The sequence below is a fragment of the Polyodon spathula genome, chromosome 24, assembly GCF_017654505.1.
Source record: "Polyodon spathula isolate WHYD16114869_AA chromosome 24, ASM1765450v1, whole genome shotgun sequence".
NCBI classification, from domain to species: Eukaryota; Metazoa; Chordata; class Actinopteri; order Acipenseriformes; family Polyodontidae; genus Polyodon; species Polyodon spathula.
Window position 1 is genome coordinate 20160319 of NC_054557.1, and position 116117 is coordinate 20276435.

The 116117-nt window shown below is 37.4% G+C and overlaps 8 protein-coding genes across 8 annotated transcripts; 1 reads left to right on the forward strand and 7 right to left on the reverse strand.

The window, feature by feature from the left end:
* Positions 1 to 10770: 10770 nt before the first annotated feature.
* Positions 10771 to 12240, reverse strand: LOC121298702 (free fatty acid receptor 2-like). Its single transcript, XM_041225898.1, has one exon. It carries the CDS (start codon positions 12228 to 12230, stop codon positions 11256 to 11258), a length of 975 nt encoding a protein of 324 aa, XP_041081832.1. The 5' UTR covers positions 12231 to 12240; the 3' UTR covers positions 10771 to 11255.
* Positions 12241 to 24655: 12415 nt separating this feature from the next.
* On the reverse strand, positions 24656 to 27770 carry LOC121298706 (free fatty acid receptor 2-like). The gene has a single exon (XM_041225903.1). The coding sequence runs from the start codon at positions 27418 to 27420 to the stop codon at positions 26491 to 26493; it is 930 nt and encodes a 309-aa protein (XP_041081837.1). The 5' UTR covers positions 27421 to 27770; the 3' UTR covers positions 24656 to 26490.
* A 3240-nt stretch (positions 27771 to 31010) lies between these two features.
* On the reverse strand, positions 31011 to 44314 carry LOC121298704 (free fatty acid receptor 2-like). The gene is made up of 3 exons (XM_041225901.1): positions 44161 to 44314; positions 32994 to 34531; positions 31011 to 32120 (listed from the first exon to the last, which is right to left on the reverse strand). Exon 2 carries the CDS (start codon positions 34497 to 34499, stop codon positions 33540 to 33542), a length of 960 nt encoding a protein of 319 aa, XP_041081835.1. The 5' UTR covers positions 34500 to 34531; positions 44161 to 44314; the 3' UTR covers positions 31011 to 32120; positions 32994 to 33539.
* Positions 44315 to 46055: 1741 nt separating this feature from the next.
* On the reverse strand, positions 46056 to 50288 carry LOC121298705 (free fatty acid receptor 2-like). The gene is made up of 2 exons (XM_041225902.1): positions 50222 to 50288; positions 46056 to 48264 (listed from the first exon to the last, which is right to left on the reverse strand). Exon 2 carries the CDS (start codon positions 48230 to 48232, stop codon positions 47282 to 47284), a length of 951 nt encoding a protein of 316 aa, XP_041081836.1. The 5' UTR covers positions 48233 to 48264; positions 50222 to 50288; the 3' UTR covers positions 46056 to 47281.
* Positions 50289 to 58409: 8121 nt separating this feature from the next.
* Positions 58410 to 59357, reverse strand: LOC121298591 (free fatty acid receptor 2-like). Its single transcript, XM_041225719.1, has one exon. The coding sequence runs from the start codon at positions 59355 to 59357 to the stop codon at positions 58410 to 58412; it is 948 nt and encodes a 315-aa protein (XP_041081653.1).
* Positions 59358 to 64119: 4762 nt separating this feature from the next.
* Positions 64120 to 77478, forward strand: LOC121298657 (serine/threonine-protein phosphatase 2A 65 kDa regulatory subunit A alpha isoform). Its single transcript, XM_041225819.1, has 15 exons — positions 64120 to 64226; positions 67763 to 67853; positions 69030 to 69130; positions 69731 to 69963; positions 70329 to 70476; positions 71145 to 71300; positions 71539 to 71653; positions 72208 to 72278; positions 73215 to 73349; positions 74012 to 74185; positions 74936 to 74996; positions 75567 to 75721; positions 76127 to 76269; positions 76630 to 76721; positions 77111 to 77478. The coding sequence occupies exons 1-15, from the start codon at positions 64149 to 64151 to the stop codon at positions 77125 to 77127; spliced, it is 1770 nt and encodes a 589-aa protein (XP_041081753.1). The 5' UTR covers positions 64120 to 64148; the 3' UTR covers positions 77128 to 77478.
* Positions 77479 to 82123: 4645 nt separating this feature from the next.
* LOC121298692 (chemokine-like receptor 1) lies at positions 82124 to 86959 on the reverse strand. The gene is made up of 2 exons (XM_041225879.1): positions 86822 to 86959; positions 82124 to 84275 (listed from the first exon to the last, which is right to left on the reverse strand). Exons 1-2 carry the CDS (start codon positions 86846 to 86848, stop codon positions 83217 to 83219), a joined length of 1086 nt encoding a protein of 361 aa, XP_041081813.1. The 5' UTR covers positions 86849 to 86959; the 3' UTR covers positions 82124 to 83216.
* A 7721-nt stretch (positions 86960 to 94680) lies between these two features.
* LOC121298695 (chemokine-like receptor 1) lies at positions 94681 to 100401 on the reverse strand. The gene is made up of 2 exons (XM_041225885.1): positions 100223 to 100401; positions 94681 to 95793 (listed from the first exon to the last, which is right to left on the reverse strand). The coding sequence occupies exon 2, from the start codon at positions 95784 to 95786 to the stop codon at positions 94737 to 94739; it is 1050 nt and encodes a 349-aa protein (XP_041081819.1). The 5' UTR covers positions 95787 to 95793; positions 100223 to 100401; the 3' UTR covers positions 94681 to 94736.
* Between the last annotated feature and the right edge of the window lie 15716 nt (positions 100402 to 116117).

Genomic DNA, 116117 nt, shown 5'->3' on the forward strand with positions numbered 1-116117 from the left:
AATAACATTGTAATTTACACATGTAATTTACTAACTAACTTTTATGTAAATACCCAGTAATTAAAGACACAATGTAAAGTGTTATCATTTCATTATTTCTTTTATATTTCCCTTACCATTTTCACTCTTAATGACTGCAAACAACGTACAATAGCGGAGGAGATAAATAAAAAAACAGATGCTTCTGAAGAAGGCCTATTTTGGTCATTAGCTAAGAAACTCTTAAAATGTCAACAGTAGCTCAATTTTTAATGTTGACAGGTAAGGGAATCCAGCTGTGTGTAGCTCTGTATTTAACAAGCGAGAATTATTTTTGTGAGATGTGAGGATCTTAAAGCGTAAGTAGTGAGTAAGTCTGTTTCAAAGTTCTTTTCAAAATGACCGCTCTAGTCCACTGATAGTGTAAGGGTTATTGCCCACATTGTCAAACAGGTAGCACAGCAATACCAATCCAATAATCGCTCTTGCTGCAGTGGTTTAGAGGGCAGATCTCAAACCCCAGTACACTAGAGCAGACATTTTGAAAAGAGCTTTGAAACAGACTTTAAATTTATAAGTGTAAAAAATTGTCATGATGTTAACAATGAAAAGAAAAGTGACAGGTACGTTATTTAAACAGTTGCAGCAACACATGGGAGGGCCCCCCCCCCCCCAGGGGGGAGAAATAGGAGGGGGGAGGGGGGGAGGGGGGGGCTATAACGCTATATTTTTCAGTGAATGGGTAACCATCTAAAATATTTTATCCATGTGACTAACTATATTGATTATACAAACTGTGATTTATCCCTAAATAGGGATCTATTAATATAACACGCATTATTATATATATATATATATATATATATATATATATATATATATATATATATATATATATATATATATATAAATTGCTCACAAGTAGTTTTGTTCATTGAAAACATTATTCCAAGGTTCAGGGCAAAACTTAAGCTGAGGGAACACAAAGCCACTTTGTGGCTCAAGACTTGGTTTCAGGCCACTGCATGGCACATAATGGGACTTGGGGTTTGATACTGCAAAGTTGCCTCAAACTAGGTCCTGGAACCAGATTTTATGATCCTCAGAAAGTGTCTTTGTGTTCCCTCAGCTTTAAAGACATCTCCTATATCCTGGAATATTTTAATAACAATAAATAAATAAATAAATAAATAAAAATAATAAAAAAATAAATAAATAAATAAATAAGTGGGCTATGGTCTCAACCATGTTTTTAATGAAAAACAGTGTTTCTTTGATAATTCTGTTCCCTTCCAAAAAAAAAAAATCTGCAAACCTTTGCTTCGTTAGTTGACTTTGTTCAGTTGAGTTTTGCTTCATCAACAGCGTTCTCTGTATATGGGACAATTGCTGTATATTTTTTTTTCAAGTGCGATACATCACATTTAAAAGAGGAAGCTCTCTCTCTCTCTGGAAGGGGTGCGAGTTTCACTGCAATACAACATGGTACAAAGTCTGCTATCAGAGGGCTTTATTCCCTATGGATTGATGATATGTCTGTTGGGATTACAAATGGGTAAGTAAGCATCAAAAAAAGAACTCGATTTAACATTTAACATCTCTTTAAGAAGACTTTAAAGAGAACAAAAATTCTAATCGGGAATTCTTATGATAGTGTTTATGCAAATTAAAAAAAAAAAGCCTTTGACGACTGTATGTTGATAAAGTATTGATACTGAGTAACACTTTACATTAAGCGTCTTTAATTAATGTGCATTTAGATAGTAGTTAAATAGCAAATACATATGTACTTACACATACACATGCTACCATCAGGCATGATTATCTGTAAATACCATGTACCTTTTCAATCAATCTATTTATCAATCTTTATTTTATATAGCGATTTCATAGTGGACCACCATCACAAAGCGCTTTACAAGATGCAATAACAACAAGAAAATCCATAATACTTCAAACACAGAGAAATGCATAATACATGATATACTCTAAAAAAAAAAAAAATGTAAATGCATAATACATTAAGTACAATGGAAAGTACATAATACATGATAGTGAAACAATACATGAACTAGTAGCAGCAACACAGCAGCTAGCAGATATCAGGCTTAAAGAGCATGGAGAGCGAAAGAGAACAGGTGTGTCTTGAGAGTTGATTTAAAGAGAGCGACGGTGGGAGCATCACGCACCAAAGCTGGGAGAGAGTTCCAAAGTCGGAGCCATGAGGCTAAATGAGCGTTCTCCAAGTGTGGTGCACTTTTGCTCGGGGATAACAAGCAGGCTAGGGTCGGAGGACCTCAGCTTGCAGGCAGGGAGATAGCGGCACAGCAGGTTGAGGAGATACTGGGGACCTTTTCACTGTTATGCTGATGACACAACTTTACATGTTTGTAAAACCTGGGGATATATCAGCTGTCTCCACCCTAATTGCATGTCTGCTGGAGGTGGAAAGCTGGATGTCCTAAAATTTTTTGCAGTTAAATTCAAGTAAGACTGAAGTCTTACTGTTAGGTTCTCAGCAGAAACTGGAGTTTATAAATTCTATAAAAACACATTTAGGTAAATATAATTCAAACTCCAAGGTCAGAAACCTGGGATTTGTAATTGATTCTGATTTATGTTTCAGGGCTCATATTCACAATAAAGTGTTCATTTATCATTTACGTAACATTACCAAGATTAGGTCTTTTTTTTATCATTGCCTGATGCCGAATAGCTAATTCATATATTTGTTTCATCTAGACTGGATTACTGCAATGCTCTGTTATCTGGACTATCCATATCATGCCTTACTCTGTTTGCAGCTTGTTCAAAATGAGGCTGTCAGGGTGCTAAGTAGAATAAAAAAAGAGACCCCATAACTCCAGTACTGGCTGCACTTCCCTGACTTCCAGTACGTTTTAGAATTGATTTTAAGGTCCTGACTATCTAAAACAGCCCCTGTGCCCATATGTACCTGTCTGTGCTCTAAGGTCAGCCAACTCAGGGCTTTTGCTTGTTCCAAAGATTAAGACCAAGAGAAAGGGTGAAAGAGCTTTAGCTATAAGACACCACCATTCTGGAATAGATTGTCATCCGACGTCAGAGAAGCAGAGTCAATTAATGTTTTTAAGTCAAGGTTAAAAGCTATCTTTTGAATCCTGATTTTAAACCAATTTTGCTGTAAAAATTGTGTTTTATTCTGTATTTTGTTGCTTTTTTAATTGTATAATAAAGCACTTTGAGACATATAAAGAAATAAACTTTAAAAACTTTAAACTTTAAATAAACTTTAAACTGTACTTACATTGTTATTACGCATAGTTATAATGAACCCCTAACCCTAACGCTCTTCTGATACAATTGTGTACTTACATATATCACGCAAAAAGATTTTCACATGATGTAAATTGTAACTTTGCATAACAACATTGTAATTTTGTGTAAGTACACATGCATATACTATGTAACAATTATGTAAATACAAGGTAATTAGAGACACCTAATGTAAAGTCAGAATAAAAAATATTTAAAACTTACTTGAAGAATGTATTTAAAAAAAAAAAAAGTTTTTATTAATACAATGAAGTTTGAACTTTATTAGCCTTTCATTGACAGTGAAAGTGCATTTGATTGATTTTACAAACCGTAGAACTTGTTAACCTTGACTATGCCTTTTAACTGCTAACTAAAAACACGGCACAGGCGGTAAATGCCAGTTTTTATATGAGGTCAATTTCGTCATAAATGATAAGAATATTGATTCTTTTACTGGTGCTTCCTCTGTTATGTCCTTAAAATAGTATTTGTGATTTAAAGTGAAGAAACCCTCGTATGAGTATGAAAGATAGCCTTTAAAAAATGAAGAAGGTGAAATTCTGCAACAGCGTTCCAATCTCCTTTCACTTTAAAATGACTGTCGCATAGCAGAAGAGCCCTGCATGTAATCAGTGAGGCAGGGAAAAGCACTGCTGAAGAAGGATTATTTTGTGATTGTATTGTATAATTTCAATGTATTATGTGTGTTTATTTAAGAACGGGTGATGGTATTATTGTATAGTTTAAATGTGGGCTGACAGAGGCGATGTTAGCAGCTCTTCTCTGCCAGACAACTCTTGAGAATGCGCGATCGGCAGCGAATGAGTTATTAATAGATTGGCTATTGACCACGCAGATTTCAAACTTGTGCAGAATGTGATCCTCTCCAGATGGATTAATTTATTACTAATCTGGAGATGGTCACATGTATAAAACCCAGCAGCTAGGTCGGCCAGGATGTCCTCGGCTCACCACGCACCAGCGACCGGTGCTCCTGTGGGCTTGCCTGTTAGCTGCCCCGGAGCTGCATTGTCCTCCTATGCTGTAGCTCCTGGGCGGCTGCATGGTGAATCCGTAGTGTGTAAAGAAGTGGGCGGCTGACGGCACAGGCTTCGGAAGACGGCGTGTGTTGGTGCAGGGGTGGTGGTGGTGAGAAGAGCCTAAATAATAACTGGGCATTTCAAATTGGGAGAAAATAACAAAAATACTAAACTAAATTTTTAACAAAAAAGAAAAAAAAAAACTTCACCTCTGAGATCTTCAGTATATAGAGAATGGAAATGCACGACAGGTACGATATATGGAATTATTAGCCCTAGCCCTTTAACTAATGATTAAAAGATTTCTGACAGGTAAATAAATGCAGAATACCTGGGAATGGGGCATTTTTTTTATTTTACCCCTCGCAACCCCCCTTCCTCACTAAAGAGCTAGAAAAATATTCTTAAGAGACTTTTCTTTCCATAGGCCCATCGGTTGGAGGTGGAGTGTCAATTTATCAGCCTCGGGAAGTGGTCACATCACTACGTGGTGATACAGTGACTCTTTTCTGTAACTTCTCTGTGCCGGGCGCAGTGGCAGACCCCTCAATGAAGTGTGCAGTGCAGTGGTCAAGGGCTGGGGTCAGGACAGGCCCAGGCCTTCTGAAGTCAGACCAGGCCATCTTGAATCTCAGACCCCCTCGCCTCTCTCTCGCTTTCCCTGAGCCTTCACTTACCTGTGGGGATGCCTCATTGGTCATAACTGACCTTGGCCTGGAGGATGCTGGGATATACTACTGCAGTGTAACCGTGTTTCAGGGAGGATCCGCTATAGGGAATGGCACACAGCTGTTGGTCTACGGTAATGGTTGTCTGTATTTTCTCATCTGCTTATTGGTTGGCAGTAATGTGATGCTTTGATGTCACTTTTGTTCTGTTGTTGCCATGGGAGTGTCTGAAGCTGTGTGCATTTATTGGTTCTTTGTTATTAATTGGTGATGCAGCATACATTGACATTATATGTGTATGCATCACTTATTTACATACACGTCAAACTAATAACAGGGATGAGCAAAGGTAGTTCTTCCAATCCCAATCCAGTCATTTTCTAAATTGTTTTATTGAACCAGTTCAACCATCCAGGACCTCAGAATTAATGATTTAATTTCACCTTTCCATCTGCTTGATGCTTGAAGTATTGTCTCTATAGACTATTTTCAATATGCTCTTCTAACTTAGACTACCCAGTTACATAAATTGTGCCTTTAGTTGCCTAAATTGTGACTACCATCTAATATGGTTGACAGTTTCTGTCACAATTGCTCCAAAATTGGTGAGTGAATTGCTAGCCAACTTTATTGCGAAACAACCCATTAAATAATTCAATTTTGGAGATAATCTAGTCAAAGGACTGACTGGTGATCATATTTGACTATATGGCATAATTCTGACCCTACATTCAAATATATTGGTCTTAGATAAAACTGAGCTGCAGGTGACTTGCCTTACTGTATATTGGTTTTGCAGCCCGTCCCTCAACTCCGAAAGTCTTCCTCAAGATTTCTCCTGCACCTACTCAGGAGAGCTGGAGTCTGGTGTGCAGCACGAGAGGTTTCCATCCTGCTGAGATCAATGTGTCCTGGATCAGGGAGCCTAGCGCTCAGAGCCAGGTTTACCATCAACCCTCTCAGAGGATGGATCAAACTGCAATGAGCAGCTTGGACTCTGAGACTCTGGTCCTGTATGAGGAGAGCAGCCAGGACTGGCATCTCCTCAGTCACCTCCCGGTTGATCCCAGAACCAGCTCTGGAGATGTCTACACCTGCATCGTGCAGCACGCCTCTCTGAGACAGCCGCTGACTGCAAGCTTCCACTGGGGTAAGGAGGTCTGCTTGTCATCTGTATCAGAACCTGTCTGTAATGACTGGAAGGTTTGTCCCTTGCTGACATATCATGTGTCCCATCTAATGGAATCAAATTCCAGAATGCAGAATCAAACTTATTTTAATACTCCTAGTGTTTAAAATCCCATGCATTTCTAACTGCTTGAAACAAGAAAGTACACCCAAAGTGTAAATAAAAAATAATGGGTAAACACCCCTGTTTGGTGGAGTTGAGCAGATAGATTGACCAGATAAACATGAAGTGATACATTGTTCTTGGCCCTCAGCCAACCAGAGACCCCCCATACAGTCCTTTCCCTCTCTGGTGCTGTTCAGACCCGACGGTGTGCTTCGCTTGAACAGTTCTGCGAGGGTTCTTTCGTGGGCTAGGATGAAGGCTACTAGCAACAGTGTCTAACAACAGCACATTAATAGAACATAAACAACCAATCACAACCACCCCTGCTCCCACTACAGTTCTTACTGAGTGCTCTCAGGGATTCAAGAAAACACGTGTACATGGATTAGGGAGTGGTTAACATGTAGAAAACAGAAAGTACTGATTACAGGAGAAACCTCAGAATGGAGTGTGGTAACCAGTGGAGTACCACAGGGATCAGTATTAGGTCCTCTGCTATTTCTAATCTACATTCATGATTTAGATTCTGGTATAGTAAGCAAACTTGTTAAATTTGCAGACGACACAAAAATAGGAGGAGTGGCAAACACTGTTGCAGCAGCAAAGGTCATTCAAAATGATCTAGACAAGATTCAGAACTGGGCAGAAACATGGCAAATGACATTTAATAGAGAAAAGTGTAAGGTACTTCACGCAGGAAATAAAAATGTGCATTATAAATATCACATGGGAGATACTGAAATTGGAGAAGGAATCTATGAAAATGACCAAGGAGTTTTTGTTGACTCGGAAATGTCTTCATCTAGACAATGTGGGGAAGATATAAAAAAGGCCAACAAGATGCTCGGATACATTGTGAAAAGTGTTGAATTTAAATCAAGGGAAGTAATGTTAAAATTGTACAATGCATTAGTAAGACATCATCTTGAATATTGTGTTCAGTTCTGGTCACCTCGCTATAAAAAATATATTGCTGCTCTAGAAAGAGTGCAAAGAAGAGCCACTAGAATTGTTCCAGGTTTAAAAGGCATGTGTGGCAGGCTGGCGAGTGGATAGAGGCCCAGAGACAGACTGCAGTTCAAAAAAATAACTATTTTATTATAAATAAACAAAAATAAAGTGCACAAGGGCAAAATAACAGATACTCAAACACAAATAAAGCAAAAACAAAACTCACAAAAATAAAGTTTCCAGGCTGGGCAATGCCTTCACTGGATTTAGAAAATTCAAAAAAACCACAAAACAAACACCAACCTGCTTCCTCAGCTCCCTCTCCCCAAATGAGAAGCAGAGGCCTCCTTTTATATCAGGTGGCTGGGCGCTGATTGATCGTTAATCAACCTAATCAACTAATCAACCCCAGCCACCTGAACATAATAAACCCAGGCAGGTAGGGGAAGTTAACCCCATCCCTGCCAATTAAAGGGCAGAGCTTTGCTCTGCCACAGCATGTCATATGCAGACAGGCTAAAAGAATTGAATCTGTTCAGTCTTGAACAAAGAAGACTACGCGGCGACCTAATTCAAGCATTCAAAATTCTAAAAGGTATTGACAATGTCGACCAAAGGGACTTTTTCCACCTGAAAAAAGAAACAAATACTAGGGGTCACAAATGGACATTAGACAAAGGGGCATTCAGAACAAAAAATAGGAGGCACTTTTTTACACAGAGAATCGTGAGGGTCTGGAATCAACTCCACAGTAATGTTGTTGAAGCTGACATCCTGGGATCCTTCAAGAAGCTGCTTGATGAGATTCTGGGATCAATAAGCTACTAACAACCAAATGAGCAAGATGGGCCAAATGGCTTCCTCTCATTTGTAAACTTTCTTATGTTCTTATGTTCTCTCAGCTGTTAGTCTTGCACGCAGCAACACAACACAGATGCTCACTGTTAAAATATCTTGTCTTTAACCTAGCATTTGCATATCACAGAAGCATAGTAAACTGTATCCCTTATATGAGAAGTGGGTAAATGCTATATTGCCCAAATTAAAAGTGGGCAAATGCTGTTTACCTGCATATAGCCTTGACTACACCACTGCATCCAACCTTCTGCTCTAAAATTAGTTGTGCCCTCCCTCTCTCTCTCAACCTACTCTCTGAGCTAAGTCTGAAGCAGCGATGGAATTATTGATAACACTTAAGATACAGTGTTCTCATACTTCATATCATTAGGTTTTGGGATTAGAGTTATTGTCCTTCTCTGCACCCTCTCAATAGTGTATTTATTGTTGTGAGGTGACCTGAACTTTATACTGTATTTAGGTTTAATCGAACATTTTTTTAAGCTCTCCACATTGGCAAAATACTGCTAAAACTGAGTCTGCTATAACCCCAAGGTCTTTGTTGTATTTCAGTGGAGTTTATGTTGTACCTGGTTTTGCTATAATTTTAGTTTCTTGGTTTTGAAAAAATCTTGCAATCAGTAAAATAAAGTGACACGGCTGGTGTCATATACCTAAAGTTAAAAAAAAAATAAAATAAATGAATCATACCTATCTTTCTTTCAGACGAGTTTGAGAAAAGATTGCCTCTGCAGCTGATTGGATGCTTAAACGTGGTCAAAATCATTTTCTTGTGTGGACTGGCCTTGTTGTTCACTGCGATGGGTAAAGACCTCTTTAAACTCAAACACCAATCTATGGGTAGGTTTAATAAAAAATATAGTTGTTGCTTTGGTTTAAATTGAGCTTTTGCTTAACTAACAGTGCATAACACACTGGCAACACTTTACATGAAGTGTCTCCAGTTACTGTGTATTTACAGCATACTTACTTGGTAAATGCATGCATGGTCATGCATAGTTACAATGTACTTAATGTGTAAATATTTTTGCATGATGTAAACCTATCCCTAACCCTAACTACAATTGATACAATTGTGTACTTATATATATATATATATATATATATATATATATATATATATATATATATATATATCATTCAACAAGATTTTTACATTAAAGCACATTGTAATTATGCATAATAACACTGGAATTATGTATACGTGCACATGTATTTACTATGTAATGACTATGCAAATACACAGTAATTAGAAAGACTTAATGTAAAGTCTTTCCACATATTGTTTTGTGAAAGAATTAGAAACTAGACACTGAATATATGTTTTGGTCTTAGTGTACTTTGTGGATTCTGTTACCATATTTGCAGTATTATTATTATGATGATGCTTAAGTGAGATTGAAAACCAGGACACCCAGGCCTGAATAACACTTTATTTTTATTTTTTTTGTATCCTGAGGTGTCCACCAGCACAGACCACAGGAAGAGGGAAGGAAAGAGGTGATGGAGACATGAAACCAAGGGCTAGCTTCTCTGCAAGCAAAATGTGTGCTTTTTAAAGAGATCCACAGTGTAACTCGATACATTGCTGTTCTTGTCAGCTTCTTGAGTTCAGGGTTATAAACAGTTACTTACCCAGAGTTCCACACATTGACGCCAGGGGTGAGAAACACGTATGAGTTTGTCTGGACCCAAGCAGGGTACTGGCCCAAACATAAGCCAGCGGGTAACACTTCACACAAACTGTCTCTAATCACTGTGTATTTACATAGTAGATACTTAGTAAATGCACACACACTTACATATCATTACAATGTTGTTATGCATAGCTTCAATGTATTTAATGTGGAAATCTTTTTCAATGATATAACCCTATCCCTAACCCTACCTGTAAACCTTACCCTAACCCCACTAACACAAACTCTAACCCTAATCCTTTTCTGATACAATTGTGTACATATATCATGCAATATAAAAGATGTACATGCGAAGTACATTGTAACTGTGCACAATGACATTGCAATCATGTGAAAGTACACATGCATGTACTCAGTAAATACTACGGGTAATGTTATGAAGTCATGAAAAGTATGTCATGACCTCATGCTTGTGACTTTTGAATTCAATAGGAATTTCATTTGAAAGCAGTAGAAAATCATGTGTTAGTTACATTGGAATTACAGCCACTTATTTTAAAGCATTACCATACTATGTAAATATGCAGCAACTAGAGACACTTGATGTAAAGTGTTACAGGACAAACCCTGTCCTCTGTTATTGCAAAGCTATTATAAAGTCTGCTTAGTGAAGTGTATGAGCTACAGTATTTTTCTTAAGGTTCTCTGATTTTATGTTACTGTTTAATTGCAGTAGGGGGCAGTGTGCTGCTTTATAAACATCCCTGTGGTTATAAGTGTTCATAAACTGCTCTTGGATATCCACGTTGCTGTGTGTTCATTTATTGACTTTTTATTCTGAATAAACTCCACAAAATCTAATGTCTCCTTTCCAAGGGGTCCTTGAAAGTTACATGCACTCACAAATAATAATGCATCTTCAATATTAACATGGACAAACACTTTAAATACAAAATACATTTCTCTAAAAACAAATGCAATGACACAACCCAGCCTTTTTTTTTAATGTTCTTTTTCTAACATTGCTCTTCTGGAGTTATACAGTAGGGTCTTGCAGTACTACAGCAGCATACAATGAAAAACTTCTTATGCTGGTCGGCTAACATTTTGACAAGTCTCTTTAAATGTCGCTTGACCCTGAGCTCCACAATGGCTGCATTTGCCAATAGCTGCAATTCCTGTTGTAGTGAGGCTTGTACAGTGGCGTTGCAGGGCAAATCGCTGCCTGTAAAAAATGTGTTGGTGGTTGGCAAGGACAGGGTTAATTCCTGTCCCTGCGAGATAAATGTGGGTGTGTGGCTGTGTTTGCACAGGAGAGCATGGTTGTGTTTCTTAATGTTATTTGCCTGGTTTGCATTCAGTTTTGTTCCATCGGAAGTCTGTAATATCATATGAAGATAGAACCTGCTTCCATATTTTCCAATTAAAAAACCCTCTTATGTGAACTAAAAAGGTCTAGGTGTTCTTTTCATGTGAACGGGAACACTGGTTTACTTTTTGTTTCAATGCATTTATCAGTTCTTGCACTTATTCACAGCTTGGTACACTGAACTTCCCCAGAGCTCTCATTTTTCCTGGACCTAAAGGTGTTGGATAAGTATTGGAAGGGGCTCCCCGTGCATTTCTTAATTCCTAGGGTCCTCAGACACGTCCAACAGGACTGCTGGACTGCTGTGGATGAGAAATAGAAAATGATAGGATCTAGGCAGGCATTGAATGTGCTGAAAAGCAATGCCTCGTCTCTCCAGCCTGGACTGCTCCCTTGGATGTACCCGACGATGTGGGAGACGTTATAGGGCGTGAAACAGATCAGGAAGACGGCGAGGGTGGCTAGGACTAAGCCCACAGCCCTGCGCTTTTTCTCCTTGTGCAAGTGAGCAGAAGACATGACAATCCAGGTGAAGCTGCAGTAACAGAAGCAAGTGATAAGCAAGGGTACGCAGAACAGTATGATGCCGAGCTCCAAACGGACAGGTAAGAGGACTGCCAACTGCTGCGGGGTGAAGTTGTCGTAACAAACAGAGAGGTTGGTGGCCGCCTCGCTCCAGTCTCGTCTGAGCTCTGTGATGTAGACGATGCTGCAATGGGTGAACGCACAAACCCACAGGAAGAGACTGACCGCCAAAGCATATGATGGCTTGCGGTGCATTTTGTAGCAGAACGGAAAGGCGACCCCCAGGTATCGATCCACACTGACTGCAGTTAGGAAGAGGATGCTGCTGTAGATGGTGCTGTAGTGGAATAGACCACTCAGAGGACACAGGTAGGCAGGGAGGCTCCAAATGTTGCCGGCGGCCGCCTCGATGGTCTTGAAAGGGAGGAAGGTGAGGAAAAAAAGGTCAGAAAGGGTGAGATTGAAGAGGAAGATGGTGCCGGGGGTGGGTTTGCGGCGCAGTTTCTGGTAGAAGGCATGTAGAGCCAGCAGGTTTGAAGGCCAGCCGGTCAGTAAGGTGACAATGTAGACTGTTAGGTTAAGAGCATTCCCCTTGCTTGTAAACAACGGCATCTTGATGGGAGCAGCATTCCTATAACTGTGCAACAAGAAAAGAGGGATTACAAGTCGTCTTGCCATTTGTGGTAGTTTCTCTTTTCTTTTCTTTAGTTGTGTGCAATTATTTTTTGGGCTCAGCTCACTGCTACCACCTCTGTGCTAACTTGGAAGGGGCAAAGACAAACACATGCTGTCCTCCGAAGCGTGTGCCATCAGCTGCCTGCTTCTTTACACACTACAGACTTGCCATGCAGCTGCCCAGAGCTACAGCGGAAGAGGACAACGTAGCTCTGGGCAGCTTACAGGCAGGCCTGCAGGTGCCTGGCCAGACCACAGGGGTTACTGGTGTGTGGTGAGCTGAGGGCACCCTGGCTGATCTCCAGGCTATTGGGCACATCTGCATGGAGTGCCTTTACTGGTTGCGCCTCTCGGAAGCCCCCCTGATTTCCTTTTTCTAACTTGATTAGGTACGGGAAATAGGGGGGGTGAAGTACTGCAGAGTACTATTTGGAATCTGGAAGCAGAGTCGAGTGAAGCAGTATATTTTCTGTGTAGAAACAATTTGTGTGAATCCCTAGAGATGCCACAGTGAGATTTTTTTTTTTTTTTTTTTTTTTTTTTTTTTATAAATCTGGAAGTGTATTTTGATGTTTCCCCTTTTTCATATTGCACTGGTACAGAATATTGCCTTTGAAATAAACTGTTAGCTATGACTACTTCTCATATATGCACCAGCATCGTTAATCCAATTTCACTTGTCTTAAGAAAACAGCAGGTGCCAGATGAGAGACAGTGTCTAAAACAGGCTGATACAGTTAGCAATGTAATAATAATATATAATAACTCTATTTTTATATAGCACCATTACAGAGGAAGGCTGTGAACTGTGCATTATATGTAGCGTCACTTACAATAGGACATTGATTTAACATCTGATCCGCAGGACGGACCACAAGTTAAGTGACTTGCTCAGGGTCACACACAGCGACCTTCTTGTTACAAGCCCTGGACTTTAACCACTAGACCACACTGCCTCATAGGAATAAAAAATACATACAATTCTTAATACCGCATTTCATTGTAATCCTAGAGCTTTAAAACAGATGTTCTTCCCACTGAGTATCATAAATTAAGTCTCGCAAGACAAATTTAGCCACTGTTTACATTGTCTCTAATGACTGTATATTTACACAGTAGTTACATGTGTGCCATGCCTTTTTGTATATACTTGGAATTGCAGATGGTTGGAAATTGCAAGGCAATGTTTTAAAACCTCATTATTTGTACCATTGCTGTCATATTGCTACATACTGCTTATGCAAGAAATAATGGAGATCATGTTTACATGAATGTTGTCAGAGAGACAAGAATGTGATTCATTCCCTGGCTTTACAGTAAAGAGGCCACAGTAGTTTGTATAGTTGTGTCATTATTTTGCTTCAGAATCAGGAGATAAATCCATGTTACAAATGTTTGTTGAAGCAGAATAAGCAATATACCTCTAATCTTTATTTATTGATTCTTTCACAAATCCAACTGGAAAGTGTGTATCTTGGACATAGATATGTGGATTTGTCAGCAAACTGAATTTCTTATTAGAAACAGAATGTGTGCCCTGTAGTAAAGTAAGGCAAAGTGCAATAAAGCATTGTGAAAGAACGGTAAAGCCTGTGCAAGCATTGTAAAGCCATGAGAGGTATTGTTTAAAAACTTGGCAAACGATGATAAATAAACAGTAAAAAAAATGGGAAAAAGGCTCAAATATTGCACAGATATTTGCTAAAATCATACATGACGAGCTGGGCAAAGTCAAAAACAATAAAAGGTTTGTTTTTTGGTTTTATTAATTACAATTACAAATTTTTAACAACAGAACTATTAACACTAGCCCTTATTTCAACTGAGAGATTATTACAGGTTGATGGTGCTAAATTAGAACATTGTAAGGAACTGTCCAATGGACTTCCTGACAGATGGAATGGCTAGTTATTGAATGTAATGAATAATGATTAGAGGCTGGTCAGACAGGCTGGCATTTGATTTTGTACAGACTTAAAAAGTAATTTGGCGCCAATGAAAGTTTCTAAGTAAGTTTCAATTCATCATACATAACACAATGACGTGTCATGGTCATGGAACCACTGCAATAGAATACCACCAGTGTGTACTGGTTGTGGATGCCGTGGTGTAACTGTATGAGGGTATCATGCTATCAATGGCAGACTCATCTCAGCCTCATCTTGACTCTATTTACAAAGCTTTAGTTTCTGAGTTAATACAATACAGCTTGATATTCCTCAATCAATTGTTTTTTTTTGTTTTTTTTTTAGTTTCATAAATACTTTATTCCTTAAAGCAGACTCTTGAATAAAAGCTTTGTGAACGGGGCTACTGCCATTGAAGAACAATAATATTGGATCACCTTGAATTGTTGGATTTAATTTAAAAAAAAAAACCAACAGATAACAACTATATAAACATAATTTAGATATTTTATTTAACATTATGTAAACAAAGAACTACAATATTCTGCAGTTTTTTGTTAAGCATCTGGAAAACCACAGAGCCATATGTAATCCAATAAGTTAGCATTATTCAGCAGGTTTCTTTGACTTTATGAAGCAAAATTAGTTCATTTCATAGAGTGATGCAAAACTCTGGGCTATAGCTGTATATAAAGATATTTTAGAGTTATGAATTTGATAATTGCCCTTACCTATAAAAATCTTGAATCTCGGGTACAGTGTGAAGATCTGCAGATACCAAAAAGTGTGCTGTAGTCCTCCCTTGTTTATTTGGTTTTGTGGTTCACAAGCTTGATTGCTGGCTTGTCCTTCAGTCCAAGGATTGTGCATGCCACTGCTCCCAGCTCTTGGCTTTGAGCTCCTATAGCTCCGAGGTGCAACGCTGGAGTGTTTTATGTTGGGAAGGACCGCTGTCTCTTTTCACCCTGTGTTTTATTTGCCAAGGAAACATGTGACCTGATAACTGTTTTTTTGTTTTGTTTTGTTTTATTGTTTTACAATTTACTGTGAAATGGAGATTGTTGGGGATGTACCAATCAAAATATTTCAACTTTTGCTTTTCCCAGTAGACCAGTGGTATCATAGACAAGGTATGCAAAATTAAACCTCTGTAACTGCAAATGTCTGAAATTGTCTAAACACTGATTGTCTAACTTGGAAATCTTTTTTGCCCAATATATATATATAAGTACACAATTGTATCAGAAAAGGATTAGGGTTTGGGTTAGTTTAGAGTTTGGGTTAAGGTTAGAAATAGGGTTGTATTATGCAAAACACTGTACACATTAAGTACATTGTAAGTTAACAGTACATAATAGCATTTAATTATGTAATTAACATGTAATAATGTGTAAGTACACATGTATTTACTAAGTAACTACTATTTAAATACACAGTAATTACCAGACATGATGCAGTGTTTCCCACATGTATGGTAGTGCCATTGTCATTATAAAGTATACCATGAATTTCAATTCAATCCTGGGCCTGATTGAACTTATGCTGTGCAACTCAGAGATGCAAAATATTCAGCAAAAATATTTTAAAATGAAAAAAGAGATCAAGTTTGATATTCACTTCTAGCTGCATTCAGTATTGTGTTTAATGGCTGTATATTTGATCAATCTAACACTGCAAGTGCATGAGAGGTGGAAAGTATCATGTGTACCCAATAAATGTACAGAAAATATGTACATATATTTAACCTCATTGAAGTAAAGTTTGCACGTCTCATTCTGCAAACAGACAAGGTTAATTTCCTACATGGCAACAGTTATTAATTTTCCGTGGATTGTTTTATTGCAGACTTGATTAACGTTTAGAACTGAATTCATAACAGTGCTGTAATATTGCTCTGACAGTTAATCTCCGGGGCTGAATAAATGATTTACAGAAGTTTGCATTTCTTTATGGAATAATAACCTTGTATATTGCAGTCACGCAATTACATTGCAGGACAGTAATCTGTCGCATATCTGACTGCGGTGGGGCCAGAGTAAGGGTGGATATGTAAAAAGACGGACAGATGAATACTGTTTTAAACACCATTATACACAGCCATAGCAATTGCTATATTCACACAATTATTGTTTTGAGATTCAGGTTTTATTAGGAAGCTCCTCTAATTCCCTTGTCTAGAAAGATACAGGGTATTAGTGCTTGTGACAGAGTAGCTGTCTGTCGTGTGGGTGCGTGCATTCGCTGCTGAGTGACAGGCAGGAGATCGAGATGGAGGTTGAAGTTGATACGCTTGGCAGGCAAACAAGATTTATTTAGACATAAACACACTGAACAGCTCATGTGACACTATCAGCAATGGCAGTGCACAGAGCACATGCAGCACATTGAACATCATAGACCCCATTAGCATTTATAATGGGCCACCTTTCTCAGTGAACATTAAGCTGTGGGAACACAAAGGACACAGTATATATATATATATATATATATATATATATATATATATATATATATATATATATATATATAAAATAATATAAATACCACCACTATATATCGAGGGCCGCGATATAGCGAGAGATCCATAAAAAACAAATAAGATAGCAAATTAAATACTGTACAACCACTCCCTCATTTTATCGGGTGCAAAAAAACCTGCTTTTTCTAATTTTTCATATAAAAAGCAGCACACCGTTTTAATTCGTACAGCAGAGGGTAATTGCTTCTCATCAACTTCATTCTCCAATTAATTTCATGAGTCTTCCTCTCCTTTCTCAAATGCACAAACCCGCTGCATTGAAATAATCAATTCCCAACAACAACATAGGAGGCTTGTTGCTAGGGAGCTGACATCACTGCCCTGTGGCTTTTGCTAGTGCATTGCTGCCACACGTAAAAAAATAAAAACTGCTTCAGCAAGTAGATATTTTAATCGTAACAGTACAATATTAATGCTATTTTTTTAATTGTTCTGTATATTGTTGTTTGTGATGTGCAGTATATATATATATATATATATATATATATATATATGGGGGCATGGGGTGTTTGAAGGGTCACTTTTTTTTTTATATATATATATATATATATATATATATATATATATATATACACACACAGTGCCGATAGAAAGACTACACTGCCTTTCAAAATTTTTACCTTTTGTTGCCTTATAGCCTGGAATTAAAATGCATTAAAATAGTTTTTTTTTTTTTTTTTTTTTTTTTTTTTTTATCTACACATCCTACCCCACAACTTCCCAGTGAAAAAAAATATTCTAGAAATTTGTAGAAAATGAATTAAAAATAAAAACTGAAATAGCTTGGTTGGATAAGTGTCCAGCCCCTTTGTAATATCAATCCTAAATTAGCTCAGGTGTAACCAATCTCCTTCAAAATCACACACCAAGTTAAGTGGCTCCACCTGTGTTAAATTGTAGTGATTCACATGATTTCAGGATAAATTCAGAAGTTCCTGTAGGTTCTCTCTGCTGGGTAAAATCAAAGACTCAACCATGAGCACCAAGGCGCTTTCAAAAGAACTCCGGGACAAAGTTGTTGAAAGGCACAGATCAGGGAATCGGTATAAAAAAATATCAAAGGCCTTGAATATCTCTTGGAGCATGGTCAAGATGATTATTAAGAAGTGGAAGGTGTATGGCACCACCAAGACCCTGCCTAGATCAGGCCGTCCCTCCAAACTGGATGACCGAGCAAGAAAGAGGCTGATCAGAGAGACTACCAAGAGGCCAATGCCATCTTTGCAAGTGCTCAAGAAAGCCCACCCTGAATCCTGTTTGAAGTATGCAAAAAAAAAAACACTCAGGAGATTCTGTAGCCATGTGACAAAAAGTTTTGTGGTCTGATGAAACTAAAATTGAACTTTTTGGCCTAAAATGCAAAGTGTTATGTTTGGCGCAAACCCACCATGTGTTTGGCGCATGTTGGTGGCAGCATCATGTTATGGGGATGTTTCTCATCAGCAGGGACTGGGGCACTTGTCAGGATAGAAGGAAAAATGAATGGAGCAAAGTACAGAGAAGTCCTTGAGGAAAACCCGATGCCCTCTGCCAGAAAGCTGAAACTGGGATTCAAGTTCACCTTTCAGCATGACAACAACCCAAAGCACACAGCCAAAGCTACACTGGAGTGGCTAAGGAACCAACAAGGTAAATGTCCTTGAGTGGCCCAGTCAGAGCCATGACCTAAATCCAATTGAAAATTTATGGCATGACTTGAAGACTAACACTCCTCAAAGAACTTGACAGAGCTTGAACAGTTTTGTGAATAAGAAAGGTCAATTAATGCCTATCTAGGAGTGCAAAGTTGGTAGAGACCTATCCCAACAGACTCACAGCTGTAATTGCTGCCAAAGGTGCTTCCACCAAGTATTAACTCAGGGGGGGGGTGGAGACTTATCCAATTATGATCTTTCAGTTTTGTATTTTTAAGATATAATTTTTTTCTCAATAAAAACTTTTTTCCCCTTAACAGTGTGGCCTATGGTGTGTAGATAAGTGGAAAAAAATCCTCATTTAAATGCATGAAACTCTGAGGCACTGACACAACAAAATGTGAAAAAAAGTTCAAGGGGGTGTAGACTTTCTATAGGCACTGTATATATATATCTATATATATATATTATATCTATAAATATATATATATATATATATATATTATACGTGTTAATATCCCACAAGAGGAGGGAACCCCTTCAATTATATGGTCTTTCTTACTTACCAGTTCTTACATTTCCCATGCATTAAATTCCTGGAAACATATTAAGCAAACCCATTTTGGAAATAAGCAAGAGATGTTGCTCCATTCTAAAAATATATATTTGCATGGATTACAGTAAGTTACACAGGAATACCAACTGCTTCCCTCTTTATTTCAGCGTCATTTCGCAATTCCCACCCACAGGCAAGTCTGTGAGAGCATTACCAGTTAGAGAGGTTTGCTGAATTACTGGCAACTGCTGAGCTGTCAATGTTTCATCTATCTGTATACTTAAAGGGCTAGAAAATGTAATGAAGACATGAGAGATTATTGCATTGCTGCCAGCAGGCTACAGGATAAGCTTAATTTTCAAGATCTTCCCACTTCTGATGGGCATTTCCGTACCCAGCTGTGCCAAAACCATGAATTAATTCTTCCCCTGCTGTAGGTCACTCCTCATTATATAACCCAGTACTTTACGGCCAAAAATTTTGCATCCCCCTGTAGAATGAACTAATTTAGCTTCATAAAGTGCACTGAAACCTGCTAAATAATGTTATGTTAGCATATTGAATTGCATATTGCTTTGTAGTTTTCCTTATACTTAGCGGAAAAAGAAATACAAATTGGACATTTTAAAATGTAACATGAAATACTGTCCTACTATTATGGCTACCAGTAGACTTTTTTTGCAATATCGCACATGTGATTAATTTAAAATAGTAAGAGAAAAGGAACACATAGCCACAAGCAGTAAAATGCACAAGGCTTTTTAAAAGTTGTTTAAGAGGCCTAGTTTAAAGCACAATAATATTTTCACACGAGTGCCTATTCTTTCTATATCACTGATTACTAGGTGACCCATTCCATACCCTCATCACTTTGTGAAGTAGTGTCTCTCTGGCCTCTAAGTCTATCTTTGTAGCTCATTCCTTATGTATTATATATTCTATATCATATATTATATATTTAACTAGAAAACAGAAATAAGAACCACTAATCGTTGACTTTAATCCTACCCCTAACCTAGCTCAGAATGTTTATTTCCTGTTTCAACATCATTTTCTTAACACGTCCTACATCAGTGAGAACCTTGGGTTGAACTTGTGTTCATTTATTGTTATCTGTGTCTCTGTATTAATCATCAGGCCTTTTAAATACATGTTTTTACTTTTTTTATCAAAGAGTAGGCTATGTGGTGCAGCTAATGACTTGTCCTCTCACATCCGCTCCAGTTGCAATTCTGTTAATTTGGTCTCAAGTGAAATCAACGATCTTAATCTGGCCCTCAGTATCTGCTTAGAAAGGCCCAGTACTGAATGGAAGCAGCGGGTGTTCAGGTCAGAGACTGGAGAACAGAAGCCTCTGTTATGTTTTGTGTTTAGTTTATAGGGTATACACTGGAAATGCTCCAAGTTACCTTATGTCTCTGTTAGCCAACGTGCCTGTGGCAGGATAGTACCACATAGTACCAAATAGTACCAGAGGCAGAAAGAGGCAGATTATTCACACAAGACTGGAACCAAACACGGGTACAAAATAAAGGTTTAATGAAAATAAATATTTTAAAACACTGTAATATTCAGGGTTATTGATTCGCCTTCAATAAGTTACATCTCTCTGTTCAGGCTGGGCATCCACCTTCACTGAACCCTCTCTTCTAAACAAGATTTGTTTACCCTTATACTGTATACCATGTGGCGGTGGATTGATTGACCATCAATTAGGCAATCAAGACCCAGGCACACTCCACATGTGGATCTGTATATATATATATATATATATATATATATATATATATATATATATATATATATATATATACACCCACCTTTCGTTATAAGACTCATTAAATTAATTGGAGACTATACTATATATATTGTAGTGTCGGGGGGGAGGTCATCATATCATTTTGAGTATGAAAATAACAGAACTGGAATATATAGGGGGGAGTCTTAAACCATTCTCTTTGTTTTCTTGGTTTCTGGTCTCCAACTCTCCCACTGACAAAGAATGCTTTTAGAAAGCGTCATAAACTAACTGCTGGACAAGAGTTTTATATCCACCTGTCACTGAATGAGTCATTTGAGTACATTGACACCAAGATGAGAAACAGTCCTTGTCGTAAATCCAACCGACAGGGAGCAAAATACCGGACCAATGGAGATCAACCACGTTGGTACGAGAACAACCAATGAAAGACACTTCACGTGGACTCAGGCACTGCCCAAAATAACCAGACTAGCCAATCACAGGGTTGAAGAGAGAATCACAAAACCCGATGACTTCTTCTTTGTGCTGCTGTCTTCCCGTCGTGCTGCCCAGACATGCATGCTGACCGCAAAGGAAGTGTGCACAAGTAGTGTCCTCCAGCTAGAGTTGTCTTGAAGTTCGGAGGGACGAAATGGATGCTACACTGCTCTGAACAAAGTTGCATGGGAGCAATGTACTTGAATTCACAGAAGGCAAGGAAGAACCAATGTTCTGAATAATGGCTAGAATCATCTTCTGAGGAAGGGCCCTGCCATCTGTCCTACGAGAGATTGGATCAGTGGCAGGATACTGCATTAATAGGAAAGCGGGTCTTTGTTTCCATGTATCTGCATGAAACTAACTAAAGCAAAGCCATACAGAAGAATTACCACAAGAACACTTTTACAAACTATAACTTTTCAATTGCAACGCATTAGCTGAACTGAGTTACATCTGATCAACGGAACTATTCCCAGTGGTAAAACTGCCAACAACAAAGATAATGTTGCAAGCCTTGGAGATCAACAAGCTGATCTTCATTTGAAAAGGAACTATTGATTATTGTGAGAGGAACTATTGTAAATGCAGAGAATTTCATCATTGCCCTATTTGAGTTAATTTGAATATATAATCAACTGAGGTTGATAACATATTATTAGTTTGGTACATCACGTCTAAGTTAACACGGTAAAACTAATTTGCTAAATTAGGTACTGGAATGTTGGATTCCGTTCTGAATGGGTAGTTGTATTAATTCTCGTGCATATTTGCATGATTGATTACAATGAGAAACGGGTATTGAAAATACTAATGCAAAGTAGACACTTTGTGTGATAAGACATATTCAATATTGGTATATTAACCATGTATGCTAATGAAGTTATGGTCGTTGTAATCGTTTGCTATGGAATCAATGAACTGCATATTACTATTCACGCATATCTCTAACCAATAGCCTTTCCTATCTGTAATATTAGATTAGTTGTGCACCCCTTTTTTCTTTAAATAAACAATAGTTTTATATTTCTGACAAGTTGTGTGGATGTCAATTGTTGTCAAGGGAATTTGAGTTCTACATGATATCACTGAACTTTTATGATATGTCTAAATTACTAACATTTAGACGTTCTTAAACAGTGCCGGTAGACATCTGTGGACTTCAGTATGAGCTGAATCTGATAACACAAATTTGGTTATTAGTTTGTTTGATTGAGAATGAAGACCACTGCATTGTAAACAGTGTTTGCATGTTGTGTTGGACTTTGACAGAGATATAACACAGCAGAAAAGCTTGTATGATGTCAAATATATTGCAGTATAATAGAGAATATGTTAAAAAGCCAGGCTTGTTTGCATCCATAGTTTCAGAGCTTTTAACTTCATCTCGTCTCACTGACAAGGGAATGGACAGAACCTGTAACAGCACTGTATAATAATATCTTTATATAGTACCTTTCACAGGTGGACCACAAAGCACTTTACTGTGTGAACTGTGCATTATATGGAGAGTCACTTACAATAAGATATTAATTTAACATCTCATCCACAACAGTGACAGTGAGTCTGTCAGTCAGTGGCAGGGGTGGGATTTGAACCCCTAACCTTATGATTACAAGCACTGGACTTCAACCACTGTACCACACTTACAGGGTAGCTATTTAGTGAATACTTGTGTACTCATGCATAATTACAATGTTGGTTAAGTGGAAAAAAAAAAAAAAAAGGGGTTAGACAGCAAACTGTTTTGAAGGGGGAGGAGTCCTTGTATCACACCACAGTTACAGGAAAATTGCCCAAGGTAATTTCCTCTACTTCCTCTGTAACTTCATTCTTTTCTTCTATTCACACACTACTCTAATATTGACATACTTCAGGAATTTCCCATGCCCTCCCCTTTACCTTCTTTCCCAAATTTCACCCCCTAATCAGCTGATAATCCCCTATAAGGAATTTACCAATCATAATCATTGATATGTTAATTTACTTCTTAATCGTTACACTGGTTACAGTTGCCAAACTATGTACCTCATTGATTAATCTTACAGTATTGGCACTATTTCTACTGCTACTCCTGAAGAAACACAGACTACTGTATGCCAAGAAAGAGACAGACATTTAATAACAACTGACTTATTGACGCTCTGGACTGAACCAGTAGAGTAAAGGTGCTTATTGGGGTGAACAAATTGAAAATGGATTTAATATTTATTACTGATATACCTGATGTACACCCCATTGCTTCTGTAGATTTGTGCATATGAAATCAAACCACTGGAACTGAAAACCTTGGAAAATGTTCAAAAACAAGCCAGTTAGTGATTGTTTAATTTAATGTAATTGATGACTTTAATAGATCACAAGTGACAATCATTTAAAATAGTAAGAGAAACGGAACACATAGCCACACATGCTAAAATGCATGAGACTTTTTAGAAGTTGTTTAAGTTGTTGACTGTAAATTGAAATTCTCACACCCTGAAGAATTCCTGCAGGCAAGTATATAAAGGATATAAATGACACATCTGGAGGCGTTCTGATAAATTTGCAGACTATTGTATTACAGTATAAAAAAAACAAAAGATCCAATTTCAAGCTGTCACCTGCCTTCTCTATAATTGTAAGCGTTACTACCTTGTGCCTTGCTCCAAAACACCATTTTATTTCCATGGTAGCTGAGAACCCTTCATTGTTCTGTATGGGAAGATCAATGAGAAAGCATCAACACCCTTTGTTATGTCCTAATAAGATGCAAATCTTGGAAAATGTGTCAAAATGGGGACTTTTTATAGGCTTGCAATTGCTTTAAATGGTAAGAGAAAAGGAACACAAATGGTAAAATGCATAAGACTTTTAGAAGTGGTGTAAGATGCCTAATTTGCACACTATTGTAGTAGAGAGATCAGATGGCTGTGTCAGCTGTAGATTACAGCAGATGGGAAGACATATCGTTATGTGGTAGGAAGACTGGTTTTTCAGTAAGGGTTGTTATCTTAAGAAAACACGCTGCATACGATTTTATTTAGAAATCTGCATTTTGCTTCCTCTTTGATTGGTTTACATTTTTTTTCTTTGTGAACAAAAATGTGTGGCTGTGTTTTTGTTGTATTCTAAAGGAATTTAATGTCGCACCAGAGTTCTCTGGAACTACTAGGTCAATCAATACATGGGCATTACTGCACTCTTCGAGAAATATAGTACGACAGGGTATGTCGTTTTGGAATATGGTCAGGCCTTGGTGGGTTGTGAGTGGTGATATCCCACATTATATAGCTTTGGCCAAAATTTTTGCATTGCCTAGAATTTTAGGCTTGAGACATGATAAAAATAAAAAAAACAAACACCATGAATATAATTTAGATCTTTTATTTACCATCATGTAACAAAATGATATTGCAAAAGTCTACTGGAAGCCATAATATTAGTACAGTGTTTCATGCTAGATTTCGAAAGACACGCTTTTCAATAGTTCTCAGTATATTGAAATATAGGAAGCAGTATGCAATTCCACATGTTGACGTAATATTATTCAACAGGTTTCGTTCGACTTTATGAAGCAAAATTAGTTTATTCTATAGGGTGACTCAAAACTTTTGGCCATGCAACAACTGGACAATGCTTTGTTTTCCATGGAGGTCAGCTGTTCTGTTATTACTCAGTAACACACCTGCTCTAAAACTACTGCTTACTGATGAAACGCTTCATAGGGACACCGAACCCCTTTTTCAGTGGACTGCAATGAGTAATAGTGATAATGGCTTTGTTGTCTTGTTCCTTGCTTTACTGTTGCATTATTACTACCAAAGCAGTACCACTATCCCTTAAATGCCAGACACCCTGAAGAGCCACTTAAAGATTGCACAGTGTCTATGAAGTCATATAAAATTGAAAAAAACACAAATAGGTTTAAAATGAACTGGTGGGCAATGTGGTATCACTACGGCTATGACATCACAAAGCCCACTGAAAGGAAAAGGAGGACTATTTTTGATATGGGGTGCGTTAAGTAACTGAGCATCCCAGAGAGAGAATTTTTTCTGCTCACTCGGATCAGGGATGAAATTTGCTCTGCAACTCTGAGCTGCTCAGGGGGGAGTGGAACTCAGGGTGCTGTTAAGTGCATTCTTTCAATGCTCTGAGCAGCTCACTTACTTATCGCACACACAGTATAATAAATTCTGTCGTATTGAATTAAACATGAGGTAACTCATTGGGAAACCATTAATCAGCCATCTAGCAAAACATATTTTTATTTTCCAAAGCGTCTGTGTAGGCAAGCATTTCAAATGCGCTGCATTACACAATTAACCCCTGATGTTACATTTAGACTATGCTCAAACCACAATACAAGCAAAAAAATGCAATAAAAGTAGCTTCTTCTGTGTTAAACAATTGTACAGATAATATAAATATTTGTGGTATTTTTTTTAGAAGCAGCTATAAGGGTATGTGAAATATTTACAAATTCTAGGGTGAAACAGATACAAAAAAATTAAGTTAAACATTTTAAAAGCGTCCAATCTTAAAGGTTTACAATACTGTAAAATATAGTACAACATACCACTGTAAAATCAATTAGAAAATATCCAAAGAAAACATCACAGGCCTAAAGCCATGTTTTTAACCAAATAAAAGTAGCTTTAAACTAAGAAAGGCCATTAAGCTTCATATCTGTCCTTTTATGACAAACATTTCTGCCACATCCTTTCTATAAGTGTCCTTTTGGATCAAAACAAGTCAAGAAAAAAAAAAAAAAAAAAAAAAATCTGAATTTTCAGCACGAGTACTCACCTGTTTCTCGCACAGATATAAATATTGCAGTATCTTAGCTTACTGTAAAATTCTGGTTTCTTTTTGTACAGTGTGGAACGTATGTCAAAAAGATAATTTAATCAAAATGACAACTTCTATAATGTCAAATGTTCAGTGTTCAAATTGACATGAAAGTCTACACACAGATCTTATTTAAAAGGCCACAGAAAACATGCACCAAAAATGACTTTGAGCACTAATCTGAGCAACGTGGTTTGGATGAAAAATAAATCTTGAGTGAGCTATACAGTAGTTTTATCAAGTATATCCCAAGAAGTCTCAGTTCTTTTGTATACCTTTTGTTGAGCAACTTGAGCTGCAAAGAAATCGGTATGGAATACAGCAATAATTCCACTGAAGAAGCACGTTCAATAGATGTTTATAAATGCATTTATTGACAAAAATAGCAAGAGTTATAGACAGAGAAAGCTCCAAAAATAAGGCTTGCATGGTACAGCAAATGGCAGAGTGGCTCATCACAAATTAATAGAGCTGTTCTCTGTCTGCTCGTTAACTGTGTACGCCGCTGGACAGTCTTTTACAAAAACGAATAGCTTGTATCCTTCCTAGGACACCTGATACGCAGTTTCTGACACTGTTCTGAACTTCAGATGAGGAAAAATAAAAGATGATGGGATCCAAGCAGGTGTTGAAGGTGCTGAGAAGCAGAGTCATCACACGCCACGTGGGACTTTTACCTTTCACAAACCCCACCACATGGGAGATGTTATAAGGGCAGAAGCAGAGGATGAAGACCAGCAGCGTTCCCAGAGCTAACCCGATGGCTCTCTGCTTCCTTTGATGGTTGATGTACGGCAGGGAGGTAAGGATCCGGATTAAATTGATGTAGCAAAAGGAGGTGATCAGTAAGGGGATGCAGAAGAGGACAATGAACATTTCGAAGCGGAATGGAAGAAGAAGATCAAGTTGCTCTTTTGTGAAGCCCTCATAGCAAATGGAAAAATTCTGAGTCCCATTCCCTGGTTTCTGGTACTGGACGATGTAAACGATGCTGCAGTGAGCAGTCGATATGACCCAGAAGAAAATACCCACGCAGGCAGCGTATATGGGCTTGCGGTTCATCTTGTACTTGACAGGGAAGGCCACTCCAAGGTATCGCTCCACACTGATCCCCATTAGAAGGAATGTGCTCATGTAGATGGTGGAGTAGAATATAAAGCTGCTCAAAGGGCACAGGAAGTAAGGAAGCACCCAAAGCATGTCTTGGCAGACCTCGACCATCCGGAAAGGCAGGAAGAAAAGAAAGATGAGATCCGAAATGGTCAGGTTGAGAAGGAGGATGTCGATGGGAGCCGGTTTTCTGCGGACTTTCATGAAGAAGGTGTAAAAGGCCAGGATGTTGGCGGGTAACCCCATCACAAAAGTCACGATATAAACAGACAGGATAAGCTGTTGAAGGGATGTCAGAGCCATTGTCATTTGATGTGAAAATGGCTACTGAAGAACTGCAGAGGAAAGGAAGAGAAAATGTTTAGTTACATTATTATCTCTATATCTGACTATGATTTAACTGTCGATATAATGTAAGGGGTTTTAACTGTGTTTTATTTATATAATATTCATACTGTCTTTCAATATGTGGCTTTTCCATATATGCAAATATGCATTCTTACACATTTTGCAGGCAGCCCCCCCCCGTAAACTATTTAACTACTGTAATAGAGCTATGGACTTCGTTAAATGGAAAAACAGGGTATGGTTGGTCTGGACTAGATCAAGAGAACCAAAACCAATCCTCAGAGTTGGGGAACATTGTCAGAGCAGAAGGGAACAAGTTTTCTTCCAGGACAACCTTGTACTTGGCTTGATTCATGCACCCTTCACAAAGACAAATCTGCCCAATTCCAGCCTTGCTGAAGCACCCCCAGATGAGTCCAATTTTCAGCTTTGCCCAACACCTGGTCGTCTAATGGTTAGTCGGAGACCTGGAGAGACCTGGACAACCTTGTACTTGGCTTGATTCTTGCCAAAGCTACCTGATTCCAGCCTTGCTGAAGCACTCCCAGATCATCACCGATCCTCCACTACATTCCACAGTGGGTGCGAGACACTGTGGCTTGTAGGCCTCTCCAGGTCTCCGTCTAACCATTAGACGACCAGGTGTGTTGGACTCATCTGGGGGTGCTTCAGCAAGGCTGGAATCAGGTAGATTTGTCTTTGTGAAGGGCGCATGAATCAAGCCAAGTACAAGGTTGTCCTGGAAGAAAACTTGCTTTCTTCTGCTCTGACAATGTTCCCCAACTCTGAGGATTGGTTTTTCCAGCAGGACAATGCTCCATGCCACACAGCCAGGTCAATCAAGGTGTGGATGGAGGACCACCAGATCAAGACCCTGTCATGGCCAGCCCAATCTCTAGACCTGAACCCCATTGAAAACCTCTGGAATGTGATCAAGAGGAAGATGGATGGACACAAGCCATCAAACAAAGCCAAGCTGCTTTTTTTTTTGCGCCAGGAGTGGCATAAAGTCACCCAACATCAATGTGAAAGACTGGTGGAGAGCATGCCAAGACGCAAGAAAGCTGTACTTGAAAATCAGGGTTATTCCACCAAATATTGATTTCTGAACTCTTCCTAAGTTAAAACATTAGTATTGTGTTGTTTAAAAATGAATCTGAACTTATTTTCTTTGCATTATTTGAGGTTTGACAACACTGCATCTTTTTTGTTATTTTGACCAGTTGTCATTTTCTGCAAGTAAATGCTCAAAATGACAATATTTTTATTTGGAATTTGGCACAGTCAGAAAATGTGTCTTAGGTTTATAGAATAAAACAAAAAATGTTAATTTTACCTACACATACCTATGTTTGTAACGTCACCAGTGTCTCTTAAAAAGGTTTCCAGAGCTATATATATATAGATATATATATATTATATATATATATATATATATATATATAATATATATATAGTCTCAGAGACGGCCAGCTGCCCTTTAAATAAACTGTTTTATTACATAAGCTGCAGTATTAAATAAACCTTTATACACTGAAGAGGTAGATTGTTGTCAATGAATACTAAAATATTCAGCTTCAGATACAGTACAGCATAAAGCCACAAATCTGTGTATTTACTGATTCGAAGGGAAGGGCACTGTTCACCTATTGAAACTGTGGCCAAATACAGTGTCATAAGCAATGGTATATATATATATATATAATTTAGGTAATGCAACATTTTTGGCAAAAGCTGTAGTTTTTTCAAATTAAAATGAATTTCTATCCTTATTAAATACTGTACAGAAGTTTATAAGTTAATTAGTTTTATTGAACTATGGATCTCTTGTATGGGATTTTAATAATACATCCAAGAAAAGTAAATGTAAGATAATGATTTTATACTTACCAAGGATGTTTCTGCAAGCAGATGTTCTTAAATAATCCATATACAGTAACCACTTGTAGGAAGTGCACCCAGCCTCTTCTAACAGGACTCCTAACAGCTGTACTAGAGCTACAAATAACTGAAAAGCAACTGGATGCTTCTTTTGAGAAATCTAAGCATTTCGATAATGGAAAAAGTATCTGTGCATACACTTCCACGCAGCTCCCACGCACTCCCCAAACAAGGTTGCAACAGGGCAGTATTAAATAAACCTTCTTACATTGAAGAGGTAGATTGTTGTCAATGAATACTGAAATATTCAGCTTCAGATACAGTACAGCATAAACTCACAAAGCTGTGTATTTACTGATTCGAAGGCAAGGGCACTGTTCACCTATTGAAACTGTGGCCAAATATGATGTCATAAGCAATGGTATCTGTTGCAGAATTATTTGTTTGCATGGCTCTTATCAGATAGGTAAAAGGAAACACAACAGCATTATATGAAATGGAGCATGGCTAGAACTCAAAATGCTTGTTTCATTTTTTCCAAACTTTATTTTCTCAAACATGAAACTGGAGCATGGCTATAACTTCAAATGCTTGTTTAATTTTTTCCAAACTTTATTTTCTCTTTGACTCTGTGAAAGAAATCCCTTTATGACCTTACTTTTCAGGTACTAGAAACCTAGCTGAGTCTTGCAAGCATGTTTGATCCTGACAATGAGAAAATTAGGTCATGTGATGTGGCCACATGTGGCAAAGTGCCCACCCTTGTGTGTATTTTGTGTTGTGTGTTAATGTTGGCGTATAGTCATTGGTACACAGGATATAAACGGGTCTGTGTCTCACGTGTGTTTAAAGATGTATATCTGTATTTAGGCACAAGGATTGCACAGCACTTCACGTGCAGGTAAAATGTAATAATATGTGAGCACGGTGAATTGCACTTTATTAATTCACGTGCAGTTGTACCGCGACTCCAATTGAATGATTGATTAGCAATCGAATCTTGGTACAGCTGCATAAAAGCTACATGTTTTCACCCACTCGGGGTTGGGTGTTCGGTGAGTGAACGGGATTGGAGACGGAGGTAATAAATAATAAAATAATAACGTAAAGTTAAAATCTCTGCTCACAGTGTTTTGTGTAGTGTTAGTCCGTTTTGTTTGTCTCTTTTGTTTTGGTGAATGTGCCGTGTCCTGTGTTTTTGTGTTTTGTTACAACCTTTTATTTTCTGGCTGTCTGTTCATTTATTAAATGTTTAGCAAAAACATTAGCTCAGCTCCACCAAACTCCACCTCTCTCCTGTCATTTATTTCCTATTTCTGGTCTGACATAATTCACTGCGGTCGTCTTTGTGACACCACATTATCTGTAACACCCCTCAGTGACATTGTACAGTAGTGTGCAAATGGGTTAGAACACCTTATTTCTTGTATAGTTTTTATTTATTTTTTTGCACGCATGAAATGAAACCACTGCAACTAAAAATCTTGGAAAACTGTCAAAATAGACAAATTATTGATTTATGGCTTTAGCCTGACAGGGAATGTCATTTTGAAATGCTGTCAGGGTTTGGGATCGTTGTGAGTGGTGATATCCCACATTATACAGCTACAGTGTGGCCAAAAGTTTTGCATCGTCTAGAATTTTAGGATTGAGACATCATTTTATATAAATAACTTTTATTTAACATCATGTATGAGAATTATATTGCACAAGTCTACCAGAAGCCATAATAGTAGAACAGTGGCATTTTGTGATTAGATTTTTAATTTGTGTCAGTTTTTCATTAAGTATATATTAAGATGCAAAGCAGTATACAATTCAATATGTTAAAGTAAAATTATTCAGTAAGTTTCATTTTGACTTGATGAACCAAAATGAGTTTATTCTATCGGGCAATGCAAAACTTTTGGCCATAGCCGTATAACAACTGGACACTGCTGAGCAAGGTGGGTTTGGGTGAAAAGGAAAGCTTGAGTGAGTTATTCAGTAGTTTTATTAAGTACCTCCCAATAAGTCTCAGTTCTTTTGTGTACCTTCTGTTGAACAACTTGAGCTGCAAAGAAATTGGGTATGGTATAGGGCAATAATTCCACTGAAGAAGGATGTGCAATAGACGTCTATGAATGCATAATAAAATCCAATTTTTTCTAAATGTATCAACAGCCAAAAATTACAAGAGCTACAGTCACAGAAGACTTGCTCTAAAAATCAAGCTTGCATCGTACAGCAAAAGTCAAGAACACATACTCCAATGGCAGGGTGACCCATCACAAGTTGCTAGAGCTGCTCTCCATTTGCTTGTTAACTGTGTACACCGCAGGACAAAGTATTTTACAACATTTGATAGCTCGTATCCTTCCTAGGATCCCTGATATGCAGTTTCTGACACCGTTCTGAACTTCAGACGCGAAAAAATAAAAGATGATGGGATCAAAGCAGGTGTCGAAGGTGCTGCAGTGAGTGGTCGATATGACCCAGAAGAAAATGCTCACCCAGGCAGTGTACATGGGCTTGCGGTTCATCTTGTGCTTGACAGGGTAGGCCAACCCAAGGTATCGCTCCACACTGACCCCCATTAGAAGGAATGTGCTCAGGTAGATGGTGGAGTAGAATATAAAGCTGCTCAAAGGGCACAGGAGTACGGAAACACCCAAAGGTGAAAAAGGCCAGGATGTTGGCGGGTAACCCCATCACAAAAGTCACGATATAAACAGACAGGATAAGCTGTTGAAGGGATGTCAGAGCCATTGTCATTTGATGTGAAAATGGCTACTGAAGAACTGCAGAGGAAGGGAAGAGAAATGTTTAGTTACACTATTATCTTTATATCCGACTATGCTTTAACTGGTCGATATAATGTAAGGGGTTTTAACTGTGTTTAATTTATAGTAATATTCATACTGTTTTTTTCAATATGTAGTTTTTCCATATAGGCAAATATGCATTCTTACACATTTTGTAGGCAGTTTTTGTTGTAATGAAAACTTCATGGGATTTGTTACAAAACTTCTAAATATGCTTAAACATATGCAGTATTTAACTGCCATAGTTCATATACAGTGTCTCTATCAGTGCTGTACCAGTATAAGTAAACTCTAAATCTGAATGCCCATCTCATTTTCATAGCTTACCTGCTCGAATAGTAAACAGCAAAATTACCGTTCAAATCTAAACTTTTTTTCAAAAAAAGTATAAATAAACAAAAATAAAAAAAAATGTAACATTTTCGAAATATAACACAAAATACTATACAACTATTAGGGCTTCTGGTAGACTTTTGCATTATCAATTTGTAGTTTATTTGGTCTAAAATATCTATCTATATATATATCTATATATCTATATATATATATATCTATCTATCTATCTATCTATCTATCTATCTATCTATCTATCTATCTATCTATCTATCTATCTATCTATATATATATAAAACCTCAATCCTCAAATTCTAGGTGATGCAAAATTTTTGGCAAAAGCTGTAGTTTTTCCAAATTAACATGCATTTTACTCTTTTTTAAATACTGTACAGAAGTTTATAAAAGAACAAGAAAACCATTATTAATATGCTTTAGTGAGATATGGATCTCTTGTATGGGATTTTAATAATACATCCAAGAAAAGTAAACATAAGATAATGATTTTATACTTACCAAGGACGTTTCTGCAAGCAGATGTTCTTAAATAATCCATATACAGTAACCACTTCTCGGAAGTACAGCCAGCCTCTTCTAACAGGACTCCTAACAGCTGTACTAGAGCTACAAATAATTGAAAAGCAGCTGGATGCTTCTTTTGAGAAATCTAAACATTTTGATAATGGAAAAAGAATCCGTGCATACACTTCCACGCAGTTCCCTAGCTCTCCCCAAACAAGGTTACAACAGGGCAGTATTAAATAAACCTTCTTACACTGAAGAGGTAGATTGTTGTCAATGAATACTGAAATATTCAGCTTCAGATACGGTACAGCATAAACCCACAAAGCTGTGTATTTACTGATTTGAAGGCTGCCATAAAGGGCACTGAAGAAGGATGTGCAGTAGACATTTATGAATGCATAATAAAATCCCATTGTCCCAAATCTATCAATAGCCAAAAATTGCAAGAGCTATAGACACAGAAAACTTGCTCCAAAAATCAGGCTTCCATCGTAGAGCAAAAGTCAAGAACACATACTCAAATGGCAGGGTGGCCCATCACAAATTGTTAGAGCTGCTCTCCATCTGCCCGTTAACTGTGTACACCGCAGGATAAAGTATTTTACAAAGATCGGTAGCTCGTATCCTTCCTAGGATCCCTGATATACAGTTTCTGACACTGTTCTGAACTTCAGCTGAGGAAAAGTAGAAGATGATGGGATCCAAGCAGGCGTTGAAGGTGCTGAGAAGCAGAGCGTCCACGCGCCACGTGGGACTTTGCCATTTCACAAACCCCACCACGTGGGAGAGGTTATAAGGGCAGAAGCAGAGGATGAAGACCAGCAGCGTTCCCAGAGCCAACCCGATGGCTCTCTGCTTCCTTCTACGGCTGATGTTCGGCAGGGTGGTAAGGATCCGGATGAAACTGATGTAGCAGAAGGAGGTGATGAGGAAGGGGATGCAAAAGAGGACAACGAACATTTCGAAGCGGACTGGTAGAAGTATATTAAGTTGCTCTTTTGTGAAATACTCATAACAAATGGATACATTCTGAGTCCCATTCCCTGGTTTCTGGTACTGGACAATGTAGATGATGCTGCAGTGAGCGGTCGATATGACCCAGAAAAACACGCTTGCCATGATGGCGTACATAGGCTTGTGATTAATCTTGTACTTGATAGGGTAGGCCACCCCAAGGTATCGCTCCACGCTGATCCCCATTAGAAAAAAGATGCTGATGTAGATGGTGGAGTAGAATATAAAGCCGCTCAAAGGGCACAGGAAGTAAGGAAGCACCCAAAGCATGTCTTGGCAGACCTCGACCATCCGGAAAGGCAGGAAGAGAAGAAAGATGAGATCCGAAACGGTCAGGTTGAGAAGGAAGACGTCAATGGGAGTCGGTTTGCTGCGGACTTTCACGCTGAAGGTGTAAAAGGCCAGGATGTTGGCGGGTAACCCCATCACGAAGGTCACAATATAAACAGACAGGATAAGCTGACTGTGTGGTGTCAGAGCCATTGTTGTTTGGTGTGAAAATGGCTACTGGAGAACTGCAGAGGAAGGGAAGAGAAAAGGTTTAGTTACATTATTATCTCTATATCCAGCTATGCTTCAACTGCACAATATTGTAGATGGTTTTAACTGTGTTTTATTTATAGTAATATTCATACAGTTTTTTTTTTTTAATATGTGACTTTTCCATTTATGTAAACATGCATAATTACACATGTTGTTGTAAAGTTTACTTAATGGGATTTTTTTTACAACACTTCTAAATATGCTTAAACATATGCAGTATTTAATAGCCCTAGTTGATATTCAGTGTCTCTATCAGTGCTGTACCAGTATAAGTAAACTCTAAATCTGAATGCCCATCTCATTTTAATGGCTTATCTGCTTGAATAGTAAACAGCAAAATTATTTTTCAAATTTAAACTTTCTTTTCACAGAAAGTAAAAGCCCTGTGAAAACATTTGCAGATTCCCATAACCCCATTGTTATAAGTGGTGATTCGGTTAGGAAGAAAGTGGGGATTATTTAACACACAATTCACCACAGTTCTAAAACATTCCTAATTCATCTAAAATGCATTATCAATACAATCCCAACCCTCACCCCCTACCCCCCAAAAAAGATTATAAATGAAGAAGGTTGTGCAATAACTGTAAAAAAACAAAACAAGCCTGTAAACTATTTTCCTACTCTAATAGATCTATAATAACTTGACAGAGGTTATTCTACTTCCAGTAGGAGAGACTCAGGGCAGCTACAGTGAATATATCCCTTGCTCCTGCCTTGGGTCAAGGCTCTGCTAAATGGAAAAATAGGCTATGGTTGGTCCTGGACTGGAATGGATCAAAAAAGCCAAAAGTAATTCCAACTGGTACAAGCAATACAGAGACTCAGGGCTGCAATAGAGCATTTGACAATCTACAGTAGCGGTCAGTTGTCACATAATGTACATTTCAGGTACTGTTGCAGATCATTTCTTCGTAGTAACATTACACTGGGTGCAAATAACGGTAAATCATTTTAGCAATACAAACATTCTATAAGGTTAAAACAAGTGAATAAATCTCTTTCATAACCACAAGTATAGAAAAGGCAAAAATGTTTTCATTATTACAGATGTTGCAAAATTTGCACATATTTTCCAGACATTAACACCCACAGCTGAAGGCACATTATACATTGTGTGTACCATTATCATTAAATACGACACAGGAAAAGCACCGAATTTTCTGTTACTGGAAAATACGTGGGCGGTGTCGCTTAGATGTGTGTGTGTGTGTGTGTGTGTGTGTGTGTGTGTGTGTGTGTGTGTGTGTGTGCATCTTAACTGACTTCAGAGCACACAAACTCAAGAGTATATATAGCTGTAGAACGAAGGCTCGCATAGCGTAGCTCTCTCGCTGGGAGCTCACAGGGAGGGGGTAGTGCCTTGTGCTTCCCTCACCCTCAATGCCCATACCACATGACCATAAAAACGGTGTGGGAGAGGGAGAACACGGAACATATTCAAAGATATTGGTTGTGTTCTTGTATCCCAGAGCTGGCTGCGCTTGCTGCTCCCAGGGGTGCAGGAACGAAGGTTGCTGGGGGTTACCATGTATTTAATATAATGCTGACAAGGCTGTTCACCCTTCTTTGCATAAAGGTAACATGTCGTTCCTATCCACTAACAAGGGGCCAGCACTGTTTGGTTCACAGCCGCAGCCAGCCTCCCTTTCAGAGCTCTGCTGCGCTGCCTGCACAGATTTCAGTGGATGGAGCATCACGCAGCAACCCTAGAAGAACACGCATCTGTGCAGAACTGTGTAGATCTTTTTCATATTACACTCCGATGTAATATATGTAATAATAATATGTAATTGTTGCCTGTAGTCTATTTCTTTAAAAAAAATGTTTTAATTAAGAACACATTTGTAAACACATGTTTCTGGTTATGTAATTGTTGTAAATGAATTATTGTAAATATAAACAGTGACCTGTGTACTGTTTTGAGTTATTTGAATAAAAAAAAATGTTTCTTCAAGAAAAATAAAGGTTGAGTTTACACTACTCTTATCGTATGTTGTCTCTTAAGCACCCGTATTTAGTAGTTTATAAAGAAAATAACAATTAAACTACAAAAATAAAACAGAAAATATATAAACTTCACGTTACACATTGTTATACTGGTATGTATTTTCTTGTTTAATTATAACTACCTATATTTAAAAATAGCAAACATAATAACTTAAAGGAAGATTAAATAAGGTTTAAACTTAACTTAATGTTAAAAATATTAATAATTACGCACTGAGTAGAAAAAAAGTTGAGTTACACACATCTGCACTTTAAGGCAGTTGAAGCTTGCATAGAACGATGTTTCTGCGCATGCGCCACAGAATGGGACAGCGCTCAGAAAATAGCCTTTTTCGTAATAATTAGGTACATAATTTGCTGGTGCTGCTTTCTTTTTCAAGAGACCTTGCGCAAATGTTAAATCTACTTCAAAAGTTTGATTCTTTTTTTTTTTTTTTTAACAAAGTGGTAATTTGCAAAAAAACTTTTTTCACGGCTCCATTGACTAGAAAAAAATCTCGATCATATTATGTCTTTGTATATAATATCACTGACATATTACTGTAATAACCCGAGATCCAAGATGCAAGAGTATAATGCTAATCACAGTGTCTTTATTAGAACAATCTCTGTTGAAACCTACACATTAGTGTTTTCTAAGGACTTCCTCGACCCCACGGTATCCTAGGAAGAGGGTAAGTATGTAGGGCGCTACTGAACTCTAGTAGCATAACTTGAACTGCATTATATACATACACATTCACATTACTACATTCTCCCCCCCTTAAGATTTCAGCTTCTCTAAAATTTGGAAACAGTTTAAACACAGTTATAAACAAAATGTAACGCTAATACACTAGATGTCTCTGAACTATTGCTGTAACAAAAACTACACACAATAGTCCATCCTTAACTGTACATAAACATTTAATTTCAAACTTTTAAAATTTTTTTTATTTACAAGTCAAAGTCCTTCAGGTAACCAGGCTTTTTGACAGTTCTTTGGGAACGACGCACAGCTTGTGCCATGCTTTGATTGTCCCTGCCCACCTCTGGGGAACTCCCAGTTTGTTCCTCTGGTTTCAAACCAAGCTGCTCTGAGACAGTGTCCGCATTGTTTGGAACAAGTTCATCTGGCATGGTTACTCTAGCTGGTGGTTGTAGAACCTCTGCAGGTGTGTCCTGCACAATATCCTCTGACCCAATGGTGTTGTCTTGTTGTCTACACAGGATCTGATCTATGTGTCTGCGTACTATTCTGCCATCTCCCAGCATTACCTTGAAAGATACAGGACCAGTCACTGTTGCAATGACTCCTGGTATCCACTTGGGACCGTAACTGAAGTTTCTTGTCATCACAGAGTCTCCGTCTCCAAAACTCCTCCCCTTTGTGTGCTTGTCGTGGTGTTCCTTTTGTTTATTCTGCTTAAATTCCACTTTTCTCTTTAAATCGGGATGCACTAAATCAAGAGTAGACCAAAGTTTCCTCCCTAGTAACATCTCTGCTGGGGAGAGTCCTGTGGTAGTTTGAGGTGTTAACCTATAGCTGAATAGTACCCTTGACACTTTAGTTGACATGCTTCCTTCTCCCGCTTTCTTCATCATCGTCTTGAATATTTGAACGGCTCGTTCTGCGAGACCGTTGGAAGACGCATGAAACGGGGCTGATGTAACATGGACAATGCCATTTTTGTTCATGAATTCCTTGAACTCTGAGCTGACAAAACAGGTGCCGTTATCAGAAACTACCATTTCTGGTAATCCCTGATTGCTAAAACTTTTTCGCAAACAGTCAATTGTAACAGCTGATGTTGCTGAAGTTACCGGGTAAACATCCATCCATTTGGAATGAGCATCTATGAGTATCAAAAACATCTGCCCCATAAATGGTCCTGCATAATCTAGGTGTAATCGCTTCCAGGGTCTGTCTGGCCACTCCCAGGGATGTAGCGGGGCTGTGGCTGGTGCTTTCCGGTGTTCCTGACACTTGCTACATGCCTTTACCCGTGTCTCTATCTCCTCATCTAGTTTGGGCCACCAGAAATAACTTCTGGCCAGAGCCTTCATGCGCGAAACCCCTGGATGGCACTGATGCAGCTGTTCCAACACAGCCTGTTGTCCTCGTTGTGGGATGATGACATGTGCCCCCCACAAGACACAACCATCTTGCACACTCAATTCTGTCTTCCTAGCAGAATAAGGTGTAAAATCTGTTCCTTCCCCCTGCTGTGACCATCCCCTTAAAACGTACTCTCTCACCCTAGACAGTATGGAATCTTTACTTGTCCACACTCTCACCTCCTCTGCGGTCACCATCGCTATGTCTTCCATCATCAGCACCCTGTCTTCCAGACCTGTGGATTGGGAAGTGTCCGGCAGTGGCACACGACTCAAGGCGTCTGCGTTGCCGTGGTCCTTACCCGCCTTGTAGACTATCACGTACTCATACTCCCGCAGTGTCACAGCCCACCTCTGGATCCTCGGTGACACCATCTGTGGCACAGCCTTCATTTCGTTGAAGAGTAAAAGAAGCGGTTTATGATCTGTGCATATGGTGAACTTTCTACCATAGAGATACTTGTGAAACCGTTGCACCCCAAAAATCACAGCCAGTCCCTCTTTATCAAGCTGAGAGTAGTTTCGTTCAGCTGATGTGAGTGTTCTTGACATAAAACCTATGGGTCTCTCCCACCCATCCGGCATGAGGTGTGAAAGTACTGCGCCTATCCCGTAGGGGGAGGCGTCACAGGACAGAATCAGCTCTTTCTGACTGTCGTAATGCACAAGTATATCTCTGGATTGCATTAGCTTTTTAGATTTCTCAAAAGCAGCCTCCTGCTCTCTTTTTTGCCATTTTGTGTCTTTTCTCAACAATTTGTGCAGTGGAGCCAACAGTGTTGACAGGTTAGGTAAAAACCTGTTATAATAGTTCAATAGTCCTAAATAAGCCTTAAGCTCTGTTATGTTGGTAGGTGCAGGTGCATTTTGGATAGCTTGTACCTTGTTCTTAAGTGGGTGTAGTCCTGTGGCATCCACTTTGTGACCCAGAAACTCAGCCTCACTTCCCAGAAAGGTACACTTCCTTCTCTTTAGCCGTAGGCCTGCCTCCTCCACTCTCTGAAGTACCTCGCTTAGCATCTGCAGGTGCTCCTGATCATTCTTGCCCGTCACCATGATGTCGTCCAGGTAAATGGCTACATGGGGAATTCCCTGCAGCAAACCCTCCATAATTCTCTGAAAGATAGCTGGACTGGATGAAACCCTGAATGGAAGACGGTTTACAGTAAATAACCCTTTGTGTGTGTTTATAGTTACGTACTTTTTTGATTCCTCATCCAATATTACCTGTTGATAGGCATGACTCATGTCCAATTGGCTGAATTTTGCCCCTCCTGAGAGCTTTGCAAAAAGATCTTCAATTCTGGGAATGGGATACTGTTCCAGTTTGGACACCCGATTTACAGTAAGGACTATGGGAGCTGCCCACTCAGAGAATTTCACTGGTTCAATTATTTTGTCTCTCAAGAGGCGGTCCAGCTCAGCCTCCACCTTCAATTTCATAGCATAAGGCACAGGTCTTGGCTTAAAGAACCTTGGTGTTGCCTCTTTGTCAACATATATTTTAGCCAGTGGGCCTCACAATGTCCCCAATTCCTCTTTGAATACATTTTCATGTTTCTTCAACACATCCTGGAGTGTTGTTTTGTCTCTACCTCTCTGGTTTACAGTGCCCCAGTTTAATTTCAACTCCTTAATCCAACCGCGGCCCAGTAGGTTTGGTCCTTTGCCAGACACTACTACTACTGGCAGCTGTTTAACAGTCTCTCTGTACTGTACAGTTAAGTTTGCAGTACCCAATGTTTTCACTCTTTCGCCTGTATAGGTTCTGAGATGCAGGGAACATGTCTTTAGCTCAGGTACTTTTGCCCCATTCCTTAGTTTGGAGTACTCTGTTTCATTCATAATTGTAACACTGGACCACGTGTCAACCTCAAATTGCATATCCGACTTGTTCACTTTTAATTGTAATGTGATAGGCGCTACCCTGGGAATGCTTGTCTCTGTTACCTTATTCATAATGAACATGTCTTCACCGTCACTTGCATCTGTTTCAGGATTTTCACTAATGTGATGAGCCCCATGTTTTTTTTTCACTTTTCCTTGCTTTTGTTTTCCTCCCCCTCTAGGTTTGGTTTTCTCCACAGGTGAGTTTGCCCTGCACGCTTTCCTGATGTGCCTCTTTTTTCCGCATCTGTGACACATTTCCTTAAGAAAACGACAGTCATTCGCCATGTGCTCACCACCGCATCTATAACATGCCCTCATAGTTCCGCCAGTTCGTGGTTCCCTCCACGTTTTTAACTTTTGCACTGTAGCCTGGCTAGCATGTTTCCAGTTAGCACCATTGCTTCCTTTGCTTTGCCATTGTAAATCCTGAACGTATTTGTTCGCTGTCTCCAATGCCTGAGCAAGCTTCAGTGCTTTTTCAAATGTTAACTCGGTTTTTGCTACCAGCCTGCGCTGAATACGATCATTGTCTATGCCACAGACTAGCCTGTCCCGTAACATTTCCTTTAAACTGTCTCCATAGTTGCAATGTTGAGCCAGTTCTCGTAGCACTGCCACATATTCAGTCACACTCTCATTCGCCTGTTTGTTTCTCGAGTTAAATTTAAAGCGTTGATCTATTTCGCTGGGCTTTGGGTTGTAGTGCGTTTTCAACAGTTCAACTAAATCGTCAAACGATTTGTTCCCTGGCTTATCTGGGTTTAACAAATTTCTCATCAGATTATATGTTTGGCTTCCTACCGAATTTAGTGTGAGCGCGTTCTTCAGCAATACGCCTGTCCAAAGGCAGCTTAATGAAAAAGACGAAGAGATTACACAATTTTACTCTTTGAAAATCGGGAAAATGCTGCCACTAAAACTTAACTGGAAGAAAATGGAGAAAGCAGGAAAATTAATAAAATACCGGTGCAGCTCGACGACATGACGGTATGCTGGGAATCAAAGACACAATCATGAAAATTCAATTTGCTACTGTAACAAACAAACTTCACCAAAATAAAAGCAAGTTTAGTGGCAAAACAGAAGCATTACAAAAAAATTAAAAATAAGGGCAAAGAAACAGTCACACGTGCTACTTTTTCAAGCTATTGTAAACAGCAAGTACAACTAATTATAACAAATACAGTTGTCCAAAGTGTGCAATAAAAAGCCTGTAAATGTATATCGTGCTGCTGGTGACGTGGATACTGCACCTTCGGTCTCGTCATTTATCTTGCCACGAAAGTTTATTATTATTATTATTATTATTATTATTATTATTATTATTATTGATGTTTTATTTTTTGAACTGCCTGTTTTGTCTTGTGTAACATAAAAAAAAAATAAGTATACGCCATGCTTAGGTGATGTGTAATGATTAGTTAAAGTGATTGTGAGAGTAAAATGTTTAGAAATGGAACCAGCATAACAGTTCCCTTTCAATTAGAAGATGACCACCACCAGATAGGTATTGGCTATTCCAGCCCTTCGGGTAGCTATCACTGAGCTCTTTATACCAGAGCTGCCGAAAGGCTCCTTCCCGTGACGACACACTTGGTCCCGCCTACCGAGGGAATAAAACTGTCACTGACAGGAATATCCGCCTCTTTTTCCCTGTCAAGACAGTATGGTAAGATCTCTGTGCTGAGGTGAGCGTGTTGATAGAAAAGAGTTTCTCTAGTCGATTCGAGTCAGTTGTATTTCCCCTGCATTCGTGCTGAAGGCTGGCTTGCCGCTTTCCTGGAATCAACGACTTAAAAAAGACCAAAGTCCTTTATTGCCTTTCTGTCTTTCTGGCAGGCCGCTCCTGTTTATCTATCTGTCTTATGTGAGTGACTGTCTGTGCAGTCATCCACGAATGATTGTCTATTCTTTCTGAGAGTACACATGTCCTCCTCGAGGCTAGGCTTTGCCGCATCCCCGCTGTCGAGTAGTTCTGCCGGCCACAGGCCCGTCGCTGCGGTGGTTAGGCCTTGTACAAAAGGTGTACATGAAAGGTGTACACTCCCTCTTTCCATGTTTTTCTGTCTGCTTAAACTAGGTTGACCACGCGGTAGGGCAGACACCTTGTGTAGTGGGCTTCCCGTGCTGCGTGATGTTGGTGTGGTGCAGTGCTAGCATGTTAAAGATTTGTGGGGGAGCTCTTGGTTCCAATGTTCTGATGCATAAGAAATCACCTGCACGTGGTGCTGCTGTTGATTTGAGTGTAATATAGGAGGCTGTGTGGTCCAGTGGTTAAAGAAACAGGCTTGTAACTAGGAGGGCCCTGGTTCAAATCCCAGCTCAGCCCCTGACTCATTGTTTGACCCTCAGCAAGCCACTTAACCTCCTTGTGCTCCATCTTTTTGTTGTAATTGACTCCACAGCTGATGCACTGTTCACACACAGTAGTCGTATATTATTATTATTATTATTGTTATAACATGTGTGCCATCAATGGCTCCCATTACTCTGGGAAATCTAGCAGTGTCATAAAACTCCCTTTTAATATTTTGTAGCTGCTTCTGATTAAGTGGTATACTGATATAATTGTTAACCCTCTTTATCAAGTCACTCTTGACCCTCTGAAATGACCCAGAGACATAGAATGGCAAAGTTGCCAATATCTTCACATGCGGGGGTACGGCATGACCTCTTTTTGTAGGCAATTCAAGGTCTTCCAGCAGTCTGACAGAGGTCGACAAGAGCTGCCCGATCCAGAAGCAACCGAGTTTTTAGATCGTCATTTGGTAAACCTAATAAATGATCCTTCGTCCTGTATACCCTCTCTGTATCTTCGCTGTCGCAGACGGGCTCTGTCAATCTCAGGCTCACACTCAAGCTGCAAAATTTGTTGCTAGTGCTGCTGCACCTTCTGCCACTTCCAGCAAAGCCACACTGTAGTTTGCTTATTCAAGTTTGTTTTTAACACCAAGGAACTTAAATACTGTTTCAAGGTGAGTTATATGCCTGTCTCGTTAATTAAAACCCTGCTTTTCCAAGTATAAATCCTGATACGAACTTTAGAACACCCCGCCCCCCATTTAGCTTTTACGCTGTTCTTGTTTTCAACATTTTCTTCATTAAAACAGTAATAAGATACCTAATACAACACAAATTATATAAACAGGCTTAAAACGAAAGCAGCAGATGCATTGTAACTGTAGTAATTGACTCCAGTTTTTTTTTTTAATTAAATAATACTATGGTCCCTTCCAAAATCAGCACACATTAAAGGGGTAGTCATTCTCAATTTACCCCCCCCCCCCCCCCCCCGAAAAAAAAAGGTTTCTCCAATGTTGACTGCAAATTAGGCTCCAAAACATTTTACTGCAGTCTTTAATGAACTATAGATTAGCATTAACAAAAATGAGAAACCAAACGATCTGAGAGTGCTTGCTTACCTACCTTGAATGCAACTACTGCGTTCCAGCTTTGTAAGATTAACATGCATTTTGCTCCCTATTACATACAGAAGTTAATAAAGGAAAATGGAAACCTTTGTTAATACACTTTAGTCAGCTTGTGTATGATTGTAATAATACAGTCACGAAAAGTACAGTCAAGATATTGATTGTATACTTACCAAAGAAGTTTCTACACCCTAAATAATCCATAATGCAGTAACCATTTGTAGTAAGTGCAGCCAACCGCTTCTAACAGGACTGCTCACAGCTATATTAGAGGTAGAAATAATTGAAAAGCAGCTGGATGCTTCTTTTGATAAAGCTAAACATTCGGATAATGGAAAAAGAATCCATGCATACCCTTCCACGCAGCTCCCTAGCGCTCCCCAAACAAGGTTACTTAGCAACTTAGCAAATATTAAATAGACCTGCTTACACTGAAGAGGAAGATTGTTTAAACAGCATATTGAAATATTCAGCCTGCGATATGGTACAGCATAAGACACAAAGCTGTGTATTTACTGATTTGAAGGCTGCAATAAGGGCACTGTTCACCTGTGGAAACTGTGGCCAATACAGTGTCATTTTTTTTTTTTTTTCAAATGATCTTGGAAAGCTGTTTGTGTACTGATGCGCACTGTAGAACTTTTTTTGTGTTTCACTTTTTTGTGAAACTGTTGTTCAAAATGCAGTGTTATAGGCAATAACACCAGTTTCAGCATTCTATTTGTTTTTTGCATATTTTTCATATCTTATCAGGAAATTGTTAGGAAATATATTAGCCAACAAGAATTCTTTTTCTTTTTTCCAAACTTTATTTTCACTTTGACGACGTGAAAGAACCCCCTTTTTGACCCTGCGTTACAGATACTAGGACCATACCTGAGCCTTGCAAGCATGTTTCATCCTGCCAATGAGAGAATATGTGAGGTCATGTGATGCAGCCACATTATCTGTACATACAGTAGTGTGCAAATGGGTTAGAACACCCCATTGCTTCTGTAGGTTAGATTTTTTTTTTAAAAAACACACACACAATTTGGAAAACTTTGGTGATGAAATTCACTTTTAGAACCTTTTAAGACTGTTTTATTGTTTAATAACTAACAGATTAGATTAACTAACACATACCAAAATTCACCACTAAATGTGATTAATTATAGAATAAGTTTATATATATATATATATATATATATATATATATATATATATATATATATATATATATATATATATAAATATATCGCAAAATATATAATCTACCAGCCATAACAGTAGTACGGTAATAGTTCATGCTAGATTTTGAAATGTCACATTTTTTAATTTGTCACTTTTTCTTTAAGTATATGCAAAGCTACAAAACAGTATGTAATTCAATATGTTAACGTAACATTATTCAACAAGTTTGATTTCAACTTTATGAATAAAAAATTTGTTCATTCTGTAGGGTGATGCAGAATATTTGGCCATAGCCACACAACAACTGGACAATGCTGTCTGTTGTTTTCCATGGAGGTCAGCCGTTTTGTTATTACTCACTGCTTACTGGTGAAACCCTCTTTGTCTCTTTCAGTGGACTGCAATGATTATTTCAGACAAACTGAGGTAAATAAATAATTAACTTGAAAAATGTGTGGTATAATAGTGATTAAGGCATTGCTGTCTTGTGATAATGGCATTACTGTTCCATTATTGCCTTGTAACACACCAAAGCAGTACCATTATCCCTTAAATGGCAGACATCCTGTAGAGCCACATTGAGATTAGTCAATGGCTATGAGGTCACTTAAAATAAAAATAAACACAAATATATGCAAAGGGAACGGTGTGTAATGTGCTATCACCATGGCTATGACATCACAAAGCCCACTGAAAGGAATAGGAGGACTATTCTTGATATGGGGTGCGTTAAGTAACTGAGCGGCTCAGAGTGAGAATTTTTCCGCTCACTAGTTGGATCAATGATGAAATCTGCACTGCAGCTCTGAGCTGCTCAGGGGGAGTGGAACTCAAAGTGCTGTTAAGTGCATTCTTTCACTGAGCTGCTCTGAGCAGCTCACTTACTTATCGCACCCACAGTATAATAAATTCTGTCGTATTGAATTAAACATGAGGTAACTCATTGGGAAACCATTAATCAGCCATCTAGCAAAACACATTTTTATTTAGCAAAGCGTCTGTGTAGGCAAGCATTTCAAATGCGCTGCATTACAGAACTAACCCTCAGGTTACATTTAAACTATACTCAAACCAGAATACAATCAATAATTGTAATAAAGGTAGCTTTTTCTGTGTCATCATTAAATAATTGTACAGTTATAATACATATTGTATGGTACTTTTTTAAAAGTAGCTATAAGTATTGGTTGAATAGTTACAAATTCTAAGGTAAAACATACAAAAGAAATAAAGTTAAATGTTTTAAAAGTGTCATATCTATAAAGTTTACAATGCTGTAAAATATAGTACATAATAACACTGCATAAAATATCCAAAACAAATAATACAGGCCTAAGTCATGTTTTTAGACAAATTAAAGTTGAGTGTTTCAGCTGTTAACCCTATTAAGCTTAATAGATTTCCCTTTAAAAAAGGCATTTTTGCCACATTCATTGCATAAGTGTCCTTTTGGATTGAAACAAGTCTGTGCAGAAGAACAAAAAAATCCTTATTTCAAGTATTTTCTGTTACTCATACCAATAGATATATTGCAGTGTCTTAGCTTATTGTAAAATTCCTGTTTATTTTTGTACAGTGTGGAGTGTATATGTAAAAAAGACCATTTAAGACAATATCAGTTGAATAAATAACTTTGATGATGTTCAATGTTCAGGGTTAAGTTGAAATGAAAGTCTGCGTATGGATCTTATTTACAATGCCATGAAAAAACTTTGATTTTTCACTTTCATGGAAACATTTCTTTGGAAATATTAGAATGGTGGTGTGCAACAAAAATGGCTAATCACTAATCTGAGCAAGGTGGCTTTGGATGAAAATTAAAGCTTGAGTGAGTTATTCAGTAGTTTTATCAAGTATCTCCCAATAAGTCTCAGTTCTTTTGTGTACCTTCTGTTGAACAACTTGAGCTGCAAAGAAATTGGATATGGTATAGGGAAATAATTCCACTGAAGAAGGATGTGCAGTAGATGTTTATGAATGCGTAATAAAATCCCATTGTCTCTAAATGTATCAACAGCCAAAAATTGCAAGAGCTATAGACACAGAAAACGTGCTCTAAAAATTAGGCTTGCATCGTACAGCAAAAGTCAAGAACACATACTCAAATGTCAGGGTGGCCCATCACAAATTGTTAGAGCTGCTCTCCATCTGCTCGTCAATTGTGGACGCCAGCGGACAAAGTCTTTTACAAAAACCGATGGTTCGTATCCTTTCTAGGACCCCTGATGTGCACTTTCTGACGCTATTCTGAACTTGATTTGAGGAAAAGTAGAAGATGATGGGATCCAAGCAGGCGTTGAAGGTGCTGGAAAGGAGAGCATCCATGCGCCACTTGGGATTTTGATCTTTCACAATCCCCACTATGTGGGAGATGTTATAAGGGGCGAAGCAGAGGATGAAGACCAGCAGTGTCGCCACAGCTAACCCGATGGCTCTCTGCTTCTTTCGACGGCTGATGTTTGGCAGGGAGGTAAGGATCCGGATAGAATTTATGTAGCAAAAGGAGGTGATGAGGAAGGGGATGCAAAAGAGCAAGAAGAAGAATTCCAAACGGACTGGTAGAAGTATTTTAAGTTGCTTGACTGTGAAATTGTCATAGCAAAAGGAATCATTCAGAGTCTCATTCTGGTACTGGATGATGAAGACAATGCTGCAGTGAGCAGTCGATACGACCAAGAAGACAATGCTCGCCCAGACAGCATACTTGGCCTTGCGGTACATCTTGTACTTGATAGGGTAGGCCACCCCAAGGTATCGCTCCAAACTGACCCCCATTAGAAGGAATGTGCTCATGTAGATGGTGGAGTAGAATATAAAGTTGCTCAAAGGGCACAGGAAGGAGGGAAGCACCCAAAGCATGTCTTGGCAGACCTCGACCATCCGGAAAGGCAGGAAGAGAAGAAAGATGAGATCCGAAACGGTCAGGTTGAGAAGGAAGACGTCAATGGGAGTCGGTTTGCTGCGGACTTTCACGCTGAAGGTGTAAAAGGCCAGGATGTTGGCGGGTAACCCCATCACGAAGGTCACAATATAAACAGACAGGATAAGCTGACTGTGTGGTGTCAGAGCCATTGTTGTTTGGTGTGAAAATGGCTACTGGAGAACTGCAGAGGAAGGGAAGAGAAAAGGTTTAGTTACATTATTATCTTTATATCCAGCTATGCTTCAACTGCACAATATTGTAGATGGTTTTAACTGTGTTTTATTTATAGTAATATTCATACAGTTTTTTTTTTAAATATGTGACTTTTCCATTTATGTAAACATGCATAATTACACATTTTGTTGTAAAGTTTACTTAATGGGATTTTTTTTACAACACTTCTAAATATGCTTAAACATATGCAGTATTTAATAGCCCTAGTTGATATACAGTGTCTCTATCAGTGCTGTACCAGTATAAGTAAACTCTAAATCTGAATGCCCATCTCATTTTAATGGCTTATCTGCTTGAATAGTAAACAGCAAAATTATTGTTCAAATTTAAACTTTTTTTTTAAAGAAAGTATAAATAAACAAAAATAAAAAAAAAATGTAACATTTTCGAAATATAGCACAAAATACTATACAACTATTAAGGCTTCTGGTAGACTTTTGCATTAAATTTGGTAAACATCAAATAAACTAGATTATAGATAGATATATAGATAGATAGATATATAGATATATATATATATATATAATATATATATATATATACTATATATCATATATCATATCATATATATATATATATATATATATATATATATATATAAAGCCCTGTAAAAACATTTGGGGATTCTCATAGCTCCATTGCGGTAAGCGACGAATCGGTTCTGCACTAGAAACTGGGGGTTATTTGACACATAATTCGCCACAGTTATTTATCCCACTTAAAACATTTCTAATTCATCTGAAATTCATTCATATAGCTATTGCCGGATATCACTGAAATATAATAGCAGAACAAATACCAGATCAAGTGAGTTGTGCAACAACTGTAAAAAAGAACAAACTTGTAAACTATTTTACTACTCTAATAGAGCTATAAAAACTTGACAGAGGTTATTCTACTTCCAGCAATTAGAGTGAATGTATCCCTTGATCCTGCCTTGGGTCAAGGCTGTGCTAAATGGAATAATAGGCTATGGTTGGTCCTGGACTGGAGCCAAAAGTAATTCCAACTGGTACAAGCAATACAGAGACTGGGCTGCAATAGTGCATTTGAGAGGAGCCTGTATACCCAGTATTAGAACTCCTTGTCACCGTGTGGAAACTGAGTAGCTTTTAAGCTATTCACGTTTTCAATTTTTCATTAACACAGTAATGAGATGCCTCATGCTGTACTAATTATACAAACAGGCTTAAAATGAAAGCCACATATGCATTGCAACTGTAGTCATTTATTAAACAATAGGGTGGTTCCTTCCAAATTCAGAACACCCAAAAAAAGGTTTCTCCAATGTCAACTGCAAATTAGGTGAATTGTACAATCGAGAAGCAGGATTTCACACAATGGGTTTTGCTAAATATATAAGCCAACAAGAAACTCTTGAAAATGTAAAAAGCACGGCTATATATCTACCTGTTTTTTTTTTTTTTCAGAAAGAAATGGTGCTTTTTTTGGACATTTTGGATTAAACGCCTTTCTAAATTTCTTCCACGAACTTCGACTCTCACTCTGCCTACTTCTTCAAATTCCAACAAAAACAATAAAATCTAACCCATTGCAGACAAGTAGCTTGTACCCCGTGGTTAACTGAACAAACACCAACTCAATGAACCTGGGCTTGGTCTTTCTTTATTTACACAGCTTTGTGTACCACACAGCCCCGCTAAGTAAAACACCTTTCCAATCTTAATAAAAATGTTTTTCCCCATTGCATTCCGATTACTTCATTTAGCTTGAACCTTTATTGCTCAAGGAAGTCATGGTGGGATTAATATCTCCCCATTCAAAGTAACAAGTGCGGTAGAAGCAATTTTTATTTTCAGATTGTGAAAAAGTTGCTTTTTTGAACAACTGTTCCTGAGAATCCAAGGATTAAGACTATAATAAAAAGCTGAGAGATCAAATACCTGCAAACTTGGTAAACTTCAGGTGTGATCTTCTCTTTGTGTTCTGTCTGCCTGTTCTAAATTTGCGGACACAGCCACATAAATAGAAAACGTTGGCCTGATGTGAAATTGCAATTTCCTGGAATTTCTAAATGTTACAAATAGTGGAAAATTGACAAATTTAGATGATGCATACTCAAACTTCTATGCAAGATCACTGTTTGGTTGATTTGAAAAACAGAAGTTTGTCATTATCAGCATATGTTTGCATGTCCACTCAATTCACTGAAGGGATCTTAATTCAAGTTGCAAATTATATCATTTTTAATTAACCAGTGTTGCTGTGTTCTTTTTCTATTGGTTCTAAATGTCATTTTAATAATTTAGGTTGGATTAATCATTGTGCAAAAGGTTCTCGAGGAAGGGGGGAATACCCCAAACCTGCTCACCCCCACCAAATCGTCTGGATCGCTGATTTCTATAGAATTTCTCCAAGCTGTAGAATTCCTTTAATTGACATAACATTATAAGATCACTGTGCTGCCTAGCATTGGAGTAAGGAGCAGAGATGGGAGCCTAATACTTGTTGCAAAGGAAGTTAATTTAGTTGTAAGAGCCTTGTTAAAGTGCTGTGCCAGTCCCTGAATAAATACAGAGCATCAAACGAAACATATCATTAGTATAACACATTTATTTAAAAAAAAAAGATATAGAAATGATGGACACTGACAAAATGTTTTTGGCTTCTTTTTAATCACTTGATCATTCATCCTTGACCATGACACGTTTGATCGGCTGGCAAGACCTGTGGACAAATCAACAGAGCAGGATCAGTTTCCTCATCAGATCAACATAGGATGTTCTCCCATCACTACAGAACCTAAACCTCTGGCTGGGTGAGGATCATGTCCTTTGTGTTTATCACCTGCAACATTAAGGCACGTTTTGACAGGATGTAAGGTGGGTCTTAGCTAAGGACAGTTTACTTGGCACCATGACCAGGTGCTGCGATGTTTGGCCTTAGCATTGGAAGACAACCGTAACCTGACCAATAAGTTGCCACCAGTTCCATCAAAGCATTACACACAAAAGACAATATTCCTCCGTCCAGGAGAGAAACCACCAAGAAAAGATGTTAAAACCAAGCCTTGCCCAGGACAACTGGAAGCTGATAGAGACTGGAAGATGCTGGTAGATGTTGGTCAACGGCTTATTTTTCCACCTGAGAATGCCATCACTAACCTTCGACCAGATGTTGTCTTGTGGTCTGGATCAGCATGCCTTGTTCATCTGGTAGAGTTAACAGTGCCATGGGAGGATGCTGTGGATGAGGCGTATGAGAGGAAGAAACTTCGATATGCTCAACTAGCTGCTGAAATAGAACAGCGAGGATGGAGAGTTCAAGTTTACCCAGTGGAGGTGGGTTGTCGAGGATTTGTGGCACACTCTACAACCCGGTTTCTCAGAGATGTCGGGTTCAGTGGCCAAGAGTTGCATTACACAGTGAAGAACTTATCTGAAGCAGCAGAAAGGAGCAGCAACTGGCTGTGGTTGAGACAGAAAGATTCTGGCTGGGGATCTCAAGCACAACAGAAAGAAAGCAACACTGATGTACAGGTAAGTAAGCTGAGTGGGGGATGGAGGGGGGTGATGCTGGGATGCCTGAATCACTGTTGAGCCCTCTTGAGGTGTGGTGGGCTAGTCGATGAAACCAAGGACAGAAGGTGCAAACTTGAAAACCCCAGAGATGTACCCTACTTAGCTCAATCCAGATGGTTGTCATGCTTATGTGCTGGGGCGACCACACTGGGTTGATCCCTGCAGCCAGCATTGCAGCTGTTGTGTGTGGCTGATGCGCTGGGGATGCAAAATAAGCTGATCCCTGGAGCAAGCATTACACTTCAGCAATCAACACCAGACAGAAGGATATCTACATCATCAGATGGAGAGCAACGCAAATGGATGGAGATGTAGATGAATCCGTTTGTTTACTGTAAAGCTACATCTAAATTGGTGCTTATCTTGACAAGTGCCAAGTTCAAATCAGCATGAAGTTTAACATCTTCTCTCATGTAACGGAAATCATGACTGAAGCACTTAATCACCTAATTAGTGAGACAGTTGATTGGACACTGGATACAGAGTAATTCCAGCAGTTCAAGTGTAAGCTTGAATAAAAGCAATAAAGAAAATCACAGAAAAAAAAACAATATACAGCGCCTTCATGCAATCAGTATGTTGGAGGCTGGACTAGAGCAGCGTACTGTTGCTTGCCGTCTTGGGTGCTCACAGCCAGCAATTTCAAACCTGGCAGGACAGTATAACCAGACACACTCTGTCAATGACAGGCCACGAACTGGGAGACCAAGAGTCACAACACCTGCTCAAGATTGACAGATCATTTTGCAGCATCGCTGTGATGTCAATTGTTAATCAGCACAATAAAAAAGTCACTGCACCTGCTCTAAAACAGATTTTGTCATTTTTTGATCATATCTAGGGAATTGTATCCAAATATAAGTGGTAAGTTTCTTTTGATGCTCAAATACAAGTGATTTTTTTTTTGATGCACAGTATATATTCTGGAAAAGGAAAAAAAAAAAAACAACATTTACAGATTTTTCTTTTTTACAATTTACCCAGTGTGCCAATATAGTATTACTGCAAGGTCATTTTTGAGGTTTGAGAATGATACACGTACGGTGCATTCCAGTGAATTGCATACATGATAATTACACTTCCTATTAACTTAATTTCTTTAAAAATGCCCATGAAATAGCTTCCTGTGAATTGCATGACCCATGTCTATCAGTTTTACACATTTAACCAGAATAAGGAACATACGTTTGCAAAACAAATGCACGTTACAGTTGTATACACTGATCTGGTATACAATTAAACGTATTACATTATGCTCTGGTCAGCTGTTAAAACTCTTAGGCAACTGGGGCAGGCTATGCAATTAACAAGAATCTACTGTGATAGGATTTAACACAATGCGTTTCTTGCATGAATTGTCTCTTAGTCAATTCAGTATATATTGAACATTTCGCCAGCAAGGCCGCAGCCAGCTATGAGGCACCCGGTTAAAATCATACTGATAATTGTTTACGTAGGCTTGTTTACACGTTGCTTTGCCGCTAAATAAAATGCATTTCATTCCTCGTTATATATATGTGTTAAAAAATATGCACGGGTGTGTGTGTAATATATATATATATATATATATATATATATATATATATATATATATATATGATGTAATAATTAAACATTTTGCTATGTATCTGGTATATTTCCCAAATGTGAAGAATTGTACTAATTATAACCAACTTGTTTGGTTATGAAAAGAACTGCTTGAAATGGCACCTTATCAATTTATCAGAGAATAGTAATTTTGAATTAAATGCTAATATTTGACAATATGTCATTGTGACAGGCTGGTGAGTGGATAGAGGCCCAGAGACAGTCTGCAGTTCAAAATACTAATTTTATTATAAATAACACAAAATAAAAGGGCACAAGGGCAAAATAAAGGGATTTAAACACAAAAAGAAAGACAAAAAGCAAAATGTACAGAATAAAGGTTTCCAGGCTGGGCAATGCCTTCACTGGATTCACAAATCTCAAAAAACCCACACAAACCAAAAACTACCAACCTGCTTCCTCAACTCCCACCTCCCAAATGAGCAGCAGAGGCCTTCTTTTATGTCAGGTGGCTGGGCGCTGATTGATCGTTAATTAAACTAATCATCTAATCAACCCCAGCCACCTGAACACAATGAACCCAGGCAGGTAGGGGAATTTAACCCCATCTCTGCCAATTTCTAAAGGGCAGAGCTGTGCTCTGCCACAGTCATATATACAGTAAGCTAATGGTAGGTTGGCAACGTTTCTAAAGTGCCTGTATACGTAATTAATGAACCGGGAGCTACTGTCCAAGCCGATCGCTTTATTAAAATCGGGGAAGTACATAATTAAATTCGAGAGCCTCGTGTAACTCTCAGCACATGTGCTATATTTATTTAAGATAGTGCATCTGCGATTAAATAGTCTAGGAGAGGCAAGCATTGGTGGGAGATAAGTATGCCATGTAGTTTAGTGCCATCACGCTTCTCAGTCTAAAAGCAAATGTTAAATTTAGTTATAATTACATTTCTGATATTGCAGCTGTAAACTGCAGTTACAATGCACATGGAAACCAAACAGCGCAAAGTAATCTCAATGGTGTTAAATTGCACTTAGAATATTAGTTTATTATGAGGTTGTTTTTACTGGTGAAATAAAATATTTCTTGTATAACAGCCATAAACTGCAGTTACAATTAGGGTGACCAGATTTTCAAGTAATTTCAGTACACTCCCGTGTGTATATATTGTAGCGAAATAGGTTAACGCAGGCAGGCGCGAACGCGGGACCTCCCGCACTGAAGCATGGCGCCGATACCGCTACCGATACAAAACAGCCGACTCCTTTGGAAGGAGCGTATATCAAGCTTATGCCTCTGTTTGTGATTACGTCACCTACCAGCCCTGCTGCTGCCTACCCCCAGATGCACGTGCGATGTTATAATTCAGTGACACTCCCAGTATATATATATATATATATATATTAAAGGCGATTAAGCAAATTAACGGTTGTATATACATATTTTTATTTAAAAATAATAATAATAATAATAATAATAATAATAATAATAATAATAATAATAATAATAATAATAATAATAATAATAATAATCCATTCTATAGATCGCCGTTACACACACATTTGCGTTTTGACATTTTTCTTTCTTTGTGTTTCTTACTCAATGCTTCTGATGGCTGTGTTTATTGACGTTGTTGATGTGGTTTAACCTATAGTGGATTCAAATGCTTGCAACCTGTAGTTGTTCTGTCTAGGCTAAATCGCGCCAGATCAGAACAGCTGCGGAATCATCGTATTACACATAATTGTAGATTCATGTTGAATATAAACTAAATGAAAACGCATTGCGGACTGAGGAATGTGCACGCCTATCAGTGTTAATCAATTTATTAAAATTATGTGCTTCATTAGTATTATTTTTTATTTTATTTAGTTTTCACTTTGTTTTTTAAAATAATAATAAAATGTTGTTTTTTTTTTTTTTTTTAGATGTAAAACATCGCCGCTTGCTTTTTACTCTGGCGAACGAAAAGTCTAAATCTTGAAGTTCAGATTACAATCAAGCCGCGCCGAGAGTTAGTTCACCCGCTGCAAACAGGTTGGGTGGGTCAGACGTTTGTTGTTCGTTTACCTGAAACCAACCAAAATGATTGTACTAAACTGAAAACAGAGACTGTGTCATATATATATATATATATATATATATATATATATATATATATATATATATATATATATATATATATATATATATATATATATATATATATATTCTACTATAAAAACACCCACCATGAAATTATAGGTTGTAATTTGCAATTAGCGGGTATAAAAGAAAAGAAAAAGAAGACATAACCCCAGACTAATTTAGTTGTAGTATAGTAAGTACACATGTATTATATAGTTTTATTATTTTGTATTTTTATTGTTGATTTTTGAGGTTGAACGCATTTACAGTTTAATAATCCAGCTGAGTTTCTTTGAAAAGCCACGTCTTCTCTATTACCTTCTTGCAAATTTATGGTGAAATATCTGTTTAGCTATTCATCAACTGCTTGACCAAGAATTTGTGTCTAATCGCTTGAACCGCAGTAATTACAACATGATTCTAGTCACGTGATCTTAAAGCACACAAACATAGTGGTCAGCGTAATTTAGTTAGGTGAGAGTGCGACACATAGTGATCATAACTGGTACCACAGTTAAAGTTTTGAATTGTCTTCATCCTGGCTTCAGCATTTCAGCTCATTGATAATTGTATTGAATAGTCCAGGCATCAGTTAAATAAATAAAGGTGTAATAACCAATACTTTAAAACAGATTAAAAATAGAGCATAATATTTTAAAAGGGTATCACTTCATATTTATATGTTACCTCTACAGCTGTGGCCAAAAGCTTTGCATCACCCTATAGAATTAACTCATTTTGCTTCATAAAGTCGAATGAAACCAGCTTAATAATGTTACTTTAACATATTGAATTACACACCGCTTTGCAGTTTTCCATATACTTTAAGAAAAACGGACAGAAATGGAAAAAAAGTGTAATTTTTAAATCAAACATGAAATATGACTGTACTATTGTTATGGCTTCCAGGAGACGTTTGCGATCTCATGTAGTAGTTTATTTGATATTTAATGATGTTAAATACAAATAGCGAAATTATGTTCATGTCGTTTATTTATTTATTTTAAAAGCATGTCTCAAATCAAAAATTCTAGGTACATGCAAAACGTTTGGCCACAGCAGATCTTTATTTTTATTTTTTTAAACTCTCATCTCAATGCAACCAAGTGCAAGAGATGCTTAACTGCTAGATTGCATACGTGTTAAAAAAAAACAAAAAAAACAACAACTGTTCAGTCTTTTACTGTTATCTATATATATATATATATATATATATATATATATATATATATATAGATATTATATATATATATACTAATGATCACTTTTTTATATCTTTAACTAAAGAATCTTTCTTGTTATGTTTCTTATTTTAGTGCAGTGGTCTCCATCCTTAGTCCTGGAAAGCTACTGTGGCGGCTGGTTTTCGTTTCAACCAATCTCTCAGTTACTTGACTGAACCGATTATTGGCTTAATTAGTTAATATTGACAGGTTTTCCAGATCTTTAGCCACTAAGGATGTAAAGACACCTATAAAACTTGCTGGATAGGGGCTCTCCAGGACTAGGGTTGGAAACCGCTGATCTAGAGTATTTCCAGCAAAACAAATGGACACTGAATCCAGCGTGGCAGATCAACGTGTATGCGTGATGTGTCATTGGAGCAGAGTGAAAACAAGAACGAGATCCACTGAAATCTGGAGCACGTAATACAAAAAAAAAAAAAAAAAAAAAGTAAACGCTACTCATTGCAAGAACTCTCAGCACGTGCTATATAAGTGGAATTAACCCTAATTCAGTAAAATTACTCTCATCACGTGCTAAAATAATGAATTATTCCATGATACTATAACCCCTTTATTGCCGGTTTGTATACTATTACCAAGGTAAATAAATGCACACTAGACAATTTAAGATATCTTTAAAAACAGTTTTATTTTATATACATATAACATATATATATATATATATAGATATATATATATATATATTATATATATAGATATATATATATATAATATATATATATAGTCACTGCACATATAACGATGGATCAGCAAGTGCATGCACAGACAAGAATATGTAAACAGAAAATAAACTTTTAAAAAGTACAATAGTTCTTTGAAGTACAAGTGGGCATCTCTGGTTAAAATATTGCTCCCTGATGACCTGGTTATCGGTTTAGTTGTTTTAATTTGTAATTAAGGACACGGTTAGAACAAATCTTTGGGTGTGCAGAGGCTTACCACCCTAGCTATGCACGTTTCTGTAAGGCAGTGGGGCACAAATTGGCCTTTCCGTTTCAAATTTTGCTTAACAGTATGTTCTAGATCAGTGGGTCAAAACAATGGGTCGTGAACACATTTCTGGCGGGTCGTAGCGTGGGATAATTATGAAAGCTTTAAACACGTTTTCCAACAAAAAAGCGCCACAGTAGTCTGTTGACAGCGCTGCTCGCTTATGCTGTGCTTGTACGTACGCAAATTTTTTTTTTTTTTTTTTTTCTTCCCCCCGAATTACTTTTGCGATACGATCAACCAATTGAATATCTGCATTGTTTCTGCGGTAGCCCAATCATAAGTTAGCTGGGTGGGACACAAACTGTGTCCGTTTCAGGTGCAGGTACTGACTGTATGTTTAACCAATAGGAGAGTCAAATATGTGCCAAGTTTTATGCAGCTGTACAATCATAAGCAATCAGAGGCCATTCACAGTATTCTGCATGAAAATTGATGGCTAGGCAATAAGTAGCCTATGGGAAAGTGAAAGATCTGACAGCTGTCCAATCATTCATGAGCAGAGGCGGGGTGTTAATATGCCGGGTAAGCACTGAATTAATTGAGAAAAAATAATACATTTAACTTAATTTTGGAGCAACAGAGCTCAGAATGATTGCAAACCCACAATCACACAACAGTGTTCCTGAGGAATCAATCACCCACTTCTTTTTGTGCAGAACGGAACAGCTTTATGCTTGACAGAAGACCATCTCTCCTTCACCGACAACCAGGACTGTCGAAAACTGTGCTCCAGAGAAGACGACAGAAAGAAAAAGACAATAGGCACCAGAAAAGCATTGCAAGTGCTGGTCAGGAGAGCCTCTCTTCTCCACCACACGTTCTGGTGCTGGATGAAGCCAACCACATGGGAGATGTTATATGGTGCAAAACAGGCCACAAAAATTAGCAGAGTGGACACGGCTACTCCGATAACCCTGTTTTTCCGTGCTGGATTCAGGCTGGATCTCAGCACCAACACCACACAACTCAGGTAACAGAAAGCTGTGACAAGTAAGGGGACAAAGAAGAGAACCACAGCCATCTCCAAGCGTAGGGGGACAAGGAAATCCAGTTGCTCCTGGGTGAAGTTGTCAAAGCAGGTGGAGATGTTGTTATCGGAAGGGGAGACAAAATACTGGCCCCCATTTCTTTCGGTGATGAACACCAAAGCCACATGACCCAAAACAATAGCCCAGAGGACCAAACAGACCAGCCAGGAGTTCCTGACTTTTTTGTAAAGCTTGTAATGGATTGGAAAGGCAATACTCAGGAAGCGACCTCCACTAATTGCTGTTAGGAACATTGTGCTGGCATAGATGGTGCTGAAGTGGAAGAAGTTGTAAAGCAGGCAGAGAAAGCTTGGGAAGGTCCATTGGTTTGTAAAGGTCTCCAGGGTTTTAATGGGCAACCAGGCGATGAACACCAAGTTGGCTAAGCACAGGTTGATCATGTAGACCTCATTAGGGGTTGCTCTTTGATTTCTGGCATTCTTGATAGACACTATAAGGGCCAACACATTGGATGGCAACCCTAATATCATCGTGATTGTGTAGATGGTCAACGAGAGCTTTTCCAGGTATTCTTCCTGAGGTTCTTCTTCCATAATCATCCCAAGTAATCCCACAGACACACAATGCTTTTAAATGACCTGTACAACAAAAAATCTTGGGAAATGTTCTGTACTCTTTTGAATTTTATTTTAAGAAAGCTCAACAGTTACGAAATGAAATTTCCAGAGAAATTGTATCTGGGATACTTTGGAGCTTTTTTGACAACTTATGAAGATTTCGTGAAAGTTCTTTATCTTTATACAAGTAATCTGGTGATAAAATTGTGCTTGGTTCCAATGATTTAATTAGCTTAATAAAATAAAACAGTGTTCATGACTAACGCTGGAAATCAAAGATTATTTCTTGCTAATTGAATGGTTCTGTTTCTCTCAAGAAACGTAGTGCTTCCTTGTGTATTTTCTACAGCCCCAAAATACTCCAGTAGCAATCGCCAAGTCTCAGGTGGACTTTGTGCATTAAGATCTGTCCTCAGAGAAGTTTTTTTTCAATCTTTGTGCTCATTCTTGTTGTGGCAAGTGCAGTATACTTACAGAATAGTGATAAATTAGTTCCTTTTTAATTAAACCCCCTTATCTTTGTCCCAGTCAAAGCACTTTAAACAAAGTCCGGCAATTTATTTTCAAATCTTTTTTTAAAGTAGCCATACCATTACTACTACTACTACTAATAATAATAATAATAATAATAATAATAATAATAATAATTTTTTTTTAAAAAAGCATAGTCCTTAATTTATCATATTTTCAAAGACTCCAGACTACACTGTAATATCGTTTGCAGACAATAATCCATTCATCTTGTGTTAGCCAAACACTCCTGGTCAAGCAAAGCACTGGATTTTAAAATCCCTTTTCTGTTAACATGCCTGCAGCATATCTTCAGAAACTACTGTCCATGTGTGACCCTCTCCCAAGCCGTTGTGGATTCAGTACAGGAATGAACCCTCCATGTAAAATAAGAGATTTCTTCTCTGTTCCAGATAGTGTAAGCAATCGATTCCATTCCTGAATCAATAAGCAGACATCTTTAGAAAAACCCAAGCTGGAGCGTTGTTGCTAGCGTCTTCATCAATGCCAAACTAAAAATTGCAAGCTTGTATCATGGAATATGAAGAAAAGAGCAGAGCAGAGGTTTATTGTAGGAAAAAGCACATCAAATAAAATTCTAATTGTTGTTTGTCGCTGAGTGAAATGGCTCAGAATAATCATGAATTGCAGGACTGCAGGAAGCAATAGCCAGTAAAGGATAGTACATTACCTTAAGCCCATAAAACAATAAAATACAAAAGGGAAGGTGGGTGATATTATATCATAGCTGCTATCAATGCGATCATGTGGAAAGATATTTCTGCTGCATTAGCAGCATGGTACCATTTTCTTGCTTGCAACAGGTGATGTTTTGACTTGACCCATCTCAGCCACAGGCTGTTAGTTATACCTCAATCAAAATGGAGAGAAATCCTACTCTCTGATTGGTTGACAGGGTATATGCAATTGATAATTGCATATAGCAAATTGACCAGACCTCTAGGACTAGAGCCTACTCACCTGCTGCAGTAAAACCATCACGAAACAAACACTTAATGGCTCCAAGCACTGAGGTTACCCCCCATGAAGGGGGCTGTGATTTTGCCTTCTGAATATAATCCATACTTGGGGGTGCTTTATTGTTATTGTCCCTCAATTGGTCACTTTAAGAAGTGTCCCCTTAGCAACAATGGAAGTTTCTGAATACCAGCCAAAAAAAAAAAAAAAAACATCACCTATTTTCTTTTTCGTTTGGACCAAGTCAATCCTTCTTTAACAATTTGCAAGCAACTTCATTACAGCTCTATTCAATATACCACCACCTGGTACAAACTGAACATTTATTATGTCATGTTTATCATTTTCCTTTAAAACTCTTGATTTATAATTATTTTCTTTGATGGTTCTGCTAGCTAGACTAATACATTGGAATTCTTCTGGTTTCCTTATGGCATTTTCAAACTTCTGTTTTATTTCCTCTAAGCCAGCAATCAATAATTCACAGGGCGGGAGCCAGGACTGTGAGAGGAAGGGGGTGTTTTTGCAACTCAGGATCGGAGGCTCAGACTCTAGAACAGGGGAGAGAGAAAAGGACGGGCTGGACTCCAACCGAGAGAGCTTTTCCTGTAGAGTCGAGGTTGGCCCTATCGGCCTCCAGTCCCCTGAAAACATAGTCCTCTGACTTCTCAAAGAGTCGTTATAGGCGATGCCTTGCGACTGGGTCCCAGTTAGCAATTGGGTTCGACCCTCAGAGGGCGGAACGGCTCATACAAATCCTTGACGTAAGGAGGAAAAGAGAATCTGGAAGAACACAAATAATTCTTAGTTATGGGACTCGAGCACTAAGAGTATGAGGGCCACGTTTCAGGAGGGTAATAAGGAAGTAAGACAGAGCCTTCTTTCTTGAGGCAAGCTATAGTGCATGAGCTTTGAAAGAATAGTGTAGCCGCTGGTCCGCTCTGAACACACGAACAACCTGTGGCGTTACTGGAACTATAGATTGGGAAAGTGAGGCTATCCCCCCAGAGGGGACCGGCACAGAGGCACACGGCATATGAAAAAAGTGAGGAGGAGGAGAAAAAAAGTCGATGATAGGCAGGTGAAATTAGAACTCCACTAAAGTTAACATAAACACTTGGCTGTGACTTTGATAGATGTTTGTGTGTGTGTGTGGCTGTGTTTGTTCTATACCTTCTCCCTATGCAAACAGTCCTGGCTTTAGTCTCCAGCGCTGTCATGGCGATAACTTTCACACACACTAAAACCATTGTTTATTTTACACTAAAATAGGGCTTATTTGCATTTGTTCACATTAACTTCCACATCCGTGCCATGCACAGCTGAATGACAGCCGCTTTATTAGTTTGGATATATTGTAATCGCTCTCCAATTGTAAGGCCTCAGAAGACAGCCGTGGGCTTCAGTCTTTAATTGCGGTCTTTAATGATTAATTTTCCCCAAGAGGCTGGAAAGGTGCTTTATGTGATTGGGTGACACACTATTTCCAGCAACGAAGCAGATTAAACAAACAGCAAAATCTGATCAAACCCTAGCCCATGAAAGAAACCAATGACCCTCTAAACAGGGGCATGTAATTAGTGCTTCTATGCGGACGCTAGGCGCTCTGGGAAAAAAAAAAAAAAAAAAAAAACTAGAACTATTTGCATTAGATTGCCAACTGTTATCAAGACATTTCACCTTACAAGTCACTGAAAAGAAAACCAATTTAATAAAATTCATATTTGTATGATGTTTGCAATTATTCTGGTGGTTCTTTGTGCATGTATAGGTGTGTGTTAAGATGCTTTGAGGAGCCATTCATCGGTTCTAGTTGCTTGCTATAGACATGTTTGCTGTAACGTGCGTTTCTTTCCAAACTGCACATTTGATGCAGTTTTTTCAATTTCTCTCATTCAGAGACCAGTTTGCTTTTCCACTCTGACGATTTTCTTTCATTTGCAGAGAATGTATAAATAGAGCTTTTCGAAAACAACAGGCTTACAGGACAATATCTCTGAAGAACTATTATTTATTATTATTATTATTATTATTATTAATGAGTAATTTAGCAGACAATTGTATCCAACGATACTAACAAGCAGTGGCACTGGAATTATTTTTAAAGTGGGGGTGCTGAAGCCACTGAACAAAACTGTAACCCCTGTATATGATGGAACCCATGCAAAGCCAGGGGATGTTACCGCACCCCCAGTTCCAGTGCCCTTGCTAACAAGACATTAGAACATAAGAACATAAGAAAGTTTACAAACGAGAGGAGGCCATTCGGCCCATCTTGCTCGTTTGGTTGTTAGTAGCTTATTGATCCCAAAATCTCATCAAGCAGCTTCTTGAAGGATCCCAGGGTGTCAGCTTCAACAACATTACTGGGGAGTTGATTCCAGACCCTCACAATTCTCTGTGTAAAAAAAGTGTCTCCTATTTTCTGTTCTGAATGCCCCTTTTTCTAAACTCCATTTGTGACCCCTGGTCCTTGTTTCTTTTTTCAGGCTGAAAAAGTCCCTTGGGTCGACACTGTCAATACCTTTTAGAATTTTGAATGCTTGAATTAGGGGTGCTTGAGTTAAGGGGTTAACTGTGCATGACAAATGCTGCTGCATTCTCACAACAGGATCTTGGCTTTATGTCTCAACAAAGATTGTGTTTACACAGGCCCTTAAATGGCAGCTGTATTTTAACTGACAGCATACCACAGAGTTACGTATTAACATCTGCGCTCTTCAGAAGAAGATGGCGAGCCGACTGCTCCAGTGTGGAAGGGATGCGTAACCCAGGGATACAAAGGATGTTTTTTTTTTTTTTTTTTTTTTTTTTTCCCATTAGCGTGCAGTTCTATAACAAACATGTTGTAGCTTCTAGGCCTTATTATCAGGTTATCTCTTCAACGTGCACTTTCCTAGTTAATTTCATCTCAGGAGTGAGAGTCTTCTGCGTCAAAGCATGTACCTGAATAAAAGAAAATACATGACATACACATAAATAAATAAAATGTGTAGATTTCAAGTTGCAACCGCAGTCGTTTATTTTTTTAAATAAACTTAACCATAGGATTTTGAATAATTTCCATTGAAGCTTTAAAAAAAAAAAAAAAAGTATTTATTTATTTATTCGTTGTTTTTTTTTTAAAAGCCTGCTTGAGTCGTTACGCTTTACCGTGCAGATTGACAGATGGGTTTGCCCAGTATTGCTTTTTGCTGTGCCAGGCACAGGCAGCCCCTGCTGGCCGGGAGTGGGAACCCCGTTTGCTCTCAACTTCAGTCAACCCCAAGCACTCTGAAGATGGCGGCGGCAGACGGAGACGACTCTCTCTATCCCATCGCCGTGCTCATCGATGAGCTGCGCAACGAGGACGTGCAGGTCCGTCCCGACCCTTTTTATTCACAATAATACAAAAAAAGACACCGGCTACTCGAAGTACTGGTGCCCCAAAATATCAAAGAGAAACAAAACTGCGCTATGATAAAGGGGAGGTGGCTGGAGTTAATTTAGTCATTAACAACATTACGCACGTCACCAAAACTGTGTTATTTGTTTGTGAAAAGTTTTGCAGTTACACGTAGCAGAACATCAGAATATGTCGGTATGTCATACTCGAAGTTTCCTGTCTAATATGTTGATCTGTTATCAATAATAATAAAATAATAATAATACTTTCTCTTTGAGTTTTTGAATGAAGGACTCAGTGTTGCAATGCAGGCACCGGTGCCTTGGCACTTTGATACTAGAGCAGGGTTAATTGAAGACATACGCAGTTGGTGACAGTTTTGAGATAATTCAGTTGTGTTTATTAGCAGAATACACGGTCAATATAACAGATAACCTGTGGAACGGATACGGTTTTAATTTAATAAGTCACGACGCAGCGGTCAAACCTGCTTCGCAGGGAAGACTGTTCCAGCAGGAACCGTGACGCACATAAGGAGAGAGATCGGGTCTCTTATTCAAAGTGACAATATCTCTGTTGCCTCTGCTGTTGCATACTGGAATTGCAATTTTGTAGATGTTAACTGGGAAGACTCCTGGAAACTGTAATAAATACTTATTGACCAACAAGGTTAAGGAGATATCATATAGGATTATCCATAAATGTTACCCAGTTGAATACAACCTAAAAAAATTAAAACCTGATATTGACCTTAACTGCTCCTTCTGCAATATTTACTCTGAAACTATGACTCATTTATTTTGGAACTGTAGTTAGTGATTTTTGATTTGGACTGACCTAACTAACTATATACATTAAAAAAGATAAATAATAAAATAAAATGAAATCTGGGCTACATTTTATTCGGAGTAACAAAATATGTGAAAACAGACGAAATGAAATCTTTCTGGTAAATCTCTTGATCTTGTTGGCCAAATTCAAATGTAAATTTACTCTCCGAAATCTTATTTTTTCATGTTTTCAAAAGAAATGGAATAATATGTTAGTATAATTAAAAAATCTAATAACAAAAAAGCCATTAAGACCTGTAATATATGCAAAAGCTATAAGGTCTATGTATAATTATATATTGAGATTTTTTTCCCCCCCTGCCCATGATAATTTTATATTACAACTGATGTCTATTGTATGGAACTAGTTTGTCTCTATTTTCTATCCAATAAAAAAATTAATTAAAAAATATATATCTTGTGACTAGGACTAAATTACAGGTTAAAAGATAAGTCATGTAAAACACAAGAGCCTATATCATTAGTTGTGCATTCTAAATGCCAGTACAAGAAGACACACAACCTGAATGTGGCTGGATATGTGTAAAAGTTGGTTTTGCATAGTTTACAGTACTTTTCCATAATTAGCTTCTGTCATACAATGCTTTTACGAGGTCTTCTTCATATCTACATTTGCTCACGTGCTGTCTCAGAAATCAGAACCCTCTTAGTATGCTCGTAAACATTGTTACAAGGGTAGGCTTTATTCTGCTCATTCACTGAGCCAGTAATGTGTGGTGTGTGTGAGGAATATGGGAATGTGGCTGGGGCAGTACATGGAATAATAATGGTTATTAGGCTTCAGTCACAGGTGTATATAACGGGTAATCACGGGTGTTAATATTAGATGCTATCTGGTGTTTAGGGGAGTTTATAGTGCCATGTTTCATTGGAAGCGGCGGCTCTGCCTGAAACCATGTGTATTTATTTAAAAGTGCTTGTATTTTTTCTGTTTAACTGTTTATTTTGGCCACCGTGCCTGTTTGTTTTGTTCCAGTGTTTTGTTTATTGTTTTAGCATTTATTAATAAAAGTGCGAACTAGCATTTAAACTTGCAAAAAAAAGAAAAGAAAAAAGGAACTGTGACACATGTTACATAAGAACTTGACCTTCGCTAAGTAAACAGTTGATGTTTTACAGGTACTTAACAAGTTGAACGCTCGCTTATCAATGATCTTCTATCTAATTGAAAAATCAATAGATTGTGGCGCATGTGTGTTTGTGTTGTAGTAAAGGAGTCAAGGTCAGAATTGTAGCATGATTTATTTCCAACATACTAATTTAATGTTTTTTTTTTTTTTTGTTCATTGTTATGCACTTTTTTTGTAATCAGTTATACATTATATTTTAGAAAATGGTAATAAAAACAGTTAAAACAGAATTTTATCATCATTTGGCAGCAACAACAAATGCTCCTTAAAGACAGCCCTTTTGGTAAGTTTAAAAAATTATAACGTCGTAGACAAATGCTGTAATTAGCATTTCAGCGGTTTGCAAATAAGTCATTGGCAATCTTGTGACACTGTGGTGTCTGAATAGCCTGTTAATTACTGCGCTACCCAAGAGGTTAACCAAATGCAGAACAACTGGGTTGGTACACATTGTGCCAGTTCTTTGCCTACCTAGACTCCATGCACACTAGTATATTATATATAAAGAGTGAGTAGAAAGTAAAAGGAACGGGAGTTTATCTTCAAACTGGGAACATTGGAACCTCTGGGAATGAATATTCTATTCTAATTATCATGACACCAGCCACAGAATTTTTGTATAGTTACAATTATTGAACAATAACAAGTTTACTGCACTGTGTTTACTTTTAATTGTAAACAGCTAAAGAAGGACTTTTGTGTACATGAAAAAAAAAACCTTTTCTTTCTTATGCTTTCAATTTAAACTGCAGTTATATATATATATATATATATATATATATAGTATATATATATATATATATAGTAATAATATTACTAGAGAGATACATATGACATTAAAGAAAAGTTTGTAATGTTAAAACTGTTTAGCCATAAACTTAAAAGGGGTAATGACAAGCGCTGAGTGCTACCCTTAGAAAACCTGCTTTTTATAAACGCATTCAGCCTATAAACCTGCGTTTCGGGTTAAAAATGTGTTTGGTTTTTATAGATTTTATTGCGACACATTTGCGTTTTAGAAATCACGGCTGTAAAGCGACTATAAACTTGGTGTGCAAGGTGCAACTAGAAATGCACATGTTTAATTGTTATTTGTACTGTAATTGCATGCCTTAAATACCGGTGTGAAATGGCCTGAGGAAGCTGGTTTCAGTTTGGGCCTAATTACCTCAAAGGTTAATGAGGTTTTATCACAGTGTAAAAGTGTAAAGAAAGTTTAGGAAACAAAAAAAAAAATAGCAAAACAGCAAAGGGCTGTCATGCTAATGGAAATGTGTTCTTATGTGTTTGTATTGCTGCCTACTGAAAATTGTTACCAATTTCTTAAAAAAACAAAACAAAACAAAAAAAACATTGTTTCTTATCCACAAGTCCCTGTTGCTGTTTGTAAAGGACTACGTTCAGAGAATTCATTAATTTCATCTACTGAACAGTTATTTGAAAGCGCACCAAGAGAGTGAAATGCAAGAATAAGCTTTTTTTTTTCTTTGGTACGTGAAAGTGTTTTCTTTTTTGTTTCCTCTTTAGCTGCGCCTCAACAGCATCAAGAAGCTGTCCACCATCGCTCTGGCTCTAGGAGTGGAGAGGACCCGCAGTGAACTGCTCCCCTTCCTAACAGGTCTCTCGTGAACATGCTCCTTTAGAAAGCAGGGAATCCAGTCCCTCATTGTGTGTTCAGCTAGATACATTTCACTTGACCAGTTGTCAAGTCATGACCCTTAAGCTGAGGGAACACAAAGCCACTTTTTTTTTTTTTTTTTTTTTTTTTTTTTTTTTTTTTTTTTTTTTTAAAAAAGAACAGTGGTATGAAATCTGGTTCCAGGGGACTGGAAAACGTAGTCTGAGGTTGTTGTATCAAACCCCAAGTCTCTCCTGGTGTGCCATGCAGTGGCCTGAAACCAAGTTCCAAGCAGTTTCGTGTTCCTTCAGCTTTTGAGTGCAGCTAGGGAAACAAAATCAATACAACCCATGATATGATATCATTTATTGTGTTGTGGCACCTTCTATTTTACAAAAGAAGAAAACATTGTTAACCTGTATTTAGGTCCTGATTTAAGTACTTATTCAGTAGAACAGGAAACATATTCATCATAATACTCTGAAGTCTGAAGCACTTTCCTGAAAGTCAAAGTATCCTGACTTGAAACCTAGAACCTGAATTTTTCCCGGCCATATACAGCAGCATATAGAATATATTCTCAGTACAGTATGCGGTAAAGACAATGGTGTTTTTTTTTTCCTTTCTTGAATGTTGTGATTGTACGTGATCTATCACGGTTTAGGTTTGCCATTACATTCACTTTATACAATTGCATTCCACATTTTGAACAGCTTTCTTTTTTTCTGAAAATTATATTGGAGATAGTTCATGAGGTTTTCGGAATCAAGTTCACGATAAGCTATTTAGGTAACTTATTTAAGGCTCCTGCCGTCATAACCACTTGCCCAGATTTGGTGAAACAGAAACAGAAATAACGCCACAAGTTTTTCTTTATATATGCTAGATCAACTCTGGTCCTGAAGAGCCACAGCACTACATGTTTTCTGGGTATCTTTTAAATCATCAATAGCTAAAGACCTGGATATGATTATTATTTTTTTTGTGTTGAATAATTAGTAAAATAATTGGTTCAATTAAGTAATTGAGAATGTAGGTGGAGCGAAAACCAGAAGACCTTACATCTCTCCAGGACCAGGATTGGCCACCCCTGTGCTAGATGTTTCTGGGATGTATTTAGTTTATGCTGCAATTTACTGGATTTGTGATCATTCTGTTCTCATTTTGTCTCTGCAGACACGATCTATGATGAGGATGAGGTGTTGCTGGCACTTGCGGAGCAGCTTGGTACCTTCACCTGTTTGGTTGGAGGTCCAGAGTATGTGCATTGCTTACTGGTACGTACACTGACATCTGAAACGGATTAACATTGTCGCTAATGTTGTCCATAAGACTTTTTTAAAAAAAATTTTGTGAAGTAACTTGAGACGAATTTCAACCCCCCTAAATACAGTTTCTGGGTTGCATTTTTCTAATTTGGTAACTTAATTAGATGCATTTTTTCCTTTCTGATTGTTTAAAAATTATTTGTTTTGAAGATTTGGAGGTAAAACTTTTAAGGATCTAGCCCAGGGATCACCAACCTTTTTCTGCAAAAGAGCCAAACTGAATAGACATTTAGAGCAAGTGGTTTACAAAGAGTCAGTTGTTAACAGCAAATCAAACCCTACACGTGGTAAAACAGAGTCCAGGAATAGAAACACCAATGAGAACAGAGGGTAGGTGGACGTGAAAGAACAGTGAGGTAGTATGTGAGTTGAGCAGTGTACATTTTTGTTCATGCTACTAGTTTTAAAAAAATAAAATCATTTTTGTTGTGTGTGTGAGAAAGGCCATTCAAAGTGCCAGGTATGGCTGGGTTGACTGTCCCTTAATCTATTCTGCTAAAAACACGACTAGAAATATTGTGATTTGCATTTTAAATGATCTGTCCTCAGCCCCCTCTGGAGAGTCTGGCCACAGTGGAAGAGACCGTGGTGAGAGACAAGGCGGTGGAGTCTCTGCGTGCCATCTCTCAGGAGCACTCCCCAGCTGACCTGGAGGCTCACTTCGTCCCGCTGGTGAAGAGGCTGGCCAGTGGGGACTGGTTCACCTCACGCACCTCCGCATGTGGCCTCTTCAGCGTCTGCTACCCCCGTGTGTCCAGCACGGTCAAGGCTGAGATCAGACAGTGAGTATGCAGCTCTGGGTGTCGCACACACGCATTTAAACACCAATGCAGCCACACTTTATCTATCCCCTGTGTGTGTGTGTGTGTGTCCAGCACTCAAGGCTTACATTACTATACTTGTGATAACTTTGACTCGCAGTAAATGTACATTTGCAATGCTGCAAGAATAGTTTGGGGCCCTCACTAACATATCCAGAAGTCCAGCACTGTCCGGGCATTGTCAGTTGGCTTGCTTTATTATATATGAGAAGTCTGTATTAAGCTTGATATATCTGTTTAGCACTAACAATTCAAACCATGTTAGTGTGCCACCCAACTTATTAGCAATGCAAATTGATATTTCCTTCTGCTTGTGTGCTGCGCAGGCACTTCCGTAGCCTGTGTTCCGACGACACCCCCATGGTGAGACGAGCAGCTGCCTCCAAGCTGGGAGAGTTTGCCAAGGTGCTGGAGCTGGAGTACATCAAGAATGAGATCATCCCCATGTTCTCCAACCTCGCCGCAGACGAGCAGGTCTGTACACCTCAGCTCCTCTTCCTTCGCCCCGTTGCCCCTTCATCTTCCCGTATCTCCCCTTTCCGCTAGTTTGATTATTAACATATTGGCTACGTCTCCTTGGTTCACAGTTTTGATTGGTTGAGTTGTCTGTCAGTCAAATTCGGTGACCACCGAAGTGCCAATGCTGTAACCCGTTGAAAGGCAGAGACGCCTCTATACAACACCCTGGTAATCGGTGGTGCATGCATTAACCAATGCGAGAAACCTTAGAGCATATTTATCCAAAGAATTTAGAAATGCAGTGTCACTCGCAACTATAGGTATTGAAATAAGTGTACTGATGCAGTGTTTACCAACAATTATTTGTGATCACAGTGTACTTGCAATGATTTGCTCATGCTTGCATTAAAAATATCAACCTCACACAAAAGCACATGGACGCAGTGTTTGATCTGGTAGGTGAGAATTATAGCAGTGGCTCATGCTGATGAATGCCTTTCTCTTTGCAACGAGTAATTCCAAGGTGACTTTAAAGGAACGAATTACATTTTAAGGGAAAGCAGAATATCCTGTCTTTTAGCATGACTCCAAAGGGGTACGCATGGCCCCGCAGCAGCAATGAAGTGGCTAAAGTAATGAGCAGAGAGCTGACTATGTCTTCCCTGTGTTTCGGTGTCTGGCAGGATTCAGTGCGTTTACTCGCGGTGGAAGCCTGTGTAAACATTGCTCAGCTTCTGCCTCAGGAAGACCTGGAATCCCTGGTGCTGCCAACACTACGGCAAGCCACAGAAGACAAATCCTGGCGTGTACGCTACATGGTGGCAGACAAGTTCACTGAGGCAAGTAAAATTAATTTTGAACTGATTAAAAGATGTAACTTTAACCAAGCAAATTGTTAATCGATTAATTAAAAAAATAAATCAAAGCTACAGTTAATGTCCTTAAAAAAATATGCAAAGAACAGTCTTCAGTGGGTGACTAGAGGTCAGTACTAATATAAGGTAAGAAAACAGATTGGAAAGGTTTGGTTAGTACTCCTTTTCCTAGTGGTCAAAGCCCTTGCTATCCTCTCTACAGCTTCAGAAGGCATTGGGTGCTGAAATCACGAAGACAGACCTAGTTCCGGCATTCCAGAACCTCATGAAGGACTGTGAGGCCGAAGTGCGAGCCGCTGCATCACACAAGGTCAAAGGTCAGGCTTTGATACTCACTGCACATGTGTTGGGAAGAAAAACAACAAGAGAAGAGGTTTAATAGGCTAATTAATGTAGGCTTTCCTTCTTTACACCACTGTATGCTTGGGTTTGAAGTTTGCTGTAATATGAACTTGTCACTGTTAGCCCCCAGTGGACATTCAGTTATGCGCATCACAAAGGAAACGCCACATACTTTTCTTGTGCGCAAAAACACTAATTAAATAGATGAAAACAAAGAGGAGCCTTGGAGGCCTAGATACTGCCTTACTCTTAGGTGCTGTTTGCCTTAGACATTAGATTATGGAATCTGGTTTTTGCAATTTTTCTACAGTTTATTATGCATTTAAGTGCAATTTAACGCTGCAAACTTTCAAAAGTACCATCTTTCTATTATGCCACCAATAGTTTGTATACACTATGCCTGGAAACATCATCTTGATGTGGGCAAACTGGTATTTGGTAGCTATGAGAGAACATAATGTATTTAATTGTGGAAACTCATTTTGTATCTTTTTTTAAAATTTATTTTTATTTTTTATTTCTCTGTCAGAGTTTTGTGAGAATTTGTCCGCAGACTGTCGGGAGAATGTGATCATGACACAGATCCTGCCCTGTGTGAAGGTTAGTGAACAGACACTTGAGTCTAATAGCATAAGTACACACTGCAGTTTTTTCAGTGTAATCATCACTGCACACTTAGGCCCACTGTAAGGTAAGTTTGCTGTAACCCACTTTACCCATCATTTTATTCCTGCCCAAAATATTTAAAATGCCTTTTTTTTTCTTTTTGAAAATTTTTACATTTTATGCAGGTGAGGGGAACTGTGTACTATGATACCGATTTTATTCCATGTATTGTATGACATTTTGTTCTTCCAAGTTTTTAAACTTGTAACTCAAGTGTAAACACCAATTTATTTATTTATTTTTTTGTGTACAACCCTACATACAATTTAAAAACTGTAAAAGCAATATGTAGCGTGGTACTTAAAACATCAACCAATCTTCAAAAAGGGAGAGGAAAATAATTTTAAACCCCTGGCACTAGTTATTTCATCTGTTGCAGTACTTTGAGATATCCTGTAGGTGGTACTCATTAAACAAATAGATAAATGAACAGGCATCCTCATTTCAAATTAAGCTGTTCACAGCATAGTAAACACAGCACAGCGCATACAGATGTACAGTATTGTATGCAGAGCTTCAGAAAGAGATGAGTGCAGACCAATTCCTTGTGGGGGTTTATGCAATATAGACAATATAGAGAATACACTTTTTGTTGTGTCGATTCTCAGTCAAGTTCCATTACAGCTTTTAAAAATCAACTATTTCATTGCCGTATTGTATTAACCTTAGACCCTATCAGTTGTAAAGACAAAATGCTTTTTCATAGTGTATTAGTTTTTGACACACAGCAGTATGCCGCATTTGTTTTAACTTCCCACCATATCTGTCAAATTCTATATGCTGTGGACATCAGTGTACCACACTTCTGTCCTTGGCAGAGGATGCATATTCCTGATGCACCGCTACCTTGTTCTTTATCTGTCTCGTCAGGAGCTGGTTTCGGATGCAAATCAGCATGTGAAGTCAGCCCTAGCCTCTGTGATCATGGGTCTGTCTCCTATCCTGGGCAAAGACAACACCGTGGAGCACCTCCTGCCGCTGTTCCTTGCACAGCTCAAGGATGAGGTGAAGCATTCAATCCATCTCGGTTTCCACCAGTTATCTTAGAAATGTGGATCTACTTGACTTATTTTCCTATATGTTTTGCAGCAGATTTTACAATTAGCAAGTAATTAAATTTATGGATGAATATCTTAAAAAAATTATGATTTGTTAATTGTCAAAATAATCTAACAGTAGATTGTCTTGTTATCCCCTTCACACGGGGATGTTTATCCCCATTGATGGGAATATAGTGGAGGCATCTGTACTTAATGCATGTACAGTACGTCACAGTTTTACATACTGTATGTCTCAGTCGGCTTTGAAAATTTAAGTCAAACTTGCTTTGAACGCTCATTCACACAAATTATTCAAAGTGTATTTTTGCATGTACAGCTATGGCCAAAAGTTTAGCATCACCTAGAATTTTAGGAATGAGAAATAATGTAGATCTTTTATTTAACATCATGTAATCAAAGAAACTACAAAACTATATTGCAAAAATATTGTTCCGCAGGTTTCATGCGACTTTATGAAGCAAAATTAGTTAATTCTATAGGGCGATGCAAAACATTTGGCCGTAGCTGTACATACAGCCAGTTATGGTCATAGTGATCTACTTTTTCGTGAATGTCCAGGGATGTATGTCCCTGATAATCTTCTTTGCTCTGCCCCCTTGTACACAGTGCCCAGAGGTGCGACTCAACATAATCTCCAACCTGGACTGTGTGAATGAGGTGATTGGCATCAGACAGCTGTCCCAGTCCCTGTTGCCCGCTATAGTGGAGTTGGCTGAGGATGCCAAGTGGAGGGTTCGTTTGGCCATAATCGAGTACATGCCACTGCTGGCGGGACAGCTGGTGAGAATACATTGAGAGCCTGCTTGCTGTCTGCCCCAGACACACTGGTTTTGGTAGATTTTTTTGTGCATAGTGTTTCTTGTTTTTTTTCTTCACGCGGTTGGTGATAATCTATTAAATTAAACAGATTCTGTTTTGTCTTGTTTTACAGCTAATTTTGTAGCATTATAAGGAGTTCATAAATTAAGGTTTTTAATTGTTTATTCAAATCCAAGTTAAATTAACTATAGTAACATTTGGTTTTAACAGAAGACTTAAAATAATAATGAATCACACATGTTTTGATCTGATCTTATATTGTATGTACTTTAGTTTGAAACAGTCAGCTATACATATTTCACTAACAAGTAGATGCTGTGGAAAGAGATTATGGTGTCAAAACTTTCTAAAACTATCATCTGTCAGCCAACCTTCTGGGAACCAGTCCATCGGTAAAGTTGGATCCGGCACTAACCTTTTTAACAACACATGAAGAACAGGACTTCACACTGTGCCTTCAAATCTGTCTGTTCAGAGCGATGTTGAGGAGTTTTGTTTGCAGAAAGCAAAGCCCTTTTGCCTGTAACACAAGAAAGACTAGGAAAAGTGAAGTCCACTTTTGGGAAGTGAAAATAAAGTTTGGAAAACAAAAAGATCCAACAGATAAATTAGTAAGAGTGTTGCTTATATAATATGCTGTAATGCAAAAACATGTTTTCCTAGTAAAACATCAACTGGCTTAAACTGGCTTTTTTTTTTCTTTTTCTGTAGGGTGTTGAGTTCTTTGACGAGAAGTTGAATTCCCTGTGCATGGCTTGGTTAGTGGATCACGGTGGGTATTATCAACAGTTTGTGATCCATTTCATTCTCTGTATAGACTGAAATTAAATTTCCAAGCTGTTGTTATACAGCATTGGCACATAGAATGTTAGGATTGACACAAAACAAAACAAACCAAAAAAAAAAACCATGAACATAACTTAGATCTTTTATTTAACATCATGTAATCAAAGAAACTACAAAATGATATTGCAAAAGTCTATCGGAACCGTAATAGCAGTACGGTATTTCATGTTAGATTTTTCGTTAAGTTCAGGGTGCTTAGAAAGTACGTTTACCACATCATTGCACCATATGCAGGTGCGGATTTCATTCAACTTCATTCAACAAAATTAGTTAATTCTGCTGGCCGATGCAAAACTTTTGGCATTAGTTTAAAACATTAAATAAAATCTTCGAAGCTTAACAAAATGTAATAAAATCAAACTTTAAAGAATAAAGAGCTCAAATATTTATACAAAAATAGATTACAAGCCCTAAAATATAGATGTTGTAATATAAGATAATAAAGATGTGTTGAGCAAATGATTAATTATTTGTTTTGATTTGTTTGTTTGTGTAGTTTACGCTATTCGAGAGGCAGCTACAAATAACCTGAAGAAGCTGGTGGAGAAGTTTGGAAAGGACTGGGCTCAGGCTACCATCATCCCCAAAGTGCTGGTCATGTCGAACGACCCCAATTATCTGCACAGGATGACCACTTTGTTTTGCATTAATGTGAGTTCCTTGCAGGGTTTTGGAATCTGTATCCCATACACAAAATAATCTAAGAAACAAATTGAAAATGGGGTCGGTGTAGAGGGCTAACTCTTCAGCCTCTCCTGCCGTTTATCTTCGAGTCCTCTATCTTCTCAGGCCACATGTGAAATTAGTTTGGTGGGCTCTCTGTATATTATTTACATTACATAATAAGTGCATGATTTAGCCCATGGGCAGTCGCTGCTTGAATTAAGGACTGAATACAGCATCACGGCAGACCCAAGTCATTTAAAATTAGATTCCGGCAATGAAAACTTTGGGAAGCACTTGCCTTCACTTTTGATGATGGTAGATGGATTTTAGTAAAATAAAATTGCTTTGTGCAGCAGTGTTTAACCCTTGCCTGTTTATCCTGTTGTCCAGGTTTTGTCTGATGTGTGTGGACAGGAGATCACCACGAAGCACATGCTGCCTACTGTGATCCGCATGGCAGGGGATGCTGTGGCTAACGTCCGCTTCAACGTTGCCAAGTCTTTACAGAAAGTAGGACCCATTCTTGACAACAGGTAAGCCAGTTTTGAGAAGAGCAATGCAATATTCAGGTATGTGGTGGAAATCAAAAAATGGTTGTAGTATTGTTCTTCATTGTATGTGAAAAGATACTGATATACTAAGTATGGATTACATGTGGTTGAAATTCTAGTAGTTCATTAGACTGTCGACAGAGACAGTGAATCCACCACTGTATTTATTCCATCAGCAATCTCAAGAAGTCTTGGGGAAAAAAAGGGTTAGTCATAGTATTTAACTTTTTCATGATACTGCTGAAAATGTTTAATTAAGAAGTTACAGATGTGACAGGAAATTAATTAATTACTTTTAGAGAAAATGCTTCTTGTCTGTGATAATGTTTTTCTTTCTTTTAGCACTTTGCAAAATGAAGTAAAACCAGTCTTAGAAAAGTTAACCCAAGACCAGGATGTGGATGTGAAATATTTTGCACAGGAAGCACTAAGTGGTGAGCAAATGAGAAGAAATACATTTGTCAAAGACATAAAATGTTGGATATTTCACTGTACATACTGAACATTAGTAGGTTGAAAAGGTGACTGATACAATAATTGTGAATAGAGTATGGTTGGACTGTCCTTAAAATTTATCCCTAAAAGTAGTGATTGCAATAGTATTTACATTTCATATTGCTGATAATATAAAATGTACTCACATTAAAGAGGAAATGCATCATACCTATAATGATATGATCTAAAGTAGCTTTCTCAGAGCACACAGGCAGTATTGAGTCTGGCAAGGTTTCCATAAGTTCACACACCTGATTTGTAAAACTCAAAACACAAAGGGATATCGTTTAATTTTCTTGTGTTTTTTTTTTTTTTTTTTTCCTTTCAGTTTTGGCCCTGGCTTGAGGATCCCCCCCCGCCTCCCCCAATCATGTTCCTATTGACTGCTCAATTTCAGTTTCTTGTAAAGTGTTCATATGACCCTTTGTTCCAGCAACACTAAGCCCCCTCTTACTCCCCACTTCCCTCGCCACCAGTTTAAGAATCTAAGCTGCTGGACTACATTGCGTTCAGTTTTCCTGCATGAACCCCAGGGCTCTACCAGTGTCTCTTCTAACTCTGTTCAATGGCATATCTATATACTCTTATCTGCAGCCAACCATAGCCTCACAACCCTTATAACCCTCCCCCCTCTGTGACTTATGCTAACCGTCGCTGATATTTCTGTATAATGTAATAAAAGCTTTGTGCTCTTTATAAAGAGTTTTGTGTCCTTTATTCCATGTGTTTGAGTTTTTATTATTTGTGTGCCTTTTGTTTTGTCTTTTTATGAACATGCTGTGGTAAAATAAAATAACATTCAATGATGTATTTTGTTTGTTGTGCACCAAGAATTAAGAATCAGACAAAGGTAACCTAAAAGTGTTTGAAATATATACAGTGGTGACACACTTTCCATGTCTTGGGAAAGCTGTTTCATCAACAATACTGATAAGTGTTGCAGTATACATGCACTATTTTTATTTTTTTCTTTGTGGAAAATCTGGAGTACTCGTGCACATGCTGTAGTGAGGAGTAGAGATTGTATTCTGCAGTAACAACAGAGTAAACGTATAGGAAGATCAGTTATGACGAAAGTGTAGGTGCATTTGGTCTGGTTATTCTTGATGTCGAGAAATACATCTGTGAAGATCATATAGGGCAAGCTGAGCAGGGTAGCAGCAACCAACACCACTGAAATAGCAACAGAGGCAGTTCTGACTGGTGCTTTTTGCAGAAAATCAGATAAGTCACCAACACACAGCGGTCAAGGCTAATTACCATGAGGATAAAGATGCAGGCAAACATGTTTAGATACTTGACAAAATAGGTTTGCCAGCAAACCACTCCGTCAAACAGCAACTGAAACTGCATCGTCTCTCTCGCCACTGGCTACAAAAATCAAAGTCTGCGATTGCCAGATTCAGAAACCATACAGTGGTGACGGTCTTAGTCATTTGAAGCCAGCGATCCAGACGACCGTTCCGTTGCCGATAACCCCCAGCAGGAAGGTGATGCTGTAAAAAGTGTCCGCCATGATGTACGTGCTTTCCTTTAACTGGTAATTTGTACAGCTGGAATTACTAGACCCTGAGTTTTGGCAATTAGCTTTTTCCATTTTCTCTAAAAAACAGGAAAAAAAGTGGAGCACATCATATGACAACTATCTACCACACTTCAGTGCTCTGTCCTTTCTCGACCATTATAATGTCCTAATATCCTAGATTCTGAAAGCTACTTAATCTAAATCCCCATTAGTGTTATTGTTTTCTGAAAGGAGTAAAAAAAAAAAAAACACTAGACTACTCTATCTCTAAATGAAATGTATGAGTTGTGATCTAAATTGGGTATATTTTTGTATCTAAAAAACGCTAATGATTTTTGTTTTTGTGATAAATAGCTTTGAAAAACTACACCAGTGAGTTGATATAACCCTTATTTTAGTTGTACAAATGTATAATTCTTGGTTAACAAATGATTAACAGGAACATTAAACTACTGTATGCCTTCACTTCAACATGTGTCCAAAGCATTGAGCAAAAACAGGAAAATTAGGGCATGATTGTTGTCAAGCACTGTTCATACAATGCAGCTGTTGACACACAGTTTTAACCCAATACAGACGCCACCTCAAAGGGAAAGTGAACTGTTTCAGCAGTATCTTGTATTTATCACAGCATTGGATTGGGTGATGTAAACATCACTGCCGAATCTCCCAAGTTACTTCTTGTTTTTGATGAATCAGTTTATTTCAGCAACAATAACTATTCAATCATTCAGAACTAGTTTCAAACCTAGCACCTCAAATGAAGCAACTTTCGCCTGCCTTATTCATTATATTGTCTTTAATCAGGCTTCTCAGCGCACCACAGATACATCATAAATACATTAAAAAAAAAAAAAAAAAAAAAACTACATTTTAGCTGTAGTATAAATCCACATCCACACAATGATTGTAAACTTTTGAGTTGCTCTTCTCAGTCGAAATGGTCTGACTCATGAGTAGTTTAATGTTTGTAAGAACCCACAATACTTAACCTCTCCACTTCATCTGAGCCAAGACTAATCAGAGCTTTTATTGGATTGTTGTTGCTCCACAGTTGACTTATTACTTTTTTTTTTAAACAGGCAAACTCATATGAAAGCTTTTAGTAGATAGAAAACATCTAATTTAGTATCATAAATTTAATATATAGGGTAAAACTCTTTTATATATATATATATATATATATATAATATATATATATATATATATATATATATATATATATATATATATCTCACACACACACACACACACACACACACACACACACAGTGCCTATAGGAAGTATTCACCCTCCTTGGACGTTTTCACAGTTTGTTGTGTTACAACCTGAAATGTTGATGCATTTAAATGGGATTTTTTTTTTCCCCTTTGGTTTACACAACCTACTCAACACTTTCAATGTGTGACAAAATGGGGTCAAAAGTCTTCATTAGATAAGTATTCACCCCTTTTGCTATGACATTCCTACATAAGCTCAGGTGCAACCAATTGAAAATTCACACAATAAATTAAATGGAGTCCGTCTGTGTGCAATATATAATTATTTGGTGCTGTAGGCTATGCTATTTAGACGATACAGACGACCACAAGGTAATTGCAAATAAAATTTCCATTTTTCTTTCCATTTTCAGTGTTCGGCATATAGAGAGAGACAGACGGACACAATCTGCATCCTTTAAATAAGGAGCCTAAAAACAACTTAAGACAAATTGCAAGCCCCCAACATTACATACCTAAGTTTCTGAAAAGTATTTAGAGTAAATACTTTGAGAATAAAGTTCAGTAGCAACAGTAGTCCCTCTTACTGTAGTTTTGACCTTATATGAATATGTTGTTCATTTAATAATTAAAATAAATTATAAATATCACAAAGCTCATTTGTATTGAAATAGATGTATATATGTGTATGTTTTATTTATTGGCTGACATTAAAGATGACTAGAAATTATATTTATAAACGTATTATAAAACTTGTAGAATGTTACCTGTAAAATACTTCTTCACTGCGATCTACTGGAACTGCTGTGTAATACTGAACTGAAAAGAAAGATGTTTTAATACCCCCTTCTAGTGCACGGCTGAGAGAAGATTAAATTATGATTAGTTTCTGGTTTGACTTAAACAATAACCCCAGATCACCGCATTTGAAAACAATTTTAAAGACGTTACAGTATATAACTTTCTCAGTTCAGTCCTAAATCAGAGATCCCTTGAAAAGTATACACATTCTTCTTTAAATGATTGAATAGTACTGTATAAGTCCCATAGTAAGCTATAATTACTATGTTATTGTATGTTAAATTGTAAAAGAACCATGGGTATTTATTTCTAGTATATACTAACACTCCTAAACCACTATTTTAGTCTTTAATTGAGTCTGATTTTTTTAAAGGAGAAAATGTATTTAAAATAACAGGAGTTATTTATTTGGTCTCTGCCAAAATGTACGGCACAAGTTACCTGACAGAAAATCTGTGGGTTTGGAAAAGCCATATTGAACGTGCTAGTGACTGTCTTGCTCAGAAGTTTGAAAGGAAATCTATATTGGGAGTTGACAGATCTTTACAATGCAGGCCTATTAACCAATAACGAATAGTTCTGTAAACTGCAGAAATCTTTTGTGTATAGTGTTGTATCTGAAAGCACTGAAACACAAGCAACGGTACAAAATGAAAGGGGTGGGTAAGGATTAAGGTCTTGTTTCAAGCTTTACTAGCTCGACCAGGCAAGTAGTGATGTGCATAACAACAAGGAGTGAACACAAACAATTGCACAGAAGTGATTGTTTCATATTATAGATAAACAACAAAACATTTGCATCAGAAAAGTGAATTTCTTTCCTACCTCCAAATATGAATTTTCTCGAAACAGGTAAGACATCCTTGTTTTTGTTCTGTATAGTCCAAAATTTTGCCCCTATTAATACCTAGTCTGAGTGTTCAAAGTTTGTTTGTTGCTACCTCCATCCTTCCCCTGCTACGGTTCTCTGCCGTTTCATTCCTAGCAATGGTACTCCGGCCTTCAACTCCAGTACAACAGAACTACAAGGCCTGCTTGAAAGCCTATGCCATTTTTGAGCTACAATATAGGCTAATAATAACTACAATATATAGTGGCTGTATAATGTTTTTATTATAACAGGTTGTTTGTCATGTATTTAAAATATTAGCTTTTAACTTCTAAAAATCACTCCTTAAATAGCATAGGCTATAACTGATATGCAATCAAATCCATGCGTGCTATCTTTATGATGCATTTCTTTCTACCGGAATGTTTTGTTCTTTTCACAAACTGTACTTCTTGTTGTTAGTTGAGTCGAGATTTACAAGGCCAGTAAATAGTTCCTGCTACATGTAACTGATAATACAGAAATTATTTACTGTAAAAAACAAAAAAAACAAAACAGAAGTGACCTTTTAAAAACAAACCTTACCTCTGCGGGTGTATAGTGTCCTGTTGATACAGAGAAAGAAAAACTCTTGGTGCAAAGATTGGCTTCTTGTCCCATCAAATTCAAGTTGAGAAAAAGAAGTGCTGAATGACCGTTTCATATTTAAACAGCGTTTTTAACTTCATTCTGTTGTTTTCCTGTGCAAGGATTTCAACTATTTGGGACACTAACTTGTTAAACAAATGATGAAACTCAAAGAGATATGCAATGATTAGCAGCATGTTTTTATCACACCCAGAATTTTGAACAAACCTGTTTTCTTTTTATTTATTTATGTAATAGTTTGAAGTTTCGGTACAGCAGTAAAAATGTCAGTGCTCCAGATGAGGGTTGAAATTAATTGCCATTGATTGGTACTCAATTGTAAAGGTGAGGGAAGGACAGCTTTTCTCATTTTGTATTCAGCACATGAATAGATTTATTTAAAACCTATAAAGTTATTAAAGGCAATTATGTTTACAAGTATCAGCACACACATTTATTTTTGTCCTGCAGCTAAATTTAAATGGAACCCCAAAATGAATTTTTTTTTTTTTTTTTGGTAAAATTTTATTTAACAACACATTTCAGTGGTCACATGGGGTAGCAAAGCAATGAGGTATTTCTTTTTCACAGAGTATGCCAGTCGTGCAATTACTGTACAATATTGTATGCAGTACATTGGGAGACAAACACAAATACAACTTGAAAATGTAATATGCAAGTGCATGTCATCTGAAGTTGTCAACATCTGATATTAATATACCGATGTACAGTACTCTGCTCATTAATCAACTATGCAATGAAATCAAACTTGGTAGACTCAACCAGAAATCCATACAGCTAATCGTCATTTCCTTGTGGCTTTATTAGATTACAGCTAGTTTAGCTGAAGAGTTCTCAGTTTGAGTCATGACTTTTCATTTTCATTCATTTGACTGATAAAGTAGTTATCAGGAGAGACCTGGCTGCAGAGTGTTTGACCTATACCAAGGCCATGTGACAACTTCAAAATGACTGTTTTATTCAGACTACCAGCTCGACTACTTCTTTACACTGACTTTATGCCAGTTAACCTTTTAAAAAAAACATTAAAAAAAAAAAAAAAACATGAAACAGAATGAACACAAACAATTTATGTAAGTGCAGCAGAGGTCAAATAAACTACCAATCTCTAGGTTTACAACATTTCATGAAATGCCACAACTATCCTTAGCAAATGCTGGATTCCTTACCTTTTCTCATGTCCCAATCTATTGTGAATAAATACTTAGTAAAATAAACGCTGGTTTAACAGCAACATGTATTTAGAAAGTTGACAGTACAGGACTTGGATGTTTAGGCTGTTGTTTTAATTAAAATGACAATGGTCTGCTACGTGAGGCAGTGCCAGCAATGAAGATTTGTCATGGGTGAAGGACTGGACCTTTCAAATGATGGGCAACTTGCTTGGCAACAGCAGAGCACAGTCAACAGTTATTCTTTACTAGTGAATGTATCGGTCATTTTACGCAGCGTCAGACGTACGCTTTCAGAACTTAAGTTCACTTTTGCCTGGTTTGGGTCATCAGCAAAAACACTCTTGAGGGCTGAAAGAAGAGATACACCTGCCCTTTTTCTGAAACTGTAGCCCACAAAAAGGTACATAAGAGGGTTGAGGCAGCTGTTAAGGTAGGCTATGCTGGTGGATATCCTGTAGCCAACTTTGAGAAACTGCTTCGGGAGGTTGGTAGTCTTCAAAAAGTTGAAGACGTGGTAGGGCATCCAGCACACAAAGAAGGTGACGATGGTAGCCACTATGATTATGAAGGGCCGGTTTGAATTGGACCAGTTTCTGTCTTTGATCTTCAAGCAAATAATCACATAGCAGGTGGTTATGACCAAAAAGGGTACTAGAAATCCAAAGGTGAAGCGAGTAACATACAAAGCCAGATTGATTCTCCTTTTATCATCAGAGCCCTCGAGAAAGCTGAAGTCGCATCTTGTCTTGTTGTGATCTCTTGAATCCATCACTGCATCTCTCAGAAATATATAAGGCACACTGAAGAAGGTGGCAATGATCCACACAACTACCGTGATGATGGAAGCCTTTCTAGTGGACCGGTTGTTTCTCGACCAAACAGGGTGAACCACCAAAACGTAGCGGTCAATGCTGATAGTTGTCAAGATGAAGACGCTGGCGTACATGTTAAGGTACTTAACAAAGCCGTTGACCTTGCAGAGAGTTGAGCCAAAGGGCCAATGCGACCTCATCGCTTCCCTGACCACTGCAAAAGGCCGCAGGGCAGCAAAAATGAAATCGGCGATGGCCAGGTTGAGAAACCAGATGGTGTTGACTGTTCGGGACATCTTGAAACCAGTGATCCAGATGACCAGGCCATTTCCGGTGGTGCCCAGCAGGAAGATGAGGGTGTAGACAGCAGCGGCTACGATGTGCATCACTTCCTCTGCTTGAGAAGATCCGTTCGATCCCCTTTTGAGGTAGGATGAGAAGCTTGAGGGAGAAGGAGTGACGTCAATCTCTTCCATTCTTTCCTGAAACAAAAAAGTACTAATATTATCCAGAGGGGCTGGTATGCAGCAATGTGCACGATGACCCGAAATAAATTATTGAAGTTACGATGCAAGAATCTTGTTACTGGTCCCATTTCAGAGTGAGTTAGATCATGTTCCTCTACATCCCAAATCAGCTTTCCCAACATATCCCTGGAGTAAGGATATGTTTCCACCAGCATTTTTATTTATTTATTTTGTAGCATGGTTTCTACTGTAGCTAGATTTAAACCCAAGTTTGTTTTTTTTTTGTTGTTTTTTTTTCATATTAGCCATAGTGGTGACAGCTTTTGATGACAGAAAAAAAAACAAAATTAAAGTGTGTTCTTAAGTTACAGTATTTAGTTTGATTTTATGTTTTATGAAAATTATAATAGCATGCTGTGTTGCTGCTGCCACTGTCACTCAGACCTTGTTCACACATACAAACCAAAGGAGTGAAATGAGGAAATTAAATGATCATGACTACACGCTAATCTGTAAGCAAACAGTCTGAGAAGGTCACACTGGAGAAAGGGGTAACATTTTGCATTGTGTCTCTAATTGCTGTGTATTTACACAATATATGTAAGTACACAATCGTATCAGAAAAGGATTAGGATTAGGGTTATATCATGCAAAAAAAATGTACAAATGAGGTATATTGTAACTATGCATAATAACATTGTAACTATGCATAAGTGAAGTACCCGTGTATTTACTAAGTAACTACTGTGTAAATTCACAGTGATAAGAGACACAAGGTAAAGTGTTACAGAATAGTATAGTCTCTTATAGTATTAAATCGTAATCTCACTTGCATTGAAAGCTCAGCTTGCCCACCCAGAAGCAGTTTCAGACCAAAGATTAATATGACCTCGACAACGTTTCTACTCTATATCTGAAAACGATACCCCACTCTGTGTTCACAATGGCCGGATCTCAAAGTTTTTTTAATTTCCCAAGCCTATAAAACAGTCATGCTACAGCTAAAGTAGCATGACGGTGTCACATTTTAATAACACCAATAAATTAGGACAAGTGACCTGAGTACTTAATGGCCTTCAGTTTTTAGAACACAATGTACCTCCATGTGTTAAGACAATCAGACATGGCAGGACAATATTTAGCACAGTGTTTCTGTTTGTGTCAGTTCGCTAACCAAGGCAGGCACCGTTGTTCATACTTTATATACCATGGGCTCCTGGTAAGTGCTTTATGAGGAATGATTGACAAGCTTCTGAAATAAATGGTACTGCCCTTTAGATTCAAATTGTCTGTCTCATCAATCCACACCTGTTTTGATTGGTGTATCAGCATTTTTTAATTAGTCTTGGTGGTTCAGTGGTTAAAGAAAGGGGTTTGCTAGCAGGAGGTTCCTGGTTCAATCCAGCTCAGCCACTGACTATGCATGTGAACCTGATCAAGTCACTTAACCTCCATGTTCTCTGTCCCTTGGATGAGATGTATTGCAAGCGATTCTGCAGCAGCAGTTGTGATACATAGTTCACCCTGTGGTCACTGTAAGACACTTTGGATAAAAAAGTAACTAGGCAGGGTAGCACAACACTAAATAATGAGAAAAAAGTCATCTGAAGAATCACAGATTTTTAAAAATAAAGTTAGACAATAAAACAGGAAGTCTAATATATCTTTATGCCTGACTGCCCTGTGTGACCATGCTTACAGTCAGTGTTGTATGTCTTGCAACCAGATACAAAACATGAGATACTGTCATCTGCCTTTAACTAATGTTCCCACACCTCATGAAATAGAATTAGTAGTACAAGTGTATCAATGTTTGACAAAATGCAAATTTGAAATAAACAGCAACTGTATTTGATCGTATTGCAGTTAAAGTAATTGAAACTAACAAAATAGTCACAATTGAATTCTTAAATTTATCTTGACACTTAATTAACAATCAATAACATAATATATATATATATATATATATATATATATATATATATATATATATATATATATATATATATATATATATATATACCTTTTGTGTACATTCGATTCCCAAAAAAAATACACACACACACACACACACATTCACCAAGTTAGTCCAAAATATTACAGTTAATCAATAATCATCTTGACCATAATAACTCACATGCATTCAGTAGATGTTTTTTTAAACTGTTCAAGTCTTTTCCACACTTCTCCGTTCTTCAACAAAATCACTCAATGCTTGATTAAACTCAGAACTGACTGGGTGGGATGCATCTATCTATCTATCTATCTATCTATCTATCTATCTATCTATCTATCTATCTATCTATCTATCTATCTATCTATCTAACAGTAGAGGTTTACATAGCTACCCACAAACTAAATGAAAGCTCAGCATTTCCTAGATGTCCATGTATTTTTTAACCTGGGTGCTTGACGTACCAATGCATCCTCTAATAAACATAAAACAATAATATATAAAAAAAAGAGTACAAAAAACCAAGAAATACATCTCAACCAGGCCATTGCCACCAACTTTTCACAAGCTCTTAATTTACCGACAAAGACAAACAAATTTACTGCACCTTTTGTCCTGACGTCAAACCTTTCATTGAATCCAACCGCCTTGAGTGAAGAGAAACGTTTTCGTGCAAACTTTTTTTTGTTCTTCCAAAGCCAGTTACAATGTTTGCTGTGCACACATGATTTGATAAAGGAGACGTGTTGTGTACATAAGCTCACCTAGCTTTTAAAGTACACAAAGGGACTGCTTCAGGATTTATTCCTTTACTAGTTGCTAGGATCAACGGCTACTTGATAGTTTTAAAGGCAGGGCTTATAAACCCACACACAATCACATTGGCTCCCTGTATTACTGGAGTAAAACGTAATTAACATTGATTTTTTTTTATGAGATAATGGCATGTTATCAACATTATAATGCAAACTGTAACATTTTAAATGCTAAAAAAACGTTCACTGTTTTTTTTGTTGTTTTTTTGACATATTTAGGGCCATTTCACATATGTTGTTTTTTTTTAATTTAACTCAGTGACTTTTGAAATTCAGAACTGATTTTGTGTCCAATAACCACATAACGTGTCATTTTCTAAACAACCCTGGGTTAACTTCTCACAGCACAAATCTGAACAAGTGACCAAATGGATGAAGATTAAGGTGAAGATTGCTTACACAAAGTGCTCCACTGGGAATAAGGGGGAAACATGATGTCATATCATGTTTCTCTCTCTTATCTTTAAATAAATGTCCCTAACGAACCAGGTCTCTGCTTTCCTGTCAACACATTCTCTGCTCGACCACCTCCAATCTGGTTTTCACCTGGCACACTCCACTGAAACCTGTCATCTCTTAGTCACCAACTTTCTGCTCTCTGCCTGCGCTGCCTCCCTGTCCTCTGTCCTAATTCTTCTCGACCTCTCTGCTGTCTTTGACACAGTCAACCACTCTATTCTCCTTTCCTCCCTCGCTGACCTAGGACTCATCTGTAAACCTTACCACTCTCGACTATACTTGACAATTTGGCACCCTTTTGTACCAGTACTTCCATAAGCTTGTACTCATATTGAACTGCTGCATACCTTGCCATATTCTTATACTGCTCTTAATTATAACTATTCACTGTATCTTGCGCTTGATTGTACTTGGATATCCATATTCACACTCTTGGTAGCTGCTGTTATTTGAAGTTGTTCTTATCCACTTATCATACTTACTATGTGCTCTTGATGGACTTGTATAAGCAAATATTTTTACTATAAGTTGGATGCTCTTAGTTGAACTCACTCTTAAATGTAATTAGTTACTGTATTCTTTATTTTGTCTTTTTTAAATTTGATCTCATTTTCTACTGATTTTATTGTACTTTATAACTGTTCTTAACTGTCATGTGATTTTCTGTTCTGTGATATTGGAAGGTGTCTGCTAAGAAATAAATAAATAAATAAATAAATAATAATAATAATAAATAATAATAATAATAATAATAATAATAATAATAATAATAATAATAATATTGGAACTTTTATGGAGAGGGGAGGGGGCACTCCTTTTGTAGCTGCACGAAGTGCAAAATTATTGTTTTTAAAAAAAAAAAAAAAAAAAAAAAAAGCTGGTGGCGATAGCCAGGTGAAGATGAGACCACTAAACCCATTTCATTTAGAAGCTAACCAAGGAAAAAAACAAACAAACATGGATTAACCTCGTCTAGTTAGATGCAGTATTTCTTTTTACTGGCTGGGGTTTAAAGGAAAGGGTGACGCTATTACTGTGTATGTGTTTTAAACCTGAAAGGTGCAAATGCAGAGGTGGATTAATTCTAAGGAGGGGGTTATGAGACATGTAAATAGTGTTTATTTTGGTGTTTTTGTACAGCTGCTGAGGTAGAGAAGAAGCTAGATTTGTTTCCTCTGCTACACTTGCATACTATTATCTGCCACCAGTATCCTGTTTGTCTGCTGCTATTTAAAGCTCAGGAGTTTTTGAAACTTTAAAAAATAAATCTAAATAAATGTTTTCTGTTAGGGTAAATGTTTATATATATTTAGTGACACAACGAGGCAAGTCTGCCACTTGCAGGACTGTTTCCACTGTCTTCTTTGATGTAAGATAGAATCACACGACCACAGAAATGAAATAAAACAGCACGGTGTCTGTATTTGTACCAAACAAAACAAAACCTAAACAATATCTATCTCCGTTAGGAGATCTGACTTCACTCTCGCTCTCTCTTGTATCTGTCTTATACACTTGGTAGCTAAGCTACTTATCAGTTTTAAATCTGTTCCTCTGTATTTCTTTTTGTCTTTTCCTTAACTTCTCCTTTCTCCAAAAAGTCTAACTGCAACCACCATAAGCCTCCCCCAGCTTGACCCTGAGCAAAGGAGACAATTTCCTTTTATTGTCAACCAGCCCAGCCACTTACAAAACTAACACCTCTTAAACACCTGCAGATGTGCTGGTTTACATTTCACTTAAACCCTATGTACTCCTGGCCCTTGTAGTTTCTTTGGTGGCTGCCATTTTTGTAGGCCCTATTAACTACACCTCCTGCATTGTCTCTTGGGAGATGTAGTCTTTCCCTGCTCAATCTGGCACTTTCCAGTGCCCTGGTCCTGTATAGCATAATATGCTAGGACCCACATATTTACCATTCGTGACCATCCCACATCTCTGGTACTATATATATATATATATATATATATATATATATATATATATATATATATATATATATATATATATATAGGCACTGTATACTGGGTAGTGTTGTTTTGTGGCTGTTTTTGCACAACCACATAATGAATTGTAATTGTCTTACTTAATTTAATTCGAAACACCTGCCTGTAATTAAATAGGCAGGTATATATAAAGCAGGTCTGAAAAGTTTGCTTTGGTCTGTGTTAAGGCTAAGCCTGGGGAAGAGACCTGTGTGCAGACCTTGAAAAGGTATGATATTATACTCGAAAAGTGTGTGTGTGTGTGTGTGTGTGTGTGTGTGTGTGTGTGTGTGTGTGTATATATTAGCGTGTGTTTTGGTACTGGCAAATGTCTTAGCCAATCAGTTTATAGTTAAGGACTTGCAAAGTTTAGTGTTCAGTTAGCACTCCTGGGGTCAAGTTTTATTGTTTACACAAGACAACACTGAAAATGTCTCGAATGTGTCAAATCAACCCCACTTTGCCACAAAAGAGATCTTAATTTCCTCATTTGACTTCTCTGGTTTGTATGTGTGAACAAGGTCTGAGTGACAGTGGCAGCAGCAACACAGCATGTTGTTATAATTTTCTATAATGATGGTGTTTAGCCATACCTTTAAAGACTTAATTGTACGACTTGCAACATTTCATATTCAAGATTATCCTGCGCTCTCTCTCTCTCTCTCTCTCTCTCTCTCTCTCTCTGTCTCTCTCTGTCTCTCTGCTGACTCCGTGTCTCTATGCTGTGCCATTCTCTCACATCTTTAACAAGCTTCAAATTGACATAAAATCAAAAGAAATACTGGAACTTAAGAAAACTCTTTTTTTTTTCTGTCATCCAGGATAAAATAAAAACATGTAAAAAGAAAAAAAAAAGTGGAACCCAGTCACAACTTTTATTTCTGCCTGTTTTTCCTGTTTGAGGAAATTGATTTTCATGTACAGTAGAGATCTGAGCGATTCATTGACTGACTAGACAAAAACTTGTACTTTAAATAGAATCTATTGAACAAATGCTAAATGACTGGGGGTGAGGAATTCAACATTTTTTGGAAAACTACAAAGCGGTATGCAATTCAATATGTTAATGTACCATTATTCAGCAGGTTTCATTCGTCTTTATGAACCAAAATTAGTAAATTCTATAAGGTAATGCAAAACTTGAAATATTGTACTACTATTTTAGCTTCCAGTGCACTTTTTGCAATATCATTTTGTAGTTTATTGATTACATGACATAAAATAAAAGATCTAAATTATGTTCATATATATATATATATATATATATATATATATATATATATATATATATATATATATATAATTTTTTTTTTTTAAAATTCTAGGTGATGCAAAACTTTTGGCCATAGCTGTAATTCAAATACTGCCACACTGACATCTGGTCAGGCAAATTGCACAACTAACTTGAATACCAGCATTGTCTCTTGAGTGAAACTGAATAGGTGAAACCACAGAATTTGTTTGAACATTTGCAAACGAGAGGAGGCCATTCAGAACCCCATGCTTGTCTGGTTTCTAGTAGGTAGCTGAATGATCTCAGAAACTTCAAAGTGATTCTGCCTCAACAACATGGCAGATAGCCCATTCCATACCCTCACCACTCTCTACAAAAATGCTGCTTGCATTTTTCCTAGATGGGCCTCCTTGACAGTAGGTGGAAACCGGAAGGTGACCATATTAGAGGGAGTGCGTAGTTGCATGTACCCAGAAAACTGCTAACTGTAATCAACCCATAGCTGTGGTTTCTCCACTAAGGGGCTGTCCTGCAGTTGATTGCAATGGAGTTCTCTCCAGGTACGTGCAACTGTGCCCTCCCCCTAATATGGTCACCTTTCGGTTTCCACTTACCGTCGAGGCGGCTCATGTAGGAGGCAGCATACCATCATTCTTACACAGCACCCTTTTTGGTCGGGAGGGAATTTTACAATATTGATCATTTCTCACTTTATCACACTGTCCAACACAAAACATGAATTTGTAACACTCTTCACAATGGAAGCAAACCAGACGCCCTGTATACAAGCTTGTCAGAACTGATTTCCTGCTCGATGTTTAAGATTTTATTGTTTGTCAAGTCTGCATATTCTTGGTATTCTGCTGAATGTGATAATTGTGGGTTGTTTCTTTGTGGTTGAGAAATAGGGACAGTTTCTTCAGCAGGAAGGAAACTATATTTTAGTCAAGAGGTGTGACTAACTATCAAGAAGTAAAAAAAAAAAAAAAAAAGACAAGAAAATTGTACTTTCTGTTTTAATATACATTTTTTTTCCCACCAGTAAGCATTATTTATTAATATCTATCTATCTCTATTGTAAGAAAGCTAAGTTATGTATGTATCTCTCTATGTGAAGGAGCACACAGCAATGATTTAAGCAGAATTTAAAAAGTAATTTTTTTAATTGATTTCAATAATAAAAGTTACACTTTAACAGCATAGTCATTATCATTATACACATGAGGCCATTGGTTATTAACAGAAATTAAGCAATGATGTTGATGCTGTTTCAATCACACTTTCCCATGGCATGGAAAAAGGGTTTAGTCGAAACATCTGCCTTTGAATTTATTTAGGTTTCTTTTACAGTTGGTTTCACAGACCATGATCAGCACTAATATCAGATTACCTTACCTAATATAACATTGGGCAGTCCAAGACTATGGCCAATAGGGGTCTGTGAAACTAGCCAACAGTATTTTCTAAATTATAAATGAACCTGACATGAAAAAATAAAGACGGCAGCAGAAGCTGCAGTAGCAATCTATTTACATATCAAAGAAAGCACAAAACATTTCAATTGACAACAACCAGTAATAAACAAAATGTAATTCCCCTCCAAAATCGCCTGCAGTACTGTACCACTGGAGGAACATTTCACAAGGGAAGTGCTGAAAAGGTTGAATATATGTGGAAATATTGCTCATACATTCTGGCCCCTCGGATACATTCCCATACCTGAACATTGAAACAGCCCATTGAACCCAAATAGCTATTGCTGGCTTATAGTGAGATAGCATTCCCATTAATACATCTAAGCATACACAGGGATCTTTGGGTGACTAACTAATCCAACCCAATTTGAACGCGATTACATGTTTTGTCAATTTTACATAACATACAGTAGTTTGATATGGTACTCATATCTATTAAGCCTCCATAATCCATAAACTAAAGACCTGTGGCAGTGCTGAGTTTGTACTGTTCACATTATCCAAGTGCCCAGGTTCCATTAAATAAATATTATGTATCTTTCTGTAGGTGTATTAGAACCAGATTCACTGATTAACTCAATCTCAGCTTTTGATTTTTTTCTGCAATGATTCCAATCTGTTTCCCAAAGCTGGATGTGGTGTATATACTGTGGCTTTAACATGGGGAATTTACTCTGGCCTGTTTGACATTTTAAGACTATGCTACTATGTTCTGCAAACCACTTCAATATATATTCCAATATATATTTTGGATGTTGTATGAGGTCTGGAAGCATGCTACTGTCTTGGGGGCAAACCATATACATGTATCATTCACTGTGTCAATGAGAAGAATAAGCTATACAGACCATACTGCTAGCCCCAGTGGAACAACACCTCGAGGACTTTAGACATTGGAGGATATCCACGCAAACACACCACCACATAACTAAAAAACAGTTACGCCTGTCTTCTTAAAAGAATTGCAAAAATCACTTGATCAGTCTTTCCACCATCTGTTTGGATATAGGGGTGCTCTGTATTACACTTGGACAATTTGGTGTTGGGTATATATACAGTGCAGTTTGTTTATAAGAATCACGGATGTAAGAATCAACCACATATAGTGATCAAAACCACTGGGACCAAATCATTCCTGTGCCAACCAATGTAAAATAATGTGCTTGTAAAATTCAATCAATCCGCTTATAAGAATCCTTTTGGGGCAAACTGACTACATGTAATACGGTACTTGATCAAGTGCAATGACACGTACCGCCAATAAAATCTGTTTTTGAATTTGATCTTATCTCGCGTGATTAGGCACGTACGCAACGTGGATAGTGCAATGATGCAGGAAACATTGCATTGTTTGTAATCAAACGTGACTGCGCCACTGCATTGTGCAGGCATGCTTTTTGTGTTCTCTGTTAGTGAAAATGTGTTTCAATAAAGTCAACACACCTTCATTGAATACATACTGAGTGCAGCTGTGTTATTGTGTGATATGCATGTAGAGGGAGTGGGATTGTGGCACAGTGCGGTGAGGAGGAGGAGGAGGAGGAGGAGGAGGAGGAGGAGGAGGGGGCGGGGGGGATTGCAGAGCTTTGCATCTCCGCTTAATGAAAAACTGTGAGATTTGCATCGCAACAGAAAATAAGTAAGCCATAGATGCTTAAATGCAATGGTAGTCCTGACAGTAAAATACTGTATTGTGATGTCATTTTAATTCAAAGGCCATTACACGTAACACCACACAACAGTTAAACTAGGCACCCTCATGAGATGATTGCTGCTCAAGTATACTGTAATAAAATAGGATTCTGCAGCCTTGAGTGAACATCATCGTGATCATTTAACAAGCTGCTTACCCACGACGATTTGATTTGTATTGTCCTCGGTGAATGAGCACCGTTGAAATCTTTACACTGTATTTAAACTGCTGACGGCATACTTTTGCTAATTGTAATGTGACAAAGTGGCCGAGGAAACACACTCTGGAAATTATCAGGCTGGAGTCTTAATTTACAGTTTTAAATGTGTGGGTTTGATTTTTCTTACATTGTGTTGGCGAAACAACCGCTAATATAACAAACAAAATAAACCGAGCTCTCCGCTGGAGCACTAACTAAGTTCTTTGTGTGGAACAAACACTAGATCTCTTACTCGAGTTTTGGTTTCATTTTGTTATTTCTGCTTTCTTACCCCTCTATACCCCCATCACAAAGCTATTGGTTAAGCCATTTCTATCGAGGTGTCATTAACTTTAACAAGCAGTTAACCAATTGACTATTATCCATAATTTGTTAAGGAAAGCAGCTGTGGATTTTATGGCCAAAGGTTTAGCATCATTCTAGAATTAATTAATAGCTGCTGAATAATGTTAAATTGACATATTGAATTATATACCGCTTTGTAGTTTTGCATATACTTAATGAAAAACTGACAAAAAATGAAAAATCTTAGTTATGTTCATAGTATTATGTCTCAATCCTAAAATTCAAGGTGATGCCAAACTTTTGCCCATAGCTGTGCACATATACACACACACACACACACACACAATGGTTCACAATCACTTTGGTTCAGGGCTGGTTTCCTCAATCTTCTGCCCTCCAACTAAAGACTCCATTTGGACAGTGGATCGACGGCTGCTCAAGTGGTAGAGTGTTGTCTCTTCTGTAAAGGCGCTCTCAAACACCTTAAGGAAGGACTTCTTTAGCTTCTCCTTAAAGTCCTGGCACATGCAGACATAAAGGACCGGGTTGAGACAGCTGTTGAAGAAAGCAATGCTGGTGGAAACCGGGACCCCAATGCTTACCACCTTAGAAGGGGAAGACTGATCATCCAGCGCTATTAACTCCAGTATCTGGAAGATGTGGAAGGGAATCCAACAGATGAAAAAGGTCACAATGACTGCAGCAATCACCCTGAAGGGTTTGAAGGATCTCTTGCGATGGATGGTGCTGTATCTGTAACCGATGGCAGTGTAGCAAGAGATGATGACGATTATGGGAAGCAGGAAACCAAACAGGAAACGAGTAATGGTCAGTGCCTTATGTGTGTCTCCAGGCATGTCTAAGTAACCATTACCAAAGTTGTAGGAACACCTTTGTATTGTTTCATTGATTTTTACCACATCCCGGTACTTCAAATACGGAGAGCTAAATACCCCAGCCAATGCCCATAGTATCAGACAAGTGAACCAAGCCTTCTTGGGCGAGCGGTGGTTGTGCGCCCAAACAGCAGCCACTACTGAGAGGGAGCGGTCAATGCTGATGGCCGTCAGGATGAGGACACTACTGTACATCGTCAGGACCATTATGAAGGAGTTGAGTTTGCACAGAAACCAGCCAAAGGGCCAGACGAAGCCCATGGCGGTGTAGGCAATGCTGAGAGGCAGGAATAAAGTGAAGATGAAATCAGCCATGGCCAGGTTTAGAAACCAAATGGTGTTGACAGACGTCTTCATTTTGAAACCGGTAATCCAGATGACCAGGCCATTTCCTGACGTGCCCAGAAAGAAGGCAATCGAGTAAAGCACAATGGAGAGGATGTGTGGTGCTTCCAGATCAATCGCCTCTTCATAGTAATAATAATATTCTGTTTCATTGTCGGTCTCCATCTCTATGCTGTCATTAAAAATACAAAACAGTTATAATTATAAGATCAATGGTAACAGTACTGTTAAAGCCACCCATACGGTAACTTTATATACAGTTATGTGCAAAGTATTCATGATTAGTCATTTATATCCTTTATACACATAATAAGAATTTCAATTTCAGTTCATCAGTAATATAGGTGAACATGTTAGACCACTTTGTGCTTTAATTAGGCGTCTTAAACAACTTCTAGAAAGTGGCATGCATGGTACCATTTGTGGCTATGTGTTCATTTACTTACTATTTTAAATGAATTGCATGTGTGGCCTATTAAAGTCTTCCATTAAATCAGACACTCACTGATTTGCCTATTTTGACAATTTTCCATAATTTTCAGTTACAGGGGTTTGATTTCATATGCACAGCAAATCAAACTTACAGAGCACTGGGCTGTTCTTTGCACAGTACTGGATTCTGAGATAAATACTGATACAGCTCTCCTCATAAAATTCATTATGAATAACGGAATGCCTTCCATTTACTACAGCTACCAAAAAAAAAAAAAAAACATACTGCTGGTAAAACTGACAAACACATTTTAAGAAAATCATATTAATAGTGGGAAATAGTCAAGTTGAAGAGTCAAAATGTGTCACCTTTTAAAACATTCAATATGCTCTACCTCATTTGTGTGTTACATTCACTGCTGCATTGTATAGGTAATGTATTTTAATTATAACAGAAAAAAGCAAGGGTGCTGCTCTACCATAAGCCGGTGAAGTTTTAGATATACTCTTCAGAGGAGCCGAATGTTTTTCATGAAGTGCGCACAGCCATGTCCAAAGAAAGATTCCTTCACTGAATATTCCTTTTATTTTCTTAGTTATAGGCTTTGCAGGTTTGCAACACAGAGCTAATAGTTATTCGCTGCTATTAACGTGTGGTGTGGTAAAGCTGTTTTCCTCTCTCGCTATATCTCGCTCTAATCAGTAGAGAGAAGCAATGTCACAGTGTTAATAATTCAAGCTGCAGTGTAAAATAGAATACCACGTGATTATTTGGCTGTATTCAGAATATTAAAATAATTAAATGACCATAAATATTGTACATCTGTTTAGTTTAAATTAATAATAATAATAATATTAATAATTAATAATAATAATAATACTATAATAATATAAAATAAGAATAATAATAAGTCATTGTTTAGTATCTAATTAAAAAACATAAGTAGAATCATTTAGATAACCATAAGAAACATGTGTTTCCTTAATTTAGGTTATTGACTACAGAACACCTATTTGAAGCATACTTTGAAAATGTTTGTATTTATAATTTAAATACAACTATTTTAAATTGGGTTTAATAAACAGACAACATTAGTCTTTACACATAACACACACACACACACACACACACACACACACACACACACACACACACACACAAACACTTGTTACACCAACATATCCTTCTCTGGGCAAAATGTGCAAAATATCTTTTCTTGTCGTTTACAGGTGACAAAGTTGACCCATAGTGTCAAGGGCTATTTTTAATCAAGGTAGAAAACATTATTATGTCAATATGTCATACTATGACTTATTAGTTTGGTACGGTTAGAATTATTATGAACACTACTTGTATTGTTATTTAATGTTTAATATTTAGTACTAATAATACAATAGTAAGCATGATGTTATACTGTTACTTTGGTATAATAGCAGTAGAAATAATAATAATAATAATAATAATAATAATAATAATAATAATAATAATAATAATAATAATAATAATAATAATAATAATAATATAGTACTGTCAATTTAAATACAATAGTAATATGTACAATGTATAGTGTTAGGTTGGGATTGTGTTGATAATATAACTATACTCATAACAAAAAATCTTTATTGGAAGTGCTAGCATATATAAACAATCACAGTAACTATCATATGTTGGAAATTTGCATGTAATAACTTTGTTTCTCACACCACACGTTCATCAGTTAGAAGTTGGCTTGTTCTTCGGTCTCTTTTTCTGTGTCAGTTAGTGAGGTGGCTGTGCTGTGAGATAACGCATCACTTGTTGTAACATGACCTGAAGTGGGATTTGTACACCAGTCTATACATTTCCACTTAAGAACCCAGCCTGTCATTGCAAACACTATCACAAGCTGATGTAGTCATATTCAAACACAAGAAATGAAACTATTTGACCTATCAAGGCTGGTTCCTTTGTGACACATATCTTTCAGTATGACATAGACTAGGACAGTTTTAGCTGTTACTAAGTTTTGTAAACATTAAAGGGTAACTCATTACATAAAGTGTCACTAATGACGTAAATGACATGTCGTTGCATAGTAAATACTTGTGTACTTACACCTAATTACAATGTTATTATGCATAGTTACAATGAACTTAATGTGTAATTTTGTTTGCATGATAAAACCTTAAACCTAACCCTAACCCTAAACCTCACCCTAACCTTATCCTTAACCCTAACCCTAACCCTAACCCTAACCCTAAACCTAACCCTAACACTTTTCTGATACAATTTTGCACTTACATATGTTGTGCAAAAAGATGTACATGCTAAATACATTGTAACTATGCATAATAATAATTACTGTCATAGAACACCTGTGAAAAAAGCAAAAGATATGAAGTGAATATGCAAATGTACACCTTTAAATGGGTTTGCACCTGGTCTAAAACATTTTAGATTTTTTTAAATTCTTGGTATTTATCTTCCTGAAGGATAAGATTTATTTTAGGAATTTTATTGCCTTGTCCTCCCTGATTTTCTCCTTTCTGTCTGTTACCGATCTCATTGCATAAATATTTACGAATAATTTTTACTTACCAGGAGTCTTGGATATATGCATCTACACTATTGACTGCATCCTCAACACTATACAACATTCAGCAGTGCTAAATGTATAACTACTACAAGATGTGTAAGAAATTGAAAAAGACTTGGCATATAACATTTTTCTTTGGTGACTGAAGTGTTTTTGCCCAGGCAGAGAGAAAGCCAGAGAAAGCCGGTACAGGGTTCTAAAAATGTTGAAACATCTGCCTCGATGGCTAGCATGGTAGGAACCCAGTTTTATTCAGTTTTATTCAATTCAGTCTGCAAGTTATTTTAACTAGAGCAGGGTTTCCCAATCCTGGTCCTATGGACCCCCTGTGTCTGCTGGTTTTCATTCTGAGTTCTCAATGACTTAATTAAACCCTTAATTGAACTGTTAATTTGCTTAATTAGACCTTTTTACTTGTTTTCAGCTCTTAAACAGTTGTAGATTTCAAGTTAGCTATAACATTTTATAAGTAACTTGAACTGTGCAACTGTTTAAGAGCTGAAAACAATTAAAAAAAGGTCTAATTAAGCAAATTATCAGTTCAAATAAAGGTCTAGTTAAGTAATTGAGAGCCCAGTTGGACTGAAAACCAGCAGGCACAGGGAGTCCCCAGGACCAGGATTGGGAAACCCTGTTCTAGAGGGATACATGCTCAAAATTATAGGTTTTACAGAGTTTAAAAGGCATCGCTTTTGTTACTCTTTGCAACATGAGTCATTTGCCTAATCTTTGGATACAGAAGCAGGTGCTATCAGATCTCTATCAAAACCAGGCAGACCAGTTCCGCTATCATTCAGAGCCATCTTGACTGAAGCTGAGCTTACTGTTGTGTTGCACAAAGAGATCATGAAGAGTCAGACACCAGCTACTGAACTGCTTCAGTTTGAAATTGAAATAATCCCTGCTGCTAATAATAAATTAATTGAAGTAAGCTACCATTTTTTTGAAATTATATTTTTATCTAGTGTGGTTTGTAATAACAGATATGATCACAGCAATACACTTATAACATACACCCAGGGAAAACCCAACCTTCTTCAGAAAAAGATACAGATATTATTTCATAGTGTTCTGCCAGAAATTGCTTTCTAAATATATGACATACAATTGCAAATGTTTTTTTTTTTTTTTTTTTTTTTTTTAAAGAAATACAGTATTGTGCACATTTATTAGAGCACCTCAAGATTTGTCATTATGGCACTGTGCTCCTCCTCTGTGTGGATTTTGTGTTATGTGTTTGGTGTGGTGTGTTAATGTTGGTGTTTAGATGATGCGAATGGCCCAATCACTTCAAGTGCAGATGAAAAGGGGTATTTATATGTGAGCGTGGGGAAGTGTACAAATTAGTTCACGTGCAGATGTACCGAGATTCCAAATTGAATGATTGATTAGCAATTTGGAATCTCTGTGAACTAATTTGTGCACTTCCTCGCGCTCACATCCATATACCCCTTTTAATCTGCACTTGATAATAAAGATACTACCACTACTACTACTACTACTACTAATAATAATAATAATAATAATAATTAATAATAATAATAATAATAATAATAATAATAATGTTAATGAATAATGTTATGAAACTCTTACCTTTTTTTGTATTTTCTTGTTTAGACTCATAAAAAGCTGTCTGCAAATATTTAAATAAAATAAATAAAATGTTCCTATTCTTAACAAATTAGATGAAAGACACAGTATTTGGAGATTTAAAGCTGCAGTTCTCTAAAAGATGCTCGCAATATTAGAAATCATCCAGGCTGCTCCTTGTCGCTTCTTGCAAATTGAAGAACTGAGTGGTGGAAACTCATCTGCAGTGATATATGTGGTTGAGTGTGTTGAAACAAGCACAGCTTCCTCTTTTTTTTATTTACAGTACTGGTACATACAACCAGCAAATGGATAGAACAGTTGTGTACATTAATGACGAGATGGCAAACCTGCATGATGTATTTCTTTATTAGAATTTATTTACTAGCTATTTTGGGGATTATTTTTTGTGTGTGGTGGTGGGGGGTGGGGGTGGGGGGGGGGGGGGGTGGGGGTGGGGGGGGTCACTTTTTTCTTTAACAAATAAACCCAAAATTAATTTATTGGACATGCGCGAACAGATATAATGAATTAAATTGAAAATCCCCTTAAACTGCTGTCAGCCCCAGCCACGCCAGACACGACTTTTTAGTACACTAACAAATTAATGATTATTTATAACACTTCACAAATTACTGACTAACCTTGTTCATCCCCAAATAAGCCTAATATGAGCAAAACACTTGTGTTGTTTGGAAAGTGTGGCCTTATGAATTCTGTTTTTCAAAGTGGATGTATATAGAAATTTACGGCATAACAGTGTAGCTTAAAGACTGCTGTGCCAATGGTCCCTCCTCACAACTTGGTCAAGCAATAATCAATGGGAAAAATCTACTGCAGCAACTGATGAAGTGTAGAAATACCTGGTAGCTCATCACAACAATACGGTCTATTTTACCAACATGGTTGTCAAACAGTAAGCTGCTGGTTGATGTTCACACCATAAGATTATTTGACTGATTAGGTGGCTCTACTGTGTTGATTATATCAAAGTCAGTTTGGGGAGGTGTGGCAAAGTGGCTAGTGGAGGGGAACAGGTATAGCAGTGATGCGATGCAAGAGTGACAGGCAGACAACAGTTTCCAGTGAAAAGGTGCTTTTATTTATAATCCAGGTCTGGTGACCGTTAAATAATAAATCCCCGGCTATACACAACAATGTGTAAAGCGCGGGGATAGCAAGGGCACAGTCCCGAACAAAACGAACACACGGTCACCAGTCCTGGGTGAGTGCAGACGTGCTTGTGGTGGGTGAAGACACTGTATTTTGTGACGGTTCCATGCAGTGGTGATCCGGATTGTGCTGACCCTGGTCGACAGCTCCGGACAGGTGAGTTAACTGTCTGGTGGTGCAAAACGCAGACAATTACAAACAAACACAACACGTAATTCTCTGTAACGATGAGAGCTCCTCTCTCGCTCCTTCTCTCTCCGAACGTTTACCCAAACGAAGGAAAAGATCAGCGTTACCCTGGCCCCTATATGTAGTCCTGCATGATATCTAGGTAAACAGTTGCAGCTGCCTTATTACTTGCAGCTGCTTCTCGTTTACCTTTCAAATCAATACGGTCTTACAACAGAGTCTCGCTTCTTTCCAGGCTGACCCACTTCCCTGACCCAGAAACGAACTGTCAGGCCAGCCCTTCCAGATACTTCTCCTCTCGTTCTTTAGTGCCCTGACAGGTCGGGAGGAAGGTTCATCGCCAGAACTCATCTTTCCATCACAGGAGGCTAAGCATGAACCTGCAACCCTGTTTTAACCACTATGCAAGCCAGCTGGGTTCATCTGCATCAGTGGTTGTAGAGCTTTTAAACTCATCTCATCTAATTGCCAGGCAACCAAATCCACAATGGCAGAGTATCACATAGCACTGTACATTATATGCAGTCTAGACTAGTTGTATATTACAGAAGACACTGGTTTATATATGGATACAGAATAGCTTTAGTGTGCATTGTGACATTTACCATAAAAGTTGTTAACTTAATCAGGTACTAGAACGTTACTGTAGAAAGAGGTCCTTCCAGTCCTGTAAACTTCACAGTGTAAAGAAATACATCGTTAACCAACAAGAGCAAAAAAGAAAAACAGTTCTACTCAGAAGACACACATTTACTTTATGTTTAGCCACAGGAAAAACAAGTGAATAAGATTAAAAGATAATGATTACTGTTAGTGATCGCTATCTAAAATCTGCGTTTAGAAAAAAAACAGGTTTGAATTATTTTTAAGCAAGGTTAATGCACCGTGCATAAGAGCTTACTTGTTTTTATGGCTCTCTGTCACAAGGTGATAATGATGATCAGGAGGAGAGGCCTGGTGATGATCTCCTTTTATTACTTGCAAAATTTGAAAAGCAGGGCACATTTCAATAGAACCACGAACGACAAAGACCCAACTGCAGTATTATAGAACGCCTGCACTGTACGCTTTTCCTTATAAAGTCCTATCAGCAAATTCAGTAAACTGAGGGTTTCTCTCTGTTAAATGTTAAAGTGTAAATCTTCTTGCATGATATGTGTAAGTATGCAACTGTATCAGAAAAGAGTTAGGGTTAGGATTATATCATATAAAAAAAAATTACATATTAGGTATATTATAACTATCCATAACAACATGTGTAAGTACACATGTATTTACTAAGTAACTACTATGTAAATACACTGTAATTGGAGACACTGCATGTAAAGCATTACCATAATATTTAACAATATGCAGCACAGATGGGTAATTAACTAGGATGTGTGAGGACACACAGAGTGTATTTGTTGAGAGGCTGTGCTATGCAGGAAAATTCAGTTGCCTAATTTTGGTTTCAATGCCACTGGCGAGAAGCTCATTCGAATGTAACTCAAATTCTCTCATTCTCTAACTTCACTATATTGAGCCCCTTTGTGTGAAAATCATCTCTGAGGAAGTAAAGCTCCAAAGTGTAAAAGCTGAAAGACATTTAAGAAGAAAGATAAGGTTCACAGCTTTGCTAAAGAGAAACTGACGCACTATTGCCCTTCACCAAAAAAAAGCATAATGTTTTTCTTGTAAGAATTGCTTAATATATTTGCTAAATATTGTTGCTTAATATATTTGCATATCGCACATCGTGGTCTGAGGACTGTGCCTTTTTAAATGTTTAAATTCGATCCTCTGCAGAACCTTAAAAGGCTCAGTCCCATGCAGCAGACCACGATGTATAACATACAAATATTTTAACTTCCAAACTGAGATCAGAGGTCCTAAATCATCACTCCACATCCACCAGCCCTTTCAATGTACTTCTAAAGGAGTAGTGTACTGCATCATTTGCACAAAATGCAATCAATTATACATTGGGGAAACTAAAAGATGTTTAGTAGATCATTTTGTGGAACATTTACGAAGCATTCCAATCAACGCCTTGACATTTCCAGCAGCTTGACACTTCAACAGCAATAATCACGTTGCTGAAGACATCACCATCTCCAAAACAAAGAGAATGCAAGCTTCTCTTCAAACTTGGAACTTTGGAGCCTCTCGGAATGAGCATTCTATTCTGACATCATCCTCATAATTTTTGAAAACCAACAAGTTTACTGCACTGGGATTACTTTTCTTTCTACATAGCTGAAAAAGAACTTTTGCTCGAAACATCCTGAAATAAATTATTTCTTAATCATTTAAACTTTTTGTGTACATTCATTTTATTTTATATTATATATATATATATATATATATATATATATATATATATATAATATATACACACACACACACTACTGGTCAAAAGTTTTAGAACACCCCCATTTTTCCAGTTTTTATTGAAATTTAAGCAGTTCAAGTACAGTGAATAACCTGAAATGGTGCAAAGGTAAGCGGTAAACTGCCTGAGGTTAAAAAAAAGTTTAAGTTACCAAAAACTAAAAATTAATGTACATTTCAGAGTTATAGAAAAAGGCCTTTTTCAGGGAACAAGTAACGGGTTAACAACTTACAGCTGTTTTGCAGCATTGAAGTAAATTAACCTTGAAAGTTGATGCTAACTGTTCTTACAGGTGTCTCAACTTTTGTTGATTACTTACAAACCCTCTGTCTGTATAAAAGCAGTGTTGGAACAGATTGTGTTAGCTTCAAGCACAGCTTAACACTGGTCGAAGTAAGCAAGTCTCAGTTTCAACTGTGAAGAGAAGACTTTGAGCTGCAGGTTTGACAGGTCGAGTGGCAGTAAGAAAGCCATTGCTAAGATGGCAAAATAAGAAAAAGATGCTTGCCTGGGCCATGAAGCACCGCCAGTGGACTACTGAAGACTGGAAGAAGGTCTTATGGACCGATGAGTCAAAATTTGAAATCTTCGGTTCATCGCGCAGGGGTTTTGTACGCCGTCGAGTAGGCCAAAGGATGGTTCCTCGGTGTGTGACACCAACCGTGAAACATGGAGGAGGAAGCGTGTTGGTCTGGGACTCTTTTGCTGGATCCAGAGTTGATTGCACAGAGTGAGTGGCACCCTGAACCAAAACGGCTACCACAGCATTTTGCATCGCCATGCAATACTCCTTGGTATACGCCTAGTTGGTCAGGGGTTCATCCTACAGCAAGATAATGACCCAAAACATAACTCCAGGCTATGTCAGAATTGGTTTGGGATGAACTGGACAGAAGGGAAAGCAAAGTGCAACTCATTTGTGGGAACTTCTGCAACAGTGTTGGGGAGAACTTTCCGAACAATATTTGATTTCCATTGTAGAAAGAATGCTACGAGTGTGTTCGGCTGTTATATCTGCAAAAGGTGGCTACTTGGATGAGTCAAAAATTAAGATTAAATTTTGTTAAACAAAATTATTCCATGATTTCTTTTTTCTCTCCAATTGTTTATTTGTTCTATGCTTTAATTTATGCTTTAACCCCAAGTTGTGGTTAAGCGCTCAGATACCCAGCCTTCACTTGAAACAAAATAAAGTTGCAACATTAAAGTATACATTTCAGCAAGTGGTGGAGTCTGTAAATGTCAATGTCAAATGGACTGAGACGGGATGTTTTTGAACAGCTTGTAGTTTCCTACCACCAGGGAAAGATGTAAAGAAAATGTCAGCCTTGATATTTGTTGTCCAATAATGACACAGCGATTTAGTGCTGGTGCCCAAATCTGAGGGGTTCTACAATGACTTTCCAAAAGGGAATGACATCTCTTCAGTTATTGGAGCATCCTGGTTAGATAACTTTGCGAGACATCCTACAATAGTTTTTAAAAATGTTATTTGTAAGCTAAAACTTGGACAGGCTGAGTATCAGTGTAAGTAAACAATGGGGTACTACAGTATGAAACACACACACACACACACACACACACACACACACACACACACACACACATATATATATATATATATATATATATATATATATATATATATATATATATATATTATATATATATATATGATCGTATATAGTATCGTAACAGTGTGATTTTGGGTATATTATAAATAATCTATAAACATGTTATTAATTATGCTATTAACAATTATAGAATATGATAAAAAAAAAAATACTAGGACTATTATTATACAATTTGCCATTGCTTTGTTTTTGCTATTGTTTATAATTACTTATAATGGACATAGTCTTGTTTGTCTTTCTACGCCTGTCTGTCTGTCTGTCTTTATACGTCTGTCTCACCAATTTATGGGGCTGCTTTGTTTTTGCAATGCAGTTATTATAAACTTTTGTCATTGTTTCTTTTTGCTGTTGTTTATAGTTTGTTTGTAATTGTCAACTTATTTTGTTGGTTACCCATTTTCATATCATATTATCATACAAAGAAATTTTCCTTTCCACGTATTAGAGGTTACAAAGATAAACAAACATGTGCATGACAGAAACTGCCCAGAATAGAAGATTTAAGAAAAAAATTTAAAAAGTAGTACGCCCCTGCTCTGACCACTTCCGCCTGTCTGGCTCTCAACTTCAGCTGGGTGTATTTATGTGTCCTGTTCCCATGGAGGCGGCTGAGCGACACTGACAATGAAAAAAACTGATTTCATGGAGTCTGAGAGCATGACATTTGTTTGTTTTATTATTTGTTTGCTTTACCAGGGCTAAAATTGTGGTTTAGTTTCTGTGAACACAGAGTTTGTGGTATTTAGAGTATGACTTTCACATGTCAAACTACTGCATTCACAGGAACATGGTATTTGTCACGTTAGACAAAATGTTAACATTTTAACTTTATAAAACAATCATTCTGCCCACTGTAACATTTTTAACGGTTTTCCACATCAGAGTAGTATCTGGGTTTTCCATTCGGCCCTGAAACAAATAAGAAACATCTTTGAACACTCACAAGCTTCAAAATTAAATGTCTAGAGTTACAACAAGTTATATCTACAGTGACATATTCGTAGTGCAATAGGGCAAGGATAGTGCATCAGCTGAGGATCCAATAATGTGGCTGAGGTCAGGGAAGTCCAGTGTATTGGGGTTGATCAAGAGATCTACAAGTGCAGTCAAAACATGTTTACTCCAATTCGGCTGTTAAATGCATTTTCTCCACTAGCTAACAGAGAAAAGAAAACAGTAGCCCATCATAGTTTATTTCAATATGCGTAACTGTTACACACTGCCAGCGTATGTTTAAAAATGCACTGTATACAACATGAATATAGCATTTAGATTTCAAGACCATGTCACTAACATACTTTGCATAAAATATTTTCTAAACAAAGTTGTTATGGCAGGAGAAAGGCAGACAAAAGTCAAGCACATCCTTTATAAACAAAGTGAAAGTGTTTACCTGTGCTGGGGAAAAATAAACAAACACTGCTGGGTATGTACTAAAATAATCTAAATACAAATTCTAACAGAGAAAAAATAACACTAACAACTTCCCAGAGAAAGGAAGTGGGATCATAATATGAAACTTTGAAAATATATCGCACTTTATGCTGTCACAATACAACAGGCATATGGGTGGGCAGTAGTTTCTCTGGCACACGTTGAAAGGTGTTTCCAATCAGCAGAAATAAGGATGAAAACTTCCGTCATTCACACATGGCAGCAACATCCTGGCTATTTAACTTTCTGTCAAGTTTTTAAATTTGTCCTAACGTTATGATGGATTTTTTTTTTTTTTTTTTTTTTTTTCTGGTCACTTTTACAAATCTCCTTCAGAAAATTTAACATGACACCAAATGGAGACTTGCCTCCTCTGTTAATCAATACTGCTATTAATACAGGAAAGTTGAATCTAGGGATTTGGTTAAAATGTAATTTTTTCTTGAATTTTAGACAATATTTGTGGTTTTGTTTTATTGAACAGTATTAAATTTGTTCACTTTGCCTTCTTTGTCTGCTGTAAGGAGCCTCCAGTGTTTATTTCTGATTTGATCATTTTTGTGAATGTGTTTTTAAAGTCTAACAATATTGTGTTAATGGCTTTTTGGAGTACCCAGGTTTGAGAATCAAGTCCTTTCTGTGTAATAAGGTTAGTCTTAAAGATAGATGTTTTTTAAAAGTTTATAGGAAGGCAGTAATGCTAACACATATTTTAAGAAGCAAGAAACAATTTCCAAATCAACATCCTGCCCCTGAAAGGGTCTTTGTGCTGCAGTGTTTCTCTCTGCTGGTTTACTATCTTCAGATTTGATCTGACTAGGTGCTGGTAATTAAGTAAAGCGATGGTTCAGGCAGCTAGATTAAAATCAAGCGTATTAGGCACCCTCATTGCTGGAACATTCGTCAGTCACCTGGAAAGTATCTCATTTGTCATTCGATAAACAACACCTCCAGTGTTAAGCTAGAAAGAGCTTTATATCTTATATCAATCCAGGCGTTCCCTCTGTGCATCAGAGGTCGTCTCCTCCTCCCAAGCCTCCACCTGCTTTTTGGCTTCATCTAAGGGGGAGAGCAGGTATCCTGCCCCCCTGCCCATGGCTTCCCTACAGTCAACTAAATTATGGGCAGGGGTACCTTGAAGGGCAAGGTCAAAGGCCAAAGATGTAATGAAAATATGTGTAACGTAGTATTTTTTGTCTAAGCTTTAATAAATATTGTTCTCTACCACATGAGTTTTCCTGACTGAAATATGTTTGGTATTTACCATAGCGATCTGTGCCTGTCAAATCCTGTGGTATTTTAAATAATTAAAAAAAAAAAAAATTGTACAGCTGTGGCGAAAGATTTTGCATCAACCTATAGAATTAACCAATTTTGCTTCATAAAGTCGAATGAAACCTGCTGAATAATGTTGTGTTAACATATTGAATTACATATCGCTTTGTAGTTTTACATATGATTCACGAAAAACTGACAGAAATTAAAAAATGTGACATTACGAAATCTAACATTGAAATACTGTGCTATTATTATGGCTTCCGGTAGACTTTAGCAATCTCATGTTGAAGTTTCTTTGATTACATGATGTTATATAAAATATCTATGCCATATATACAATATATATATATATATATATATATATATATATATATATATATATATATATATATATATATATATATATATATATATATATACACACACACACACACACACATACATACATACATACATACATACATACATACATACACACACACACACACATATATATTATGTCTTATGTTTTAATTGTGTCTCAATCCGAAAATTACAGGTAATGCAAAACTTTTAGCCATAGCTATACATTTTAAACCCAAAGTCTAGAATAATACTTTCCAATGTTGATATGCTCCAGACATCTATCTGTCATGTTAGATAAAAAAAAAAAAAAAAGGAAAAATCACTGGGATGACTGGCAGTACTGAAACTCTGGATATCTTCTCCTTCCTTCATTCACCAGGGTTCTAGAGTAGCAGTAGAAATGTTACCAATGACTGTCCACATGTTTGGTCTCCTGACTTATAACTGGTCTCTCTGCAACATCATGCATAAGCTACATGCAAGGACTGTAATGCTTTGTTTGTCATTTATAAATCTGAAAGCCTGTTGTGTTTTTGATATTCACGACACAAACATGCCGCAAAAGTTTTTTTTTTTTTTTTGCATAGAAGATATTTCATTGTATGGTTGTGATGGCTGATTACTGCCCCCTAATGGATTAAAAGAAAACTGAGCCAAGCAATGGACTTGTCTTTATATTAAGTCTCAATCATAAATCTCTGACTGTTTATTTTTGTATGGCATTGTTGTCACATACAGACTGAAAGGCTTAAGTCAAAGATGAAACCTGATTATACATTAAGTATATTGAAGGATATACTGATATCACTATAAAAGTAAGTGGGAAATCAATTCCATTGTCATAGAATTTACAAATAAAAAACTTTGATCCCCTCACCAGAAAAAAAGGCATTGATTCATTCGAGAAGGCACAGAGAAGGACAACTAGGCAAGACATGACATGAGCTCTGAAGACAGGTTCAAATAATTCAATCTCTTCAGCACAGAGGAAGGGAAAGAGGGGACTGGTGTGCTAACAAGGGTCGAGCCTTGATGGGCCGAATGGATTTTTTTTCATTCCCAAACTTCTCTTATGTTTGTACGTACTGTTATAGTCTATTTTATCCAGTATAGTTTTGTTTTGAAATAAAACTGTTTTCTGAATATTTATACTGTATGCTTTGGCTTCCAAACTTGCTCATAAACCACATTTTAAATATAAAAATGTTCCTTGTTTTTGTCAGTGGCCCACTGTGAAGGGAGTAAAAGACATGCATTTAATTTGGCTCTATAACAGTATTTTTTTTTTTATCGTGACAGATGGTAAATTTGCATATCTGTAGAATACTATTTCCTGTTTCTGTGGTCGTCTGAAGGTAAACCCAATGATGTGTGAATTTATCAGATTTCCTGTTCTTCTGACATTCAGGTGAGCAAGTCAGATCTGTTTGTTGTTTCCTGGTGATTTTAACTGAGGGCCCAATTCAGAATACAGTAAAACCTTCATCATTCATTTTCTATTTAACCCAATCATCTTCTACCATGTTCTCATAGAGAAAATATACTGTATATATATATATATATATATATATATATATATATATATATATATATATATATATATATATATATATATATATATATAACTGTCTACAGCTATGGCAAAAAGTTATGCATCACCCTACAGAATTAACTCATTTTGCTTCGAATGATAGTCGAATGATACCTGCTGAATAATGTTATGTCAATATATTAAATTACATAATGTTTCAATATACTTAATGAAAAATTGACAAAAACTAAACAATGTGACATTTCGAAATCTAACATGAAATACTGTACTACTGTTATGGCTTCCGGTAGACTTTTGTGATATTGTTTTGTAGTTTCTTTGATTACATGATGTTAAATAAAATATCTACATTATGTTCATATAGTTTTTTTAATTGGTTTTTTTCTGTAATTGTGTCGCAATGCTAAAATTCTAGGTGATGCAAAACTTTTAACCCTAGCTGTATGACTGGTGTTTACAGTCAGTGTATGTACAATCTTAATTTTGCAGTACACGTTTGGTATTTGTCATTTATGGATAAAGAATATATATGGACTATTTGTTCGTACTTCTGAACAAATTGATTTTATAAACTTGTCCCAATAATTTTGGATAATAGATATTTTACAGAACAGTACACTGTGTTTCTTGTGTTAATATTGTAACCCAAATAAGCCTTCGTCTGATAGATTAATACAACTGTCATCAAGATTGTTTAGCCAATATTTCAGTGCCTTTTTTATCGTCAATAGTACGGGAGAAAAAAGCTGATTACAAATCTTTTGCTGAAGCAAACAAAAAGTAGGGGTGTGTCACAAAGACGGCTGCAGTGGGTGACGTCAGGCCAGAAACCAGGAACCAGGAAATAAACAACAGAGATGGAGTTTGGTGAAGCTGAGCGAATGGTCTTGCTCAGCATTTAATAGTGCACAGACAGACAGAAAATAAAAGGTTGTAAGACAAACAAAACACAGGACACGGCACTCGTAGCCAAAAACAAAAAGACAAACAGAACGGACTGTACAGACAAAACACAGCGAGCTTCTATTTTAACTATTATTACAATTACCTTCGTCTCCAATCCCGTTCTCCACTCAACGAACACAGAACCCCGAGTGAGTGAAAACATGCTGCTTTTATACAGCTGTACCGAGACTCGATTGCTAATCAATCATTCAATTGGAGTCGCGGAACAACTGCATGTGAATTAATAAAGTGCAATTCCTTGTGCTCACATATTACTTTTTACTTGCACGTGAAGTGCTGTGCAATCCTCGTGCCTAAATGCAAATATATATTTTAAACACTCGTATTACACAGACCCATTTATATCCCATGTACCAATGACTATACACCAACATTAACACACAACATACAACACAAAATACATACAGGGGCAGGCACTTTGCCACAGTGGGTTGCTATCAAAAAGCTGAATTTCTGAAGTGATATCATGCATGTATATTTACACTATAGGTGTGCATGTCAGGATTTAGGGGCACTCCCAGATTGGAAATGAGCAAGCATTTGCAAAAGCCAACAATGATCTACTTTTCAGTCATTTCATAAGCCCCACAATTAAAGAAAGAATTACTGTAAAAACCTTTGTATGTCTATTTTCTAGGTATTTTAGGGGGTCCTAAAAAGGGGGTAATTATAATTCTAAAATAACAGGCTGTTTGGGTTTGTGTTTGTCATTAGATCTAACTAAAACATATAATACTGTGCACACATTTTCTATAACTGTATTCTTTACTGTTGGCTATGTGACTTGTCATTCTGATCAGCAGCTCTCCCTGTGTAGATGGAGGAGAGGATTCTGAAGCTGAAGCTGAAGCAAACAAAGAAAAACAATCAAGTGAGTTCTTGACTTCTTGAACAGGATTCTGAATCTGTGGTTTGGTTTCTACAGCTGTTGTCAGCATGTATTTGATTAGGATTTGGATAATAGATCAGTTTGGACTACAGGGGTCAGATGAGCGAGAGTCAACTGTATTGAACCACACATTCAAAAACCTATTTATTTAATGACATTTGCTTTACAGTAAGTTTACCAAGCAGGTAATTGCAAATCAGTCTAGAGCACATCCTGACTAATTCACAAGCTTATTGTTAAGGCTGTATTTTTTCATGCTTATCACGGTTTTCATGATTTCTATGAAATGTACCCATTGATGTGTAATATGTAGTTCCCTGTGAACATTCACGTTTCTGAAACTATAGTGTAAATATAAATAGATATTGTTTTATTACTTAAAAATAAATACAACAAACATTTGCCTTATTAACACACTACCTGTTACACTGCATATAGGAACCTGGCAGCCTGTTTAGTTTATGGCAATTGCTTAAATGCACTGCACAAGAGCTTCAATTAGACTATCAGCAACAACAAAACAACAGAATCAATGGGTGTTCTAATATTCTAAAATGTGCACACTAGAATACATTCAAGAAACACTCGACTGAAAATCCCAGGAAAATAATTTCATCCACGGTTTCTGTGACATCATAAATTACGAGACCGAAGGTCGAGTTTCTAAACTGTCAGAGAAACCCCTGGATGGAATTGTTTTCCTGTAACTCCCTGAAGAGGCCCATCTATTATTATTTTTTATAATACATGGATACCCTTGTGATGCTTATATTAAAAAAGATGAGGTTCAGCGGTACAGTTCCTTTTTTTTTTTTTTTTAATAGTGTTTCAGTGCTGTACAGTCGTTCTATGTCGTTTATCCGTTTCGTTTCTCTGAGATACAAATACGTCTTTTTTTTAACATATTCTCATTTTCTTGATCATAGATGAACATTTCTGTGCTATGGGTGTTGTCGAGTGATTGAAAACAAGCCATTTTGTTTTGGAATTGAAAGTGATGGTCTCGTGAGGTCGAATGGGTCAAAGTTCAAGTTCCTCTAGAGGAATTATTACTTTTTGACGGCACTACTGTGGTATTCACTGAAAAAATAGGGGCCTATCGACTCTTATCAGTGTAGTTAGAAATGATTACCTATTTCTTAGTTTTACAAATGATTGATTAAAAGGAGTAAAGAAAACATGTTAAATATTCTCACAAGTAAACACATAGGGAAAAGGCAAATTGTAAAAAAAAAAAAAAAAAGTTGTATAATTGTTACTCTATTAAACAAGCTAGAATCAGCTTTGGACTTGATATTCAAAACTTGGTTCATGGATTTTGAGTATACATTTAGTTGACACTTTTAACTCTCAGGAGTGTCCCCCAACTCCACATTCGCTTCTCCGTAGCCTCCCCAGTAAGGTTTGACTATTCGATCGCTTTCCTCTCTCAGAGTCTCAAGTCTTTTCCTCCTTTCCTCTCGCAGATTCTCAAATCCTGCTATAGGGCCCTTTGCTTTGTTTCAACAGCACCAGCTTCGGCTGCCTCAGCATGGTTTGTGTTAATTATTGTATCTCAATAAAACAATTTGCAATATTTATTTTGTGTTTGCTGATTGATTTTTTTAGAAGCTGCAGAGGATGTGCTGGGTTGATATGAAAGGCCCCTATTATTAGTGAATGCATGCAGGTCTGTTAAAATGTTATTCACACCACTGTGTGAAAGGAAGGGGCTTTAGTAGGTGATATACATACAAAAAAAGTTTTAAAAGAAAGAAAACATGTTTTTTATTTTTTCCCCCCATCAACAGTTTTCTTCGTTGTCCCTTCTGCTTGAATTGCTACCTTTCATCAACTATTGCATATTCCCTTTCCAATTCATGGCTGTGTTTTATAACCATATGCATTCCTATTTGTACCCTTAATTTCTCACATGTTCCATGCTTTTAGTTCAGTTTAGTTACAGATATGAAAAATATTAATCTGGAATCATGTTTTGTTGCGATCGGCAATTGTTTAAGTAAATAAGGTAAGGTGTGCCGTCTGTTGTCATTTCAAATCAGGACATTTAAGTTTTGGGGGAAAATGTCGGGCCACCGGTCAAACCAGGACATCTGGTCCCCTTAGGCAGAATCCAAACAGTGTTTATAAAGCACAAAAGAGCAGATGTATTAATAATGCAAGTGATATACCACTCACTTAAGTATTGCTCGATTGATTATCATTAAGACATACAGCAATTTCCAACAAAACGTTCTTGAACACGCTTCTCTCCATTTATTAAAGCCGGGCATACATTAACCCATTAACACTCATTTCTGTATAACATACGATACAATGCTTATCCACTCCTCTATAGTGTTGTTTTTTTTAAGTCCAGCCTCACAAGCCAGGATTTTTCATATGCAGTACACTATGTGTTGTCGGACAGGAGAAAAAGTGTTTTATAAATGAAAAGAAATCTCGTTATGTAAATAAAATAGCTTTTATTATTTCAAAAATGCTTGGGCATTACAAAGTTTAACATTATTATGTAAAGATATATTAGTATATAATCATGTGTGTTTGTCATGTGTGCACAATATATATAATATATATATATATATATATATATATATATATATATATATATCATATATATAAAATAATATTAAATAAAATAATAATATTATTTTATTATTTTTGTATTAATAACACAAAGTTTTTTTTCTTTTTTTTCAAATCAGTCATAGATAAAAAGGACAGTTGATGCTAGTATATGCTATGCTATGTAAAGACATGATGGGACAAATGCTTAAGTGCAGAGGTGCTGGATTATTACACTGTCGTTTCACGCAACAGTTATGATGGGGTGTGAGTACTATTGTATTAGAAAGCCAAATGTTAAAATGAAAAGTTGCATTAAAAAAAAGTAGAATAGCGAAAAACAAAAATAGACGTGCGTTAACAAAATGCCCTAAACACTTAACATAAAGAAAACAATTTAAATGAAGCAATAAGCTCAAGAATTAAGCTAAAAGGAAGTGGAAAAGTTACCTTTTTTTTGTGTGTTCTCCAATAACCCTAAGTTATCTTTCCCCAGTCAAATCACAGAGTGCCAAAATAAGCACAGTAATTTACCATAATAAAAAACAGTAATGAAAAAGAAAATGTAGAATATAAAAAAGCGCAACCAGATATAGTTAGCGAAAGACAACACATTATTTAAATTATTTGTCATATTATATATATAAGGTAGGGCAAGTTTATTTTTCACTTAAAAGTGCTCCTGACTACAATGTTCTGCCGTCTGGCTGTACAGAATTCCTGGGGAGAACCCTTACCCAAGCAGGGAAAGCAAGGTCAGTTCAAATGAGATTTAAAAAAAGATTCAGGATCACTCCATTAAAATGCATGGTTATTTCAATACTTCTTCCTTTCAAATGAGTGCAACTTGACATATATGAGCAGGCAGCAATGGTATGATTGTCCAGCCTTAAACAATGGCTTTTTAGACAGCGTGTAGGATGACATATCCGTATTGGAACAGAAATAGTCACTATGATAGAAAACATCAAAATCCTGTGGCTTCAATATAAACCTAATCCTCTTCTGGTTAGTCGATTTGTTTTTACATTGTTGTTCCTGCTAAGGGGTCTCTATTTTCATCGATTCATTCTGTAGTCCTTGTGTGGTCCAACATTGGCATTTACATTCTCGTAAATGTCTTCAACCACATGAAATGCCTGTGTATTTTAGGGGGATAAGACAACAGCAATGTTACATTAATGTTTTGCTGAACACCCAGCAAAGTTTACAAGAAACACATTATGTTATCTTGCAGTGTCCCTTGTTGTCTGTATCACTGTGATATAGCTTGAAGCATACTCTATTATCTTTTTAAATGTTAAACCGTACTCCTAAAATCAACTGGGCAACACATTTCTCAATGTTTACTATGGAGCATTTGAGAAAAAAAAAAGTCTTCTAAGGATTGCTGTGTATCCATATCTCGCTCCCTCCTGCAACAATTCTGGCTTTCTGTTCCCATTTTACAGCATTCTTTTTGATCAGAGCACCAGTATTGTTGCAGGAGGGAGCATGAA

What these genes read in the sequence shown, in the direction of transcription:
- LOC121298702 (XM_041225898.1), bottom strand. Translation starts at nt 12,230, where the DNA reads ATGCCGTTGTTTACAAGCAAGGGGAATGCTCTTAACCTAACAGTCTAC.
- LOC121298706 (XM_041225903.1), bottom strand. Translation starts at nt 27,420, where the DNA reads ATGACAATGGCTCTGACATCCCTTCAACAGCTTATCCTGTCTGTTTAT.
- LOC121298704 (XM_041225901.1), bottom strand. Translation starts at nt 34,499, where the DNA reads ATGGCTCTGACACCACACAGTCAGCTTATCCTGTCTGTTTATATTGTG.
- LOC121298705 (XM_041225902.1), bottom strand. Translation starts at nt 48,232, where the DNA reads ATGGCTCTGACACCACACAGTCAGCTTATCCTGTCTGTTTATATTGTG.
- LOC121298591 (XM_041225719.1), bottom strand. Translation starts at nt 59,357, where the DNA reads ATGGAAGAAGAACCTCAGGAAGAATACCTGGAAAAGCTCTCGTTGACC.
- LOC121298657 (XM_041225819.1), top strand. Translation starts at nt 64,149, where the DNA reads ATGGCGGCGGCAGACGGAGACGACTCTCTCTATCCCATCGCCGTGCTC. An exon ending in CACTGCTGGCGGGACAGCTG is followed by an intron (nt 74,186 to 74,935) that starts GTGAGAATACAT and finishes CTTTTTCTGTAG; the next exon opens with GGTGTTGAGTTCTTTGACGA. An exon ending in GGACCCATTCTTGACAACAG is followed by an intron (nt 76,270 to 76,629) that starts GTAAGCCAGTTT and finishes TCTTTCTTTTAG; the next exon opens with CACTTTGCAAAATGAAGTAA.
- LOC121298692 (XM_041225879.1), bottom strand. Translation starts at nt 86,848, where the DNA reads ATGAAAGGTTTGACGTCAGGACAAAAG. An exon ending in GTTTGACGTCAGGACAAAAG is followed by an intron (nt 84,276 to 86,821) that starts GTGCAGTAAATT and finishes TTTTTGTTTCAG; the next exon opens with GAAAGAATGGAAGAGATTGA.
- LOC121298695 (XM_041225885.1), bottom strand. Translation starts at nt 95,786, where the DNA reads ATGGAGACCGACAATGAAACAGAATATTATTATTACTATGAAGAGGCG.